Genomic DNA, 144,179 nt, shown 5'->3' on the forward strand with positions numbered 1-144,179 from the left:
TGCAGATGGATCTGACTCACACACAGACTGGAAAAACTGGTGCAGGCAGATCCAGCTGATATACAGACTGGCACGGCAAGTGCTGATGGGTCCAGCTGATATGCAGATTGGCATGGCAGGTGCTGACGGGTCCGGCCGATATACTGATGAGCACTGCAGGTTTGGAAGAAACTGGCAGATATACAGGCAGGCAGGAACGGCTGATACACAAGCAGGCAGGTGCTGGTGGGCATGGCTGATATACAGGTAGGCAGATAAACTTGAAGATATAACTGTAACAAAGGCAGGCACGGCATACGTACAGTGCTGGCCAAAAGTATTGGCACCCCTGCAATTCTGTCAGATAATACTCCGTTTCTTCCTGAAAATGATTGCAATCACAAATTCTTTGGTATTATTTTCTTCATTTAATTTGTCTTCAATGAAAAAAACACAAAAAGAATTGTCCTAAAGCCAAATTGGATGTAATTTCACACCAAACCTAAAAAAGGGGGTGGACAAAAGTATTGGCACCCTTTGAAAAATCATGTGATACTTCTCTAATTCGTGTAATTAACAGCACCTGTAACTTACCTGTGGCACCTAACAGGTGTTGGCAATAACTAAATCACACTTGCAGCCAGTTAACATGGATTAAAGTTAACTCAACCTCTGTCCAGTGTCCTTGTGTGTACCACATTGAGCATGGAGAAAAGAAAGAAGACCAAAGAACTGTCTGAGGACTTGAGAAACCAAATTGTGAGGAAGCATGGGCAATCTCAAGGCTACAAGTCCATCTCCAAAGACCTGAATGTTCCTGTGTCTTCCGTGCACAGTGTCATCAAGAAGTTTAAAGCCCATGGCACTGTGGCTAACCTCCCTAGATGTGGACGGAAAAGAAAAATTGACGAGAGATTTCAACGCAAGATTGTGCGGATAGTGGATAAAGAACCTCGACTAACATCCAAACAAGTTCAAGCTGCCCTGCAGTCCGAGGGTACAACAGTGTCAACCCGTACTATCCCTCGGCGTCTGAATGAAAAGGGACTGTATGGTAGGATACCCAGGAAGACCCCACTTCTTACCCCGAGACATAAAAAAGCCAGGCTGGAGTTTGCCAAAACTTACCTGAGAAAGCCTAAAACGTTTTGGAAGAATGTTCTCTGGTCAGATGAGACAAAAGTAGAGCTTTTTGGGAAAAAAGCATCAACATAGAGTGTACAGGAAAAAAAAAAGAGGCATTCAAAGAAAAGAACACGGTCCCTACAGTCAAACATGGCGGAGGTTCCCTGATGTTTTGGGGTTGCTTTGCTGCCTCTGGCACTGGACTGCTTGACCGTGTGCATGGCATTATGAAGTCTGAAGACTACCAACAAATTTTGCAGCATAATGTAGGGCCCAGTGTGAGAAAGCTGGGTCTCCCTCAGAGGTCATGGGTCTTCCAGCAGAACAATGACCCAAAACACACTATAAAATGGTTTGAGAGAAAGCACTGGAGACTTCTATGGTGGCCAGCAATGAGTCCAGACCTGAATCCCATAGAACACCTGTGGAGCAATCTCAAAATGGCAGATTGGAGAAGGCACCCTTCAAATATCAGGGACCTGGAGCAGTTTGCCGAAGAAGAATGGTCTACAATTCCAGCAGAGCATTGTAAGAAACTCACTGATGGTTACCGGAAGCGGTTGTTCGCAGTTATTTTGGCTAAAGGTTGTGCAACCAAGTATTAGGCTGAGGGTGCCAATACTTTTGTCTGATCCTTTTTTGGAGTTTTGTGTGAAATGATCAATGATTTGATTTTTGCTTCATTCTCTTTTGTGTTTTTTCCTTGCAAGCAAATTAAATGAAGATAATAATACCAAAGAATTTGTGATTGCAATCATTTTCAGGAAGAAACTGAGTATTATCTGACAGAATTGCAGGGGTGCCAATACTTTTGGCTAGCACTGTAGATATAAAGGACAGGTATACTGAGATACGAACAATGGAGACCTCAGAACTAGCCAGCGTGTTTGGGAAAAGACTAACAATGTTGCACAGGCACCTCCAGGCAGGTGGAGGTGCCTTAAATAGTAAGTTTCTCCTAGCCATTGGCCAGGGACAGTTTAGGATGGCGTGCGGCCCTTTTAAGAGTGAGGGAGCGTATGAGCGTGCACGCTAAGCTCGGTACCTGTGAATCTGCGTGCGCCATGCGTGTACCCCGATCAGCAGCAGACGAGAAAGGAGAAGTAGGCAGTTAGTTACTTGGTGTCCCTGCTGATGGAGGGAAGCAGTGTGCAATGGTGCCTCTTTTGTGCCATTAACACAGTAATAGTGTCCCTTTACTGACATCAACACAGTGATTGTGCCCCCTTAGTAACATTGATACAGTAATAGTGTCATCTTATTGACATCAACAAAATAATGATACCCCTTACTGATATGAACGTAGTAATAATCTCGACTTGGTGACATTGACAAAGTATTGCACCCCCTTTCTCTCATTAACACATTAATAGTACTTCCTTAGTGACATCAACAGAGTAATATTCAGGCCAACATATGTCGTAGACATACAGGGAGCTTCATAGGAAAAAAAGGAGGGTGGAGTGGTAATATCATAGTTTATGCAAGCTAAAAACTTTTTTATATATGGTCAAAATATAATAAAATTTGCATACAGACATGACAGAGGAATGGATTACAGCAGAGGTAGTAAAAGAAGTAGAAATAAAAACATGTGAAGTCTATCAATAAAACAAGAGGGGAGAATAAAAACCTTCCCCTTAGGATTCAGCAGACGAGGCAACAAATTAAGATAAAACAGGGAAATTTAATATGCAAATTACTTCTTCAAAGAGGAAGAGGACATGAACCCTATAGCGCCACCTGTTGGAAGCAACGATCCTACAGGTCACTATCGACCCTTTAATGAGCCTTGCCAAATGATTTAGGATAAAAGCCAAATCAGAATCTCAATTTGTAAGCACTGTGTTTCTGGGTGTTGCCCCTCATCAGTGCAAAGTATGACATCTGATTTGGCTAGGTGAGAGGCTCTGGACTGAGGTCTAAGGGGTAATGTTAATCCTTGTGGATAGTGACATACCGGTTCTGAGATTCTGATTTGGCATTTATCCTAAGTCATGTTAAGTCATGTTGCAAGACTCTTTAAAGGGTCGATTGCGACTTGTAGGATTGCTGCTTCCAACAGGTGGTGCTATAGAGTTCTAGTCGTCTTCCTCTCTGAAGAGGCAATTTGCATATTACATTTCCCAGAGGAGCATTGCACAGCGAATAATCTTCCTTGCCTTGACGTGCCAGAGCCGGTATGTCACTCTCCACAAGGAGAACCATTACCCCTGAGATAGAAAAGGGGAAATCCATTTATCCTGCATGACTACAGTATATGCCCTACATACAATATGATACTGTCATTCCCATCATTACACTCTGACCTTAAATTCTCTCATCTTTTTTACTGTCCCATTATTCTTTAGTGACATCCACTGAGTGACAGTGCCATCTTATTGACACGAGTAAAGTAATAGTGCCCCCTTAGTTACACCAATAAAGTAATAGTGCCCCCTTAGTGACACCAATAAAGTAATAGTGCCCCCCCAGTGACATAAACACAGTAATAGTGCCCCCTTAGTGACACCAATAAAGTAATAGTGCCCCTTTAGTGACATAAACAAATAATAGTGCCCCCTTAGTGACACCAATAAAGTAATAGTGCCCCCTTAGTGACACCTATAAAGTTATAGAGCCCCCTCAGTGACATCAACACAGTAATAGTGTCCCCTTAGTGACATCAGTAAAGTAAAAACATCCCCTTAGTGACATGAGTACAGTAGTAGTGCCCGCTTTGTGACACCAATCTAGTAATAGTGTCCCCTTAGTGATATCAGTAAAGTAATACTGACACTTAAGTGACATGGACATAGTAGCAGTGCCCCCTTGGTGAAATCAAAGTAATAATAGTGCTCCCTTGAAAACACCAGTATGGTATTAGTGCCCCCTTAGTGATATCAACACAGTACTAGTGCCCCCTTACTGACATCAATATAATAATAGTGCCCCTTTTATGAAATCAATATAGTAATAGTGCCTCCTTAGTGACATCAATATAGTAATAGTGCCCCCTTAGTGACATCAATACAGTAGTAGTGCCCCCTTAGTGACATCAATATAGTAATAGTGCCCCCTTAGTGATATCAACACAGTAATAGCGCCCCCTTAGTGATATCAACACAGTAATAGTGCCCCCTTAGTGACATTAATTTGTAATTGTGCACATTTAGTGACATCAACACGATGATTGTGCCCCGTTAGAGACATCAATAAAGTAATAATGCCCCCTTAGTGCCATCAACATCATTATAGTGCCCCCTTAGTGACATCAATAAATTAATTCTGCCAATTTAGTGACATCAACACAGTAATAGTGCCCCTCATTGAGATCAATATAGTAATAGTGCCCTCCTAGTGACATCAATATAGTAATAGTGCCCCTTATTGTCATCCTAGATCTGAATGAATGAAATATTCTCATTGAATACTTTGTTCTGTACAAAGTTGAATGTGCTGGCAACAAAATCACACAAAAATCATCAATGGAAATCAAATTTATTAACCAATGGAGGCCTGGATTTGGAGTCACCCCCAAAATTAAAGTGGAAAAATCCACTACAGGCTGATCCAACTTTGATATAATGTCCTTAAAACAAGTCAAAATGAGGCTCAGTATTGTGTGGCCACCACATGCCTGTATGACCTCCCTACAACGCCTGGGCATGTTCCTGATGAGGTTGCGGATGGTCTCCTGTGGGATCTCCTTCCAGACCTGGACTAAAGCATCCGCCAACTCCTGGACAGTCAGTGGTGCAACGTGACGTTGGTGGATGGAGCGAGACATGATGTCCCAGATGTGCTCAATCGGATTCAGGTCTGGGGAATGGGCGGGCCAGTCAATAGCTTCAATGCCTTCATCTTGCAGGAACTGCTGACACACTCTAGCCACATGAGGTCTGGCTTTGTCCTGCATTTGGAGGAACCCAGGGCCAACCGCACCAGTATATGGTCTCACAAAAGGTCTGAGGATCTCATCTCGTTACCTAATGGCAGTCAGGCTACCTCTGGCGAGCACATGGAGGACTGTGCGGCCCGGCAAAGAAATGCCACCCCACACCATTACTGACCCACTGCCAAACCGGTCATGCTGATGGATGTTGCAGGCAGCAGATTGCTCTCCACGGCATCTCCAGACTCTGTCACGTCTGTCACATGTTCTCAGTGTGAACCTGCTTTCATCTGTGAAGAGCGCAGGGCGCCAGTGGCAAATTTGCCAATCCTGGTGTTCTGTGGCAAATGCCAAGCGTCCTGCATGGTGTTGGGCTGTGAGCACAACCCCAATCTGTGGACGTCGGGCCCTTATACCACCCTCATGGAGTCGGTTTCTAACCGTTTGTGCAGACACATGCACATTTGTGGCCTGTTGGAGGTCATTTTACAGGGCTCTGTCAGTGCTCCTCCTGTTCCTCCTTGCACAAAGGCGAAGGTAGAGGTCCTGCTGCTGAGTTGTTGCCCTCCTACGGCCCCCTCCACGTCTCCTGGTGTACTGGCCTGTCTCCTGGTAGCGCCTCCAGTCTCTGGACACTACGCTGACAGACACAGCAAACCTTCTTGCCACAGCTCACATTGATGTGCCATCCTGGATGAGCTGCCCTACCTGAGCAACTTCTGTGGGTTGTAGAGTCCATCTCATGCTACCACGAGTATGAAAGCACAACCAACATTCAAAAGTGACCAAAACATCAGCCAGAAAGCATTGGTACTGAGATATGGTCTGTGGTCCCCACCTGCAGAACCACTCCTATATTGAGGGTGTCTTGATAATTGCCAATAATTTCCATCTATTGTCTATCCCATTTGCACAACAGCACGTGAAATTGATTGTCAATCAGTGTTGCTTCCTAAGTGGAAGTTTGATTTCACAGAAGTTTGATTTACTTGGAGTTATATTCTGTTATTTAAGTGTTCCCTTTATTTTTTTGACCAGTGCAGTAATAGTGCACCTTATTGACATCAATATAGTAATAGTGCACCTTATTGACATTAATATAGTAATAGTGCCACCTTATTGACATCAATATAGTAATATTGCCCCTTTATTGACATCAATATAGTAATAGTGTCCCCTTATTGACATCAATATAGTAATAGTGCCCCCTTATTGACATCAATATAGTAATAGTTCCCCCTTATTGACATCAATATAGTAATAGTGCCCCTTCATTGTCATCAATATAGTAATAGTGCCCCCTTATTGACATCAATAAAGTATTAGGGCCCCCTTATTGACATCAATATAGTAATAGTGACTCTTATTGACATCAATATAGTAATAGTGCCCCCTTATTTTCATCAATATAGTATTAGTGCCCCCTTATTGTCATCAATATAGTATTAGTGCCCCTTATTGACATCAATATAGTAATAGTGCCCCATTATTGACATCAATATAGTATTAGTGCCCCCTTATTGTCATGAATATAGTATTAGTGCCCCTTATTGACATCAATATAGTAATAGTGCCCCATTATTGACATCAATATAGTATTAGTCCCCCCTTATTGACATCAATATAGTAATAGTGCCCCCTTATTGACATCAATATAGTAATAGTGCCCCTTTATTGACATCAATATAGTAATAGTGCCCCTTATTGTCATCAATATAGTATTAGTGCCCCCTTATTGTCATCAATATAGTAATAGTGCCCCCTAATTGAAATCAATATAGTAATTGTGCCCCCTTATTGACATCAATATAGTATTAGAGCCCCCTTATTGACATCAATATAGTAATAGTGCCCCCTTATTGACATCAATATAGTATTAGTGCCCCCTTATTGACATCAATATAGTATTAGTGCCCCCTAATTGAAATCAATATAGTAATTGTGCCCCCTTATTGACATCAATATAGTATTAGTGCCCCCTTATTGACATCAATATAGTAATAGTGCCCTTATTTATTATTATTATTATTTATTATTATAGCGCCATTTATTCCATGGCGCTTTACATGTGATAGGGATATACATAACAAAAGCATTTACATAATCTTAACAAAACGAGTCAGTGACTGGTACAGGAGGAGCGAGGACACTGCCCACGAAGGCTCACATTCTAGAAGGGATGGGTGAGGATACAGTAGGTGAGGGTAGAGCTGGTCGTGCAGCGGTGGTTACTGCAGGTTGTAGGCTTGTCAGAAGAGGTGGGTCTTCAGGTTTCTTTTGAAGGTTTCCACGGTCGGCGAGAGTCTGATGTGTTGGGGTAGAGAGTTCCAGAGTAGGGGGGAAGCACGGGAGAAATCTTGTATACGATTGTGGGAGGAGGAGATAAGAGGGGAGTAGAGAAGGAGATCTTGTGAGGATCGGAGGTTGCGTGCAGGTAAGTATCGGGAGACTAGGTCACAGATGTATGGAGGAGACAGGTTGTGGATGGCTCTGTGTGCCATGGTTAGAGTTTTGAACTGAATTCTCTGGGCAATGGGGAGCCAGTGAAGAGATTGACAGAGAGGAGAGGCCGGGGAATAGCGGGGGGACAGGTGGATTAGTCGAGCAGCATTGTCATCAATATAGTATTAGTGCCCCTTATTGACATCAATATAGTAATAGTGCCCCATTATTGACATCAATATGGTAATAGTGCCCCCTTATTGACCTCAATATAGTAATAGTGCCTCCTTATTAACATCAATATAGTAATAGTGCCCTTATTGACATCAATATAGTAATAATGCCCTTATTGTCATCAGTATAGTAATAGTGCCCCTTATTGACATCAATATAGTAATAGTGACCCTTATTGACATCAATATAGTAATAGTGCCCCCTTATTGTCATCAATATAGTTATAGTGCCCCTTATTGCCATCAATATAGTAATAGTGCCCCTTATTGTCATCAATATAGTTATAGTGCCCCTTATTGTCATCAATATAGTAATAGTGCCCCTTATTGACATCAATATAGTAATAGTGCCCCTTATTGTCATCAATATAGTTATAGTGCCCCTTATTGTCATCAATATAGTAATAGTGCCCCTTATTGACATCAATATAGAAATAGTGCCCCCTTATTGTCATCAATATAGTATTAGTGCCCCCTTTGTGACATCAATATAGTAATAGTGCCCCCTTATTGTCATCAGTATAGTAATAGTGCCCCCTTATTGACATCAATATAGTAATAGTGCCCCATTATTGACATCAATATAGTAAGATTGCCCCATTATTGACATCAATATAGTAATAGTGCCCCTTATTAACATCGATATAGTAATAGTGCCCCTTATTGACATCAATACAGTAATAGTGCCCTTACGTGACATCAATATAGTAATAGTGCCCCCTTATTGACATCAATATAGTAATAGTGCCCCCTTATTGACATCAATATAGTAATAGTGCCCCCTTATTAACATCAATATAGTAATAGTGCCCCTTATTGACATCAATATAGTAATAGTGCCCTTACGTGACATCAGTATAGTAATAGTGCCCCCTTATTGACAACAATATAGTAATAATGCCCCTTATTGACATCACTATAGTAATAGTGCCCCATTATTGACATCAATATAGTAATAGTGTCCCATTATTGACAGCAATATAGTAATAGTGCCCCCTTATTGACATCAATATAGTAATTGTGCCCCCTTATTGACATCAATATAATAATAGTGCCCCCTTATTGACATCAATATTGTAATAGTGCCCCTTATTGTCATCAATATAGTAATAGAGCCCCCTTATTGACATCATACCGTAATAGTGCCCCCTTATTGACATCAATATAGTAATAGTGCCCCCTTATTGACATCAATATAGTAATAGTGCCCCCTTATTGAGATCACTATAGTAATAGTGCCCCCTTATTGACATCAATATAGTAATAGTGCCCCCTTATTGAGATCAGTATAGTAATAGTGCCCCCTTATTGACATCAAGATAGTAATAATGCCCCTTATTGTCATCAATATAGAAATAGTGCCCCCTTATTGAGATCAGTATAGTAATAGCGCCCGCTTTGACAGAGTGATAAAGCCCCTTTATGATACTTTAACCCCGTTGTGTTGTTGATATGACTCCCCTGAATTCATGGATAAAAGTCATTTCAGGGTTATTGCACTTGTAAAAAATAAGAATAAACCTAACATGAGCCGATGTGATTGGACGCCATCGATAGTTACTGCACGTTGTCCTGACTCGAGATAATGATTAACATCAGACGTCTGTATAAAACCTGCACGGTTGTATGCAGCACCCCGACAACATGGACAGCATGCACCCACTGGTTATCACTATCTGTCTCCTGACACCGCCAGGTAAGACGCGCCATCCCTGTATAATGTAAAAGAATGGAAAATGTACACTGATAAGCCTAAAATCAGAAGAGATGAATATGCAGAGATAAGCGGCACATGATGGTGGTGCTGCTTGTCTCTTACTGCAGAGCAATCTATCACAGATCAGGTCTGTTTGAACTATTTTGTCCTTTATCAACAACATGAGCTGTAATGTATGGATGCTGCAGAACCTCATAATGCACACCTAAGCTGCTGCAGAACCTCATAATATACACCTCAGCTGCTGCAGAACATCATAACAAACATCTCAGCTGCTGCAGAACCTCATAATATACACTAACAAGCAAAAGGGTAACAAAGTTTTGAACTTTTGACTTTCAGGCTCCATATCTCACCATCCACTACTGCTTCGAATGTGAGACTACCATCATTTTATAGACAATCATCTTGGCTATCTCACACATAAATTTGACTTGCAACTATTTAGCATATGATTAGTTATGCAGATTCTTGTCATGTGACTGCATTGTTACTGTTTTGCTCCTAAAAATCAAAATTTTGATTTTTATTATTTTGTTAGTATTTTGTAAATCCACCTTTGGCTTTTACCACTGTCTGAATCCTTCTGGGCATGCTCTCGCTCAGATTCAAACATGTCTGGACCGACGTCTGACCCCAGGTCTCTTCTACACATTCCTAAAATTGGTACATACTGATACTCACTTGGGTATACAGCTTTATCTTCAACTCTACCCACCATTGTTTTATTGGGTTGAGGTCTGGGGCCAATTCATTTCCTCTACTTCATTGTCATTGAACCATTTCTTCGCCAATCTCGACGTATGCTTTGGGTCATTGCCCTGCTAGAACACTATGTCATCCTTTTTTATATCCAAAATACTTGAGTGCATGACTCGTCTGGTAGGATGCTCACATATACAGTTATATGAAAAAGTTTGGGCACCCCTATTAATCTTAAGCTTAATGTTTTATAAAAATTGGTGTTTTTGCAACAGCTATTTCAGTTTGATATATGTAATAACTGTTGGAAACAGTAATGTTTCTGCCTTGAAATGAGGTTTATTGTACTAACAGAAAATGTGCAATCTGCATTCAAACAAAATTTGACAGGTGCATAAGTATGGGCACCCTTATCATTTTCTTGTTTTAAATACTCCTACCTACTTTTTACTGACTTACTAAAGCACTTTTTTTGGTTTTGTAACCTCATTGAGCTTTGAACTTAATAGCCAGGTGTATGCAATCATGAGAAAAGCTACTTAAAGCGGCCACTTGCAAGTTGTTCTCCTGTTTGAATCTCCTCTGAAGAGTGTCATCATGGGCTCCTCAAAACAACTGTCAAATGATCTGAAAACAAAGATTATTCAACATAGTTGTTCAGGGGAAGGATACAAAAAGCTGTCTCAGAGATTTAACCTGTCAGTTTCCACTGTGAGGAACATAGTAAGGAAATGGAAGAACACAGGGACAGTTCTTGTTAAGGCCAGAAGTGGCAGGCCAAGAAAAACATCAGAAAGGCAGAGAAGAAGAATGGTGAGATCAGTCAAGGACAATCCTCAGACCACCTCCAGAGAGCTGCAGCATCAACTTGCTGCAGATGGTGTCACTGTGCATCGGTCAACTATACAATGCACTTTGCACAAGGAGAAGCTGTATGGGAGAGTGATGCGAAAGAAGCCGTTTCTGCAAGCACGCCACAAACAGAGTCGGCTGAGGTATGCAAAAGCACATTTGGAGAAGCCAATTTCTTTTTGGAAGAAGGTCCTGTGGACTGATGAAACCAAGATTGAGTTGTTTGGTCATACAAAAAGGCGTTATGCATGGCGGCAAAAAAACACAGCATTCCAAGAAAAACACTGCTACCCACAGTGAAATTTGGTGGAGGTTCCATCATGCTTTGGGGCTGTGTGGCCAATGCCAGCACCGGGAATCTTGTTAAAGTTGAGGGACGCATGGATTCCACTCAGTATCAGCAGATTCTTGACAATAATGTTCAAGAATCAGTGACAAAGTTGAAGTTACGCAGGGGATGGATCTTTCAGCAAGACAATGATCCAAAACACCGCTCCAAATCTACTCAGGCATTCATGCAGAGGAACAATTACAATGTTCTGGAATGGCCATCCCAGTCCCCAGACCTGAATATCATTGAACATCTGTGGGATCATTTGAAGAGAGTTGTCCATGCTCGGCGACCATCAAACTTAACTGAACTGGAATTGTTTTGTAAAGAGGAATGGTCAAAAATACCTTCATCCAGGATCCAGGAAATCATTAAAAGCCACAGGAAGCGACTAGAGGCTATTATTTTTGCAAAAGGAGGATCTACTAAATATTAATGTCACTTTTCTGGTGAGGTGCCCATACTTATGCACCTGTCAAATTTTGTTTGAATGCAGATTGCACATTTTCTGTTAGTACAATAAACCTCATTTCAAGGCAGAAACATTATTGTGTCCAACAGTTATTACATTTATCAAACTGAAATAGCTGTTGCAAAAACACCAATTTTTATAAAACATTAAGCTTAAGATTAATAGGGGTGCCCAAACTTTTTCATATAACTGTAGCTCAGCATTGAGACCACCATCGATCCTGGTCAAGTTTCCAACGCCTTTGCTGTGAAACAACCCCATATCATCAGGCTTCCTCCACCAAACTTGACAGTTCCTTCAATTTCTCAATCCTTTAGACCATTTTTCCCTTGTTTCTTATAGATCCATTTGCACGCATCAGAGCCTAGTCTATTGACTTTTGTCTCATCGCTCCAAATCACCAATTTCCTATCTTCTACTGTCCACTTTTCATACCTTTCGTAAATTCGAGCCGACACTTCTCATGATTGTTTTGAAGTCGAGTCTTCTTCACATTTTTTTTGGGCCACCATTTCAGACTTGTGTAACGTGCGTCGCACGGTGCTTTCATGGATGTCTGTGATCTATTATGAAGCATATGAGCCACCTCCACTGCCTTGTGTGTTGCGTCAGAACTGATAGACCTTGTGATGAGCCGACTTGTTGCCTCCGATACTTTGCCTGGATATCCACCTCTTGGCTTTTGATTGGATGGACTTCAATTCATATTCTTTCAACTGTCATGGCGCTCACATGATGCAGTTTGGCAATTTTCTTGACCGAGAGACCGCTATCGATGAGCTGGATGATGCTGTTTCTCTTTTCGTGGGAAATCTTCTTCTGGCTGCTCCTCGATTCAAACCCGTGACCTTTCACTTGGGAATCAACCTAATAACAATCTGAGCTTCTAGGAAATGTGAGAACAGGTTGTATTTTGTAGCATTCAGGAAGAAAAAGATTTTTCCACCAACAGGAGAAAAACAGTAACAATGCAGTGACATGCTAAAAATCTGCATAACTAATCATATGCTAAATAGTCAAATTTATGTATGAGATAGCCAAGATGATTGTCTGTAAAATGATGGTAGTGTCACGTCCGAAGCAAAAGTGGATAGTGATATATGGACCCTGAAAGTCAAAAGTTCAAAACATTGTTACTCTTTTGCTCGGCAGTGTACCTCAGCTGCTGAAGAACCTCATAATACACGAAATAATAATTATGATTTGACTGGCAAGTGCTGTAACATTATCTTATTTAAGAGTAGGGATTGGATCCGGCGATCACTGTAGATTTTCTGTATTTCCCTTCCAGTGTTTGGCTTCGATCCTTGGAAAGATGGACGGACCAGACAATATGAATCTGCATATAGTGACGAGTCCTGTGTGGGGGATGAAACTTATTGCAGAATGGAATTGAGACATCAGTGTGGTGAGCTCTGATGTCACTCAGGTCCATAGATAGATAAATAATAGATAGATAAATGGATATATAGATATGACAAAAAGATAGATATGATAAACTAGATGGTGGCCCGATTCTTACGCATCGGGTATTCTAGAATATGTATGCGGCCGACCGGGGGCAATCAGGAGAGCGGTGTTTAAATTTGGTGCCAAAATCGCTGATTGGTCGCGGCCGGCAACCGCGACCAATCAGCAAAGCGGTGTTTAAATTTGGCGCCAATAACGGTGATTGGTCGCAGGCGGCGGCCGCGACCAATCAGCAAACCGTGTTAGTGAGGACTGGAGAGTGTGTTTAAATTTGGCGCCAAAATTGCTGATTGGTTGCGGCCAGCAACCGCGACCAATCAACAAGGCGGTGTTTAAATTTGGCGCCTATATCGTTGATTGGTTACGGCCGGCGGTAGCGACTAATCAGCAGAGCGGGGTTTAAATTTGGCGCCAATAATGCTGATTGGTTGCGGCCGGCGGTCGCGACCAATCAGCAGAGCGGTGTTTAAATTTGGCGCCAATAATGGTGATTGGTCACGGCCGCGACCAATCATCAGAGCGGTGTTCAAATTTGGCGCCAATAATGCTGATTAGTCGCGACCGGCAACCGCGACCAATCAGCAGAGCGGTGTTTAAATTTGGCGCCAATATCGCTGCTTGGTCGCGGCCGGCCACCGCGACCAATAAGCAAAGCGGTGTTTAAATTTGGCGCCAATAATGCTGATTGGTCGCGGCCGGCGATCGCGATCAATCAGCAGAGCGGTGTTTAAATTTAGCACCAATACTGCTGATTGGTCGCGAACCGTGTTAGTGAGGACTGGAGAACGTGTTTAAATTTGGCGCCAAAATCGCTGATTAGTCGCGACTGCGACCAATCAGCAAAGCGGTGTTTAAATTTGGTGCCAATATCGCTGATTGGTTGCGGCCGGTGGTCGCGACTAATCAGCAGAGCGATTTTTAAATTTGGCACCAAAATCGCTGATTGGTCGCGGCCAGTCACCGCAACCAATCAGCAAAGCGGCGTTTAAATTTTCCACCCATATCGCTGATTGGTCGTGGCCGGCGGCTGCGGCCAATCAGTGACCGGTGTTACTGAGAACGGGGAGTGGCGTTGATGTGCGGGTACTTCCGGCTGCATCGCCGCTGACTTCCATGCGGCTACCGTCGGGAGATCAGCGGCTAGTGCCACTGATCTCCCGACGGCAAGTGTGAAGGGAGAACCGGGGAGCGAGGCCACCAGTCGGGTTACTTGTGCTGCGAGCAGCCGGGAGATGAGCAGCTGGCACCGCTCATCTCTTGGCTGCGCTGCTGCTGATCTCCCGACGGTGGCCTGCGTGTTTAAAATCCGGCGTCAATTCGCGGACGTGCTGCGTCAGTCGCTGATTGATCGCGGCCGGCTGGACGTGACCAATGACAGAAGCGGGTTTTAAATTTCGCAGCAACACTGAGTACTGGAGAGCGATTTTAAATTTGGCGGCCAAATCGCTGATTGGTCGCGGGTGGCGGCTGCAGCCAATCTGCGACCTGTGTTACTGAGTACTGGAGAGCAAGTTTAAATTTGGCGCCCAAATCGCTGATTGGTCGCGGCCGGCGGCTGCGGCCAATCTGCGAACCGTGTTAGTGAGTACTGGAGAGCGAGATTAAATTTGGCGCCCAAACCACTGATTGGTCGCGGGCGGCGGCCGCCACCAATCAGCAGAGCGGCGTTTAAATTTGCCGCCCATATCGCTGATTGGTCGCGGCTGGCGGCTGCGACCAATCAGCGTCGTATTAGTGAGGACCGGGGAGCGGCACTGCCTGTGCGGGTACTTCCGCCGCTCCCCGCTCCTCCGTTCACACTTGCCGACGGGAGATCAGCGGTCCTAGCCGCTGATCTCCCGACGTTAGCCGCATGGAGGTCAGCGGCGCCGCCGGTCGGGGTAGTTTTGCTGCTAGCGCCGCTCATCTCCCGGCTGCATCGCCGCTGACCTCCGTCCGGCAGATGAGCCGCTAACGGCCGCCATCTTTTTTCTGAAATCCTGCGTCGCTGATTGGCCGCGGCCGGACCAATGAGCGACGCGGGGTTTCCTGGACAGACAGACAGACAGACGGGATAAGACAATTATATATATTAGATAGATAGATAATAGATATATAGATAGATAGATAATAGATCATATATAGATATTATATAGATAGATAATAGAGAGATAGATAGTAGATAGATAATAGATATTAGATTTTTAATAGACAGATATTAAAGAGATAATATATACTGTAGTGGATTGGCTCACTTGGTTGCACACAGAGGTACACAGGAACACTGTGTCTTTAAATCTTCTGTGGTTTACTAAGAGTTCCGCATAAGCCACAAACATGGCCTTACCAGCCTAAAAGGAAAAACAAAACATAACGTATGGCACAGTCCTTGTTGCTACAGGTAACCGCCCACTTCAGGAACAAAACAACTCAAGGTTTAGCTTTCCTTAACATGAACACCAAATTATATCCTCTGAGCTCCTCCCTTTCTACATGTGTTTCATTACCCTAGCACTAAGATGGCTGATTAACCCCTTTCTATACTTTGTGTGCTGAAACACTTTTTCTATGTTTATATCACTGGAGCTAACAATCTTAATGTTACACATCTTCTCTCTACCACTCTTCCAGTGACCTTTTCACAACAGATAATAGATGATAGATAACACATATATATATATATATATATATATATATATATATATATATATATAGTGGTATAGTGATATAGGGGTAAAATCTCACGATCTGCTGCACTTGGAGGTAGATATAGGACACTGTCTCTTTAAATGACATGGTTTATTATAAAAATTAGCATAAATCACGACAAAGTGGAAAACATAAACATAGCCTTTCTGGCATAGCAGAAAACAAAAAGGGAAAAAAAGGTACAAACAGTCCTTACTTCGGCCGAGGTCCAGCCACTTAGGGTTAGCCAACAGTACACAGTCCAGTTTAGCACAAGCAGAAGCTCCTCTCTCTCAGGAGCTGACTTCCACCACTGAACACACCTGAGTGTAAAGGCTGGCTATTTAAAGCCCAGAACACTCCTTGGAGTAGAGATATGGTGGATGAATTCCCGCCCTGCACTTAGCCATCCACGTATAAAACATTCCCTTGTAAACCTGGCTCATTAACCCTCTCTGCACATAAAAAGGAAGAGAAACCTGCATGTTTCACATCACCGAAGCTAATAGCCTCAGTGAAACATATCTCCCCTCGGACACTCTGCCAGTAACTTTGTCACATATCCCCTCCTCTGCCCAAAGCCAGGGGTTTTGGCACCTTCACTGGCTAGACAAGGAAGTCTGGAAAGGGCATCTGCATTAGTATGTAGCTTCCTGGGCCTGTGCTCCATCGAAAAATGAAAATCCTGGAGTGCCATGAACCAATTTTTCCCCATCCTTTCCCTCGTCCAACTTAGGGGAGCATGGTCAGACACTAGCCTGAATTTGTGGCCTAATAAGTAGTGACTAAGGGTGTCAACTGCCCAATTGATGGCCAGGCACTCTTTCGCCACAATAGCATAGTTCTTTTCGCAAGCCGCGAGTTTTCTGCTCAGATAAAGAATGGGATGTTCCTCCCCATTTACTTATTGGGATAAGACGGCTACTATCCCGACTTGTGAGGAGTCCGTCTGGACCACAAACTCTTTATTGAAGTCAGGCTGCCTACACAGGGTGAGCTTCAATTTTTGGAACACCACCTCCGCCTCAGAAGACCATTTGGCCATCGCTGTCTTTGTAACTCTAAGCAGGTTGGTCAGGGGTGCCGCTTTTGTGGCAAAATTTTGGATAAATCGGTGATAGAATCCCACCATTCCCAGAAATGCCCGTACCTGTTTCTTGGAGGCCCGTTGCGGGCAATTCTGGATTGCTTGCACCTTGGTTACTTGCAGTTTTATTTTGCCCGTTCCAACAACATAGCCCAAGACCTTCGCCTCTTCTCTTCCTATGGCACATTTCTTTGGGTTTATGGTAAACCCAGCATTTCTCAGTGCATCCAGTACTAAGTGGACCTTCTGCAGGTGAATTCTCCAATCTGGGCTGAAAATCACGATGTCATCCAGGTAAGCAGCAGTCTATTTCTTGTGTGAGGCTAGGATCCAGTCCATGGCCCTCTGGAAGGTAGCTGGGGCTCCCTGTAGACCGAACTGAATTCTGGTGTATTGAAAACAGCCGTCGGGTGTAGAGAAGGCAAAGAAGTGTGTAGAGAAGTCTTCTCCTTGGCACCTGGGCCAAGGTAGTGATGTACCTGGCAGGCCCTAGCCTTTCAATAAGTTTATCGATCCGTGGCATCAGATAGGACTTGGACACTTTGTTTAGTTTCCTGTAATCGGTACAGAAGAGCCATTCTCTGTCCTGCTTGGGTACAAGAATAATAGGGCTGGACCAGTTGCTCTTAGACTCCTCGATGATGCCCAGGCTCAACATTCTCTGCACCTCCTTGGAGATCACCTCGTGGCGGGCTTCGGAAATTCAATATGGCTTCTGGTTTACCCGTACATACGGTTCCGTCAAGATCTCATGCTCCACAACTTGCGCTCATCTGGGCAACTCTGAGAACAGGTTTTGGTTTCTCTGCTGCAGTTATCAACTCTGCTGCTTTTAGTGCCATTGACAGTGTCTCTGCCACTGTGGCGTTCTCGACCCTTGCTTCACTATTGACCCTAAGACACGTAGCTTCCACCGGTTCCCTGTCCCGCCATGGCTTAAGCAAGTTGATGTGGTAGATTTGGTACAGCTTTCTTCTACCTGGCTGGTGGATTTTGTAATTGACTTCACTCAGCTTCTCGACCACCTCGTATGGCCCTTGACATTTGGCAAGAAACTTACTTTCGACCATGGGTACTAATACTAACACCCGGTCTCCAGGGCTGAATTGTCTCTGCCTTACGGCCTGATTGTAGACCCTCACCTGGGCTTCTTGTGCCTGTAGAAAGCTCTCCTTCACAACTGACATCCCCTCTTGATCTGGTTCTGCATCTGAGCCACATGTTTGATGATGCTCCGATGTGGGGTAAGCTCTGATTCCCAGGTCCCCAAGGGTGCCGTCCGTACAGCAGCTTAAACGGCAAGAATCCCTTAGAACTCTGGGGAACTTCCCTAATGGAGAAAAGCAGGTATGGAAACAGGCAATCCCAGTCTCGCCTATCCTTCTTTACGACCTTCTTCAACATCGACTTCAAGGTTTTGTGGAATCTCTACGAGGCCGTTCGTCTGCAGATGGTATACCGACGTCCAGAGTTGTGTAATCTGCAGAGCCTTACACAACTCCCTCATCACCTTCGACATAAAAGGAGTTCCCTGGTTCATCAGGATCTCCTTTGGTAGGCCTGTCCGGGAGAAAATATGCACCAGCTCTCTGGCGATACTTCTGGCAGAAGAGTTTCTCAATGGTACCGCCTCCGGATACCGAGTTGCATAGTCCAATACTATCAGGATATATTGGTGCCCCATGGCGGACTTGACCAGGGGCCCGACAAGGTCCATGGCAATCCAGTCAAATGGGACCTCTATATTAGGTAAGGGTACTAGGGGGCTGCGGAAATGAAACACGGGAGCCTTTAACTGACAGGTGGGACAGGACCGTCAGTAATTTACAATTTCACGGTGACATCCAGGCCAGTAGAACCTCTGCAGGACCCGCTCCTGAGTTTTGTCTATATCTAGATGCCCACCCAAGATATGAGAATGGGCCAGGTCTAATATCTTACGCCTATAGTGACCTAGCACCTCCAACTGCTCTATCACTTTATTTTTCAGCTTAATGACCCGATAAAGAAGTTTCCCATTGAGTGTAAAATATGGGAACCTGGTGTCAGCCCTCGACTCTTGGGCAACCCCTTTGATTACAGATACATTATCAAAGGCATACTGTGAAGACCCGGGGTCTTCCATGAGCGTAATGCTACTCAGACAACACACAGTGATGGTAAAACAGCGTGGCAATACTTTATTGAACCACAAAGTGGACAATAAACACATAAAACAGACTCAGCAAATACCCAAGATGGTACAGCATTACACAGTCTCACCCTTCCTTCTCCGCCCGCCAGGGATAGAACAGCTGCAACTTTGAAGACTTCCAGGGCTGACTACCTCAACCAGGTGGTACCCAGTCTCTGGCGGGCCCCCACAAAGAGAAGGTACTGGCATGCTTAGGAAGCTAGCAGTTCATCGAGGTACAAGGCCAGGAGACTCAAGGGTCCCACCCTATCCTCTCCGAGAGTTTCCATGGGGCCAGATGACCGGAGGGTCACAATTTGGCTTCTCTAAATGTCTCCATGTGTTCTAGGTGACCGGTGGGTCCCGCCTGGCAACCAAAAACAACATATCCATGGTCTCCCCAAAATGTATCTATGTCTCTCTGATGGTCAATGGAGCAGATCCGTATCTTTCCAGTCAGGGCCATACCCTTATGCTAGAATCATATAGAATCCAAATCTGTGTCTCTTTGGGTAATGCCATGCAATCCATCTACAGTCCTGAAGGATGTCTCTCAATCTCCTTTTAAAGTCTTTCTGACTCTGCTTGATTCTGCTTGCAGCACTACAGACATCCCTGTTTATATTTTCATCTGTGTAAGATTATCAGTCACAGGTAAGAGGTAAAGGTGAATGGCTCACCAGGTCTCATTGTCTGAGCTAATCAATTTACATAGTTGGTATCACAGGGGCTATTGTAAATACACATCTAGTTGACTTTTAGTACAATTTGTCATTACCATACTAAACATGATTGTTTCCAAATGAATAGAATTCAGCATACAGGGTTATACAAATAACATGACCTGTTTGATCAGCAAGAGAAATACAAATGCATTTATAAGTCAACACAACACAATAGTGCATTTTTCTTGACTTAAATCTAATCGTCTGGCTAATAAAGATTTTAGGCTGTATTGTCACACATTCTTCAAGGTAAAATCCGGCATCTGCGCGGTACCAAAGTTTCCCCCAGACACACCCAAATCTGGATCCTCGGCCTCCGGGGTCACCATCTCGTCCTCGTCAGCCACAAGGACACATAGGGGGAACTCATCTGCCTCTTACTGTGACGGTGATGCATCATGGTGTAACTAGCTCCCATTTGAGACACTTGGCAGCCCCGCTTTCCTCTACAAGTCCCAGAACAGACTGAAATCCTGCTCTATTATCACCGGAGAGAGAATTACAGGCAAGACTCCCAGCGAACATGTGTGACTGTTACAAGAGGTGCTGCATGTCCTGGGTGAAGTCTGCCATAAGCCAGCAAGTGACGCCGGACAAAATGGAGGACCTGCTGAAACATCTGGTGCAGGCACAGCAGGTGCAGCACCAGCTACAGCAACAGCAGATGGCGCAACAGGAAACCACTAAGCTGCTTATGCAGCAGCTCCAGCTACAGCAGCAGGTCCAACAGGCCCAGCGCCGGCAACAGCAACAGCAGATCGATTTGCTCACAAGGGCGGTCCGGGGCTCAGCAACAGCTTCAACGCTAAGATCAATGAATGACTTTTCAGTCCAGAATGCAGTAAGGGGAGCTCTGCAGAAAATGACCCCGAGTGACGATGTAGAAGCATTTCTAATGGTATTTCAGAGGGTCACCGAGTGGGAGAAGCTTCTGACAGTTCAATGGGCCGAAGTGCTGGCGCCAGACCTGACGGGGGAACCCCTGAAGGCATATTATGACTTGGCCTTTCAAGATGCCAAAGAGTATGCAAAGCTAAAAACTGACATTTTGGCATACTTGGGGGTAACAATGACTGCCAGGGCACAGCGGGTCCACTGTTGGGTGTATCACCGCAAGAATCTTCCCCAGTCCCAAATGTTTGACCTGTTGCACCAGGTTCAAAAATGGCTGCAACCAGCGTCCTCTACCCTGGCGCAGATGGTAGAGCGAGTGGTGATGGACCGATTTGTGCCAAAGCCAATACAGACTTGGGTTGCCCATGGTGATCCCTGGAGCGCTAATGAACTGGTCAGACTGGTTGAGAGGTATCAGGGGGTTGAGGGTTCCTTAGGAAAACAGCCAACTCCATATTTGGGGTTCCAGTTGGGAGGCCCACAAGGGGGTGTAGCTGTCCGCACTCTCCACCACTTGTGGTAAAGTCTCTCGCTCTGCTGCACATGAATGTAGATATATAGACACTGTCTCTTTTAATGACGTGATTTATTATAAAAATCTACATAAACCACGGCCAAGTGGAAAACATAAACATAGCCACCACCGCCAAGTGAAAAACATAAACATAGCCTTTCTGGAATAACAGGACACAAAAGGGAAAAAAGGAACAAACAGTCCTTATTTTGGCCGAGATCCGGCTACTCAGGGTTAGCACAAACAGAAGCTCCTCACTCTCAAGAGCTGGCTTCTACACACTGAACACACCTTAGTCATCCACATTTGCCATAATACAAATTCCAACAGTCTATTCAGTAGTTCTATCAGCTGTGTATCCACCAGACTTCAGCACAACACAACTGATGGTCCCAACCCCATTTATAAGGCAAGAAATCCCACTTATTAAACCTGTCAGGGCACACCTGTGAAGTGAAAACCATTTTCGGTGACTACCTCTTGAAGCTCATCAAGAGAATGCCAAGAGTGTGCAAAGCAGTCATCAAAGCAAAAGGTGGCTACTTTGAAGAACCTAGAATATAAGACATATTTTCAGTTGTTTCACACTTTTTTGTTAAGTATATAATTCCACATGTGTTAATTCATAGTTTTGATGCCTTCAGTGTGAATGTACAATTTTCAAAGACATGAAAATACAGAAAAATCTTTAAATGAGAAGGTGTGTCCAAAATTTTGGTCTTTACTGTATATATATAGATGGATAGATATTACATAGATAATAGAGAGATAGGTATATAGATGGATAGAGATCAGATAGATATAGATATGATATACATAATAGAGATATAATAGATATATAGATAATTAGATAATTTTATCTATCTAATTGACTTGTGCCCACTATTCCTTTCCCAGGGTCACATGATTCCTCTGATAATTCCATTTTTAAGAAACATCTGAATCTGGAAGAAACGTTAAACTATGAAACTGAGGTTTTCTGTGGGAGCGGAGTCAGCTGGAGAATGAACTTTTCATCCTTGATTGCAATGGGTTTTGCTATTTTATTTCCCCTTGTATTGGGACACCTTCAGTAGACAATACCTTTAATTTGCACTGGGACCCTCCTTAAAAAGACAGTGAAGACAGCCTACTCCTTTGAGGACCACAACCATCAAGAGATGCCAGAAAATCAAGTGTACAAAGACTCTATTGAAATACAGGTAACTAGAATGTGTGTAAACATGAAAAAACCTCTAAAAAAATATTTTATTCAAATTTTTCTTAAAAAACACCAAAAAACCCTTGTGATACACGAGTAAGAAGCTCCATGGTTATATCAAGAACCATACAATATCCTTTAAGGACTATTTAGCATTGAATAAAAAAAAAGTATGGACCTGAGAGGATGGCAAGCTTCCTCTCATGTCCAGTAAATACAGAGACGTGGATGGAGGAGGCCAATCAGGTGTTTTCCATGACTGGAGCCCGATATGAGAGCAGTGAGAGTCCTTCCCTAAAAACCCTCTTTAAAGAGTTGTACTCATCATATAAATCTAATATAAAAGACTGGTGGGAAATAAAAGGTCTAGAAAATGGTATTAAGAATCAAATTGTATCAAAAGGACTAAGAATTACGATTCAACCCTCACCTCGTACTGTCAGCACCCAATTGATGGCAGCCTGGGCAAAAGAATCAATCGAGTCCTCACTTAGATTTATGGAAATTCTCCTCAAGTAGGAAAAAACATTACTAGAGGACTCGACTAAAAAATTGAACAAATTAATTGAGAAGGCACAAAAATACAAGGCAGATCCAGATTTTAATAGAAAAGAAAATTCTTTATAATCCTCTGTTGAGAAGTTTCAATCTATTCTCAAAGAGAGAAAACATAATTAATTTACACATGATCTGGCTGAATTTAAAGAGATTCAGGCCTATAATTTTGATCCAAGACCTACAACTGAGGCTTCATCATCAGACTTTGAAATATCAGATACTGAAAGAGGAGATAAAATTAGGGGGGAACTCTCACGTTTTGGAGGCAGACCTCATAAGACCAGATGGCAAGGAAGACACAGACCAAGACAGGGGGCCACATGGAGAGATGTTCCCCAAAATGCGGATAAAGATACATGTTCACCATCCTCATCTACCTCTACCTCACAACTGTCTTTTTTAGGAAGGAGGGCACCTTTTAATTACGATCTTAGAAAAAGACCTTGATGGATAAAGGCCAAATCATTAATCTGACCTCGTATAAACTCTCAAGGGAAGAATATTCGGTCCTCCAAAAAGGGCTCAACTATGTGCCAACCAACCCATTCAGCTGTTTTGATTGGGTCAAGGATATTAACATCTTTGGACGTAACTTAAAATGGAAATTATTTTTTCAAAATCATGACAGCGAACAATGCCACCAACTGGGGCTGGCAGATGATGACATTGAGGCCTATCGAGCATTAACAGGACTCCTACAGGAAGGGACTAGGGAAGAAGCAAGGGTGAGGGGGAAAGGGCCTTTTACAGACCTAAAAAATAGGAGTACTAGGATGCCTCCGAACCATGAGATTACCAGTATTGATATCTTTATGTATTTGGTCGAACGGGATCTATGTAAAATTCCAAGAGATAGTGGACAATGGTCTAATTTGTCCACTGAGGAATCACAAGCTTTGAAAAACCTTGAAAAAAACAAACATCTGATAATAAAAGCATCAGATAAGGGAGGCAATCTTGTATTGATGGATCATACTAAATATCTTACATTGTGCCAGATGATATTGAAAGATAAAGACACATATGATGTCCTCCCAAAGAATCCGACCAGTACTTATACCTTAAAATTGATTGATATTCTGGATGAGGCAAAAGAAAAAGGCATAATTTCAAATAATGAATTCTTATACCTTAAGCCCGATGTACCAACAATACCCACTTTTTATACTCTACCTAAGATCCATAAAGGAGTTAACCTGCTTAAAGGCCGCCCCATAGTTGCTGGCATTGATTCTCTGTCTCAAAATATTGGCATCTACATTGATAAAGTTTTGCGCCCATTTGTGGTATCTTTGCCATCTTATGTTCGGGATACATCACATCTCTTGACCCAATTAGAGGGTGTTGCTGTGGAGGAGACCAGCTATCTGGCCTCCATTGATGTGGAGGCCCTCTACAGTAGCATCCCTCATGAAGCAGGAATTCAGGCGGTGGGACACTTCTTAAAAACAATGGCAGTAGAATGTAATGACCATAATAGATTGGTAGAGGATTTGCTGCGCTTTACCCTCACTCACAACTACTTTCTCTTTAATGACAAGTACTTCCACCAGCTCAGGGGCACGGCAATGGTGAGTCCATGTGCCCCCACGTATGCCAATCTGTTCCTGGGCTGGTGGGAGGAAACGATAATTTTAGGAGAGGATGACAAATGGTGGCATCCACACATCGGCCTTTGGGCCAGATATATTGATGATATTTTGGTATTCTGGTCAGGAACAGAGGCTGAGTTTAAATGGTTCATTGGTATCATTAATATCAACGGACTGGGACTTAGCTTCACATATGAATGCCAGATTGATAATATAGCCTTTCTTGACTTGAGATTAAGGAAGGAGAAGGATGGATCAATCAGTACATGTACATATCGTAAACCAACCGCAACAAATAGCCTTCTTAAGTGGGATAGCAACCATCCTGAGGCTCTAAAGTGTGGCATTCCAAAAAGCCAATTCTTACGTGTGAGGAGAAATTGCAGTAATATCGGCATTTTTAGAGAACAGGCCACAGATCTGTACAACAGGTTTCATGAAAGGGGATATCCGTCCCAAGTCCTGGATAGATCCTATTCGGTGGCCTTGGGCAGGAGCAGAGGGTCACTTCTTGTAAATTCTAAAAAAGATAAACCCCAGGGGAAGGACATTTTGAGAATAATAGGCAACTTTGATAATCAATCAGAGAGGGTGTCTGGAATTCTTGGAAAACATTGGGGGGCTTTGTTAGCAGACCCAAACGTCAAGGACCTAATCCCCCCTGTCCCAAGTATTGCATTTAAAAAGGGTAATTCTGTGGCACCGCAGGGGGTCTGGTTGCCACAGTGGTAGTAATACCATGTCTGGGAGCAAAACAGGAATTTCCTGGTTAGGGAACACACTACATGCAACACCTCCTGCTCCAGACCAGAGAGGGGAGGATCCTGCCCTTTATAACTGGGTCCGGAGGTGGGGTTAGGTTAGTCTAGTGTCAGGAGTTAAGCAGGACACACAGGAGCAAGGAGCTGAGGACTGGAGCTGTGCAGAGCTCGTCCTAGCTGGAGTACATGCAGAGAACCGGACACCGGAGTCCGAGGCTGTGGGGATTGTATATCCAGCAGCAGAAACCGCATGGCAGGGGATTGCAGGTCCACTGGCCCAACAGAAGCCCGGAGGCTCAGCCACACGAAAGGACCAGTACCGCCACAGAGGAGTGAGGAATACACGGGATCCGAGTCGCCAGCCATACGGGTGAGCAGCACGTTACACTCAGGGACGTGGGCTACAACACGACTATAAGCGGGATAGCCAAAAGAGTACAGTCAGAACAGCAGGCCTACAACTCCACCTGGCCAGGGGAATTCTAGGATTGCTCCCAGACTGACCAGGCCCTCATCCCTAGCAAGTACTCCCATTGGGGCCTATATAATTACCACGAGTAAAGACCCTAGGACTGCACTGCAAAGGCTCTGTGTCATCATTACTGATCCAGGTACTATTACCTTGACAGACACCGGCCCTCATTTGTCCCTTAGCTACATGTGATACTCTGGGGTGAGTTACCTATGCCCTGTAAAAGACACGCATTATGGCAATGGATTTACTGTACAGGACCACGGTATACGTGATCCTCACACACTAAGTGCTATGTATATCACTTTTTCTTGCCCTGCCTTATGTCTCTCCTTTTGATTTTTTTTGTTCTGTGATTATTAGTTAATTTCTTTATTGTTTGTCCTCCTCTTTTGGCGGATATTAGTGTTACTTTCCTAATTTTTGTTTTGTATTATTCATGATATTTTTGATGCGTCCTGCATTTCTCTATATCACTTCAGCGGGGCTTTCTTGGATCTGTTTGTCTGTACTTTATCATATATACCGTTTTACTATCTACTTATGGATTTTTATATGAATTTATAATAAACTTTTGTATGCCAATATACTAGTTTTTTCTCCTGTTTCCTACTATTACCACCATCATCTACTCACGCTGCCCTGAAGCTACTCTCTTCCCGTGCGGAGTTACACTACCTTGCTGCGTATATCACCAGCTTCAGTGGACTGTTCGCAGCGGGGGTTCCCAATAACCGCATTCCACAGGTGGCATAGTCGGACTATTTAAACCAGATAAACATAGACTACCCTGGTTTGACCGCCCTGGGTCACGGACTGGGTCACCGCCACGGTGACTACAACCCCCAGCATCTACAAGGCCCGGCTCCGGGTATCCCCACTGCCCAGGGGGCGCGTCAACTTTGGCGTAGACGGCAGGATTGCGTGCCCGCTACCACCGGGTACTGCGCGCCTTCCCAGACTGTGTCGCATACCGTGGTGAAGATTTCCCGCCATTTGCTGCCGTTTTCCCGCCATCGTCCGCCATTTTCGGGTCGCCGCACGGGAAGAAGAGGGGCAGAACCACTGGAAACGCGCGAAGTTCAAAGCCCCGCCCCACACACTGACGCAGCGCGAGGTCCTGGAGGGAGCCCCAGCGAGCGCTGACGTCAGACACGTGCGACGCCAGGTCCTCGACGGAGACCATCGCCTGCGGAACTGCAGCCTACGGAAGGAAGGAGAAAGAAGGTAGGCCACGGTTCACTAGCGGGGTAGGAAAACGCCGGATATGGAGGGAACTTCCACCGCCAGCGCGGCCGCTGCCGCAGTGATGCCATTCACAATGCCCTATATCCCGGGAGCGGCGTGGCTGCCCCAGTACTCAGGAGAGTCGCACACCCTGAGTGACTTCAAAGAGAGACTAAGCAGCCTGTTTAAGGTATATCCCCGGTCCGAGGAGCAGAAAGTGAGCATCCTTATAGGCCAGTTGATTGGTGCAGCCCAGAGAGAAGTAAAATCCTGGTCAGCCAGAGAAAAAGGGACTGTAAAGGAGATACTGGCCCGCCTAAAGGACACTTTCGACACCTGCACCACCGCAGAGATAAAAATGAAGTTCTATGGGTGCAAACAATGGGCACAGGACAGTGTACGGGACTATGCTTTAAACCTGCAGGAGGCACTGAGGGCCATCAGACAGGTAGACCCTGATAGTGTGCGTGATGAAAACAGACTGTTAACTGAACAATTTATTGAGGGTTTACTGTCCAGCGCCCACCGAACCCAGCTGCGCATCATGGCTCTGCAAAACCCTGACTTAGACTTTGCTCAGTTTAAGGACAGGGCCATCCGGGTGCTACGAGAACCAGCACCAGGTGGTGCTACTGCTCACCGCAATCCAGCTATCACCTACCACCAGGAGGTGGCACCCTTTTCCCCGGAGCCTGTAGGAGCTGAAGCGCAAACTCTGGACAATGCCACGTCAACAGACCTGCACCATCAGGTCCAAGAGCTAACTAAAAGTGTAGCTGAGCTAACCAAAACTGTACAGTCCTTGCAGGTGTATCCCAAAGGAAAGATCAAGCTGGCTTCCAGTCCGGAGGACGTCCCGACAGAAGAGGATTCCACCATCCAGAGGGAGGAACAGCGACTGCTACGACCAGGACGGACAACCCATCTGCCGCCGCTGCAACCAGCCAGGACATTATGCAAGGTACTGTCATTTAAACGGGCAAAACCTGGGGCAGAGGGCCAACCCCCAGGCATAAGACCACCAGGCCCATCAAGCTGGCGAGACAAATATGTGGAAGGAAGACCGGTCCTACCTGTCGTGCTGGACGGCTTTCCAATGAGGGCGTTGCTGGACACTGGATCCCAGGTGACCACCATCCCCTACATTCTTTTCAAATGGTACTGGACTGACTCTGATATCACCCGCCGTCCAGATGAACATTTGAGCATTTATGCCAGCAATGGTCAACCCGTGCCTCAGGTGGGGTTCAAAGAAGTGACCATAAAGGTTGGCAAAGTCGAACTGCCAGCACAAGGACTGATTATTGTCGACATTGATCGCAGAGAAAGTCATCCTATGATAACTTTAGCCACTAATGTCATTGAAAATTGTCTTGCAGAGATAATTGTCTTATTGCAGCAGGTTGCGGAAACTGCCAGTTCCAGCCAGCAGCGGGTTCTACAGAGGGAGATCCAAGCCCTGATGAAAAGACAGCAGGTAGAACTGTCTGGTGGTGAAATTGGTAGTGTTAGGATGAGCGACCCATTCCCAATCGCCATGCCCCCAAAAAGTGAAATGATGATATGGTGCCGGGCAGCTATTGGTCTAAGGGGAAGAGATTACCAGGCCTTGGTAGAGCCCGTCTACTCTGACCGTAGGCCCACCATTTTGACAGCTCGGGGGGTGGTTGATGTCCGCCATGGGAGGGTACCCGTCCACATCCTAAACATTGGGGAGAGAGAAGTCCATTTGTCCCGGTATGCCACCCTAGCCAAACTGTTCACTGTCAACCAGAATTCTATAAAGACAGTGGAACCCTTGCCTCCATCCCAACAGGCGGAGGATAACGGCTCCAAGGGACAAATGGAGGACTGGTGCCAGAAGCTGCATGTGGGCACTGTCTCCACCCCTCCACACCAAAAACAAGGAGTGTACCGGGTGGTACAGGAATACGAAAGGGTCTTCAGTAAACATCCACTTGACTTCGGGCAGGTAAAAGGGGTTCAACACCATATCCCCACAGGAGACCATCCACGCATTAAAGAAAGGAATCGGTCTGTACCCCCTGCACACTACCAAAATGCCAAAGGGATGTTGCGAGAAATGAAGGAGGCTGGGGTAATAAGAGACAGCTGTAGCCCCTGGGCAGCTCCATTAGTTCTTGTAAAGAAAAAGGATGGCACTATGAGAATGTGCGTAGACTACAGGAAAATCAACCGCATAACACACAAAGATGCATACCCGCTACCCAGGATAGAGGAGTCACTAGCTGCATTAAAATCTGCTAACTATTTCTCTACTTTGGATCTTACTAGTGGGTATTGGCAGGTTCCTGTAGCAGACGCGGATAAGGAGAAGACCGCATTCATCACCCCGATGGGCCTCAGCGAGTTCAACTGCATGCCATTCGGGCTCTGCAACGCCCCAGGAACCTTCCAGCGGTTGATGGAGTGCTGTCTGGGACAAAAGAATTTCGAGACAGTCCTGCTGTACCTGGATGACATCATTGCATACTTCCAGACATATGAGGACCATCTGCAGCACCTGGCGGAAGTGTTTGACGCCCTGGCTGGCTTTGGTCTAAAGGTGAAGCCCTCAAAATGTCATCTGCTGAAGCCCAAGGTACAGTACCTGGGGCACGTGGTGAGAGCTGACGGTGTAGCTCCAGACCCATGATAAAATCACAGTAATCAAGGACTGGCCAAGACCCTCCACTGTAAAGGAAGTGCGGCAGTTCCTCGGGTTGGTAGGCTACTACCGAAGATTTATTCCAGGCTTCACCAAGATGGCGGCACCCATGCAGGACCTCCTGATAGGCCAGTCCAGGAAGGCCAAAAACCAGAAGCCGCCGTTCAAATGGGACAAGCTGGAAGATGAGTCCTTCCACCAGCTGAAAATGGCCCTCACGGGGGACGAGATCCTGGCCTACCCCGATTATGGCCAGCCCTTCATCCTCCACACGGACGCGAGCAACGTGGGACTGGGAGCGGTGCTTTCCCAGATCTAGCAGGGCAGAGAGCGGGTAATCGCTTATGCCAGCAGGAAGCTCCGGCCCACAGAAAGGAACCCTGAAAATTACAGCTCCTTCAAGCTAGAGTTCCTCGCAGTGGTATGGGCAGTGACAGAGCGCTTTAAGCATTACCTCGCCTCTTCCATGTTCACCGTATTTACAGACATCAACCCGCTGACACACCTGGACACTGCGAAACTTGGTGCCCTGGAGCAGAGATGGATGGCCCGACATTCCAATTATGAATTCATCATCAAGTACCGGGCTGGGCGCAAGAATGCCAACGCAGATGCACTATCCAGGATGCCTAACTTGCCAGATGGTGGAGAAGACCCAGAAGAACTGGAAGAGATAGAAATCCCCGCTTTCCACCGTCATGGGATAACTCAGTGCTCCCACTGTGTGAAAGACAGGCACTCTGCCACCAAAAAGGTCACGTTCAATCCCTTGCCCCACCTCGGATGGGCAGAAACACAAGACAGTGACCCGGCCTTCCACCTAGTCAAAGAGTTGCTGACACGAGCCGACTCATACCGTGACCCAGATGCTCCAGAGGAGACCAAACAGCTGTGGAAAGAGAAGAGTAAGCTGTTCATCTATGAAGGGAAGCTGTGTCGAAGAACTGTCAACTCCCGGACGCACGAGCTGGTCTGGCAGGTGGTAGTCCCGAGGTGGGACACGTCTATGGTCTTGGAAGCGTACCACGACGGAGCAGGACACTTCAGATGGAAAAAGCTGAAAGTCCTGCTGCGTGAACGGTTCTATTGGGTTGGCATGAGAGGAACAATCAAGAGGTGGTGCCGAGACTATGGGCCGTGCAATCTGAGAAGAAAAGACCGTGACAGTCAGAGGGCTCCCCTGCAGCCCATCATCACCAAGCAGCCACTCGAACTGGTAGCCCTGGACCATGTGAAGCTGTCCCCAAGCAGGTCAGGCTATATCTACGCTCTCACCATCGTAGACCACTAATCCCGGTTCCTGGTAGTAGTGCCAGTCAAGGACCAAATGGCTCAGACAGCGGCCAGAGCTTTCCAGCAGCACTTCTGCCGCCCGCATGGTTAACCAGAACGCGTGCTAACTGACCAAGGTCCGGCCTTCGAAGTGGAGGTATTCCAGGAGTTCTGCAACCTGTACAGCTGCAAGAAGATCAGGAAAACACCTTATCACCCCCAGACCAACGGGATGTGTGAAAAGATGAACCAGGTGGTGATAGACCTACTGAAGACATTGCCCCTGGAGGAACACAGTCTGTGGCCAGAAAAGTTGCCAGACCTGGTGGACCTCTACAATCATATCCCAGTGAATTCCACCAACTGCACACCAGCGTACCTGATGCAATCGAGACATGGTAAACTGCCCATCGACCTGGATATGGGAGTTCTGACGCCAGAGGACGCCTCACCAGATGCGGATTGGGACACTGACCGGCAACAGCAATACCATAAGGTAGAGGAAAGTGTTGAAAGAAGTCTGTCCCAAGCAAGAGAAAGGCAAGAGAAGACTTACAATCAACATGCACCTGCAGCCCCCTTGTCACCTGGAGAGCAAGTCCTAAAGAGGAAGAGGCGACTCCACAAGTTGGATGACCAGTGGGAGAAAAAGCCGTATACCATTTTACCATCAAACCATGATAACACAAAGGTGTGCCTCATAAGTAAGGACCGAAGTGAGACAACAGCTACAGTTTCCAGAGACCACCTGAAGAAATGTCCCGAGCAGCTACAGCATGCTGAAGAAGGCCAAGATATCCCTCAACCCGCAGACGAAGTGGAAGAAATGGTCAGCACGGTACTCGGAGAATTTCCCCGGTCATGGACACAAGTGAATAACGCCATTGTTGTGCTGGTCCTTACATTTCTCCAACCAGCCCCTCAAGCACCTACAGAAGTCTCAGTAGAGTTGGAAGAACCATTGGCCCCGGAGACAGAAGATTCCTCATCAGCAGACCAGGAGAATCCACCCTCTGCTAGTAGCGAGCCTGTCGTACCCACGGTAAGCCAAAGGATCCGTAGGAAGCTGCCCAACCTACCAGTGACACCTCAAAATACCAGTAGTGCAGGTCACACAGTGCCCACCACACCAGGGGAAGGGAAAGGGGACCAGAGTGGAACACAGACAGCGTGTTACGCAGGTCTACCAGAAGCACCAGAGGTCAAATTCCTGCTCGTTGGAGAATTTAAGTGTAATGTATAACTGTAACGTTGAAATGTTTTATGTGTGCATTTAACCTGTTTTTCCAGTTACCCGACAGGTTTCAGAGACTTTTTAGGTTATGGACAATGGATAACCAAAAACTTTGCCTGTAAATAGTTTCACCTGGAAAGTGCCCCCTTTTCACCAGACCACAGAACAAAAACCCGTGGCTGAAGACGTGGTCCAACTCCGAATCATCAATGCCCTGTAGCCATCCCAGGGCCTCCGTGGAGGGTTTGGGATGGGTCCCTCAAACTACATCTTCGGTGGAATGGACACCTGGGTGCGGATTATACCGTGACCTAAAAAGACAGTAATGCCTGTAAATATGTTCATGTAATGAATATTGTTACCTGTTATTTTTGCAAAATATGTTCAGTCCCGGAGTACTGAAATTTACGAGGGGGGAATGTGGCACCCCAGGGGTCTGGTTGCCACAGTGGTAGTAATACAATGTCTGGGTGCAAAACAGGAGTATCCTGGTTAGGGAACACACTACATGCAACACCTCCTGCTCCAGACCAGAAAAGGGGAGGATCCTGCCCTATATAACTGGATCTGGAGGTGGGGTTAGTTAGTCTAGTGTCAGGAGTCAAGCAGGACACACAGGAGCAAGGAGCTGAGGACTGGAGCTGTGCAGAGCTCGTTCTAGCTGGAGTACATGCAGAGAACCAGACACCGGAGTCCGAGGCTGTGGGGATTGTATATCCAGCAGCAGAAACCGCACGGCAGGGGATTGCAGGTCTCCTGGCCCAACAGAAGCCCGGAGGCTCAGCCACACGAAAGGACCAGTACCGCCACAGAGGAGCGAGGAATACACGGGATCCGAGTCGCCAGTCATACGGGTGAGCAGCACGTTACACTCAGGGACGTGGGCTACAACACGACTATAAGCGGGATAGCCAAAAGAGTACAGTCAGAACGGCAGGTCTACAACTCCACCTGGCAAGGGGAATTCTAGGATTGCTCCCAGACTGACCAGGCCCTCATCCCTAGCAAGTACTCCCATTGGGGCCTATATAATTACCACCAGTAAAGACCCTAGGACTGCACTGCAAAGGCTCTGTGTCATCATTACTGATCCAGGTACTATTACCACCATCATCTACTCACGGGAGTTACACTACCTTGCTGCACATATCACCAGCTTCAGTGGACTGTTCCGCAGCGGCGGTTCCCAATAACCACATTCCACAGGTGGCATAGTCGGACTATTTAAACCAGATAAACATAGACTACCCTGGTTTGACCGCCCTGGGTCACGGACCGGGTCACCGCCACGGTGACTACAACTCCCAGCATCTACAAGGCCCGACTCCGGGTATCCCCACTGCCCAGGGGGCGCATCAATTCTATTGGTGACCGCCTGGTACATAGCCTGTATCAGAAACCAAACAAACCAGGCACTTGGCTAGATAGAAAGCCTTGTGGGTATTTCAGATGTGGTAGCTGTAGTAGATGTGAGTGGATGGATGTTTGCAAATCCTTTACTAGCTCAACTACTGGCAAGCATTTCTCCTTGAGGGATTTTGGCAACTGCAGATCATCGGGGGTTGTGTATAAAGTGACATGTACTTGTCCAAAGGACTATGTGGGTAAAACCACTAGAGAGTTACGAGTACGGGTGGGTGAGCATTTAGGAGACATTAGGAATAAGCGTGACACCCTCATCTTAAGTCATATGAATGGGACACATGGTGGACGACTTAAAGAAATATCATTCAGTATGATTGAACGCATAAGACCAAAAATATGGGGGGGGGGGGTGACAAGAATAAGATAATCCTCAGAAAAGAAATCAAATGGATTTTTAGATTAAAAGATGTGGCCCCTAAGGGGCTAAATGAGCAGCTTTCCTATACATGCTTCCTGTAGACCCCCACGGTATGGTTCTCTATATGTCCACATGTCAGTGCCTGACCTGGTTTTTGTTTGGCCTGCCTCCACCCATGTCCTGTTATGAGGATATATTGCTGAAAGGATGTCTTCTCTATACCTCCAAGCTGGAGGTTCCCTATTGGGGGATGACTATCTATATATTAAATTTACATATCGATTAATTTTATCACCTTGTGTGGATCTATAAAATCGGGAGAGTCCTCTCTTATCGCCGCAAGATTGAACGCAGAGGGTGGTGTGTACGCAGCAATTTTCTTCTGCGTCTCACCCTGGAATGCAAGCAGTGAGATATTTCCGGAAGTGACGATGGGATACAGGCGTGAGCTTAGCCGACTCCATTTCCTTGCGGGTCATCGATGGAACGCAAACGTCACTTCCGGTTTAGAAAGGGATACGCTCTGCTCGCTGACGACGCAACCTCTAGTGTCCGGGGAACTGGGCATGTGCAGTCCTAATTTTTAGGCAGGAGACAACATAAGGTGGGGAGGATGGTATTGGAAGTAGGTGTATGAGATTCACGGTGCTATGATTGAGCACGATATTTAAACACAGCCGGGGCATATAGCCTGCCACATCCTCCATCGAGCTGCATCTGTTTACATGACGTTCTGGAGTCCTGTACATTTGGCCTGCTGATGAACCCACAGGAAGGGGAAACGCGTTGTGGTGAATTCCAGAATATGAGAAAAGTCTGCCATCATGTTGCACTCTCTTTATTTATCGATTAGTATAGTATGAAAGTTGTATTAGAGTAGGCAGTCACTCATTACCTGTTTAACTCACATTATCAGGGTATAGCAGGGAAAGTGAGGGACAGCCACCGTTGAATGGGGGCGCCAAACTCGTATATTAGGGTGTCAACCTCCATGACAGGCAGTATCAGTTGAGGCTTTTTGAGATAGAGCAGTTTTAAGTCTGTATTGTATGTGAATATTTATCATGTCTAAGACTTTACTGGCCCATTTGTGGTCATCTACTTCCATTTTTTGCGATTCAATGCTAAATAGTCCTTAAAGGATATTGGATGGTTCTTGATATAACAATGGAGCTTCTTACTCATGTATCACAAGGGTTTTTTGGTGTTTTTTAAGAAAAATTTGAATAAAATATTTTTTTAGAGTTTTTTTCATGTTTACACACAGAAAATCAAGTGCTAATGTAGTGTCCATTTTGTATTCGGCCAAACTAGGAAACAAGGAAATTCAGGTTGTACATTCTCCTTCTCCATCTTCCATACAATACACCGGCTCCATTCTGAGAGTTACAGTCTGCGTTTTGTTTCCAGCCACAAGCACCACCAGTGACACGGGGAGATGGTCTAATTGCCTGCGTTTTCTTAGAGGTAGGGTTATCCGGGTCCATATGGTACATATTGATCCCGATACCCAGAGCCTTTAGCTAAGACAGTCCCAGGGGCCGCTGGTTGAGACTAAGCTCCCTGTTTTTTTAGTACTCACAGCAGGACACTAACTTCTTCCTATGGTCCCCCTTTTCCACTGGACTGTACTTCCATCTTCTCTGCACACAGCCTACTCCACACTCTGCCCACTGAACACTGACTCCCACTTTCTGGATCTAGTCTCCTGTTGGTCACTCCTCATCCCCCCCTGCCTGGTTAGGTGTTAACCCTCTAATCCCTGGACACAGGAGTCTGCAGCCCAAGGGAAATTTGATCAAGTGGAAGACAGTGACCTCTGGTGGCCAGTGCAGACAACATAGCAGGTACATAACTTTATACACAAATAAGTTTTAGGAACTTGCCTCAACATCTTCTTGAGGGGGACAGAGCTCATGTCCACCCTCTCACAAGGGCATAGAGATTGTATAGATTGTATAGGGTCAAATGGATGGCTATCCTTGTTAGGCATGGGCATGGAGGGTCTACCAAAGCAGCTCTGTTCCAGCTCATAGAGAGGGTGATGTGTGGGTCAACCTCCGCTATTATAGCCATATATCCTATTTACACCCCATACACACATATATACACAAAAACAGACACCTAAACCACAACACATACACACAAACACACACAAAAAAGCACATGTACAAAATCTGACACACACACATTCTGACTGTGACACACACACATTCTGACTGTGACACACACAGATTCTGACTGTGACACACACACATTCTGACTGTGACACACACAGATTCTGACTGTGACACACACACATTCTGACTGAAATGCACACATTCTGACTGTGACACACACACATTCTGACTGTGACACGCACACATTCTGACTGTGACACACACACATTCTGACTGTGACACACACACATTGTGACTGTGACACACACACATTCTGACTGTGACACGCACACATTCTGACTGTGACACACACATTCTGACTGTGACACACACACATTGTGACTGTGACATGCACAGATTCTGACTGTGACACACACAGATTCTGACTGTGACACACACAGATTATGACTGTGACACGCACACATTCTGACTGTGACACACACAGATTCTGACTGTAACACACACAGATTATGACTGTGACATGCACACATTCTGATTGTGACACGCACAGATTATGACTGTGGCACACACATTCTGACTATGACACGCACACATTCTGACTGTGACACGCACAGATTATGACTGTGGCACACTCATTCTGACTGTGACATGCACACATTCTGACTGTGACACACACACATTCTGACTGTGACACACACACATTGTGACTGTGACATGCACAGATTCTGACTGTGACACACACAGATTCTGACTGTGACACACACAGATTATGACTGTGACACGCACACATTCTGACTGTGACACACACAGATTCTGACTGTGACACACACAGATTCTGACTGTAACACACACAGATTATGACTGTGACATGCACACATTCTGATTGTGACACGCACACATTCTGACTGTGACACACACAGATTATGACTGTGGCACACACATTCTGACTATGACACGCACACATTCTGACTATGACACGCACACATTCTGACTGTGACACACACACATCCATACAAACTGCAACCTACACATATACAGACTGTGACACAAGGCCACATAAACCTGAAGCCAAAAAATAATAACACCATACATTGCTCAACTAATAAAAAACCCCACAACGGATGAAAAATAGTATCTAGATTTTGTCTTTCAGTGGCATACTTTGAGCTGTACTTGCACTATCGTTAGCTGTGAACTGATTGATGTTCAAAGTATAAAATATAGAGATTCTGCACAATCCATTGTTATAACGTTACTGCAGATGGTTTTGTATTTAATGCAAATTATGTTAATAAATATTTTTTTTTTATGATTTTTTTGTTTCCTCTTCTCTATTTTTGGGGCTGTGTACTAGACGCCACCTCTTATTGGCAGCTTTCTGCCTAGGCAGTGTACACAGAAAGCTGCCAATCAGTGGCTGATAGATAGCTGCTAGATCTGCAGCAGAGAAAATGTTTTTTAATCAATACTGCAACAGCATAGTTGACACATCGTTGGAATCAGGGTCTCTGCCCCTACACCATTCTGCTCTCAGTTGATATCTAAAAAAACTTGCTGACAGATTATTTTGAAATCTATAGACAATTGGAATCTCATAACGCTTGGCTGCCGACAGAGAATAGGAGTAGTAGTTCTATGACTGCTGTAGAAGCACAGTAGTACCCTCCCCCTCCCCATTAAAATCCTATTCGAGCTCCTGAAACAGCTGCAGTTCGCTGCCCGTCTGTCAGTTTGCACACAAACGTCGTCACATGATACAATGCATCAGGATTATTTTAGGAAATGGCCACAGGTCTCAGACCTGTCCCCGCCGCCATCTTCTCTGTAATATAAGTGTTATGTATCTACGCAGTATATAAAAATTATTATATACCCTCCCTCACCAGTGTAACTCCATCTCTCTGCTAACTCCCCAGCCATTATGGGATATTTCTGGGCTCTGGATCAGCTCTGAGCTCTTGTCTCCACCGGTAAGTGTTATATGCAGATTGTAAATTACTAGATACAACTTCTAAATATACTGAAAATTATATGAATAATTTAGCTTTAAAGGGAAATGTTACATTGTTCTATTGAAATACAAGTTGGTTACAATTTTGGAGTTCCCAGATTTGAGTCTGTTCGCGCTCCGCAGTGTCATTATCTTCTATAGATATGTGGAAACCATCCACAAGATGCTCTTCATGTATCTTCTATGAACCCCCTTAAAGAGATTGTCCACTACTTTTACACAGATGACTGTCTGATCGGCTGGGGTCCGACAGCCAGCACCCCCGCCATTCAGAAGTTATTGGTGTCGGCGGCGGCGATCACCGGCCAGAAGTACTCACTCACATGCTGAGCTGCTCCATCTACTTGTACTACTTGACCACTGCCACCGCCACCGATAACAGCTGATCGGCGGGGGTGCTGGATGTCGGACCCAGGCCGATTGGACATTGATGACCTATCCTGAGGATAGGTCATCAATGTTAAATTAGTGGACAACCTCTTTAAAATTACCCATGGTACATTTATGTAGCTAGGAACAACTGTTGTAAAGTGTAGGAACAGTGGTGGCACAAAAGCTGTGTCTACACCATGCACCAAGCTTAAAGGGATTGTTCACTACTATTACATTGATGCCCAATCCGTAGGATGTATGATCGGCCGGGGTCCCACACGCGGCACCCCCGTCGATCAGCTGTAATCGGTGCTGGCGGCGGCCGGAAGTGCTCACCTGCAGGGTTCCGCTGCCGCTGGCACCGATAACAGCTGATTGGCAGGAGTGCCGTGTGCGGGACCCCGGCCGATCATATATTGATGCCCCATCCTACGGATAGGGCATCAATGTAAAAGTAGTGGACAACTTCTTTAAGAGCTGGAACATAGAGCTGACACTCAACCTCCATGGCTGCAATTAGAGAAGACTACTATCCCAGTCATCCAATCACTTATATGTCAGCAAGCAATAGGACCTGCAGCATCTAAGTGATTGGACAGGGGAACAAGGCTCATTCTGTCACACCATCTGCATCTAAAGAAAGCTCCAAGGTCTGTCATGTGGAGATGTCATCTAAGCCCGCTCTCTCACTCTCTTGTTCTCAAGCTCTCTCTCACACTCTTATTTTCTCTCTTTTTCACTCTCTATCATTTTCTCTCATTCTCTTTCTCACTTTCTCATGCTCTCTCTCTCACTCTCTTGTTCTCTCACGCTCTCTCTCACTCTCTCTGTGTCACTCATGCTCTTTTTCTTGCTCTCTCACTCTCTATCACTCTCGCACTCTCTCACTCTCTCTTTCTCTCTCCCATTCTCACTCGCTCTCTTGCTTTCTCTCGCTCTCTCATGCTCTCTTTCTAGCTCGCTCATGCTCTCTCACTCTCTTGCTCTCTCTCACTGTCTTTCTCACTCTTTCTCTTGCTCTCATTCTTTCTCTCTCACTTTCTCTCTTGCTCTCTTTATCTCAATTTCTCACTCTCTTGCTGTCTTTCTCACTCTCTGCATCTCTCACTCTTTCTCTTGCTCTAATTCTTGCTCACTCTCTCACTTTCTTTCTTGCTCTCTCTCTCTCACTTCTGTCCTATGATATCAGTTAAAGCTCTGTCTGTTGAATGTTCCTAGATAGGCAAAAATCACCATAAATCTGCCATTCAGTATCCTTGAAAATCCAGATGATACCCGCTACCGGCAATAGTGGCCATACTGATTGTCACCTAAAAGCAAAAATTACTAAGTATCAGCTAAATATTCTATCTGACAGATGACAATGACTCAAGATTCTGTTTTTGTTTTTTTTGCAGAAGGTCTCTTAAAATGTTGTCCATTCTTTGTAGGGTCACTTTATTTTTTGGGGGGTTGAGTGGCTCTTTAAATTCTCTCCATTTCTTTGAAGAGTCTTTATTGTTTGAGTGGAAGGGCTCTTTAAATTCTGTCCATTTATTTAAAGGGTCCCTTAATTTTTTGGGGTGGAAGGGCTCTTTAAATTCTGTCCATTTTTTGAAGGGTCCCTTTATTTTTTGGGGGTGGAAGGGCTCTTTAAATTCTGTCCATTTTTTTGAAGGGTCCCTTTATTTTTTGGGTGGAAGGGCTATTTAAATTCACTTCATTTTTTTGAGAGACTCTTTAAATTCTGTCCATTTTTTGAAGGGTCCCTTTATTTTTTTGGGTGGAAGGGCTCCTTAAATTCACTCCATTTTCTTAAAGGGTCCCTTTATTTTTGAGGGGCTCTTTAAATTCTGTACATTTTTTTGAAGAGTGCCTTTATTATTTTTTTTTGGGGGGTGTAAGGGCTCTTTAAATTCTTTCCATTTCTCTGAAAGTTCCCTTTAAATAAATTAATTTCGTTCTGGGTAGGGCATGTTTGGGCTTCATAGTCTTTAAACTTCTTACATTTTTATGCCTCGGATTGTTCCAGGATCCTCCCTCCCCTCAGACATCAGTCAGTCCTCCTCCTTCTTCTTCTGTACCACAGGCTGCACAGCGCCGCAGTCTTCGAAGCCCCAAGATGGGATCCTTTATCTTAACGACCTGCATCCTTTCCACCCTGGTGTCTATAGGTAAGGGGGACATCTTTGGGATATTTAGGATTTTTTATTTACATAACCTCTATTTATATATAGGCCCTTTTATTATCGCCACAATCAATCATCATCACCGGAATGTTCAAGTTCTATTTTGTAAATATTTATGTTTGTTGTTTATTCCACAGTTCCGTCATTTCTGCCCATTGGTTACATCTCTCTCTATTGTCTCTTCCACCCCATGTGGATTTTCTTCCTCTCCTTCGTACACATGGCTGCTACCTTCCTGAATATATTGTATCTCCCATAACCTGATATATTTTTAGCTTCTGCTGTGTGATCAGAATTGCTGCTGTTCCTCTGCAGATGATGCTCAGTGCAGTGAAGCTGGTAGGTCGCAGCCAGCCCAGATCTGCAGTATCCTGCACCAAGCAGGGCTGGAAGGGGTATAAGCAGATGATGCCATTTTTATTGGCCACCATGATATCATTTCATTTATTTATCTGGGATTTAATATTCTACAGACAGTTGCAATCTGCAGACCCCCAGTGTATCCGATACAACGTATAAGCAGCAGATGATACAATGTATCAGGGTTGTGTTCTATGGGACTGCAGAGAATAAACTGCATCCTACATCTAATAAAGGAATACATACAATGCATTATTTTTAATATTTTGAACCCTTTATTGAATCGATCTACCCAAAATTCGAAGAATTTTTCTGATATTCAGCTGCCCATGACTTAGTAAGGCCACACCTTATATGATTTATGACCCTCATCCTCCCAGTGGACACTATTATTATTCTTATATAGGCTTCACTACAGAAATATATATATATAATTTTTTTTTACATCAAGTGGGCAAAAGGATATAATAGAAATGAAATTGTAAGTGTCCCTTTTTGCTGTATTTCAACAGCCCATCATGTAATACTTAATTTCTCCTGTGGTGGCGCTGCAGAAGAATTAAGCACTTGTTCCGGTAACTCCTGACAGATGGCAGCAAATCACCCGGGGGAGGAAAGGGGGGGGGATACCAGCACTAAATTAACATATAATCAGCCCGATTTTAGTTTTTTTTTTCTATTTCTTCACAATGGAAAACCCCTTTAATTGTCAATATCGATACATGCAAATAATGTATGTCTCTAAGCAGGTGTGAAAAATCCACCCTATGAATTGTATATGCTAGAGAGGAACAGAATAAAATTCACTTAAAATTTCACAAAAAATATTGAATTTTGCCAGAATCAGAATTTGCTTTTTGATTCTTTCAATCTTTTTTTTTTACTCTATTTAATAATTATTATTGGGTTAAAAAATGATAAAAATGACATATTTTACTCAATTTTCTCCTCACCTGCCTTGGCATTTCAGCTCCCTGACTGATCCTCCGTTGGCTCGCTTCCTCTGATTTGCTTTCCGTCTTCTCAATTTTCAATCTTCGGTGCCTTTAGCATTAAAAAGTCCTTTATTACCTTCATAACATCATGGGACGACGCACATCATCATGTCTCGCAAGACAAAGGTGCAGAAGATTAAAATTGCAGAAGACTACAGCCGGAGGGAGGAAGTGAGTCAACGGAGGATCAGGCAGTGAGCTGCGGCGTGAGGAATTATAACGCATAATATGATTTTTTTTTTTTTTTTTTTTTTTTTTAATCTATCCATTTTTGGGGTCTGAATTAACATTAAAGCAGAAGAAATAATTTTCACCACCAAATAATTTAGAATAAATTTAGAGCAAATTTGGTGAATCTAATATAGTCAGATTTGCTCATCTCTCGTAGATACATACACTGTAGCAGTGAGAATAACGATATGGTATATTTTCCATGGCCCATGTTGCGGTAGATCTTCAGTTACTAGAGGGGCACAATAGATTCTCACCATCTGCATAATAATCCCCCCCATTGTCCTCACAGGACACTGCCCCCTTCTTCTTCCCTCTTTAGTTTTGACATCTGATTTAATTTTGCGAGAATTAATTAATTGCAAACTATTGTTGTATTCTCCACTCCACAGATGCACAGCCAAGCTAATGAATATCCAAACCACACGATGCTAATGTACGCAGATGGAGCAGAGTTTATTGTTTCATTTAACTCATTAGGACCGTGCACTGGGGGGCTTTGTGATGAGAAGATGATGTGATGAGTCTGATCCCCGATGACATATTTGGTGATCACTTACTACATCTGACATTACCACTTTGTCACTTTTGTTACTGTATGAAAACGAGATGTGTAAATAACAAGAAGTCTAAAAGTTCCATTCTGACAATTCTGTGCAGTGACCTCATGACATAAGATATGAACCATGATTAGCTGAACATAGGTGGGAGACTAAGTCCAGATGTTGTATTAGGACCCAGCAATGTCATGGAGACATATAACATGTTATTGTTTTTTTTACTTCAGGTTATTCCATCACATGTTTTGTCTGTAGAGCTGAAGGAGAATTTTCCTGCTCTGGAGAAGAAAGGTCTTGTCCTAAGGATTATGTGTGTGCCGCCACTAGCACGATCACTATTATGGGTATGCTACATCCCGAGATACATCCCGTATTATACTCCAGAGCTGCACTCACTATTTTGCTGGTGCAGTCACTGTGTACATACATTACATTACTGATCCTGAGTTACATCCTGTATTATACTCCAGAGCTGCACTCACTATTCTGCTGGTGCAGTCACTGTGTACATACATTACATTACTGATCCTGAGTTACATCCTGTATTATACTCCAGAGCTGCACTCACTGTTCTGCTGGTGCAGTCACTGTGTACATACATTACATTACTGATCCTGAGTTACATACTATATTATACTTCAGAGCTGCACTCGCTATTCTGCTGGTGCAGTCACTGTGTGCATACATTACATTATTGATCCTGAGTTACATCCTGTATTATACTCCAGAGCTGCGCTCACTATTCTACTGGTGCAGTCACTGTGTACATACATTACATTACTGATCCTGAGTTACATCCTGTATTATACTCCAGAGCTGCACTCACTATTCTGCTGGTGCAGTCATTGTGTACATACATTACTGATCCTGAGTTACATCCTGTATTATACTCCAGAGCTGCACTCACTATTCTGCTGATGCAGTCACTGTGTACATACATTACATTACTGATCCCGAGCTACGTCCTGTGTTATATTCCAGAGCTGCACTCACTATTCTGCTGGTGCAGACACTGTGTACCTACATTACCTTACTGATCCTGAGTTACATCCTGTATTATACTCCAGAGCTGCACTCACTATTCTGCTGGTGCAGTCACTGTGTACATACATTACATTACTGATCCTGAGTTACATCCTGTATTATACTCCAGAGCTGTACTCACTATTCTGCTGGTGCAGTCACTGTGTACATACATTACATTACTGATCCTGAGTTACATCCTGTATTATACTCCAGAGCTGCACTCACTATTCTGCTGGTGCAGTCACTGTGTACATACATTACATTACTGATCCTGAGTTACATCCTGTGTTATACTCCAGAGCTGCACTCACTATTCTGCTGGTGCATTCACTGTGTACATACATTACATTACTGATCCTGTACTGATCCTGAGTGACATCCTGTATTATACTCCAGAGCTGCACTCACTATTCTGCTGGTGCAGTTACTGTGTACATACATTACATTACTGATCCTGAGTTACATCCTGTATTATACTCCAGAGCTGCACTCACTGTTCCGCTGGTGCAGTCACTGTGTACATTCATTACATTACTGATCCTGAGTTACATCCTGTATTATACTCCAGAGCTGCACTCACTATTCTGCTGGTGCAGTCACTGTGTACATACATTACATTACTAATCCTGTACTGATCCTGAGTGACATCCTGTATTATACTCCAGAGCTGCACTCACTATTGTGCTGGTCCAGTCACTGTGTACATACATTACATTACTGATCCTGAGTTACATCCTGTATTATACTCCAGAGCTGCACACACTATTCTGCTGGTGCAGACACTGTGTACATATGACGCGCCCCTGGGCCTTCTGTGTCGTGCGGCATCGCGTGCACGGGGGCTTACCCGGAGCCGGATCAGATGGGGGTAGTAGTCTCGTGGCGGTGACCCGGTCCGTGCCCAGGGAGTCAAACTAAGTGGCGAGTCTATTAGCAGTAGATGTTGGATGACTACGCCACCCGTTGAATGCAGCTTTGGAGCTGCCGCTGCAGGGCAGACCGCTGAGGCCGGTGGAAGGATGGTGCAGCGGGGATGGTATAACCCCCAACGGGAGGGGTATGGCCTCAGGGCAGCCGACGTGGATGATGGGGGTAGCAGGAACCACTCAGAGACGGTACGGTGTAGTTCAGGGTCTTTACTGGTGACAACGATAGACCCTCCCGGAGTACTGGCTAGCGATTGGGGCCTGTTCAGTCCTTGAGCAGATGGGATCTCCCCTGGCCAGGCGGAGTTGTAGGCCTCCCAAACTAACGATACTCTTCTGGCTACCTTGCTAGAAGCGGGTATAAGTAGCCCACGTCCCTGAGTGTACCGTGCGGTGCTCACCCGTATGGCCGGTGACTCGGGGCCTTCTAGTAGCTTCCGCTCCACGACGGCGGTGCTGGTCCCACGCGTGTGACCGTGCCTTCGGGTTTCTTGGCCAGAGGACCTGAAATCCCCTGCCTGACGGATTCTGCTGCTGGGTAGGAGTTAGTCCCCACAGCCTCGGACTCCGGTTCCGGTAAGAAATCTTCTCAGTCAGGGCGAGCTCTGCAGCTGCCAGCCCCTGCCTCCTTGTAATACTGCTCCCACAGAGCTCCTGTTGTTTCTTCCCATAGCTGCTTCTCTTCTCTGTCTCTACTTCTGGCATGGCCCAGGAGCTGGGCCCAGCCAGAGCCACAGCTCCCTGTCAGCCCTCCTGGCTGAACTCTCCCTCTGAACTCTCTAACCCTGCCTCAGCCCCAGGTTTATATAGGGGAAGTTCTTCCCCTCCCAGGACTGGGCAGGAGGTGTGGCATGCATAGGATCCCTGATCAAGAGACCTCCCACCTGCTCTCAGACATAACATTGCTGTTACTGTGGAAACCAGACCCCTGGGGTGCCACATTCCCCCCTAGTGAAATTTAGTACTCCGGGACTAAACATATTTTTAAACATAACAAGGTATAAACAATAATAATACAATAAGAAAAACACATAAAGATGGTTACGGCGTGTCCGCAACCGAGTGCAGTTTTGAAGAAAAGCAAGGTGTCCATTTCACCAAAACAGGGAGACGTAACCAGGTAGGGGTCTGTCCTGCCCCGAGTCCTTAACAGTCTTTAGTCCGTCCTGGGTTACGCTCCAACTATGTACAAAGGATTCCCGGTAAATCCACCAAGGACTCCTATAAATAACTAGAAACACATAATTATACACAAGATATGGCCGCTCTCAGTCCTCGGCCAGTGGGGATAAGGAATGGCTGCTCACAGTCCTCAGCCTGGTTTAAGATAGGGGCACATGGGGAACAATTCACTAATCCCAACGGGGACCATATTTTAATTAGCAGCAGTCCTTGTACCCTTACGGGTAACTATTTACAGCTCTTTATTCACGCTACTTCCCTTCAGTAGCTATGTCCTCTTTGTGCTCCCTCCTGAGGGTAGTCCTCAGACCCGTCCGGGTCCTCTTGGCTTTCCTCGTATTGGTAGTACTGCAGCTCCTCCTCGGTTAGCTGGGTTAGTATCTCTGCGACAGTCCTCCTCCCAGGTGGCCAGGACTTTACCTCCCTTTGGGCTGCCCCGGTTAATTGGGCCACCAGGATGCTCACTTTTTGCTCCTCTGTGAGGGGGTACACCTGGAAGAGGCTATCCAGCTTTTCTCTAAAGTCATGCAGGGTATGTGACTCCCCTGAGTACTGGGGTAGCCAGGCTGCCCCCGGGATATAGGGCATGGTGAAAGGCATGACCGCAACAGCGGTGGCGCTGGCGGGGGTTGAGGCAGTGAAGCTCTCCTCCGTATCCGACATCTTTCTCCCCCCCTAGTGGACCGTGGCCTACCTTGCGATGATCCTCTTCCATAGGCCGCGGCTCCGCAGTGGATCGTCAGGGTTGAGGACCTTCCGTCGTGCTCCTGTGACGTCGGCGTCTGCTGGGCTCCTTCCAGGACCTTACGCAACGTCCGGACGTGAGGCGGGGCTTCAGTTCTCGCGCGCTTTCGGAGTCCACGCCCCTCTTCTTCTTCCCGCGCGGCGTCTTCAAGATGGCGTCCAACGGCGGGAAAACTCCACGGATGGCGGGAAGAAGGCAGAAGATGGCGCCGGATGGCGGGAAAACTTCGCAGATGGCGGGAAGAAGGTAGAAGATGGCGCCGGATGGCGGGAATCTTCATCACTGGTAAGTTTGAACAGTCTTTTTCAGGCATGCAGTACCCGGTGGTTGCGGGCACGAAATCCTGCCGACTACGCCAAAAGTTGACGCGCCCCTGGGCCTTCTGTGTCGTGCGGCATCGCGTGCACGGGGGCTTACCCGGAGCCGGATCAGATGGGGGTAGTAGTCTCGTGGCGGTGACCCGGTCCGTGCCCAGGGAGTCAAACTAAGTGGCGAGTCTATTAGCAGTAGATGTTGGATGACTACGCCACCCGTTGAATGCAGCTTTGGAGCTGCCGCTGCAGGGCAGACCGCTGAGGCCGGTGGAAGGATGGTGCAGCGGGGATGGTATAACCCCCAACGGGAGGGGTATGGCCTCAGGGCAGCCGACGTGGATGATGGGGGTAGCAGGAACCACTCAGAGACTGTACGGTGTAGTTCAGGGTCTTTACTGGTGACAACGATAGACCCTCCCGGAGTACTGGCTAGCGATTGGGGCCTGGTCAGTCCTTGAGCAGATGGGATCTCCCCTGGCCAGGCGGAGTTGTAGGCCTCCCAAACTAACGATACTCTTCTGGCTACCTTGCTAGAAGCGGGTATAAGTAGCCCACGTCCCTGAGTGTACCGTGCGGTGCTCACCCGTATGGCCGGTGACTCGGGGCCTTCTAGTAGCTTCCGCTCCACGACGGCGGTGCTGGTCCCACGCGTGTGACCGTGCCTTCGGGTTTCTTGGCCAGAGGACCTGAAATCCCCTGCCTGACGGATTCTGCTGCTGGGTAGGAGTTAGTCCCCACAGCCTCGGACTCCGGTTCCGGTAAGAAATCTTCTCAGTCAGGGCGAGCTCTGCAGCTGCCAGCCCCTGCCTCCTTGTAATACTGCTCCCACAGAGCTCCTGTTGTTTCTTCCCATAGCTGCTTCTCTTCTCTGTCTCTACTTCTGGCATGGCCCAGGAGCTGGGCCCAGCCGGAGCCACAGCTCCCTGTCAGCCCTCCTGGCTGAACTCCCCCTCTGAACTCTCTAACCCTGCCTCAGCCCCAGGTTTATATAGGGGAAGTTCTTCCCCTCCCAGGACTGGGCAGGAGGTGTGGCATGCATAGGATCCCTGACCAAGAGACCTCCCACCTGCTCTCAGACATAACATTGCTGTTACTGTGGAAACCAGACCCCTGGGGTGCCACACATACATTACATTACTAATCCTGTACTGATCCTGAGTGACATCCTGTATTATACTCCAGAGCTGCACTCACTATTCTGCTGGTCCAGTCACTGTGTACATACATTACATTACTGATCCTGAGTAACATCCTGCATTATCCTCCAGATCTGCACTCTCTATTCTGCTGGTGCAGTCACTGTGTACATACATTACATTACTGATCCTGAGTTACATCCTGTATTATACTCCAGAGCTGCACTCACTATTCTGCTGGTGCAGTCACTGTGTGCATACATTACATTACTGATCCTGAGTTACATCCTGTATTATACTCCAGAGCTGCGCTCACTATTCTACTGGTGCAGTCACTGTGTACATACATTACATTACTGATCCTGAGTTACATCCTGTATTATACTCCAGAGCTGCACTCACTATTCTGCTGGTGCAGTCATTGTGTACATACATTACTGATCCTGAGTTACATCCTGTATTATACTCCAGAGCTGCACTCACTATTCTGCTGATGCAGTCACTGTGTACATACATTACATTACTGATCCCGAGCTACGTCCTGTGTTATATTCCAGAGCTGCACTCACTATTCTGCTGGTGCAGACACTGTGTACCTACATTACATTACTGATCCTGAGTTACATTCTGTATTATACTCCAGAGCTGCACTCACTATTCTGCTGGTGCAGTCACTGAGTACATACATTACATTACTGATCCTGAGTTACATCCTGTATTATACTCCAGAGCTGTACTCACTATTCTGCTGGTGTACATACATTACATTACTGATCCTGAGTTACATCCTGTATTATACTCCAGAGCTGCACTCACTATTCTGCTGGTGCAGTCACTGTGTACATACATTACATTACTGATCCTGAGTTACATCCTGTGTTATACTCCAGAGCTGCACTCACTATTCTGCTGGTGCATTCACTGTGTACATACATTACATTACTGATCCTGTACTGATCCTGAGTGACATCCTGTATTATACTCCAGAGCTGCACTCACTATTCTGCTGGTGCAGTTACTGTGTACATACATTACATTACTGATCCTGAGTTACATCCTGTATTATACTCCAGAGCTGCACTCACTGTTCCGCTGGTGCAGTCACTGTGTACATTCATTACATTACTGATCCTGAGTTACATCCTGTATTATACTCCAGAGCTGCACTCACTATTCTGCTGGTGCAGTCACTGTGTACATACATTACATTACTGATCCTGAGATACATCCTGTATTATCCTCCAGAGCTGCACTCACTATTCTGCTGGTGCAGTCACTGTGTACATACATTACATTACTGATCCCGAGCTACATCCTGTGTTATACTCCAGAGCTGCACTCACTATTCTGCTGGTGCAGTCACTGTGTACATGCATTACATTACTGATCCTGAGTTACATCCTGTATTATACTCCAGAGCTGCACTCACTATTCTGCTGGTGCAGTCACTGTGTACATACATTACATTACTGATCCTGAGTAACATCCTGTATTATACTCCAGAGCCGCACTCACTATTCTGCTGGTGCAGTCACTGTGTACATACATTACATTACTAATCCCGAGCTACATCCTGTGTTATACTCCAGAGCTGCACTCACTATTCTGCTGGTGCAGTCACTGTGTACATGCATTACATTACTGATCCTGAGTTACATCCTGTATTATACTCCAGAGCTGCACTCACTATTCTGCTGGTGCAGTCACTGTGTACATACATTACATTACTGATCCTGAGTAACATCCTGTATTATACTCCAGAGCTGCACTCACTATTCTGCTGGTGCAGTCACTGTGTACATACATTACATTACTGATCCTGAGTAACATCCTGTATTATACTCCAGAGCTGCACTCACTATTCTGCTGGTGCAGTCAGTGTGTACATACATTACATTACTGATCCTGAGTTACATCCTGTATTATACTCCAGAGCTGCACTCACTATTCTGCTGGTGCAGTCACTGTGTACATACATTACATTACTGATCCTGAGTTACATCCTGTATTATACTCCAGAGCTGCACTCACTATTCTGCTGGTGCAGTCACTGTGTACATACATTACATTACTGATCCTGAGTTACATCCTGTATTATAATCCAGAGCTGCACTCACTATTCTGCTGGTGCAGTCACTGTGTACATACATTACCTTACTGATCCCGAGCTGCATCCTGTGTTATACTCCAGAGCTGCACTCACTATTCTGCTGGTGCAGTCACTGTGTACATACATTACATTACTGATCCTGAGTTACATCCTGTGTTATACTCCAGAGCTGCACTCACTATTCTGCTGGTGCAGTCACTGTGTACATACATTACATTACTGATCCTGAGTTACATCCTGCATTATACTCCAGAGCTGCACTCACTATTCTGCTGGTGCAGTCAGTGTGTACATACATTACATTACTGATCCTGAGTTACATCCTGTATTATACTCCAGAGCTGCACTCACTATTCTGCTGGTGCAGTCACTGTGTACATACATTACATTACTGATCCTGAGTTACATCCTGTATTATACTCCAGAGCTGCACTCACTATTCTGCTGGTGCAGTCACTGTGTACATACATTACATTACTGATCCTGAGTTACATCCTGTATTATAATCCAGAGCTGCACTCACTATTCTGCTGGTGCAGTCACTGTGTACATACATTACCTTACTGATCCCGAGCTGCATCCTGTGTTATACTCCAGAGCTGCACTCACTATTCTGCTGGTGCAGTCACTGTGTACATACATTACATTACTGATCCTGAGTTACATCCTGTGTTATACTCCAGAGCTGCACTCACTATTCTGCTGGTGCAGTCACTGTGTACATACATTACATTACTGATCCTGAGTTACATCCTGTATTATACTCCAGAGCTGCACTCACTATTCTGCTGGTGCAGTCACTGTGTACAAACATTACATTACTGATCCGGAGTTACCCCCTGTATTATACTCCAGAGGTGCACTCACTATTCTGCTGGTGCAGTCACTGTGTACATACATTACATTACTGATCCTGAGTTACATCCTGTGTTATACTCCAGAGCTGCACTCACTACTCTGCTGGTGCAGTCACTGTGTACATACATTACATTACTGATCCTGAGTTACCCCCTGTATTATACTCCAGAGCTGCACTCACTATTCTGCTGGTGCAGTCACTGTGTACATACATTACATTACTGATCCTGAGTTACATCCTGTGTTATACTCCAGAGCTGCACTCACTATTCTGCTGGTGCAGTCACTGTGTACATACATTACATTACTGATCCTGAGTTACATCCTGTATTATACTCCAGAGCTGCACTCACTATTATGCTGGTGCAGTCACTGTGTACATACATTACATTACTGATCCTGAGTTACATCCTGTATTATACTCCAGAGCTGCACTCACTATTCTGCTGGTGCAGTCACTGTGTACATACATTACATTACTGATCCTGAGTTACATCCTGTATTATACTCCAGAGCTGCACTCACTATTCTGCTGGTGCAGTCACTGTGTACATACATTACATTACTGATCCTGAGTTACATCCTGTATTATACTCCAGAGCTGCACTCACTATTCTGCTGGTGCAGTCACTGTGTACAAACATTACATTACTGATCCGGAGTTACCCCCTGTATTACACTCCGGAGCTGCACTCACTATTCTGCTGGTGCAGTCACTGTGTACATACATTACATTACTGATCCTGAGTTACATCCTGTGTTATACTCCAGAGCTGCACTCACTATTCTGCTGGTGCATTCACTGTGTACATACATTACATTACTGATCCTGAGTTACCCCCTGTATTATACTCCAGAGCTGCACTCACTATTCTGCTGGTGCAGTCACTGTGTACATACATTACATTACTGATCCTGAGTTACATCCTGTGTTATACTCCAGAGCTGCACTCACTATTCTGCTGGTGCAGTCACTGTGTACATACATTACATTACTGATCCTGAGTTACATCTTTTATTATACTCCAGAGCTGCACTCACTATTCTGCTAGTGCAGTCATTGTGTACATACATTACATTACTGATCCTGAGTTACCTCCTGTATTATACTCCAGAGCTGCACTCACTATTCTGCTGGAGCAGTCACTGTGTACATACATTACATTACTGATCCTGAGCTACATCCTGTGTTATACTCCAGGACGCCATTATTCTGCTCTTATTTCTCACCTTGTTCTTGTCTTCTTGGTTTCTTAGACGGGATGCAAGCAAAAATATTTACCAGATCTTGTGAAAGAAGAAACGCTTGTGGAGTATCCGGGACGATCGGCTACCAAAGAGGACAAGTGAAGACAGCGACATCCTGCTGTTATACCGACTCCTGCTATCCGTCTACCCCTGCATGTAAGATGAGTGCTATCATTGAAGACATTATAGGAGACGTGTTGCGCTTTTTGAGATCTTTAGGTCACGTTCCCACAATGAGTTTTTGGTTAGTTTTTTACGTTGCGTACTTTTAAAAAAATGAAAGTAACTTATTTTATTTAATGGATGTAGAAAATCTGCAACATCAAAAACTCATGAAAAGCTCATCGTGTGAACGTAGCCTTAGACTAGATTATTGAGGAAATTCTCCTACATGGTTAATTCATAGCGAATGTGTATCTAACACAGGGTTCAAAAAGGCTAAAACTGCTAGAAAGAGAAACCCCAGTGATAGACCTGAAAACAAGAAACTTTGTAACTTATGCTTTCTTCTGCCGGACTAGTCATTCATTCTAAAAATCCACAATTCATAACAGTTGGTGCTTACAAAGTTCTATGAAGAACTGTAACTGTAGTTTGAGGAGAACTTGCAGCAGAATGTCTTGCCTCTTGCTCCTCCTCCTCTCTCCATAGAGTTTTAAAAGCACCAACTGTCACCCCCTTTCCTTTTTAGTTGGAAAATCTCTCTTCACTGAGAACTTATTTTACCACTGAATTGAGAGTGACAGATGAGTCCAGGTGGTGAAAGAAGCAGAGTTCTCTGATAGCTCCAGGGCCATGGATACACGCCTCATTGACATGGCTATATGACTTTTCCAGTGCCTCCTGATGAAGGACGTAGGAACGGACTGACTTGTTCTAGCTGCACGGCTCACGATTCGGCATGGTGTATGAGCAAAGAAAAAATTGATTGCACCGGACAAGAAAACAAGTGCATCTTCATGAATCACGTATATTCAGGTACTTTATGAGCAACAGTCATAGAGTTTTATCTGTTCCGCTTTCCAGAGTCCAAAAAGTTAAACTTTTTTTTGTCCATTTCTTGTCTTAAGACTCAATGAAATGACTCCTCCCAACAAAAAAAATAAAATGTTTCATTGGATAATTTCCATGAAACTCACATTACATCGTGTGGCCCTAGATCATACACCTATATGGCAGTATAAGTGTCCATCAAGCTCAGACTCATTTATCATACTGCGTTAATCCAGAATAGGGAAATATAATTCTATTGTATTTATTTATTTTACTCACTTATATAGCGCGATTCATTCCACAGCACCTTACAGACATTATCAAGGAATTTGTCAAAGAAAAAGACTCCACTTACAATATGCAATTGACCAACGATTGATAGACGAGATGACGGCTGATTTCCCTACCACGCCGATTATCAGGAAACTCATAGTGAATGTACAATAAATACACCACAGATTCCAAAGCACGGAACGGAATATATATATATATATATATATATATATATATATATATATATATATGTATACCCCAGTGTGGTCACTTCCAAGCTCCACAATAACCCAAGAAGAATTACTATCTGCCACCACCAATCGCTTTACAGGCCGATTGGACACCCATTACAAATAGCGTATGGTTTCTGGGATGCAATTTATAGAGCAAGAGGAATAAAGCTATTCAATTTTTATATATTTAATCTGAAAAGTAGGCAGTGTTTATAAAAATATAGAAATGATTTTACAAAGGGGTCAAAACAATACAACATATACAATTACATAAACTTAAAAGTAATAGGAAAATAAAATTACTAAACCTGGGTCACGGAGAGGGCTCAGATTTATGAAGGGAAGAACTCCAGTGAAACGTGGATGAATCCTAAACAGCAATGTATCTTCCTGGCATTGTATTGCTTTTTTATATTACTGCTGTAGATCCACCCCTGCTTATTGACCCTGCAAACTATATATGGTGTTTATCAACAAGGAAATAGGCCAGATATCACATTTCTGGATGGAATAGACCCCCACATACCCTAAATATCGAGTGTCCATATTTTTAGGGATGTATTTAAAAAGTAATGGTATTGGAGGTTGAAAGCTAACCCCCATCCATCAGCATGAGCCAATAGGAAAAACGCTAAAGTAATGTAACTTTTCTTAAATGGGTTGAAGATATCTCATCATAACATATCCATTGGATAGATAATAACATATAGATCTATGGGGGTCAGAAAGCTGGGACTGATATTGATGTGCAGAACAGGGCACTTTTTTTGTCTCGACAGGGCATTTTTCATCCCCTTTATAACAGAGAGACAGTGTGAATGGTTGACCCCCACTCCATTCATCGAGCGCTGCTTTTTCCGGCAGAATTATAAAGAATAAATGGCTCAGTGGTCGAGCAAGCTAACTAGCAGAAATAAAAGAGCCCAGTTCTGCCAAACAGTGGGGGTCCCAGCAGTCAGACCCCCCACCTATCTAGAAGATATTCCATGGATAGGTGGAAAGTTGTGTTTTTTGGAGAAACCCTTCAAAGTTACTCTTTTTCTTGTTTATACATGTAATACAGTACGTATATACTTGCTATTATGCTGTGAGAATATTGGTACATTTTCGTAAATAAAACATACATCTAAAATAGAAATTCAATTAATTGCAAAACGATTATGTTTTTCAGGAGCAAAATACAGCAAAAATGCTTTCCGTGGGTGCGGAACTAAAGCAATATGTGACCTTGGAAGCCAAAGCCATAACTATGGGGGGGTCAGCCTCCGAACAGAAATCACTTGTTCAAACCTTGGCTCTACCATTCGTTCCGGTGCTTTCATTTTGCTGGTAGCTGTTGCAATCTCTTCCAAATTTCTATTTTAGTTTGCTCCTCATGGGCGGGGCTCTACAATTCTACAATGTGCCGCTGTGTGAACTGAGCGCAGTCAAATTTTACCAGGTTTGAACAGCGGGAGCACAACATTTCCTGGCATTGTTATTTACGTTTTTATTAGTTTTATTTTATTTTTTAACCTTAAGCTCTTTATTGTGTGCATTGATATGAATATGCTGTGCATGAGACAAGACTTCACTGCAGGTTATCATATACATGTCTGCTATGGCCCCAGCCTCAAGTTAGTGTTAATATCATGAGTGAAAAAAAAAATATCGGCCTATGAGCATGCGATTTAAAGATACCGCACACTAATTAACACTGCAATACAATTATAATATTCCCAAACACTATAAATATTTTCTATTACCCATAATCCTATCCTGGTATGCAATTTCCTTACCCTAATTTTTGTATTGCAAAGTTTACTGTAGCTACTCTAAGGGTTGAAGCTAATCCTAAAAAGCATATAAATAGGTTTACTCACAATCCCAATCCTAAAAAATAATTAGAGATGAGCGAATCAATTTGAAATAAATCTAATTTGTTACGAACTTTCCCCCCAAAATCAGATTTTTTCTATTTAATTTGTGCAAATTTCAGCAAAAATGTTGACCAACCAACAAAAAGTCTTCTACAAACCTCTCTTCAGCCCTCCTCACAGCTGTCCTGCTTCCACTGGCTTTCCACTCTGCTTCTCCAATTTCCGTGCCTTTGGCACTGCAGTTCTTCACTGGCCCCTCACTATTTCGTGGGTTTCAACTTATGTTAAGGATGAGCATTGAGTTGCTCATGGTCATGTAGAATGATGTACATCATTGACGCCAGAGAAGTGCTTCATGCCCCACGCCTAGTGAAAAAACAACAGAGGCCTGAAACAACAGAAGGTAGAACATAAAAGAGGGAAGACAAAAGAGCTGATTGTCCAACCGGTGGTGATGGGAGAGGCATGAGGAGTGCCAAGAAAAGGTTAATAAAAGTATTTCTTTTTCCCAACCTTTTCCCAGCAGATTTGCACCAAATTTATTTGATGCAATTCAAGTTTTTTGGATCAATTCGAACAAATCTGTTGAATTTGAACTATGGCAGATTCGCTCATCTCTAAACCTCATACCTAACTATTCATCCTGTATTATCAAGCTACAGTTACCCCGATGACCTTAAAGGGATTGTCCGGAACTTTAACATTAATGGGATATCCTTATAAGGTCATCAATGTCTGGTTGGAGGGGGTGAAATATCTGGCACCCCTCTGGTGATCAGTTGCTCCTGATGTCGTCCAAAACTACTCAGTTACGAAGCTGCACAGCTCCGTCCATGGAATAGTGGCTGTGGCCGAGTACTGCACATCCACCCCGTATTGATTTGAATAGGGGGTGGATGTGCAGCATCTGGCTGCAGCCACTATTCTATGGACGGAGCTGTGCTGTTCAGCTCCGGAACTGAGCAGTTCCATCTACCGCCGTCATCGGGAACAGCCTATCGGCAGGGGTGCCCTGTGTCGCATCCCCACCAATCAGACATTGATGACCTATCCAAAGGACGGCCGTCAATGTTCAAGTCCAAGACAGCCCCTATAAATTTCTACCATTAATCTTACTCCCTAAATGTTTGCCCAATATAACAAAGGAAGTCAGTTGATAAAATTAACCAATGAGTAAGGTTCACCTTTAAATCCTAGCTCCAATGAAAGTTTACAGGGATAACACCATTTCAGAAAAACATGGGTGTTTTCCACTAGAAACAGCGCCATTCCATTGACAATGTTCGGTATTGCATCTCAACTGAAACACTGTACGCAACCTACCAATAGTTTGGAAGAAAAGCAGCCATGTTTTTCTAAAAACGGACAACCAATTTTTTCACTACACTCTACCATAGGTTGCATTTGCTTTTTGCAAACCATTTCACGTGGATCGTATTCCCGTTTTGAGATGCCTTGTGCCTTTTTGTGAATTCAGCATTTACTTATGATTGACTGAGATGACGTGAGCCAACATGAACTTTTATTATGTGTTAAGGGGAGGTTTTCATATTTCGAGTCAAGTTTTCATCTTAGTAATGAGTGGGTGCCGGGGATCAATGGGACAAGAAAAGTGACAAAAACAAAGTTTACTTACTGTAAAAAAATTAGATCAATACAACTAGGGTAACAATTTTTTATGGGATGGCTTCTCCACCCTCTCGAATTTGGGCCATCAGAGGGACGACAGAAGCAGATGACTTCATTGGGTCAACTGGGGGGATAACATGCTTTTATTGTACCGAGTGTCTGCTGTCCTACTGTATTACGCTCTACAGACTCACAACAAACATCCATCTTTGCTTCTACTAATCCGCCAAAGGATTTCATTCTCTGACTCGTTGATATTTTAAGGTTTGACTTTTAGCACATACATTCTTTAATTAAAAGTCACAAAAATCTAAAATCTTTTTGAAAAGTGTAATTTTTCTACAAGGTCTAAGAATCAAAGCCAAAAATTCTGATTCGATTTTTGGTTATCCAGCCATGGACAACAGGAATAGAGGGTCTACTGAAAGGTCTAGCCGAAAACAACTTTATTTGGAGATGACGTTGGAGTCAATCACTTATCATTAGGGTCTTTTTCCATATTAAACACAGAAATGTACAAAAAAATAAAAAAATTCCAACACTTTCTTGCTCCCCAATTTTCTCTTAAAATATTTTGTCTTAAATTGCAATTAAAAGTAAGAGATGAAGAAAGGAATCTCCGATGTGAATTGCAGATACATTATTCAGCCATAACTTCCTTATCCTCCTTACATTACTGTGTTCTGCAGCAGGAGCCTCCCCCCACTGCCCTGCCTCCTGTTGGACAAAAGCCCCACCCCATGGCTAAAGGACCTTTAGCCATGGGATGGGGCTTTTGTCTAGTAGGAAGAGATTAAACCCTTTGTCTTCTGCAGAATCTCTACATGACTGATCTTTAGGATCTTGTGGAAAATTATTCCCAAGTTCTTGCCTTCAGAACCATCCCAGCTGGCGGACCCATATTTCCAAGTAACTTTTGATACTTTGGCCTTGATGAAAACCATGGTACCTGAAGTAAAGGCCCATTCAGTTGTCCATTAACCAAGAACTCAAAGCTTGAAAGCAGAGAGGAGGCGGTGACTTGGTTTCCATGTTTCTAGAGTTGATCACTTTCTGGAGGAAAGTCCATCACTATTACTCCAGAATTGTACATGGTCAAGGATAGGACCACAGTTCTGACTTAATGTAAGCAAAAAACCTCAGCACTGAAAAAAATTATTTTGATCTGGCAAGAAAAGGTCCAGCATTTCGACCGACAACAGTCTTTATCAAGGACAATTTGATTATAGAGGACCAGGATATGACGCAGCCACAGCAGCATGTACCTCATACCCGGCTCCTCCACAGTACAAATGTCCTTGATAAAGACCATTGTTGGTCGAAACATTGGACCTTTACTTTCCAGATCAAAATAAAATATTCACTTATTCCATCAAGATCTTTGTTCTCCATCATTATTTCGGTTTTGACTCATTTTTTTCCTTACACCTTGAGTTGACCAAACTTTCCGAAATTCGATTCACCAAATTTGCTCAAATTTGTCCAAAAAATTCAATTTGCACCGAATTTACTCAACGTGAATCAAATTGCTGATAAAAGCCATTTATTATGTTACTGTGTCTCTCCAAACCACAAAATAAAATAAATGAAGGGGTTAAAAATAAAAAATGTTATAACCGCACCTCAACTGTCCTGGCGCCATACCGTCCAGCCCAATCCTACGTTGGTTTACTTCTCCCCTCTTTTGCCTTCAGTCTTCTTTTCTCTTCCATGCCTCTAGTGCTCATTAGGCTTCCTGGGAGTGAAGATGGAAGATAAAATTGCAGCCAGAGGGAGGATGTGAGTAAACTGAGGACTGGGCAGGGAGCTCTGGCGCCTGGGAAGCTGAGGAGCAAGGTTAAAGATATCTTACAGTAAACTCCTCACAATCCCCGGATTCTTGATAAGTTACACCATCGCTCCCAGTGTCTGTTATTGTCAGCAGCATTACCGACAGGTCAAACCCCTGCAGCCAATCAGTGATCTCAGCAGCACAGAGCAGTTCATAACATCAAGTTTGGTAGAGCCTCTTATCTCAGTTTTTGGATGCAGTGATGTTGACATGATGTCGGCGCTGCAGACTATAACAAACATTGGGATCAGCAAAGGAGACTCCGTGCTGGACCCAAAGAGGGTGAGAAGACCGTAAAGAAAAGAAAAAAAGCTTGCAGTTTTTTGGGTGTCTTTTTGGCCTCTTCAAAGCCCTAAAAACTATAAAGCAATTAGAGCAAACCAAATGGTGAAAAATTCAAGTTCTGTTGAATATAATTTTTTTAATTTTTCCAAAGAGAATTCAATTCTCCTAAAGTCCATTCTCTCTTCTCGACAGACTACGATTTGTCAATATACTGTATAACTTGCACCCAATAATTATGATGGTTGCAAAGAATCGTACTGTGTAAAAAATGGTTACAATTTTTCAATATGACGCAAATGACGCCTGTATTTCTTGTATTGGAGTTTGACAATGAGAGTCTATTCCTTCCTATGAACAGTTCATTCATTCCTCGTCTGATGACTTAAATGATTGCTGCACAAAAGGGCTTTTCTGAAGACAGAAAATGTTCATATTACTTTCCACAATTTTTTTTCTTGTAATTGTTCTATATTGGGAATCCAACAAAAAAAGAATAAGTTTGTCAGGCTTCAACCTAACTTCACCAATACTTCCTATCTTTTATATTCACTCATTTTGAGTTTTTCATTTTTCTTCTACTTACAAACCCAACGCAAAGTGTAAAAAATGGTCTAAAAGGATATTTTATTTATTGATAATTCCAATTGGTGTAAAAGTAACAAAAAAATAATAGTAATAATAATAAGAAGAAGGATAAGTAGACGAAGGGGAATGAAGAAGAAGAAGAAGAAATGGGAGAAGAAGGAGGAGAGAAAGGAGAAGGAGGAGAAGGTGAAGAAGGAGAAGGAGATGAAGGAGAAAGAGAAAGAGAAGTGGAAGAAAAAGGAGAAGTGGAAGGAGTAGGAGGAGAAAAAGAAAGAGAATGAGAAGTGGAAAAAGGAGAAGGAGAAGAAGGACAAGTAGAAGAAAAAGGAGATGAAGGAGAAGGAAAAGAAGAAAGAGAAGAAGGAAGAAGAAGAAGAAGGAGAAGAAGGAGATGTAGGAGAAGAAGTAGAAAAAGAAGGAGAAGAAGAAGAATATTCCCATAGTGTGAACTTTAGGGATAGCAAATACAGGATTTAGTTGAGAGTTTGTGAATTTGGCCATTGCATGCATCCATACTGTACAAATCTGTCACAAGGGCTCGTGCAGACGACCGTATAAATCGGATGAGTGATACCCGTGGTTTTGATGGATCGCACTCGTACCCATGTTATTCTTTGGGGCTGTGCATATATCTGATTTGAGGAAAAAAAATCACAGCATGAATGATTTTTTTTCCGAGAATTGGATGGCACTCGCTCCTTCATGTCTATAAGTCTGTGAAAAAATTAGGACCGCACTCTGATGACGTCCTATTTTCATGGGCTGTCATAATGGAGACAGTGGAGAAACTTTTTTCTTTCTCTTTCCCTCCGAGAAAATTGGATCCCACTCTGGTCAAACGCAGATCAAACTCTGATCAAACTCTGATCAAGCTCTGATCAAGCTCTGCAGGTCATCTGCATCTAACCTTATGGTGATGTATAAAACTACACATTTCGGCATTGATCCAGTGCCTTCCTCAGAAATTATCTATCTATTGCCATTAGCATATGGTGATCATAGGATTATATAGGACTATAATAAATAATAAAGTTAACTTAGGTTTGATCTTTGTAACTTAACACTACATGACCAATAAGGCTCAGGTCAGGGTCAACCCTAATTCTTCATATGGCCAATACATCTATGGTTATAGTTAATTCTCAACTTTATCTTTCGTAAGTAATTTTTGTTTGGGGGGTTGTACTTAAAGGAGAGAATCATACGGTGCTAATATCACTTGACTAGTGAAAAGTAAATTAGATTTGGCAAATCAGATTGAATTTAAGCAAGAAATTAAATTTGTACCACTTTTACGTAAATCTAATTTTCCTTAAATCTTAAATAATAAATTTAGGTAAAAAAACAATATATATATATATATATATATATATATATATATATATATATATATATATACAGGGTGGTCCAAAAGTAGGTGGACAGAAAGTGTAATAAGGTTATGAAGGGGGAGATTTATCAAACATGGTGTAAAGTGAAACTGGCTCAGTTGCCCTTAGCAGCCAATCAGATTCCACTTTTCATTCCTCACAGACTCTTTGGAAAATGAAAGGTGGAATCTTATTGGTTGCTAAGGGCAACTGAGCCAGTTTCACAGATCTAGTTTTCACAGAAAGATCTCCCCCAAATCTGTTTTCTTTTCTGATAATTCAGATAACACATTTGGCAAATAATTTACAGATCAAAGAAAATGGATTTTAACAGAGTATTGGAAATCTCAAAACGCTGAAACCATTAGAGCAAATTGGGTTGAAACATTTGGTACTCAAGCCCCAAAGAGACAAACCATTTACCGCATTCGTGACAGATTCAATGCCACTGGCTCAATCCTTAATGCTCCAAAAACTGGTCGACCCAAAACAGTCTGTAGAGAAGATAATAAACAACTTGTTGCTGAAAGATTTGTTCAAAGTCTAAAAAAGTCCATCAGAAGAGCCTCTTTGGAATTGGGAATTTCACGAGCTTCTATCATGTGAATCCTGAAATCTATTGGGTGGAAAGCTTATCGTCCACGTCTGATTCATGGTTTATTGGAGGATGATCCAGACAGGCGGCTGCAATTTAGTGTTTGATAAATCTCCCCCTTCATAACCTTATTACACTTTCTGTCCACCTACTTTTGGACCATCTCATCTCATATACTCATCTCACTCAGGCGCTCAAAACAACATGGTGTCAACTTTATCTGACCCTTTAGAATCCATTTTTTGTGATGATAATTCATAAGTTTGTGGGAAATTCCGGAAATTCAAAAAAAATGTATAATTGGTGGAGAAAGATTGATGGCGTCTTTTTTCAATCAATGTAACTATATATAATTTGATTGACATAGAATCGATTTGATCATGTCATTTTGCGAGGCTTATATATTTTTTCCCATGGGAAATTGGTTTCCTTAATGGATATTGACATCTACATGACAATTTAATACTTTTTGGGTTAAGCATATTTTTTTGCAAATGAGTTTAATTAAAAAAAGCCATTTAGCTTTAACAAACTTTTTGCTTCACTCCACATTGCTGGCTGCAGAATGAGTATACTGAAATTCCATCAGTGAGCTCATTTTGGTGGCAGTCTGTATCTTTTTTTTTATCTGACCATATCAATATTCAGCTCAACTTTCCTATGATCTGTAGGCAAAATTTAGCCCAGCAGAGTTCGGAAAAAGACCTAAAAGAGTTGCAAACTCTTCCGACAGAATGAGCTCACTGTCAGATTTTCAGTAAACTCATTCTGCAGTCTACAATGTAGAAGAAAATAAAGAGCATGTAAAAGTGATACAGTGCAAAATTTGTAATAAAACGCAATGCAAAATATATTTTTTACCCCAAAAAACATGCATTTAAAAGAGAGTCATCATTAGGGGTGTGATTGTCACAAATCAATGAAGATTGCACAGTAGCTTGTACTTGCACATATGATTAATTCTCTATGTTCAGAAAAGTGAACACACAATATGATTTTGGGAATAACCCTTTAACTCTTATCTGAGCTTCCACAGTGAACGGGAAATAAGTAGCAATTTTTTTTTATAAATTTTGACAAAAATAATGAATAAAACAGTAAATATTTACAAAATTACAAAACATCTAATGTAAATATATATATATATATATATATATATATATATATGTTTATTGATGTAACTTGAGTGCGGAGTTTAATTTTCAGAATTAGTGATGAGCGAGTATGTTCGGTTAACCCTTTCGGCGAGTATACTCGGGCGAGTACCGAGTATCTTCAACGTGCTCGGTGTTATGTTTGAATCTCTCCCGTGTGCATGATTTGCGACTGTTTGACAGCTTTAATACATGTGAGGAATTCTTGTTTTTTAAGCATTCCTCACATGTACTAAAGCTGGTAAACAGTCGCAAATCATGCACACAGGAGAGATTCAAACATAACACCGAGCACGCTGAAGATACTCGGTACTCGCCCGAGCATACTCGCCGAAAGGGTTAACAGAACATACTCGCTCATCACTATTCTGAATGTAACATTTTCCATAAAGTTGTCTTTAGTTTTTTTCTCAGTAGAAGTATGACAAAGGTCAGTGTATCAAATCTGCTTTTATTGCCACATTTAGGTCATTGCGCAAATAAAATGACTTGTGCAAAAATGTGAGAGGGAGTGACGGCAAAGAAATATCTATACTAAAGGTAAAAATCCAAACAAGCATCTATTTGTGTTGCCCATCGATGTGTTGGGAAGCTCCAGGGCTTCAGCTTGGTTCCCACATTGTGACTGTCATCTGCTGGACACATTTTTCTTATTTTGATTGTCGTCTTGAGTTCAGGGGGTCAGTTAAATTTTTCACTTTGGGGTTTGGAAGGTGTGGAAAATAGCAGATGAAAGTGATGATTTAAAGGGATGGTCCGGCCTTAGGCTATAAGTCTGGTTTCTCTGGAGTGACCGTAAATATATGATCTGCATAAATGCGATCACATGCCGACTAGACATGTGCAGCCTTTCTCAACGCAAATACAGTCTAGTCTGAATGTGGCCAGAAGGATGAAAATCTCATACTTGCGACCACATGACCGCTCACTCCTGGAACCTGAACTGGAGAATTCTGACAGCACAGAGTGCATGCGATGCGAGGATATCACATAGAGCGACTGCAGACTTGTAGCCTAAGGCTGGACAGAAACAGGAAAAAAAAAGAAAGGGCCAATTTGCTTGGACAAGACCACTTTATTAGATGGCTACCCTAATTCTTACTCAGAGATCGACCAAAAGATTTGGTGAAATTTGGATGCAAATGTTCGGTTTGCTTGCAGTGCCACCACAGGAAAAAAATGAAGAATTACTTTCCCTTTTTCCTTCTCAATATTCTATAGCTGCAGCAGGAGCCTCCCCCCTGTTGCCTTGTAACATATATAGGTGTACATTATTATATATTATTTTTTTAAATACTCTATTTTTATCATTTGTGGCAATATTTGCTCTGGTCCAGTGTTTTGTTTTTTTTTAAGAAAGATAGATATATTTTACAACTACAAGTGCAGCAGTGATAGGAGCGACAAGGCCGATTTGTAGACTTGTAGTGCCGCTGAAGACACATGAATACTTGAACTTCATTTTCAGGGCCCCAAATTTTATCCACTGGGTGCCGAGAGAGCAGATACTTTTTGTCGCGCAACCCCGGATCGCTATTGATCTTCTTATGGGGGCTGCAAAAAAAAAAAATAATAATAAATAAAAATGCAGTATTATATTAGCACCAATAGTAAAATAATATATATTGTACAAAAGATGCATAATTTATAGATTTGGAAAGCTGATCAAAATGCACTAGTAAGGGGTATGTTTGTGCATTACATTGGCAGCCTAATTAGGAAGGTGTAATGCCTCCTTTTACCTGCGGGGGCACTACAGGGAAAGTGAACAGTTGGTTACAGGTCTACCCACAGATTACAGCTGATTTCCAGGGGTCTTTTAAATGTGTTAGGCAAGTTAGAGAGGATTAATTTCATGTAAAAGTGTAAGAACTACAGTTGGGGGATCATTGTCAGAGGAAGTGGGGGGTTCTGATGGGGGTCTTCCATTTACCATAGTATTCGCTGGTCTGGAGCAGGCAGGCGTCTTCCTCTCCAGTGCAGTCTATGGTTTGCTTAGAGTAGCACCACTTTGAATAGACAGATAAGCAGGTCTGGCAGCTCAACCCATTTGGCTGAAAATTATCATCAGGTACTAAAATAAAATAATAAAATAAAAAGAGTAAAAATATATATAAAAAAAAACAATCAATAAAAAGATACAAAATAGATGAATTAAATAAATAAATAAATAATATAATTACCTGATTGATCAGAAACGCTGATTGCTTTGCATGAAATCTCACATTTTATCAGAGGTAATAAACCCACAGTAATATACTAGGGTTCTATATTAAGCAGAAGACACTATAGATCTATATATAGAAAGCAGGTGGTACTTTCAGTACTTTGAAAAAGTATTCATAACCCATGTACTTTTCCACATTTTTGCACATTACACTCATAAACTTAAATGTATTTTATTGGCGTTTTATGTGACAACTACAGCAGTTCTGTGAAGGCTTCAGAGGTTTGTGTGAGAACATTAAGGATCAAACAGAATCATGGAAACCAAGGAGCCCACCAGACATGTCAGGGATAATGCTGGAAACTAAAGAGCCCACCAGACATGTCAGGGATAAACTTGCGGAGAAGAGTAAAGCAGGGTTAGGTTATAAAAAATAGGCTGAGCTCTGAACATCTCAAGGAGTACTATTCAATGCATCATCCAAAAATGGAAGGCGTATTGCATAAATGTAAACCTATCAAAACATGGCCGTCCGCCCAAACTGACATCCCAAGCAAGGAGAGCACTAATTAGAGAAGCAAACGAGAGGCCCATGGTCACTCTGGAAGTGCTGCAGAGATCCACAGCTCAGGTGGGAGAATCTGTATGTTGGACAACTATTAGTAGTATACTCTACAAATCTGGCCTTTATGGAAGAGTGGTAAGAAGAAAGACATTTATGAAAGCCAGAAGAAGTCCCATGGCAGTTTGTAAAAAGTCATATAGGTGACAATGCAAAGATGTGGAAGAAGGTTCTCTGGTCGGATGAGACCAAAGGAGATTTTTGGGAGTTAAATGCACAACACAATGTGTTGCAGAAAACCAACACTTCACATCACCCTGAAAACACCATCCCTGCCATCACACATGGTGGTGGCAGCATCCTGCAGTGGGAAGGCTTTTCTTTATCAGGGGCAGGGAAGCTGGTCAGAGATGATTGGAAGATGGATGGAGCAATTCTGTAGGAAAACCTGTTGGAGGCTGCAAAAGACTTGAGACTAGGGCATAGGTTCAGCTTCCAGCAGGACAACGACCCTATACATCTGTCCAGAGCTACAATGGAGGGTGTAGATCAGAGCATATTCACGTGTGTGAAAGGCCCAGTCACCATCCACACCTAAATCCAGAGAATCTGTGACAAGACGTGAAAATTGACGATCACAGACATCTCCATCCAATCACTGAGCGAGAGTGAGTGTGCAAAAAAAGACACATGTAGAAAGCACATAGTACATATAGGAGACAGGTGGTGCATATGGGAGGCAGATGGTACTTACATATAGGAGGCAGGTTGTACTTACATATAGGAGGCAGGTGTTACTTACATATAGGAGGCAGGTGGTAATTACATATAGGAGGCAGGTGGTACTTACATATAGGAGGCAGGTGGTAATTACATATAGGAGGCAGGTGGTACTTACATATATGAGGCAATTGGTACATATAGAAGGAAGGTGGTACATATAGGAGACAGGTGGTACTTACATATAGGAGGCAGGTGGTACATATAGGATGAAGGTGGTACATAAAAGAGACAGGTGGTACTTACATATAGGAGGCAGGTGCTACATATAGGAGGCAGGTGCTACATATAAGAGGTAGGTGGTACATACATATCGGAGACAGGTGGTAAATATAGGAGGCACATGGCACATATAAGAGGTAGGTGGTACATATATATAGGAGACAGGTGGTAAATATAGGAGGCAGGTGGTACATATAGGAAGCAGGTGGTACATATAGGAGGTAGATGGTGCATACATATAGTAGACAGGTGGTATATATAGGAGACAGTGGTACATATAGGAGGCAGGTGGTACTTACATATAGGAGGCAGGTGCTACATATAGGAGACAGGTGCTACATATAGGAGGCAGGTGGTACATATACTAGATAGGTGGTAGTTACATATAGGAGACAGCTGGTAAATATAGGAGGCACGTGGTACATATAGGAGGTAGATGGTGCATACATATAGGAGACAGGTGGTACATATAGGAAACAGTGGTACATATAGGAGGCAGGTGGTACATATAGGAGGCAGGTGGTACATATAGGAGGCAGGTGGTACATACATATAGGAGACAGGTGGTACATATAGGAAACAGTGGTACATATAGGAGACAGGTGGTACATATAGGAGGCAGGTGGTACATATAGGAAACAGTGGTACATATAGGAGAAAGGTGGTACATATAGGAGACAGGTGGTACATATAGGAGGCAGGTGGTACATTTAGTAGGTAGGTGGTGCATACATATAGGAGACAGGTGGTACATATAGTAAACAGTGGTACATATAGGAGACAGGTGGTACATATAGGAGACAGGTGGTACATATAGGAGGCAGGTGGTACATTTAGTAGGTAGGTGGTGCATACATATAGGAGACAGGTTGTACATATAGGAAACAGTGGTACATATAGGAGACAGGTGGTACATATAGGAGGTAGATGGTGCATACATATAGGAGACAGGTGGTACATATAGGAAACAGTGGTACATATAGGAGGCAGGTGGTACATATAGGAGACAGGTGGTACATATAGGAGGCAGGTGGTACATTTAGTAGGTAGGTGGTGCATACATATAGGAGACAGGTGGTACATATAGGAGACAGTGGTACATATAGGAGGCATGTGGTACATATAGGAGGTAGGTGGTACATATAGGAGGTAGATGGTGCATACATATAGGAGATAGGTGGTACATATAGGAGACAGTGGTACATATAGGAGGCAGGTGGTACATTTAGTAGGTAGGTGGTGCATACATATAGGAGACAGGTGGTACATATAGGAGACAGTGGTACATATAGGAGGCATGTGGTACATATAGGAGATAGGTGGTACATATAGGAGACAGTGGTACATATAGGAGTTAGGTGGTACATATTGGAGGTAGGTGGTGCATACATATAGGAGACAGGTGGTACATATAGGAGACAGTGGTACATATAGGAGGCAGGTGGTACATATAGGAGGCAGGTGGTACATATAGGAGGTAGATGGTGCATACATATAGGAGATAGGTGGCACATATAGGAGACAGTGGTACATATAGGAGTTAGGTGGTACATATTGGAGGTAGGTGGTGCATACATATAGGAGACAGGTGGTACATATAGGAAACAGTGGTACATATAGGAGACAGGTGGTACATATAGGAGGCAGGTGGTACATATAGGAAACAGTGGTACATATAGGAGACAGGTGGTACATATAGGAGACAGGTGGTACATATAGGAGGCAGGTAGTACATTTAGTAGGTAGGTGGTGCATACATATAGGAGACAGGTGGTACATATAGGAAACAGTGGTACATATAGGAGACAGGTGGTACATATAGGAGACAGGTGGTACATATAGGAAACAGTGGTACATATAGGAGACAGGTGGTACATATAGGAGGCAGGTGGTACATTTAGTAGGTAGGTGGTGAATACATATAGGAGACAGGTGGTACATATAGGAAACAGTGGTACATATAGGAGACAGGTGGTACATATATGAGGCAGGTGGTACATATAGGAGGTAGATGGTGCATACATATAGGAGACAGGTGGTACATATAGGAGACAGGTGGTACATATAGGAGGCAGGTGGTACATTTAGTAGGTAGGTGGTGAATACATATAGGAGACAGGTGGTACATATAGGAAACAGTGGTACATATAGGAGACAGGTGGTACATATATGAGGCAGGTGGTACATATAGGAGGTAGATGGTGCATACATATAGGAGACAGGTGGTACATATGGGAAAAAGTGGTACATATAGGAGGCAGGTGGTACATATAGGAGACTGGTGGTACATATAGGAGGCAGGTGGTACATTTAGTAGGTAGGTGGTGCATACATATAGGAGACAGGTGGTACATATAGGAGGTAGATGGTGCATACATATAGGAGATAGGTGGTACATATAGGAGACAGTGGTACATATAGGAGGCAGGTGGTACATATAGGAGGTAGGTGGTACATATAGGAGGTAGATGGTGCATACATATAGGAGATAGGTGGTACATATAGGAGACAGTGGTACATATAGGAGGCAGGTGGTACATTTAGTAGGTAGGTGGTGCATACATATAGGAGACAGGTGGTACAAATAGGAGACAGTGGTACATATAGGAGGCATGTGGTACATATAGGAGGTAGGTGGTACATATAGGAGGTAGATGGTGCATACATATAGGAGACAGGTAGTACATATAGGAGACAGTGGTACATATAGGAGGCAGGTGGTACTTACTTATGGGGTGCGGTGGAGTACAGTTATCAGAGTAACAGCAGGTCGTTCTTCTCCGGATCCGACCATTGGATGCACTCATACTGCCGGGGGCGTCACAGTGATGTTTGGGAGCGCAGGACATGTCAAACACGGCCCCATCTATATTAAAAATATGGGATAAGCAAACCCTACATCCATCTGTGGTTCTGAATATTCTGCAGCCACAAATATAGAATTGCTGATTGACTTTAATCCCAGCACTCCTCTCAATTTAAGGAGCTCATCCTGATCCTCCCGATTCATGTATATGATTTCAGAAAGATAGAAAGACAGAGAAGCAAATGTAGCGATAAGAGTGAAACATATTAAATTACTGAGGATATAGGGGTTAGTCCAGGTCAGTATAAAGCAAGGTCAGTGTAATGGATACCATATGTGGATGCTGAAGGAAATGAGCAGAATGATTCTATCTTATTACAAAATGCTTATGATGGAGGATCATACGTGTGTTGGTCAGGGTGTACGAGGAGGCACAGACATAACCATCGGGACAGACCAGGCTGGATGCATTGCAGAGCGCAGCACTTGTACTCGTACACACTTTGCAAGACAGAAAGTCACCTGGAAAGACAGAGAAAAAGAATTATTACAGAATATCCCCCAGATCCATCGCTGAATAGTTTTCCCAGCATATAATAATGAAGAAAAGAATGATAAATTCCTTGTTTCCGCGGCACAAGCAGCATTTTCTGGTTACTAAATAAGTAAAATCGGCACAAAACCCTCTTTGTGTTCCCTGATCCGTGTCAGATTCTCGTCATGTTTCTCATGTTTATAACATACGGCATTTTCTCCGCACTGGAGGCATTTTGAAACAAGAATAGAAAAAATGATATAAATATTTATCAATGATATGAAGATGACGCGAGTAACCTGATGTATCAGGCAGTGAAGCCCAACATACACTTGCAGAGGCGTATCATACCTAGAGTCCGATGGACCCCGGTGCAAAAGAGGACCTGATCCCCCACTCCCCGAATGTTGGTTAGATATGTGGGACTTAAATCCTATAAGAAAAAGAGGAAAACAATCATGTACCTCTGGTGGTGACCTACAACCCAAAACTTGAGAAAAACTGCTAAAAAACTTCACCACATGCTATACAAGGATGACCCTCCCTTGCTGCGCTACAGGCAACCTCCAAGTTTAAGAAACATCATGATCCGAAGTTCAGTGCCCTCAGATACACCAAGTGGAACTTTTCCTTGCAATGTGAAGAGCTGCAAAACCTGCACCCATGTAGAAACCAAAGACAGGATACAGATTCCCAACACACAGCAGGAATATAAGATTCCCGGGACGTTCACATGTTCCTCTTCCAATGTGGTGTACTTAATTCTGTATACTATATGTCCTATTGGGGGTCTCTATGTGGGAGGAACAGGAAAGAAACTGAGAGTAAGAATGAGGTCTCATCGCCAAACGATTACAGATAAAAAAAACTCAGGTACCGGTGGCCAAACATTTGTGGTCCAGGACACAACATTAACAATATGGAAGCTGTCATATTAAAAGGCAACTTTAAATCACAAAAACATTGAAGGGTCTGGGAATACAAACTTATTAGGGTCTTTGGCACCCTCCACACAGGAATAAATCTGCCATGAGGATTTATGACTCATTACAAAATCTGAGGAATCTGCTCCAGAAACAGGAGGTCACCAGGCCCATGATCTTACATGGATATTGGGACCATAAAACTTTCACACCACTAATCCAATCCAATTAAGGACTCACTCTCTGAGCTCAGTTTGTTTGTTTGTTTAAATGTCAATGTATTATGCCATGCATCTGCTTTCTCTCTTTTATTTATTTATTTTTTCTTTCTTTGTGTTCATATATTTGTGTTTCTTCATATACCTTGCCATATCATGCCTGAGGAAGAGACCTAAGTTGTGTCGAAAGCTTGCCTTGTAACATCATTTATTTTATTTTTGATAGCCATTAAAAGGCATCATAACTACAAGATTATCTTGTTTTTCCCACTGAGAGCAATCTTTTTTTCAACTGGCTAACATGGTACCAAACCCCTTTTCTTTCTTTCAAATCCAATAAGGACATACGTGTTACACAGCCCTCACCCATAATGTAGTAATGTCCTCAAACCTGGACTAATGTCCCCCATCCAAAGCCCCTTCCATATATATATGTCCCCCATCCTGGTATATATGTTTCTCATCCTGGGTCCATCCTGGTATATATGTCCTCCATCCTGTTCCCATCCTGGTATATATGTCCCCATCCTGGTATATATGTCTCCCATCCTGGTATATATGTCTCTCATCCTGTGCCCATCCTGGTATATATGTCCCCATCCTGGTATATATGTCTCCCATCCTGGTATATATGTCTCTCATCCTGGGCCCATCCTGGCATATATGTCCCCATCCTTGGCCCATCCTGGTATATATGTCTCCCATCCTGGTATATATGTCTCTCATCCTGGGCCCATACTGGCATATATGTCCCCATCCTTGGCCCATCCTGGTATATATGTCCTCCATCCTGTGCCTATCCTGGTATATATGTCCCCAACCTGGTATATATGTCTCTCATCCTGTGTCCATCCTGGTATATATGTTCCCATCCTGGTATATACAGTACAGACCAAAAGTTTGGACACACCTTCTCATTTAAAGATTTTTCTGTATTTTCATGACTTTTAAAATTGTACATTCACACTGAAGGCATCAAAACTATGAATTAACATGTGTGAAATTATATACTTAACAACAAAAGTGTGAAACAACTGAAAATATGTCTTATATTCTAGGTTCTTCAAAGTAGCCACCTTTTGCTTTGATGACTGCTTTGCACACTCTAGTCATTCTCTTGTTGAGCTTCAAGAGGTAGTCACCGGAAATGGTTTTCACTTCACAGGTGTGCCCTGTCAGGTTTAATAAGTGGGATTTCTTGCCTTATAAATGGGGCTGGGACCATCAGTTGTGTTGTGCAGTAGTCAGGTGGATACACAGCTGATAGTCCTACTGAATAGACTGTTAGAATTTGTATTATGGCAAGAAAAAAGCAGCTAAGTAAAGAAAAATGAGTGGCCATCATTACTTTAAGAAATGAAGGTCAGTCAGTCTGAAAAATTGGGCAAACTTTGAATGTGTCCCCAAGTGCAGTTGCAAAAACCATCAAGCGCTACAAAGAAACTGGCTCACATGAGGACCGCCCCAGGAAAGGAAGACCAAGAGTCACCTCTGCTTCTGAGGATAAGTTTATCCGAGTCACCAGCCTCAGAAATCGCAGGTTAACAGCAGCTCAGATTAGAGACCAGGTCAATGCCACACAGAGTTCTAGCAGCAGACACATCTCTACAACAACTGTTAAGAGGAGACTTTGTGCAGCAGGCCTTCATGGTAAAATAGCTGCTAGGAAACCACTGCAAAGGACACGCAACAAGCACAAGAGACTTGTTTGGGCTAAAGAACACAAGGAATGGACATTAGACCAGTGGAAATCTGTGCTTTGGTCTGATGAGTCCAAATTTGAGATCTTTGGTTCCAACCACCGTGTCTTTGTGCGACGCAGAAAAGGTGAACGGATGGACTCTACATGCCTGGTTCCCACCGTGAAGCATGGAGAAGGAGGTGTGATGGTGTGGGGGTGCTTTTCTGGTGACACTGTTGGGGATTTATTCAAAATTGAAGGCATACTGAACCAGCATGGCTACCACAGCATCTTGCAGCGGCATGCTATTCCATCCGGTTTGCATTTAGTTGGACCATCATTTATTTTTCAACAGGACAATGACCCCAAACACACCTCCAGGCTGTGTAAGGGCTATTTGACCAAGAAGGAGGGTGATGGGGTGCTACGCCTGGTGACCTGGCCTCCACAGTCACCAGACCTGAACCCAATCGAGTTGGTTTGGGGTGAGCTGAACCGCAGAGTGAAGGCAAAAGGGCCAACAAGTGCTAAGCATCTCTGGGAACTCCTTCAAGATTGTTGAAAGACTATTTCCGGTGACTACCTCTTGAATAGTGTTGAGCCACCCCCGTAGTGTTCGAGTTCGGTTCGTCGAACACCCGTGTGTTCGCCGAACTGTTCGTCGAACTGTTCGTCGAACACCTTCGAACACCGTTAAAACCAATGGCAGGCAAACAAAAACACATAGAAACACATAGAAAACACCTTCAAAGGTGTCCAAAAGCTGACAAACTGCTCTGAAGACACAACTAACACATGGAGAAGTGACAAGTACATATAGTCATGCGAAAAGAAAAGAGGTGGAGGAGTAAAAGGAGGGGGAGACACAGATATAGGCATGTCATGCCCTTCTAAAATCCAAAAAGTGAGAAGCCGACACGTTCAGTCCGCTCCTGCCCGTGCCACCTCCGTGTCGCCGGGTTTGTGCCAGAGCCGCGGTGAACCCTGACGGCCAGCCCCCCTCTCCCAATACTGGTGCCTGTCCGCTGGTGGGTCGAGCGAGCCCCCCTGTGGTGGAGGCAGCTCTAAGCTTTTTAATTTAAATTGTCTCTCTAATTTGAATGAATACACTTTAAATCCATTTACAAGGATCTATTGGAGGGCAAGTCTCATGCCAGCAGCCGCGTAATTCCAGCTCCAGTAGCGTCCACTAAAGCTGCTGCAGTTAAAAAGCTTTTATAAGGATCGAGCTCGGCTGTCCACCGCAAGGCATCCTACTGCCAGTCCCAGCCCCTATGCCTTGGGGTGCCTCCTGATGCTCTTCACTGAGTATCCCGTGGTCCCGAAGCATTTCCTTTGAAAAAATTAAGTGTCAAAACTACAGGTGGTGTAGCTTGCTTAACAGCCGGGATAATCCGCTGACTAGCAGACACTGCTACTAGGCACAAAGTATTTCCTGGGCTAGATGCAGTTAAAAATTTGTAATTAGATTCTCTCGTTGGATGCTGAGAAAGCATTCCATAGAGTCTCCTGGCACGCCATATATGATTCTCTTAAAAAGCTTGGGGTAGGGGTCTAGGGGACCCTTTTATAGCCAAAATCACGGCCCTGTATCGCAATACGTCACCTAGGCTGAAGATAAATGGAACTGTATTACACTGAGGGCTCGGTTGCTACAAGGTATTGCACCTCACCCAGAGGTGTGATATCTCACTCTCAGGTAAGGATGGAGTGTGGATCAAGACCCGACACCTGCATGCATTACACCACATTGCCGTGGGGCAGGGCGACCAATATGCCCCTGAGATGGGCACGACAGTCCCTGTCCCTGGCTGGAGTGGGGGGAGGGAACACTGAGGAAGGGGAACCCTTTAGTGCAGGAGCAGGGAGGAAGCAGTTCCTGGGTGCATTGAGAAGGGAGTATAAAAGGTGGGCACCATCTTAGTTCAGTGCAGAGAAGTCTGAGCAGAAGTGGCAGGGAGCAGGGGCTCTGCATGAGCTCTGCTCCGGAGGCGGGCCTAGTAACAGAGGCCCAGGCCTGGAAGAGGGAGAAGGAAGGAAGAGGAGCGGAGAAGGCTCCAGGAACGAGGAATGAAGGGATCCCAGGGGTGCGGACGGGCGAGTCGCCACCGCACGCCCGAATCCACCTGCGTGGAGGGGTCAGGCCAAAGGGGGAGACCGGTCCCCGAAACTAGTGGAGGCAGGAAACGACCCTCAGCTAGAAACCGGAGGCTGTGACATTTTATGTGGCGCAGCCCCTCGCTACACCCGCTAGGAAGGCACCACATAGGGTCAGGGAAACTGGCGCCAAGTTTACCAAGAGGAGGCCCGAGGCAGCCGGACAGAAGGGTTGGTAAGAAAGGACAGACAAAGGACACACAAAGGGGGTCCTGTGAAGCGCTCCAAAGTTATCTGGGAGTTGTCTGAGCCCCTCACCTGGTGAGCACAGTACGATGTGGGCAGCCACTGGTTTGACCGCCCTGAGCCACGGAACCGGGTCGCCGCCACGGAGACTACAACCACCAGCATCCACCAAAAAGGGTCCGGCTCCGGGTGTCCCAAGGCCCAGGGGGTGCGTCAGAACATTTTCATCACCTTTCACAATCACCAATGGGACAAGGCAGGGATGTTCTCTGTCCCCTCTCTTATACATCATAGTGACGGAGCACCTGCTCTCATCAATTCGCCATAACCCCAATATTAGGTGGATTTAGGTGGGAGGCACCGAGTACAAGTGCTCTCTATTTGCTGATGATGTCCTAGTATATATCACTCAATCACATATATCCATCCATGCTGTTATGGCTGAAATAGATCACTTTGTTACATGGTCAAATTTTAAAATCAATGCAGCGAAGTCTGAGGCCCTCGATGTCTCCCTCCCCAAATCCATATAGGATTCCATCCAGTCCAACTTTCCCTTTGCCTGGCCCTCACAGGTATCAAATACTTAGGAATTCCTATTCATAGAGACCTCTCCCATCTATGTTATCTTAATTTTGGGCCCTTTATTGAACAACTCCATACAGACCACGGTTGGCAAGTTAGAACTGTAAGATTCACTACGTGAACCACTGGTGTTTTGTGGAAAAGCACATGTACACTGTGTTCCAAATTATTATGCAAAAAGTGTTTAGGAGTGATAAGGGAAGAATTTGTTTGTTTGTCAGTTAAACTCATTGATGGTGATGTGTGTCAGGGCTATTTATATCACTGTAAGCAATTGCAGACACCTGTGCTAATTAGTTTGGCAGGTGTGTCCAATGAAAGGCAAGACTACTTAAGAAGGCTGTCTCACATTATTAAGCAGCCTACATTTTCTGCCAAAATGGGAAAGAAAAAAGATGTGTCGGCTGCTGAGAAGCAACAAATTGTGGAGTGTTTAGGTCAAGGCATGACTACAATCAACATTGTGCGATGATCAGGATGAAGTGTCTTGGCAATCAAGAAGTATGTAGCTGATTCACAGTACACACGTGTGCGTGCTGATAAGGGCAAATTGAGGACTCTTTCCTACAAGCAATTACGTCAGGTTAAAAGAGCAGCGGCAAAAAAGCCTTGTCATAGCAGCAGACAAGTTTTTGAAGCTGCTGGTGCCTCCAACGTCCCCCGAACAACAAGATGCAGGGTCCTTCAGAGGTTTGCAGCTGTGCATACGCCATCCTGTCGACCTCCTCTATGCACTTAACACAAGCAGAAACGGCTCCAGTGGGCCAAACATTACATGAAGACTGATTTCAAAACTGTTTTGTTCACGGATGAGTGCCGTGCAGCGCTCGATGGTCCAGATGGATGGAGTGGAGGATGGCTGGTTGATGGACACCCCACGCAAACACGGCTACAGCGCCAACAAGTAGGAGGTGGAGTAATGTTTTGGGCTGGAATCATGGGGAGAGAGATTGTCGGCCCCTTTAGGATCCCTGAAGGCGCTAAAGATGAACTCCATAATGTATGTGGATTTTCTCAAACAGCACTTCCTGCCATGGTTCAAGAAGAAGAACCGTGTATTTCACAGCAAGATCATTTTTTTGCATGATAATGCACCATCTCATGCTGCACATAAAACATCTGCATCTCTGGCTGATATGGGCATAAAAGGGGACAAACTTATGGTGTGACCCATATGCTCCCCTGACCTCTACCCCATTCAGAACCTCTGGAGCATCATTAAAAGGAGTGTCTATGATGGCGGGAGGCAGTTCACATCTAAGCAACAGCTCTGGGAGGGTATTCTGTCCTCATGCAAAACAATTGAAGCAGAAACCATCCAAAACCTGACAAATTCAATGGACGAGAGAGTTCAGAAGCTCCTTTCGAACAAGGGGTCCTATGTGAAAATGTAACATCACCTAGAATAAAGCTTTGAGTTGAAAACTGTTTGATTTCAGTTTCTAATAACCTGCTAATGCTTATAATTTCAAAAATGACCATTTTTTTGGTCTTTATTAAAATGAAAAGGTTGATCGAAAAGTTTGGCGGATCTAAGAGTGTGGCAACCCAGTAGTCATGATTACTTCGAATTCTGACAATATGAGGGTCATGTTGCAGGTAGTGCAGCAAGAAGGCACTTATGTGTCTTGCGCATCTCGGAGCCCCAAAATTATTTTCCGGGCTAGATGCAGCTAAAAATTATTATTAATTTTAAATCTGGTGGAGCTTAGTATAGATGGCCTAATAGGATCAGTGCTGCACACTGCTACAAAGCCCAAATTATTTTCCAGCCAAGATACAGATAAACATGATTAGTAATTTTAAATCTGGTGGAGCTTATTATAGATGGCCTAATAGAATCAGTGCTGCACACTGCTACAAAGCCCAAATTATTTTCCAGCCAAGATACAGATAAACATGATTAGTAATTTGAAAGCTTAAAACGGTTGGTAGGGTGATTTTAACCAATCATCCATCTTTTACTCTCCCCAGGATGACACAGGGGTAGAAAAGTCGTTTCGGATCCATGATTTGTTCATCTTTATGAACGTGAGTCTGTCTACATTATCAGTGGAGAGCCGCGTGCGCTTATCTGTCAGCACACCACCAGCAGCGCTGAACACACGTTCAGACAGAACGCTGGCTGCGGGGCATGACAAGATCTCCAAGGCGTAAGTGGCTAGCTCCGGCCATTTATCCAGATTGGAAGCCCAAAAAGAGCAAGGGTCCAGTGACACAGTCATGGCTTCAATGTTTACTTGGAGATACTCCTGTACCATCGTCTCTAGGCGTTGACTATGTGTCAGACTTCTTGTCTCCTGTGGCCTTGCAAAGGATGGGCTTAAAAAGTGGTGAAATGATTGCGCAAAATTGATGTTACCAGCAGATACTGTGGTTCTGTTAGGGTATGTGCACACGATGCAGAAATGCTCAGGATTTTTTCCTGAGCGTTTCTGCATCTCTCTGGCAGGAAAAAACGCATGCGGATTGTACATGCGGTTTCCTGCCAGGGACATGCGGAAATGAAGCGGTCTTCACTTTCATTTCCGCATGCGGGTTGACAAGCGCTTCCCAAGCGATTTTAGCATCACTTGGAAAGTGCTTGTCAACTTTACACTATATAAATCCATGCAACCGGCATGGATTTATATAGTGTGTAAATGTCAAAAAATAAAAAATAAATCTATACTTTACCCTCTGATGGCCCCCGGTGTCCTGCTTCATCGGTCCCGGCCGCCGGCAGTGAAGACTGTAGGACCTTCCGACGTCAGCGTCACGTGACTCGTCAAATGACTCTGACGTCAGCGAAGGTCCTTCATTCAACCGCGAAGTGCGCGGGAAGCCGGCAGGACGCAGCGCGGGCCGTCAGAAGGTGAGAATATATATATTTTTTTATTTTATTCTTTTTTTTTTAATGGTACCTGGGTCTGGATGAGAGTCCTCTCATCCACACCCGGGTACCATCCGCACATTAGACCGCATGAAAAGCGCATCAACATATACAGTGATGCGGATTCCATGTGGTCTAATGCAAGTCAATGGCGGCAAAAGAGCAGCGCTTCCGCAAAATTAATTGACATGCTGCGGATTTTTGACCGCAGCGTTTACGCTGCGGAAAAATCCGCATCATGGGCACAGCACATGCGGATTTCCATTGGGGAACATTGCTGCCCTTCTACCATGCGTTTTTCATGCGTTTCCGCGGCGTTTACGCAACTGCAAAAACGCCGCGGAAACGCATGAAAAACGCATCGTGTGAACTCAGCCTTATGGTTTGAGTGCTGAACACTTGACGGTCCCACGGTTGGCAAGTTGGAACTGTGAGATTCACTACGTGCACCACTGGTGTTTTGTGGAAAAGCACATGTAAGATTCTGCAACAGTCTCTGCTGATACTCCTGCATGCGTGCATCCCTTTCTATGGCAGGAATAATTTCTGCAAATTTACTTTTGTACCGGGGATCTAACAGTGTGGCAACCCAGTAGTCAGGATTATTTCTAATTCTCCCAATTCGAGGGTCATGTTGCAGGTAGTGCAGCAAGAAGGCACTCATGTGTGTTGCGCATCCAGGAGCACCAAGTCCCTGTTGTGTTGGTGGCAAGGTAACAATCATGCTTCCTTCCTCTGTCCTCTCCCCACAACCTCGCACAACAGAAATGTGATCAAGGTCTCCCTCACCTGATGAGTCTTCCATCAGTTCGTCCTCCACTTCTTCCTGGGCTCCTGCACCTTCCTCACTAGTTTGGCTGCTACCATGCGCCCTGGTAAAACCATCTCCCCCACCCTCACATGCCTGCCGCCTTGGTGCTGCCGACCGTCTGGACCTTGCAGATGTTAGCCCTTCCGCATACAACTCCTCCTCCTCTACTTCCTCCACCTCCTCTTGTGCCACCACCTGACTCCGAATTCTCTTTAACATGTGCTCCAGCATGTAAATCACCGGAATAGTCATGCTGATAATGGCATCGTCAGCACTAAATATCTTCGTCGCCATTTCAAAACTGTGCAGAAGGGTGCATAGGTCCCTGATCTGAGACCACTCCTCCAGCGTGATTTGCCCCACGTCTGGATCTCGTTGGCCCAGGCTATACGTCAGAACGTATTGCACCAGGGCTTGTCGGTGCTGCCACAGTCGTTGCAACATGTGCAGAGTTGAATTCCACCGGGTAGGCACATCGCATTTTAGCCGGTGAAGTGGCAGGCCCAACGACTTCTGTAGAGATGTAAGTCGCTGAGCTGCGGGATGCGAACGGCGGAAGTGAGCACACAGCGACCGTGCCCTCTGCAGAAGGCCATCTAGTCTGGGATAGTGGGCTAAAAATTGCTGGACAACCAGGTTCAACACGTGAGCCATACAAGGCACGTGTGTGACATTGGCCCGGCGAAGGGCCGCACCCAGGTTTGCAGCATTGTCGCACACGGCCTTCCCTGGTTTCAGGTCCAGTGGAGACAACCATTCATGAAATTGGTTCTCCAGAGCTGACCACAACTCCTCAGCTGTGTGACTCACATTTCCCAGACATTTCAAAGTAAAAACCGCCTGATGACGTTGAGCCCTACTGCCAGCATAGTAAGGAGGTGTGCAGGATCCCTTCTGCGCAGTTAGAAAGCTTGTGGCATGACCAGACAGGCTTTGGGTGCAGGTGGAAGACCGAGAGGAGGTTGAGGAGGCAGAAGCAGTGGAGGAACTTTGACATAAAGAGGATTGACGCACAACTCATGGGGACGGCAAGACTTGGACAGCAGCCCCTTGTCCTGCTGTCACCATAGTTACCCAGTGCCCAGTTAGCGACATGTAACGCCCCTGTCCATGCCTACTCGTCCAAGTGTCTGTGGTGAAATGCACCCTGTCACACACAGAGTTTCTCAAAGAAGCGGTGATGTTGTGTGCGACATGCTGGTGGAGCGCAGGCACACCTTTCTTTGAGAAGTAGTGCCGACTGGGCATCTGGTACTGGGGCACTGCGATGGACATAAGGTCTCGAAAATCCTCTGTGTCCACCAGGCGGAAAGGCAGCATTTCTGTAGCCAAGAGCTTGCAGATGGTGAAATTCAACCTCTTAGCTTTCTCATGGCTAGGAGGAAATGGTCTTTTACTTGTCCACATCTGAGGGACCGAGGGCTGGCTATTGTGCTTAGACGGGGTTGATAAGGGTGTCCCCGGCAAACTGCCGGTCTGTGAGGAAGATGCAGGCGGACATGTTAGGTTGCCTTGATCCAAAGGTGGTGCTATCGATGTCGGACAGCGCTCAACACCAGCTGGTGTTACCACCTCCAAAGAAAATGATGACCTGCCAATCACGCTGGCTGTTGCGGGTAAAGAGGTGGCAGGTCTGCGCCCCAAAACAGGTGTGACTGCTGTCCCCCCAGTCACAGAGGATGAAGAGGCCGCGGATGCACAAGATATGGCAGACGGCGGTTGGCCCGGCCGGCTAGGCCGCATTGTAGCACACTGAGCTTCCCACTGCAACTTATGCTTCATGTCCATGTGCCGGTTCATGCATGAAGTACTCAAACTATGTATTTTTTGGCCTCTACTTAGCTTTTGCTGACAAATGTTACAGATAACATGAGTTGGGTCATCTTTATCGATCTGAAAAAATGCCCAGGCTATGCAAGGCTTAGCACCCATGCGACCTGAAGAGCCACCACGACTTGTGGTGAGAGGCAGAGTTGTGTTTGAGGATGCAGTTGTTGACGTGCTTCCAGTACTACGTCTCTGTCCAGGAAGGCGCAACCTGACCTCGTCGTCACTAGCATCTTCCTCCACCTCCTCTGCTGACCTCATCTCTTGGCTGACTGTGGGTTGACAGTAAGTGGGATCTCCAACCTCATCATCATCACCCTGTGCGTTATCACACCCGTCGTCCTCAGAGCCAACCTGTTCCTACCCTGACAAAAAACTAAAGTTGTCGCTCCAATCAGGTATTTGAGTCTCATCATCGTCTTCCTCATTGTCTCCACCAACAGGAGTTACAGTTTGGGAATGAGGGTCTACATTATGGTCAGAACCTTCTGTGTCTGGTCCTGGATCCGACTCATAAAGATTCTGGGCATCAGTGCAGATCATTTCCTCGTCTGGATTCACAGAAGCGCTGGAGTCGACCTCTGATTCCCAGTCTATAGTATGAGTAAACAGCTCTGCAGACTCAACCATCTGTTCTACCTCATACTCAGACGGGCAGCTGGAGATTTGGGAGCTGTGAGGAAGCAAGTGCGATTGGGGTGACACCTTTGAGGACTGGAGTATTTGTGATGTTGAAGTTGATGTGGAGGAGAGCCCACTTAAAGGAGCACTTGATATCCGTTGAAGCACCTGCTGTTTTTGTGCCTCATCTGGAATTTGTAGCGATTGGCGTGGCCGTAAGAAAGGGATCTTATCACATTGTCCGCTAAAAGAAGTAGACATTTTAGTTTGGCTGGAAGATGGTCTTTCTTCTGCAGATGTTACTGTTGCTTTAACACCTACCCCACGGACACAACCTTTTTTCCCCTTCCCAACACGCCTATTCCCCATTCCACCAGCAGCAGGCCTTTTTCCACTCATTTTGGTGGTTAACTAATTCACAACTCTGGAGTTGTTTGCACAAAAAAACAATTGATGGGAACCGAGCAGAGCTGAGTGGCCAAACTGTGGTATTAGGCCAAAACTATTGGCTGGGTTAGATGCAGAAAAAAATGATATTCAATTTGCAACCTGATGGAGGTCAGTATAGATGGACTAATAGAACAAGTCCCACACACAGCTAGAAGCCCAAATATTTTTTCAGAGGTAGATGCAGAAAAAAAAATATTCAGTTTGCAACCTGATGGAGGTCAGTATAGATGGACTAATAGAGAAAGTCCCACACACTGCTAGAAGGCCAAATATTTTTTCAGAGCTAGATGCAGACAAAAAATTATTTTGAATTTGCAACCTGATGGAGGTCAGTATAGGTGGACTAATAGAACAAGTCCCACACACTGCTAGAAGGCCAAATATTTTTTCAGAGCTAGATGCAGAAAAAAATTATATTCAGTTTGCAACCTGATGGAGGTCAGTATAGATGGACTAATAGAGAAAGTCCCACACACTGCTAGAAGGCCAAATATTTTTTCAGAGCTAGATGCAGAAAAAAATTATATTCAGTTTGCAACCTGATGGAGGTCAGTATAGATGGACTAATAGAGAAAGTCCCACACACTGCTAGAAGGCCAAATATTTTTTCAGAGCTAGAGGCAGAAAAAAATTATATTCAGTTTGCAACCTGATGGAGGTCTGTATAGATGGATTAATAGAACAAGTCCCACACACAGCTAGAAGCCCAATATTTTTTCAGAGGTAGATGCAGAAAAAAATATATTCAGTTTGCAACCTGATGGAGGTCAGTATAGATGGACTAATACAACAAGTCCCACACACAGCTAGAAGCCCAACATTTTTTCAGAGCTAGATGCAGAAAAAAATTATATTCAATTTGCAACCTGATGGAGGTCAGTATAGATGGAGTAATAGAACAAGTCCCACACACAGCTAGAAGCCCAAATATTTTTTCAGAGCTAGATGCAGATAAAAATTATTTTTAATTTGCAACCTGATGGAGGTCAGTATAGATGGACTAATAGAAAAAGTCCCACACACTGCTAGAAGGCCAAATATTTTTTCAGAGCTAGATGCAGAAAAAAATTATATTCAGTTTGCAACCTCATGGAGGTCTGTATAGATGGATTAATAGAACAAGTCCCACACACAGCTAGAAGCCCAATATTTTTTCAGAGCTAGATGCAGAAAAAAATTATATTCAGTTTGCAACCTGATGGAGGCCAGTATAGATGGACTAATAGAACAAGTCCCACACACAGCTAGAAGCCCAATATTTTTTCAGAGCTAGATGCAGAAAAAAATTATATTCAATTTGCAACCTGATGGAGGTCAGTATAGATGGAGTAATAGAACAAGTCCCACACACAGCTAGAAGCCCAAATATTTTTTCAGAGGTAGATGCAGAAAAAAATTATATTCAGTTTGCAACCTGATGGAGGTCTGTATAGATGGATTAATAGAACAAGTCCCACACACAGCTACAAGCCCAATATTTTTTCAGAGGTAGAAGCAGAAAAAAATATATTCAGTTTGCAACCTGATGGAGGTCAGTATAGATGGACTAATAGAGAAAGTCCCACACACTGCTAGAAGGCCAAATATTTTTTCAGAGCTAGATGCAGAAAAAAATTATATTCAATTTGCAACCTGATGGAGGTCAGTATAGATGGACTAATAGAATGATGCTATGCCCAAAAGATTTTACTTCACTAGGTGCAGTAAAATTATTGGTATTCTATACACAGGTGGTATATCTTGCAACACAGATAGGCTACTCCACTGACTAACACACTCTGCAATAGGCCAAAAAGGATTAGCTTTGCTAGATTCAGCCAAATGCTGTGAAAAAAACTTGCACAGCACTGGCACAGACCTGCCTGGCAAAAACTGATAGGAACTGATGTAACCTAGTCCTGAAAAGGACTCCAATTACAATTAGTCTTTACTCCCACAATCTATCTATTTAAGAGCACAGACCTGCCTGATAAAAGTCGTAGGAAATGCTGTAACCTAGTCCTTACAAGGACTGCAATCACAACTATTCCCTACTCCCAAGCTATCTGTAGATTTGTGCGAAAATTGGCTTGAAATTAACAAGGTATAGCGCACACAGCAACAGCGGTGCCGTCTAACACGCAGCTGCAGCAGTGAGAAAATGGTGGCGACGGGGAAAATGGCTGGGTCTTATAGGGCAAGGACATGTGACATACACTGCCAATGACACATGCCCTTGCTTGTGTGAAAAAAAGCACTTTGCTCCGTGTGTGCGCTGCTGATAGGCTGACAGATTGCACCTCCCCACTGTAAATGCGGGAAAGAGAAAAAAAAATGGAGATCTTCATTATTCCTGCAGAGATCCATCCCCTGCCCCTCCCCCCGCCCCGCTGTACACTCAAACTGCGTATTAACATTAATTTTCATCATTACTGAGAAAAAATCCAGTTATGATTTTGGTGCACGAACAGTTATCGAACATAACCTCGAACAGCCGAATTTTTCTCAAATCGTTCGTGTTCGCCGAACGGCTCGAACACCGCCCAAAACAGCTCGAATTTGAGATTGGCGAACAGTTCGAGTAGAACAATGCTCATCTCTACTCTTGAAGCTCATCAAGAGAATGCCAAGAGTCTGCAAAGCAGTCATCAAAGCAAAAGGTGGCTACTTTGAAGAACCTAGAATATAAGACATATTTTCAGTTGTTTCCCACTTTTTTGTTAAGTATATAATTCCACATGTGCTAATTCATAGTTTTGATGCCTTCAGTGTGAATGTACAATTTTCAAAGTCATGAAAATACAGAAAAATCTTTAAATGAGAAGGTGTGTCCAAACTTTTGGTCTGTACTGTATGTCCCCATCCTGGTATATGTGTCTCTCATCCTGCACCCATCCTGGTATTTATGTTCCCATTCTGGTATCTATGTCCCCCTTCCTGGGCCCATCCCGGTATATGTGTCCCCCATCCTGGTATATGTGTCCCCCATCCTGGGCCCATCCGGGTATATATGTTCCTGTCCTCGGCACCATCCTGGTATATATGTCCTTAATCCTGTTCCCATTCTGGTATATGTATCTCCCATCCTTGTATATACATTTCCCCAACCTGGAACATTTTTTCCCCACCCTGGTTTATACTGGTATACATGCCTCCCATCCTGGTGTATATGCCCTTTATAATGGTATATAGGTCCCTTATCCTGGGTCCATCCTGGTATATGATCACAATCCTTGTATACATGTCATGTGACTCGCCTTGGTATATATCTCTCCCACCCTGGTCAATGTGTTGCGCATCCTGTAACATGTCCCCCATTCTTTAAAACATACAGAAGAAACAATTCTATACATCTTTCCCCGCTTATGCGATGGCGGTGTCCTCTTTTATAGCCGGCAGCTGACTTCAGCGTGCAAGTGTGAGAGGGAGATGTGTGGACATTGTTACGGTATCAGCATCCGGCCACAAGAGGTCTCTGTTGCCTCTAAAAAAATGGACTCCATGGTAAACTTGCTGGTGTGTGAGTCAGCAAAAAACAAGCAGTTGTGAGGAGAGGAAAGATATTGTGGTGAGCTGCATCCTAAGAGCCGGTGTGTGCAGCATGCTGGAAGTGTAACAGGACTTTGAGTGAAGGTGAAGCCTTGCCTGTGACTCTGGCCAGAGAGATAGAATCACATTGGGGGGACAACTACGGTTGGATGCAGAGTTGGATTCCCCCCAACTCATCTGAGTGACATGAAGGTCTCTTTGCTACTCTGAAAGGCTTAAAACTGCGCTCCTGGGATGAGGTCAGGACCCTCTCCTCAGTCTCCCAGCTAAGTGTTCAATCAGACGATAAGACAGCTTCGTCAGAAAACAGTTAAAGGCCGGTAAGTCCTGAGCTCAGGCACCACCACAGGGACGCATGCATTCAAATAGCAGGAAGAGTTTGGTGCCAAACGCAGGTTCTCAATTAAAGACATTGGTTGTAGGCAGGGTTGGGTGAACCTTAGCTAGAGACTCCCCTCAGTGGTGAGATTGTGTATAGTTAGGATAACAGTATTGTAAACGTAGAAAGTTAAGTTTGTTAACTGTTGCGCTGCACCACTGCACGGACTGCCTTGTGCACCCATCTGATTACATCATTGCTCTGGGTAACATGCGGTTACCGCACTAGGCGGAACCACTGGGTAGGCAAATTATAGTTCTTCTGTTAGTACATCCTGGTCCTGTCGATTATGCAGCGCAGGGGTCCTTGCTGTCTTGATCTTTGTGTGTGTGAAGCTTTTTTGTGTTCCTTTCTTGCATTGCCAGGGCAGCCCAGTTCCTGTTCTTAGTAAAAAAAGGTGTTTCCCCAACAACTTGTCTGCTAGTATCCTTTGTCCTCGGCCCGCTGTATTCTGAGAGAGACCTAATTGGGACACAGTCTACACAAGTGACGGGTAACGCATGGTGTCACTGCCATGCACCCCCAGTCAAGGGCATGTCAACTTCAGCTGCTGGCCTCTGATTGGCCGACAAGGTGTATTGTGGAACAGGGACCCGACAGGTCTCTGCACGGCAATACATAATTATTATTAATTACTATAGCGCCATTTATTCCATGGCGCTTCACATGTGAAAATAGGTCACCGACTGGGACAAGAGGAGAAAGGACCCTGCCCTCAAGGGCGCACAAACAGCCTATAAGGGATGGATGAGGATACAGTAGGTCTGAGTACAGCTGATCATGCAGCGGTATGTTGGAGCGAGGGTTACCGCAGATTGTACACTTGTCACAAGAGGGGGGTCTTCAGCTTCCTTTTCAAGGTTTCTGCGGTAGGCGAGAGTCTAATATGTTGGGGTAGAGAGTTCCAGAGTAGGGGGGATGCACATCCAGCTGAAATAGTCGCTGGTGTCGGCGGGCACTCCCTGCGACCTCGAACGTCACACCCCTGAACACTCGATCACACTTTTATCTTCCATCTCTGAGTCTCTATAATCTCTGCCAGAACCAATCACTGGAAAAACATATTCACTGATATCTTTGTAAAGCCAGGATGCAGATATACTAGGACAAGACACGTTGTAATGTAGTAATCTTCAGGAACATTAGAGGGGTTGTCCACTTTCAGGAAAGGGGACCTCAAACATAAATAACAAACAGTGCAGGTGGTCGGCTTCCTCGGGTCCAGTGCAGGTTCCCCACTCCTGTCCCAGTTATGACATCATGTCTACAGCGCACAATCACTGAGCTCGGCATCATATTGCTGATATGTGCTGTCAACGTGACCTGTTTTATACTCACCAATAGAGAACCATTACTACTTCAAAGATCCGGGTGGAGTAGTTTTCCTGACTTCCGGGATCCCATATTACCCTAAACCTGTTCTTTTGCCTATCCTAGATAAAGATGACGTGCTACCAGGTCAGTGGCCAGTTTCTGCTCATATTTTATTTCCACTGCTCCCCTGAGTAATAAATTTCTTCTTTTTTTTTTAACCCGCCATACAGTTCCAGAGATATAAGCCTTTTTGTATAGGGCTACATTTTATTACCTCTTCTAAGGGGGCGTGGCTCACCGGATCCTCTGGGGCGTGTCTTTAAGTTGCTCTGCATAATTATCCAGTGAGCCCCGCCCCCTTAAAAGGACCATAGTATTTAGCAATTAAAAAGTTATTATCTCTGGAAATATACAGTGGATTTGTGAAAAGAAAAAGGAGGAATACTCAGGGGAGAGGCGGGAATAAAATAAGAGCAGAAGTTTGGCACTTTTGACCTGGTGACTGGATCATTTTATATAGGACAGCAGTTATTCTAAAAAATGACACCACCGGGGTCATTGAGGTGATGGGATCATTAACCTCTTTATGCCCCATAACTTATTTATACGTCATAGGTCACCTCCCTCTCTTTGATGCAGGCTCAGGCACTGAGACCACATCTTTTCAGGTACATGACAGCTGAATCTTGATCCTCCCACCACTGTTAACATGTTAAATGCTGATGTCAATCTCTGACAGCGGCATTTAACATGCACATGCTGGAAGAGCGTCATAAGACACGCCCATCAAGGCCCTGTCACATGATGACAAGGAGCCAATGGATTGGCATGACAGCCGGGGGGTCTGCAGGAGACATATGTGGCTCTCACTGAAGATCTGTGGCCGGCTTTCATATTATCTGATCATTTCAGCTGTAGCCTTACTATGATGATGGCAGCTACAAGTCTGCTAAGGAGAACTATGGAGTCATGTAAAAAGTAAAAAAACAGTTTTTAAAAATATAAAAAAATTTGAAAGTTCAAATCACATCCCATTTGCCTCATTCAAAATAAAACAATAAATAAAAAAAAATATATAGTATATACACTTATTTGGTATCGCCGCGTTCATAATCGCCCGATCTATCAATATATAAAAAGAATTAATCCGATCGGTAAACGGCGTAACGAGCATAAAAATCAAAAAAACAAAATTATGTTTTTTAATCGCCGCAACATTGCAATAAAATGTAATAACAAGTGACCAAAACATTGATATCAATAAAAACGTCAGCTCAGGGAGCAGACAATAAGCCCTCACCGGGCCCCAGATCCCGAAAAATGGAGAAGCTACGGATCTCAGAAATATGGCAACATTTTTTTCTGAAAAACTCTGGATTTTTTTTTCACTACTTAAATAAAAAAGAACCTATCCATGTTTGGTATCTGCGCACTCGTACTGACCTGGAGAATCATAATGGCAGCTCAGTTTTAGCATTTAGTGAACATGTTAAATCAAAAATAAAAAAAAAAACAATTGTGGAATTGCACTTTTTTTGCAATTTCACCTTGCTTGGATTTTTTTCCTGTTTTCCAGTACACTATAGGGTAAAATCAATGATGTCGTTCAAAAGTACAACTCGTCCTGCAAAAAACAACCCCTCACATGGCCATATTGACTGAAAAATATGGCTCTGGGAAGAAGGGGGAGCAAAAAAATAGAATAGCAGAATCAGAAAAAACCCAAGATGGTAAAGGGGCTAATAATAATAATTATTATTATCATCAGTGGTTAGCACTGCATGGTAGCTCAGTGGTTAGCACTGTATGGTGGCTCAGTGGTTAGCACTGTATGGTGGCTCAGTGGTTAGCACTGTATGGTGGCTCAGTGGTTAGCACTGTACGGTGGCTCAGTGGTTAGCACTGTACGGTGGCTCAGTGGTTAGCACTGTGCGGTGGCTCAGTGGTTAGCACTGTACGGTGGCTCAGTGGTTAGCACTGTACGGTGGCTCAGTGGTTAGCACTGTATGGTGGCTCAGTGGTTAGCACTGTACGGTGGCTCAGTGGTTAGCACTACAGCCTTGCAGCGCTGGGGTCCTGGGTTCAAATCCCACCAAGGACAACATCTGCAAGGAGTTTGTATGTTCTCCCCGTGTTTGTGTGGGTTTCCTTCGGGTTCTCTGGTTTCCTCCCACACTCCAAAGACATACTGATAGGGAATGTATATTGTGAGCCCCGATGGGGACAGTGATGATAATGTACGTAAAAGCGCTGTGGAATTAATGGCGCTATATAAGTGAGTAAAATAAATGAAATAATAATGGTGACAACTTCATCAAAACTACCCTGCATGATCCTTCATCTACAACCTCCCTCCTTCCTGCTGATCTCCACATTGTAGTACACAGTTCTGACACCAGAGGGCGCTCAGAAACACCATAACAAGGGAGACAATGTATCAGATTTGCTTCCTCTGGAAATCTGCAGCAGCTCCTCCTATATATGCACTGTATATGTCCTCATCATATGGGGAATCTGCAGCACGGACACATCCTTCTGTGAGGCATATATATATATATATATATATATATATATATTTATATTCTTCATATAGGGTCACGGTGCCCTCTCTGCGCAGATCTTCTGCCTCCTCCTCTCTTGGGATGGAAACATCTGCTACAAACATCTTTCATCATTGGCTTCACTGCAGAGTCAGGACGAGGTCAGGAGGAACGTTCTGTCCCACCATGACAGCTACTCCCATCATTGTTCTCTAGGGAAACCTCATACGCTGCAGATCCATGCAGCACTACAACCCCCAGCATGCAGATTTTAATTTATTTAGCATTTTCCTAATGTATGATAAAAAAAAACAAAAAACAGGAGACTGCTATAATGCAACAATGTAGCAGAGCTGAGTTTGTTATTTAATTCCGGACTTGATTTTCCATCGGTGCAGGTCGGTGCATAGTTTGATGATTCCCCCCCCCGAAATTCCCCTTTAATCTTCTATATTCATCCCAATGCGCACGCTTAGCTCTGCTACATCTGTATCCAAACACATGACAAAATATTACATTATATTATCTGTCGTTTGACATTTTTACATTCCCTTTTTTTAAGGAGTTTGTCGCGCGTTCACGGCCGATCCCAGCATCGTAATATGGTACCTTTATTTTTTGCATAGGACTGCAGGTAAATATGCTGCCATTCTGCCGCTGCTTAGGAGTCACAGGATGTGTATCTACATTCTATTATCTGTGCTGTCCCTATGTCAACACTTCCGGTCGCAGGAATCCAGAGCTTTCAGGGGATCTATAAGAATCCAGGATTCCTCCCTGATCTATAAGAGGGGCAGCGTGGATGCAACTGCCCCCATTACAGGGTGACATCCTACTATAGGGGGCACATAACCCTATAAACAAGTCACTACAGGTTCTCTTAAAGAAACAGAACACATGTAGGATCTACAGTGACAAGAAAACTTACCGGGGGTCACTAGAGCAGAAAGAACCCAGAGAAGTCCAGGGAGGGGTCCCGTCCCCATCCTGGGAATCTGCAGAAAGTGCAAACTGGACCTCGAATCCTCATGTACAGCCTGGAAGTGTTCACATGTCAGTAGAGCGGGGCTGGGGTGGGGTGAGATGACGGGAACGTCACATTTGGCAGTGGATTCACAATAAACACTAAAGTTTTAGCCTCCAGGGGGTTTCAGCTGCGGACAATCCCTTTTTTCCCCCTGACATAGGATGTTTGGGACATCAATCCTAATGATCGGCTGTGGGAAATCCTAATGTTATTTCTCTGCAGCGCCACCAAAAGTGAAATTGGAAATGACACTTATCTAATTAAAAGGGTGAAGAGAAATCATCATCACCCATCAACAAAACAGGGAACTTTTACCCCTGTGCTCAACCCTGAACGCCTCTCCATTCATTCTCTATGGGGCTGCTAGAAAAAGGAGACGTGTTCAAGTATGGTGAATGGAATAAAAGTTCCCCATTCCAAGGGGTCAGATCCTCACTGATTTATAAGTTATGACCTATCCACTTATCTTCACCGGATGACCCCTTTAATATAAGTGGGGTCTTCAAGTAATACTGGGGATTCTATACATGTCTTCCCTTTGGTTGAAGGGTGATGTCACGGGTGTGTCAGGTGTAATAGCCAGTCACTCTGGATCTGGCTGTAGAAGGTCACTGCGCTTGGCATTGCAGACTACTTCTTAATCCTTCTTCCTTTAAGACTCAGCGGCGACCTCCCTCCTGTTGCTGATTGACATACCCTTGCATGGGAGTTAAAAACTCTCAGTTTGCTCCAGGCAATTGCCGGTGATACTTCTATGTTCTTTTGTGGGGCTTGGAGCACTAGCTGTTATCTGGCTTCTTCTCTGGTGCCCTTGGAGGACAGTTGGCATTACTCCTCTGATGCCTGCTCAATCTAAGTTAATCCCCTTTGATGCCTTTAGCTTGTAGTGGGGCCTAACCAGTGGTCACCACTCCCCCTCCCTATCTAGGACCAAGCTCTAGGGACATTCAGGGTTTAGGGTTCTGCTCAATTGGTGTGGAACCAATATATGGACGGTAGGGTAGGCAGGGTATTATTAGATCTGACTTGGGGTCTCCACTCCCCCTTTCTCTAGTGTCCGGGCTTCCTCCCTCTCTTCCCTTCGTGTTGCACTTAGTCTTTCCCACAACTTGCATGCATGGTGACACCTCTTTTGTGAAAAGTATCAAAACCAGGCATTCCCTTAATCATTTTATAACTAAAACTTCTGCAACTTTTGATTAAACTTTGAGTTTCAATTTTTCTTACTGTCAGGGAACAGTTCACACTCAGGAGCTGAAAACTTGTGTAAGGCAGCGCTAGTCATCATGCTGAGGGTCACACGCTTCACCGGGTCAATTAAAGCACACATGCAACATCTTTCCGGTATTTCACAATCCAGCAGTTTATTATTTATCATAAACCTCTCATAACCGAGTCCATCTCAGTGGCTCGCCGACATATTACACATATAATGTTCAAGAGCCTTTCCAGTGACCGATATGTCCACTCGGCTCCAGTTACAGCCTTCAGCAAGGTAACAATATAAATGTCCACATCAAGCAGCGTTTTTACCTTTGCCGGGTTTTAGCTGCTTCTCTCAGCTCGGTTCTGCCACCGCTGTGGCTTCACGGCTTCCCAGACGTAGTCTCCAGGCCTCGTACCTTCCAAGGCTACTGGTATGTTTACACACATAACATCGAACCTCTGCCTTCCAGGACTCTTGCCTTCCAAGGCTACTGAGATCCCCCACACACCCAGGGATCCAGCCTCTGCCTTTCAGGCTTCACCAGGCTTCACCAGGCCTCTCTAGGCCTCACTCTCTCTCTAGCCTCTCCAGGCTAACGGTGTCCCACAAACAGGGAACAGGCCTCACACCTTTTTCACACTGTTTCAAAAGCACCAAGATTTATATATCCTTCAGTGCACACAGGACCTGTGCTGATGTCACAGTCATGTGATCAGTCCTTCTGTGTGCACAGGACCTGTGCTGATGTCACAGTCATGTGATCAGTCACCTGAGGGAGAGGTACATGGTCAGCCAGAACACACCCTGGAACATTACAGTAATGCCGCAAACCGCTGCATTACATATCCCCCCCTCTGTTCAAACTTGTGGAGTTGAACACATAATATACACAATCACATTATAATCCACAGTTCACCCAGAGACCATGTACTTGACAATTGCGCTGCTCAGCCCCTGGAACATTAGTCATCGACATTAGCCCATTCCTTAGGAACCTACCATCTGTCATTGTCACTGACTTCGTCAAGACACATTTCCGGGTCGTAACCTTGTCAGACCTCCCCGGCTCCCAGCGGTCAGTCGTTACCTTGTCAGACCTCCCCCGCTCCCAGCGGTCAATGCAGCAGTGTGACTCACATGCCCTTGTATCTAAGGTCCGGTTCGACTCCGTACTGTCCCGTACGATATTGGGTCATTTGTATGGGCCTCTCAGACCTGAGTTACTGGAGGTCTCACTACCTCTTAACCCACTACTCTCAGGATATCTTGAAAGGTCTCTAACTTCAGCTGTAGCTATTCTGTTATTTAGGGGGCCCTTTCTCTGTCTGGTCTCACAATTTCTAGACGGCCGCCACCTTCTGCTGCTCAGGCGATGCTGCATTTCCATTCGCAGTCTGGCGAGATTCAACTGTTCTACCTCTCGCAGGTAGGTCACTCGGTACTCCATCAGCATGTGTATATATGCAAGACTTTCTTCCGTTCCTACAGCGGAGAATGACACCATGCCGTCTTCATCTGGTATTGAGGCCTGACGATCACGTGGACTACTTACTTTCACCACACCAGACTTCTTTACCATCATTTGCATGGTTCGGCCATTTCTCCCAATGAGCTTTCTTACCAGAGCCTGAGGCACCCGGATGACCTCTTCACGCAAACTTTGAGCTTTTCTCATAAGCTCCAGTTGTCTAATGGCTAGTTCCGTCTTCAACTGGACAAACCGCTTTGTGCGAATACATCGCCAGTGCATGTCACTTAGGATAGCCAGCCACCCTCTTCACTGTGACTTCGGTTGTGGACAGGACCACCAGTTGTTTAGCTTCTGAGGTCGAGTACACCTTACAGGCTCCCACGGCCTTCTTAAACTCTTCATGCACGGACTCACTGGTGCATTCTTCTCTCAAATCCTCGGGTACATCTATGAGGCACTGGTACAGAGAGGTTTCTGTCTCACCAGTGGTCTCCAAATGATCATCTGGCTCAGGTTTCAGGGGCAACTGACTTTCAGCTTCTTCACCCTGTATGCTTCCCCTGAGCTGACTCACAGCTTCAAATTCTAGAATGTTCGTCTTGACCACTTCCATCTCATACTTATCTTCTGTTAACACTCACTTAACTCTCCTCAGGTCCACTTTCTCATGGTATAAAGGAGTAAGTGCAACTTTTTTCCCTTTTCCTTCTCCAAGGAGGCCTCGTTCACTGAGTGATACTTTGCGAGGCGACCTTTGAGCTCGAAAACTTCTTCCTCTAGCTCAGCTACTCGCCTCTCAGCAGCCCCTCTCTGAAGCTATTCCTGCTTCAACTGCTCCTTTAACAGTAGAGTTCTCTCAGACCTCTCTGTCTCCAATGCGCCCACTCGGCTCTCAATAGCCAGTCTCTCACGCTTCTCTTGCTTCAAATGGGCTTGTAGCGTCTCCTTGAGCTCCTTGATCTCAGCTCTTACATCCACCGAATCATCTCAGCTCACATTATTCGAGGAGGTATTTGTGTGTCACCCTGGCCTGGATGCCACAAGTGTAATTAAAGCTGTGTCTGAGAGCAAGGGGGAGGTTCTCTAGTCAGGGGAACATTAGCATGCAATGCCTCCTGTCTCAGGCCAGTAGGGGGAGCTGGCTGCCCCTATAAAAGCTGGTACTGGGGGCAGGGTTAGAGGGAACTTGATGGCCTGTCTCAGGACTGAGACTTGTCCCAGAGCAGAGCAGGGACAGACAGTTTTGTATTGCACTTAAGAGGAAGTGTGGCAGGAGGAGAGCCACAAGCCAGAGACAAGAGGCGAAGTGAGCCTGTCTTGGCAGATAAAAGACTTACTTTTCCAGACTTTGGTGTCTGAGGCTGGGAGGATTCTACATCCTCCAGCAGATATCCAGTCCGCAAGGGACTGTATATTCCTTGGCCTAAGAAGCCTGGAGGCCCTGCCACAACCGAAGGGACCAGTAAAGCCGTACAAGGCTGGGAGCAGAAAGGAACCCACGTCGCAGGCCATACAGGCGAGAATACACGGAAAGCTTGGAAACGTGGGGCTCTTACCCTGTAATGAGGAGATAGCCAGAAGTAGCGCAGAAAGCACGGTAGGCCTACACCCTCACCCTGACCAGGGCCAATTTCCCCGTTGCTCTCAGACATCCAGGTCCCCTCCTAGCCGGGACTGTTTGTGGGTCAATTTACCTGTTCTAGTAAAGACCCTGGACTGCAACCTGTTGTCTGTGTGCTCCTTGCTCCTCCAGCACTATCAGCACTGGGACTCTCACTACCATCACTCCCACCATCCACTACACTGCCCTGGGGCCACACTCTTCCCGTCGGGAGTCACACCATCCCAGCTGCAAACATCATCAGCCCCAGCGGTCTGCCTTGCAGCAGCGGTTCCTAATGACCGCAAATCCACGGGTGGCGTAGTCGGACATAATCATCACCACATAACGGACTACCACTGGCCTGACAACCCTGAGCCACGGAACCGGGTTGCAACTACTACTCCCACCGTTTCCCTATTGCCCGGATCCAAGTGCCCCACGGCCCAGGGGGCGAGTCAGCTTTGGCGTAGTCGGCAGGATTTCGTGCCCGCAACCACCGGGTACTCTGTGCCTGAAAAAGACTTTTGTAACTTACCTGTGGCGAAGTTTACTGCCGTCCGGAGTCGTTTCCCGCCATCCGGAGCCGATTCCCGCCATCAGACGCCATCTTGGACTGTTTCCCGCCGTCTTCTGACGTCTTCCCGCCATCCGCAGCTGCTTCCCGCCATCGGACGCCATCTTCAGGACGCCGCGCGGGAAGAAGAGGGGCGTGGATGTCCAAACCGCGTGAGATCCGAAGCTCCGCCCCACGCACCGACGCTGCGCAAAGTCCTGGAAGGGAGAGAGAGCGACGCTGACGTCATCAGGACGCGACGCAAGGTCCTCGTCCAGAGCAGCAGCAGCAGAGCCGCGGCCTACAGAAGAGGATCGTCGGAAGGTAGGCCACGCTTAACTAGTGGGGAGGAAGATGTCGGATACAGAGGCGCCCACTACCACCAACGCAGCTGCAGCAGCGGTGATGCCCTTTTCCCTGCCCTACATCCCTGGAGCGGCCTGGCTGCCCAAGTACTCAGGGGAGCCCCATGCCCTAACTGACTTTAAGGAAAGGCTGTACAGTTTGTTCCAAGTATACCCCCTGACAGAGGAACAGAAGGTCAGCATACTAACAGGGCAGTTAACTGGCGCAGCCCAAAGGGAGGTAAAATCATGGCCCACTGAGGAGAAAAGGACCGTGAAGGGTATTCTGGCCCAGCTGCGGGGTACCTTTGACACACTTACCTCCGCTGAGATTAAAATGAGGTTCTATGGATGTAAGCAGCGGGCACAGGACAGCATCAGAGACTATGCCCTAAATCTGCAGGAAGCCTTGAGGGCTATTCAACAAACTGACCCTGGCAGTGTGCAGGAAACGGATAAGCTGCTAACAGAACAATTCATAGAAGGTCTGCTGTCTAGCGCCCACAGGGCCCAACTGCGCCTCATGTTCTTTCAGAACCCTGATCTGACCTTTGCCCAATTTAAGGACAGGGCCATAAGGGTGCTCCGTGAACCTGCAACCAGTGGCGCTATAAACCCCCGGCGCCCTGCTCTCACCTACCACCAGGAGGCGGCGCCCTCCTCTATGGACCCTGTGGGGGCTGATGCACAGGCCCTGAACCAAGCCCCGTCAAAAGACCTGCACCACCAAGTCCAGGAGCTGACCAGGAGCGTTGCGGCGTTGACCAGGACCGTCCAGGCGTTGCAAGTGGACCCGTCAAGACCCATCGAGCTGGCTTCAAGTCTGGAGGATGTCCCGTGGCGTCGACAGAGGAGGATCCCGTCGTTCCAAGGGAGGCCCACAGACCGCTACGCAGAGGATGGACAGCCCATTTGCCGTCGATGCAACCAGCCCGGACACATTTCCAGGTACTGTAATTTAAACGGGTCCAACCTGGGGCAGAGGGCCAACCCCCAGGCATAAGATCACTAGGCCCTTACAATTGGCGTAATAAGTACGTTGGGGGGCACCCAGTTTTATCCATGGTGCTGGACGGTATCCCCATGAGCGCCTTGCTGGATACTGGGTCACAAGTAACCACTATCCCTTATGTACTTTTTAAGCAGTATTGGACTGATGCTGATATCACACGGTATCCAGACAGTAACTTGAGCATCATCGCCAGTAATGGCTTACCCGTGCCGCAGATGGGGTTCAAGGAGATGACCATTAAAATTGGTAAAATTGAACTGCCGGCACAGGGAGTAATTATTGTGGACATTGACCGTCGTGAAAGTCACCCTAAAATAACTGTGGGTACTAACGTGATCGAAAATTGTCTTTCAGAGGTAATTGTAATTCTACAACAGGTGGCGGTGAATGCTAGTTCCAGCCAACAGAGAGTCCTCAACAAGGAGATAAAAGCCCTGATGAGACGGCAGCAGGTAGAACTGTCTGGTGGTGAGATCGGTAGCGTAAGACTGAGTGACCCATTCCCCATTTCCATGCCTCCCAAAAGTGAAATGATGATCTGGTGTCGGACTGCAATCGGGTTGAGAGGTAGAGACTACCAAGCCATGGTAGAACCCGTGTACTCAGACAGCAGGCCCACCATTTTGACAGCCCCCGGGGTGGTTGATGTCTGTCATGAGAGGGTGCCCGTCCACATCCTCAACATTGGAGAGAGGGAAGTACACTTACCCAGGTACGCTACACTCGCCAAACTGTTTGTTGTCGAACACAAAGCTATCAGGGCCGTGGAACCCTTGCCTCCATCTCCTCAGGTGGAGGGTAATGGCTCCCAGAAACAAAAGGAGGACTGGTGCCAGAAACTCCACGTGGGTGCTGACTCCACTCCCCTGCACCAAAATCAAGGAGTCTACCGGGTGGTACAGGAGTACGAGAGAGTCTTTAGTAAGCACCCGCTAGACTTCGGCAGAGTAAAGGGGATAGAACACCACATCCCCACAGGGAGCCACCCACCAATAAAAGAGTGACACAGGCCTGTACCCCCTGCACATAATCAGAACGCAAAGGGCATGCTAAGATAGATGAAAGAAGCTGGGGTCATTAGAGACAGCTGTAGCCCCTGGGCAGCCCCCCTGGTTCTGGTCAAAAAGAAAGACGGCACCATGAGAATGTGCGTAGACTATAGACAAATCAACCGTATCACCCACAAAGACGCATACCCGCTGCCTAGAATAGAGGAGTCTTTAGCCGCACTAAAATCAGCTAACTTCTTTTCTACTTTGGACCTTACTAGCGGGTACTGGCAGGTTCCTGTGGCAGAGGCTGACAAGGAGAAGACCGCCTTCACCACCCCGATGGGACTGAGTGAGTTCAACTGTATGCCCTTCGGGCTCTGCAACGCACCAGGGACCTTCCAGAGGCTGATGGAATGCTGTCTAGCGCACCGAAACTTCGAGATGGTCCTCCTTTACCTGGACGACGTGATCGTCTATTCGAAGACCTACGAGGACCATCTAAAGCACCTGGCCGAGGTGTTCGAAGCCCTGGCAGGCTACGGCCTGAAGGTGAAACCATCGAAGTGTCACCTGCTGAAACCAAGGGTCCAGTACCTAGGGCACGTGGTAAGCATGGAAGGAGTGGCCCCCGACCCTGACAAGGTCACGGCAATCAAGAGCTGGCCAAGCCCCTCGAACATCAAAGAGGTGAAACAGTTTCTCGGGTTGGTAGGCTACTACCGAAGGTTCATCCCCGGGTTCACTAAGATGGCAGCTCCTATGCAGGACCTCCTGATCGGACAGTCTAAGTCCAGAAGTCAAAAGCCACCCTTCAAGTGGGATAAACCAGAAGAGGAGTCCTTCCGCCAGTTGAAGATGGCCCTCACGGGGGATGAGATCCTGGCCTACCCTGATTATGGTCAGCCTTTTATTCTCCACACGGACGCCAGTAATGTGGGACTGGGAGCCGTACTGTCCCAAAACCAACAGGGCAGAGAAAGGGTGATCGCGTACGCCAGCCGGAAGCTGAGACCCACCGAGAGGAACCCGGAGAATTACAGCTCCTTCAAGTTAGAATTCTTGGCGGTGGTGTGGGCCGTGACGGAACGCTTCAAGCATTACCTGGCCTCCGCAAAGTTCACCGTGTACACGGACAACAACCCGTTGACACACCTGGACAATGCAAGACTGGGTGCCCTAGAACAGCGGTGGATGGCCCGTCTCTCCAACTATGACTTCGTGATCAAGTACCGGGCCGGCAAAACCAATGCCAATGCAGATGCCCTGTCGAGGATGCCTCACTTACCTGAAGGTGACGAAGACCCAGAAGAGCTGGAGGAGGTAGAACTCCCCGCATTTCACCGGTATGGAGCCGCTCAATACTCCCACCGCGTGAAGGAGGAGGATCTAACAACCGTGATGATCAATCCCCTACCTCACCACAGCTGGGCCGAGACCCAAGATAGTGACCCTGCCATCCGTCTGGTGAAAGAACTGCTGACCCAGGAAGACGCCCGCATGGATCCGGATGCTCCAGAGGAAGCCAAGCAGCTGTGGAAGGAGAAGAGCAAGCTGTTCCTCTACGAAGGCAAGTTGTGCAGAAGGATTGTCAACCACCTGACGCACGAGCTGACCTAGCAAGTCGTGGTTCCAAGGCGGGATGCAGCTATGGTCCTGGGAGCTTACCATGACAGAGCGGGACACTTCGGTTGGAAGAAACTGGAGTTCCTGCTAAGAGGAAGGTTCTTTTGGGTCGGCATGAGAGGAGCTGTAGAAAAATGGTGCAGAGACTGTGGCCCTTGTCACCTAAGGAGGAAGGACCGCACCAGCCAGAAGACACCCTTGAGGCCCATCGTCACCACGCAGCCTCTTGAGCTCGTAGCTCTGGACCACGTCAAATTGGCTCCAAGCCGGTCTGGATACATCTATGCCCTGACAATCGTGGACCACTATTCCCGTTTTCTCGTGGTGGTACCGGTAAAAGACTTGACAGCCCAAACAGCGGCCAGAGCCTTCCAGCAATACTTCTGTCGTCCACACGGGTATCCGGAACAGGTCCTGACAGACCAGGGTCCAGCGTTCGAGGCTGAAATCTTCCAAGAGTTCTGCAACCTCTATGGCTGTAAGAAGATTCGCACAACGCCTTACCACCCCCAAACCAACGGGATGTGTGAGAAGATGAACAATATAGTCATTGATCTCCTGAAGACGTTGCCCCTGGAGGAACGCAGCCTGTGGCCAGAAAAACTGCCAGACCTGATAGACCTATACAACAATATCCTGGTGAATGCTACAAACTGCACCCCGGCTTACCTGATGCGAGCCAGACCAGGTAAGCTGCCCGTAGACCTGGAGATGGGAGTCCTAATACCTGAGGACACCTCCCCGGATGCGGACTGGGATACGGAAAGGCAACTGCAGTACAAGAAGGTACAGGAGAGTGTGGAGAAGAGCCTGGCCCAGGTGAGAGAGAGGCAAGAAAAACTCTTCAACCAACACGCCCCTGTTGGTCCCCTGGAACCTGGTGAGCAGGTCCTGAAGCGGAAGAGAAGGCTACATAAGTTGGACGAGCAGTGGGAAAGGGAACCCTACACCATACTGCAGTCTGACCACGACAACCCAAAGGTGTGCATAATCACCAAGGACGGAGGAGAAACCACTAGTGTCGTCTCCAGGGATCACCTCAAAAGATGCCCCGAGCAACTCCGTAGTGCAGAAGAGGATCAGAGTGACCTTGAACCCACAGAGGACAAGGAAGAAATGATCAACACCGTTCTCGGAGAGTTCCCTCAGTCCTGGACTCGCATAAAAGATGCCATAGTGGTACCCGTCCTGCATTTCCTGCAACCGGCACAGCAACAACCAACACCAGAGCCGGAAGGTGAAGAGGAGCAAGCGGTTCCAGAGGCAGAAGAGCCTGTACCAGCAGCCCAGGAGAGTCAACCCTCTGCTGACAGTGAGCCTGCCATGCCTGGGGTAAGCCAAAGGACCCGCAGACAGCTGCCTGCCCTACCTGTACACCCAGCTGGTAGCTGTACCCCTAACGCTAGTGGGGAAAGCCAGGTTGGTCCACCACCAGACAGTGGGCTACGTAGATCAACCAGGAGCACAAAGGGGCAGATACCCGCTCGCTGGAAAATATAGAGCGCGCTAAAATTGTAAATAACCCTGTTGCCAAATGTTGAATTGTTTGCCAAGTTACATGCTTGTTTGGTAATTCTGTGTTTCAGTTTCTTGCAGCTACCGTAAGGATTCAAAGGTTATGGACTTTTTATAACCGGGACCTTGTATGGACTGCATTCGGGGCCTAACCCAGGAACGAACTAAGACTGTAAAGGACTTGGGGTAGGACAGACCCCCATCTGGTTAAGGCTACCCGTTGTATTGGTGATATGGACACCTGGTCACAGACCACACTGTGACCTTAAGAACTCAACCTGTGCGTCGTTTGTCTACTCGTGTTTTATGGTTATGCATGTTATTCTTTATTTACTGTTTAGTACCGGAGTACTAAATTTCACTAGGGGGGAATGTGTCACCCTGGCCTGGATGCCACAAGTGTAATTAAAGCTGTGTCTGAGAGCAAGGGGGAGGTTCTCTAGTCAGGGGAACATTAGCATGCAATGCCTCCTGTCTCAGGCCAGTAGGGGGAGCTGGCTGCCCCTATAAAAGCTGGTACTGGGGGCAGGGTTAGAGGGAACTTGATGGCCTGTCTCAGGACTGAGACTTGTCCCAGAGCAGAGCAGGGACAGACAGTTTTGTATTGCACCTAAGAGGAAGTGTGGCAGGAGGAGAGCCACAAGCCAGAGACAAGAGGCGAAGTGAGCCTGTCTTGGCAGATAAAAGACTTACTTTTCCAGACTTTGGTGTCTGAGGCTGGGAGGATTCTACATCCTCCAGCAGATAACCAGTCCGCAAGGGACTGTATATTCCTTGGCCTAAGAAGCCTGGAGGCCCTGCCACAACCGAAGGGACCAGTAAAGCCGTACAAGGCTGGGAGCAGAAAGGAACCCACGTCGCATGCCATACAGGCGAGAATACACGGAAAGCTCGGAAACGTGGGGCTGTTACCCTATAACGAGGAGATAGCCAGAAGGAGCACAGAAAGCACGGAAGGCCTACACCCTCACCCTGACCAGGGCCAATTTCCCCGTTGCTCTCAGACATCCAGGTCCCTCCTAGCCAGGACTGTTTGTGGGTCAATTTACCTGTTCTGGTAAAGACCCTGGACTGCAACCTGTTGTCTGTGTGCTCCTTGTTCCTCCAGCACTATCAGCACTGGGACTCTCACTACCATCACTCCCACCATCCACTACACTGCCCTGGGGCCGCACTCTTCCCGTGGGGAATCACACCATCCCAGCTGCATACATCATCAGCCCCAGTGGTCTGCCTTGCAGCGGCGGTTCCTAATTACCGCAAATCCACGGGCGGCATAGTCGGACATAATCATCAGCACATAACGGACTACCACTGGCCTGACCACCCTGAGCCACGGAACCGGGTTGCCACTACTACTCCCACCGTTTCCCTATTGCCCGGATCCGAGTGCCCCACGGCCCAGGGGGCGAGTCATTTGCTTCATACCTCCCATCTCCAGTGGCCAACTCCTGGCCCTGGTCTGTGGCTTCTCCGATAGACTCCTCCATCTTTTTCCGCTCAGCTTCCATCTTGCTGATTCTTTCCTTAAGGCACATCTCTGCTCTCTGGAGATTATCACAGAACGTCTGCAGCTCCTTCACCTGAGCTCCAAGACCTAGGGTCTTTCTGCGGAGATCATCTCTTTCATCACGGGTGTCCTGCAGAGTGGTCTCAACCACTTGGCGCATGTGCTCTGCATCAGCCTTATCCTCCTCTAGTTTTTCCTTAACCTTGAGGAGATCCTCATAGTCTCTCTTAATTTGTTGCAGTTCCTTACTGAGTTCACCACACTCCTTCTTGGATTCACACAGGTCCTGGTTGAATTGTTCGCGCAGTCGTTCTAGGTTTTGATCACGTCCAGAAACTTCATGCTGCAGCGCCTCTTTTAGGGCAGACAGCTCCCTATCCCTCTGGTGTAGACCCTCATCAAGCTTTTGCTTCACCTGCCTCAGCTCTAACCGTACTAGGGAGAAGCGATCTTTCACCTCGCACAACTCATCTTCACACTCCGCTTTGTCAAGCTTCAATTGAGAAACCTCCTCTTTATTTCTCTGGAACATTTCTTTCCATTTGTTGATTTCCTCGCTGCTTTCTTCCAGTTCTCGCTGCAAGTTCCTTACAACCTGGTTTATTTTATGCCATTCAGACTCCATGCTCATCTGGTCGGAGGTCCCGTTCTCCAGGTTTTTCCTTAGTTGCTGCACATCACTCTGATACTGCTGCCTGACAGGCTCCAGCTCTTGGTCATGACTAGCCACCTCCTCTTTCAGGGCTGTCGGATCCTGATCCCTCTGTCTCAGCACTGCACCGGAGATTGCCACTGGCAACATCACCTCCTCTTCTGCCTCTAAAGGAGGATCCACACTTGGAACAAAGGCACACAGTATTACATTTTCTTCATTTTCACCTTCACAAAGACTACAGGAGCAACCTCTTTGTGGCCCTTGCACCGTCGACGATGAGAGGGGGACTTTCCTCGTCTAGCCCCTCCTGACTGAACTCTCTTTCTACCTTCATAGCGTCACCGTCAGTTGTGGGGTCCGTGTCACTCCCCATGGTGTCGTGGGCCATCAAGTCACCTCCCACTTTGACGTCAACCCCTTCTACTGGAGCTACCCCATTATCAACGGTCAAATTGTCATTTCTAGGCGGTACCAACCCACAACCAGCAACAAACCTTGGTTTTCTATACTCCATGCTCTTTTGAAAATCCGCCCCCTTTTTAGACTCCGCCCCCTTTTGGACAACCACACCTAAAGGGGGTGCTTTAACAAAAAAACCTACAACAGTATTAGGACTCAGTTCACAACATCTCTTACCACCTCCCCAGGCACTCTGGGACAATACTGGCACCCCCGGAGAGTTCACAGAATGGTCAACTGCCGCCATTCTATACAGTGCCAACAGCTCCTGCCGTTCCTGCACCATGTCCTGTAGACGTTTCTCAAATACCTGCTGCTATTTTAACCGGCACTTTAATCGCTCAATAGCTTCAGTCTCATTTGCTGCTCCGTTCACAGCCATCGCTGTACGCTGTTCACACTAGACACTTCACACCGCTCTCCCCGGAAAATTTTCGTGGCCCCGCCGAGCCACAGCAAACCAGGTTTGAGTGCGAGGACAATTTTCGTAACCCCGCCGAGTTACAGCCAGATGCTTTAATCTTCGTGACCCCGCCGAGCCACAGCAAACCAGGTTTGGGTGCGACGACAATTTTCGTAACCCCGCCGATTTACAGCCAGATGCTTTAATATTCGTGACCCCGCCGAGCCACAGCAAGATGCTTGCTTCCACACTCGTCATGCTATGTTGTTACCCCTAGCAATCAGGCTGCAGTTGCCCCTAGCAATCAGGCTGCTGTTGCCCCTAGCAACCAGGCTGCAGTTGCCCGCATTCTCCAACCACATGTAAGGTAGCGCTATTCATCATGCTGAGGGTCACTCGCTTCACTGGGTCAATTAAAGCACACATGCAACGTCTTTCCGGTATTTCACAATCCAGCAGTTTATTACTTATCATAAACCTCTCATAACCGAGTCCATCTCAGTGGCTCGCCGACGTATTACACATATAATGTCCAAGAGCCTTTCCAGTGACCAATATGTCCACTTGGCTCCAGACACAGCATTCAGCAAGGTAACAATATAAATGTCCATATCAAGCAGCGTTTTTACCTTTGCCGGGTTTTAGCTGCTTCTCTCAGCTCGGTTCTGCCACTGCTGTGGCTTTACGGCTTCCCAGACGTAGTCTCCAGGCCTCGTACCTTCCAAGGCTACTGGTATGTTTACACACATAACATTCAGCCTCTGCCTTCCAGGAATCTTGCCTTCCAAGGCTACTGAGATCCCCCACACACCCAGGGACCCAGCCTCTGCCTTTCAGGCTTCACTAGGCTTCACCAGGCCTCTCTAGGCCTCACTCTCTCTCTAGCCTCTCCAGGCTAACGGTGTCCCACACACAGGGAACAGGCCTCACGCATTTTTCACACTGTTTCAAAATCCTTCAGTGCACACAGGACCTGTGCTGATGTCACAGTCATGTGATCAGTCCTTCTGTGTGCACTAGACCTGTGCTGATGTCACAGTCATGTGATCAGTTACCTGAGGGAGAGGTACATGGTCAGCCAGAACACACCCTGGACCATTAAAGTAATGCCGCAAGCCGCTGCATTACACTTGTCACAACTTTATCACTTTTCACAGCTTGTTACAAATGTTAGGACTATCCTCAATGAATTTAATTTCAAGACCTCTGCTTACTGTCAGTGAATAGGAATATTGTTAGTTCATATCCAATCCAGAGGGTTAAATAAAAGCAGTCATGAATTAATACTTTGCAGGAAAATGCTCTGTGAGCTCAACACATCAGCTGCCCAGTTCTCTCCCTGGTTGTCTCTTTTTACTTGCAATGTTATATTGTATCAGTCTGAACACTGCTGGAGTTTTTGTAGACTGGATACATTCACAGCGAGCTCTCAGCTTTTGAAGATTTCGGCTTCTGTACAGTGAGATCTTCAAAACCCCATTGTTGTTCTCACTCCATAAATCGTACGAGTTCAGATATGCTTCCAGCATAAATGGCTCAACAAGAAACTTAAAAAAATGGTCATTATGGTCAAAAAAATTCCCCGATTAAAGGGAAATCATAGACAGACAACCGTCATTCCCAAACCTTTCACACAGGTGTAACATGTTGTTCCAATGTGTCATTGCTAAGCGTATTCGCTTTTACTTGTTCTGTTTTGTTTTGATTTATATTACCTTGGATAAACAATGCTAATATAACTGACTACCCCCCTTCCCCATTCACAAATCCCCCCCCCCCTTTTCCCTCCTCCCATACGAACCATGTTAGAGTTTGTGTTTAAATGTTGATAAAATTCAATAAAAACATTGTGAAACAAAACCCCATTGTTATTTAATAGTGTTGAGCGAGTATGTTCTGTCCGAGTATGCTGGGGCCGAGCTCCGATTATTTACAGCTGCTCGGTGATATGGTTGAATCGCTCCCGTGTGCATGATTTGCAACTGTTTGACAGTTTTATTACATGTGAGGAATGTGTAAGAAATAGACAATCCTCACATGTAATAAAACTGTCAAACAGTTGCAAATCATGCACACGGGAGCGATTCAACCATATCACCGAGCAGCTGTAAATACTCGGGGAGCTCGGCCCCAGCATACTCGGCAAAAGGGTTAATAGAACATACTCGCTCAACACTATTATTTAATCATTTTCCAGAAAATGCTCTGTGAGCTCAACAGTCAGCTGCACAGTTCTCTCCCTGCTTATCTCATTTTACTTGCAATGTTACATTGTATCAGTCTGGACCCAGCTGGAGTTTTTAGACTGGATACATTTGTAGTAAACTCTTAATTTTGGAAGATATCGGTTTCTATACAGTGAGATATTCAAAACAATTAAGTATTTTAAAAAGTTGCATAACTTTTTACTATAAATGGAGCTTTATTTACATAAAACTGTATCCTTTTCATTCCGATACAACAGTAAATAAAGTCCATTAGTCGCCCACATTTCACTCCAGTCTCCAGATCGTAGCTGTGTCCTATTCTGGGAGAGCTGGGTGGCAAGTTCTATAATAAAGCAGAATACATGGGATTTTTTGTCTTTTTTTTTAAGTTAGATTATCTTACTTCCACCATCGCTCGATATAAATGTCAGTGACGTTATGTGACACCATATAAGGGCAGAGAAAAGAAAACGTATTCTCGGAAAATCCCTTTAAAGGATGGAGAATGAGAATGGGAGAACAATACTGGGAAAAGAGTGAAGGGACGAGGGTGACGTCATTTCTGGCATCTTAACGAAGTGAAGATCTGAAAAACTGCAGAAAGAGGAGACTGTGCGGCTACAAACGCTTCAGTGCCCCATGGTCTATCTCATGGGTTAATGTCTGAGGATACCACATGGGTATCTATTTATGAAACAGGCACAAGAGCTGGGCCTGCTCCATGCATGGCTGGTGCTAGCTACTATCTGTAAATTCTTCTGCAATATGGCTCTCAAGTTCAGGGGCTTGGTCTGCACTTACAGATCTCTGGCCTCTTTCCCCCTTTCTCCTCCTGTTGCTGGCCTCCTGACAGTTATTGACAGGTCTCTCTTCTCTGTGACCTGACAGGAGACGGCGCAAGTGTAGTGATGTCCTGATGATTTTGCAAGAGCTGGACTATCCATCTGCACATGCGCCAACCCTGGGAATGATGGCACATGTGCTATATCTCAGACGGGGAGCAGGTCACAGAGACCAACATCTCTCACAGGCTCCATAATTCCCAGGGGCGCTGCATGTAGAGTGACATACTGGTGACATTGCGAGAGCCGGGCTACCCATCTGGCATGCGCCCACCTTAGCAATGATGAAACTTGTGTGACATCTCAGGAAAGGGAGCAAGAAATAGAGAGCTCACAGGTGCCATCATTCCCAGCATTCCATGGTTCCATGAAGGTCTCAGAAGCCATGACGGTTTTTCAAAGTCCAAACTGAATGCAAATACAGACAGAGCAGCAGACATAAAGAACAAAAAACAGATATTTTCTATACAATGTTCAAGACATTGTTGAGAGAGTTAATAAGATTAATAGAATAAAGGTCTGTAAGATGGAATCTCTGTGAAGAACACCACCTCCTCCAGTGCAAGAGATCCGAACCTCAACACTTATCCCATCAGTGATCACCGATTGGTTGCCAATGTTGCATATGGTGGGGGTGGCACAACCACGAAGAATGGAGTCTCTTGACAAAGTTCCTGTTGAAGACAAGAATGGCCAAGAGTAAGTCAGCGGAATGCATCTGTTGATGAGACATTTTCGAGTTATCAGTGAAGTCCTAGACCTCTAACTGATGGGATTGTCATCTTTAGCATATTCTTCATGAAACTCTCAGCCAATAAGACAAGTTTATAGTATGGCTTGGAATTTGTATGCACCAAGGCTTCCGAATTTAAGCCTTCGAGAATCGCGTTAGGTCATGTTTTAAGAGTTTTCTACAGACCTTGTCAATTCCTCTTAGTTTCTGAAGTAATGAAGTAAACTTATAATGAACCTTAAACATCTTATGGCCACAAATCTAAACTTTTGAACGGCTGGGTTCTGTTTGGTTTCAGTTTTGTATGACGTGGTAACCATGAAATTTTGATCGATTGGATTACTAGGTCCAGAGACCTTCACCGATCTGGTAGAGGTTTCTGGACCCAGGAGCCCAACTGATCAAAATTTCATGGTAACCACATGTCCAAAGTATAAAGTGCCCTATCATATGGTAGTAGACCTTACATGGAAGTGCTCCCCCTTCTGTTTCATTAGTTAGTTGCAACCTTCCTGCTAGTTTCTAGAGACGTACCCGACATTTTTGAATGTTGCACAATGCACATTGTCTCGTCCCCAGTACACTTCATAGTCATACCAGTGTCACACCAGTCCACGTCATTTCCAGTACAGGATGGACAAGTCAGGCCGTTCTGTACAATGTTGTCTGGTGACACTAATGGAGAAAGAAGCCTAGATGTTACCATGAAGACATTTTACATCAAATTATTACTGAAAACTAAATACATCAATGCCATCTTCTGGTTCTGCTGTAATTTGCTGGAGGTAATGGTGCTGCACTGGTACTTACAGACTGGTGGGGACGGCGTGCAGTTATCGGTGTAGCAGCATGAAAAACCCTTCTTTGAGTGACTGTTGTGAGTACTGAAGCTGCCAGGACCCTGACACTGGTCCTCAGGGACACAGGATCTGCCAAAGAATTCACTTTTCTGTATTCCATCTATTTTGAAAGTAAATAAGTTATGGTCATGGCTGAAAGTGATGGCACCCTTGAAATTGTTCTAGAAAATGAAGTATTTCTCCCAGAAAATTATTGCAAGCACACATGTTTTGTTATACACATATCTATTTCCTTTGTGTGTATTGGAACAACACAAAACAACAGAGAAAAAAAGGCAAATTGGATGTAATTTCACACATAACCCCAAAAATGGGCCAGACAAAATTGTTAGCACCTTTCCAAAATTGTGGGTATACAACTTTGTTTCAAGCATTTGATGCTCGTTCACACTCACCTGTGGCAAGAAACAGGTGTGGTCAATGTGAAAATCACACCTGAAACCAGATAAAAAGGGGAGAAGAGTGTCTGTGTGTGCCACACTAAGCATGGAGAACAAAAAGAGGAGAAAAGAACTGTCTGAGGATCCAAAAATTCTTGAAAATATCACCAATATAAAGGATACAAGTCTATTTTCAGAGATCTTCATGTTCCTGTCTCTACTACAGTATTATTGCTATTACTACTACTACTACTTTTTATACTTCTACTACAATATTATTACTACCACTGTTCTATTACTACTACTTCTACAACAGTATTTTTACCAGTATTACTTCTACTATTTCTACGGCTACAGTATTCCTACTACTTCAACTATTACCACTACTACTACAGAATTCCTACTACTTCTACTATTGCCACTACTACTACTGTATTCCTACTACTTCTAATATTACGTCTACTACTACTTGATTCCTACTACTTTTACTACTTACTATAACAGTATTACCAGTACTTATACTACCTACTATTACAGTGTACTACTGCCACTATTACTACTACATTGTTACTACTATTATGATGACTACTGCGGCTACAAACACTGAAGTGTTATTTTTACTGATGTGACAGTATTAATGCTACTACAGTATTTCTACCACTGCTCTATCTATTACCATTATTACTACAATAATCCACCTACTACTACTATTAGTACTATATTGTTACTAGAGTATTATTATTACAACTACCACTGCCACTGCTACAGTATTACTACTATTATGACGCCTACTGCAGCTACTACAAATAAAGTATTATTACTATTACTAGTTATGCTACTACTACCAATACAGTATTGATACTACTACTGTTACTTCTACCAATACAATATTACTACTACTATTACAGTTGCAGCTACCACAGTACTACTAATACTTGTACCACTACTACTACTGCCATTACAATATAATTACTAATAATTCTACAACTACTACTACTATGGTAATACTAATACTACATCACACTATTAATACTATAGTAGTACTAGTTCTATTATATTACCACTACAGCATTAATATTACTACTGCTGCTACGGTATTGATAATTAAACTACTAACAGAGTATTCTTACAACTACTGCTGCTATTACAGTATTGTTGTATTAAAACTATTATTGCTATTATTATTATCATTGCTACTTCAGTATTATTATTAGTACTACTATTATTACTACCATTACCACTACATTGTCATCATCATCAACACTATTACTATTTATTCTACATCTACCATTACATTATTACCTGAACTAATAAAATAAATATCCCCCGTGCTCCCAGGCAACATGTTTCAGACCTCCATGGTCCTTTGTCAAGCCTTTGGTAAAGAACCATGCAGGTCTGAAACATGTTGCCTGGGAGCGCAACTGATATTTCTTTTCTGCCTTTTTAGTTTTTGTGCTGTTCTGTTCAACCATTTTTTGTGCCCTTTATACCACTAATAAAGCAATTCTTTGAAGAATATGTGAGAGCCGACTATTTTTTTGACTATTACTGGAGTATTTTTCAATGCACCTTGACAGTTGGGCTGATTACTCCTTTTTCACTTCTTATATCGAGTGCACTACCGGCGATTACATTATTTTTACTTCTCCTACCATCACTGCTACTAATTACTTTGAACTTCACTTCTACAACTTTTACTACATCTCCATTCACTATTACATCTACTACTGTCTACATTACACCATCAGTAACGCTGTTACTATCACCACAATCACTGCTTCATCTCCAGAGTTGTAGATGGGATTGTTTTACCCTTTTTTTAACCCTTTGTTAGCTGTTACTAGTGACTTTCACTGATAAGATTTCCATTAGGAGCAATACAACTAATAAACCACTTAAAAGAAAGACCCACCTACTATATGCATAAATTTTTATTGCTCAATATTAAAAAGGAGGGGATTTTATGCAGAAGTATTGGTCAAGAACAGTGGGTGGATAGGCGTGATGACCCTAATAAAGGTCTAGCATTATTTTGATTGTATGCATTGCCTTTTGACCCCTCCTTTTTTAAGGCATTCCTTTTCTTCCTTTATACTGTTCCCTGATAGGGTAATTTAGGGTCACTGAGGTTTAGCCAATGTTGAGCAGGGGCGTGATTTTGACTCTTAGGGTGCCTATCTTCATTTATCAAGGTAGGGCTAATATTAGGTCTCAGAGTAGGGACTAGTCCTCTAGTCAAGAAACCACTAGACCTTTATTAGGGTCATCACTCTTATCCACCCACTGTTCTTGACCAATACTTCTGCATAAAAGCCCCTCCTTTTTAATATTGAGCAATTAAAGTGTATGTATATAGTAGGAAGGTCTATCTTTTAAGTGGTTTATATGTTTAGGGAATCAAGATTTTTGTGTTTTTTTGTTGAGAAGTACTACTACTATTATATATACACCATCCATACTATTATTGCTACTTATGTTTTGCAGAAAACAGTTCTCCCTCCCATAAGTCAATGACCTGCGTAGCACGAACCTTCCACATTTATTGTGCGAGTCGAGGCGCACACCCTTCCAGGAGGGCAAGTGATGTTATTCCCAGTACAGAATGTCGCACCCTGGACGAGGCACACGGTGCACGAGAGCGAAGAACCTGAACAAGAAAAAACGAATTGTAGATTCCAATCAACAATTAAAGGGGCTTTATGGGGTCAATATATTTCATGACTTTTTATCAAGATCTTCACTCAACATTTTCATTCCCCAACTAAATGCATTGTACACAAAGGTCATATTTATTCCCTTTTTTAATGTGCCAGGTAAGATTTACAATAACCCATATTGTGTGTGCACCATTTCTATCCATTATTTGACTTGCATTTTTCACCAGTTTCCTATTTGCAGTGTCTATCTCTAAGTTTCAGTTCTCTCTGAGCTAGTAGGTGGAGATTAACTGTTATGATGTCTCCCATACACAGGACACATAGACATAAGGGATTCCTGCTCTTCTGTCTCTAAATATAGCAATATTGAGCTGTGTAGCTGTGAATCCAGCACTAGGATGAAATAAACATTTACTAGAAATCCAAACTTCCATCCTTGTGTCTCTTTTGCTCTCGCTCTGCTCCCTGTCCATAAACAGCTGTAATCTGATCCCTCAGTGAGCTGGCGGCCTGACTGTTTTTGAACAGGATGGATTTTAATGGTGAGTTTATGAGACAGTGAGGGAAGAGGTGTCTGACAAGTCAAAAAAGCAGATTTCTCTGATAAGGTATATTACAAAGTTTCTTATATTCCCTTATACTATTGATTTATGCAAAGTTTCAGATTTAATTTTTCGATATATTAAAAAACTAAACTATATGCACTTTCAAAAGTGAGAAAGTAGAGGGTGAAGAAAGTAATACAGCCCAACATCGGATGGATCTATGTTTAACGTCCCCCCACCCCCTAATTCTACACCTTCAAGTCATTTCTACATGAGTCCGATATGCAAATTGCTTTTTCAGACAAGAAAAGAACTAGAACTCTATAGCGCCACCTGTTGAAAGCAGCAATCCTACAAGTCACTATCAACCCTTTAATGAGCCTTGCAATATGATTTAGGATAAAAGCCAAATCAGAATCTCAGTTTGCAGACACGGTGTTTTGGGCTGTTGCCCCTAATCACTGCAAATTATGAGATCTGGTTTGGCTAGGTGAGAGGCTCTGGACTGAGGTCTATGGGGTAACGTTTCCTCTTGTGGATAGTGATATATCGGCCCTGTCATGCCAATGTAATGAGGCTTATTCGCTGTGCAATGGGTCGATAGTGACTTGTAGGATTGCTGCTTCCCACAGGTGGTGCTAAAGAATTCTAATCCTCTTCATCAGAAGCAATTTGCATATTTAATTTCCCAGAAGAGCATTGCATGGCGAATAAGCCTTCTTACTTTGGCATGCCAGGGCTGGTATGTCATTCTCCACAAGGAGAAACATTACCCCTTAGACCTTAGTCCAGAGCCTCTCACCTAGCCTAATCAGATCTCATATTTTGCACTGATGAGGGGCAATGCCCAGAAACACTAGGACAGCAAATTAAGATTTTGATTTGGCGTTTATCCTTAATCATTTTGCAAAGCTTGTTAAAGGGTTGACAGTGACTTGTAGGATCGCTGCTTCCAACAGGTGGCGCTATAGAGTTCTAATCCTCTTCATCTCTGAAGAAGCAATTTGCATATTTAATTTCCCAGAGGAACATTGCATACATAATCCTCCTTACATTGGCATGCCAGGGCTGGTATGTCACTCTCTACAAGGAGAAACTTTATCCCTTAGACTACAAGAGTCCAGGAAGCTGAGATCTAGGCTGCTATTTGCAGGCTTTTTGCACTGTATGACAGATCAAGGTGCTTTTAGGCACAATCATGTCCTGGACATCCCCCTATAGAAGGAACCTGAGCCCAGTTTTTTTTTAATCTCTACTAGTCTGGAATAAATGAATAGTTTATTGATTCCTTGGTGGACTAAGGCAATGAAGAGGTTAATATTTATCTTCTCAGTGTTAGGCAAGAAAAGGGTAAATGGTTAATATGCAATTGTTTAAAGTTTTTTTTTTACCCCCCTAAATCCATTCCTGACTTCTCCTTTGCACTCACCTTGACCCCAAAAAAGTGAGAAAACCCAAAGGAGCCCGATCAGCTTCATGGCGTCCGATCCTCCGTCAGGCGCAGTCTCACGTGTTGACCGCAGTCTTATAGTTTCCTTCGGTAAACATTAGCCAGACCTGTTCTCAGTTATATTATTTCTCTGCAATGAGGATGGGATGATGGGAGTATAAAATATGAACTTCGGACAATGTACTCCTACTGACCTTGGTTTAATGTTAATTAACCCTTAACAGGGCTGATCGAAAGAGGCATCGTTACTGCATGGGGAATGAAAGGGAAATTCTGACGGTGTTTCTGCAAAGGCATTTGTTCACAGAGTAATAAAGGGTACATACAATGTCACAGCAGCTAGGAAAGCAGCTGCATGCAGCCGTACATCACCAAGCACAATGCCGGATGGAGTGGTGTAAAGCCGCCACCACTGGACTCTGGATTCTCCCAAACACCACAAATGCTGTTTTGGATGAAGGAGCAAAAATTACTGCAGACGCTTCCAAAATCTTGTAAAATGCTTTCCCAGAGGAGCAAGAGACATTATATCTGCAGAAGACAACGCCATATTAATGTCTATGGGTGTAGAATAGGAAGAAATGAAAGCTACTGGAGGTGCATACATTTCTCTATATAATCTATCTATTATCTATCTATTCATCTATTATCTATCTATCTATCTATCTATCTATCATCTATCTATTAATCTGTTTATTATCTATTATCTATCTATTTTTATTATTATTATCATTATTATTATTTATTTATATTGCGCCATTGATTCCATGGTGCTGTACATAAGAAGGAGTTACATACAAAATACAGATATCACTTACAGTAAATGCAATATAAATTACACTGCTCAAAAAAATAAAGGGAACGCTTAAACAACAGAATATAACTCCAGATCAAACTTCTGTGAAATCAAACTGTCCACTTAGGAAGCAACACTGATTGACAATCAATTTCACATGCTGTTGTGCAAATAGAATAGACAATAGATGGCAATTATCAAGACACACTCAATAAAGGAGTGGTTCTGCAGGTGGGGACCACAGACCACATCTTAGTACCAATGCTTTCTGGCTGATGTTTTGGTCAATTTTGAATGTTCATTGTGCTTTCACATTCGTGGTAGCATGAGACGGACTCTACAACCCACAGAAGTTGCTCAGGTAGTGGAGCTCATCCAGGATGGCACATCAATGCGAGCTGTGGCAAGAAGGTTTGCTGTGTCTGTCATCATAGTGTCCAGAGGCTGGAGGCGCTACCAGGAGACAGGCCAGTACACCAGGAGACGTGGAGGGGGCCGTAGCAGGGCAACAACCCAACAGCAGGACCGCTACCTCCGCCTTTGTGCAAGGAAGAACAGGAGGAGCACTGCCAGAGCCCTGCAAAATGACCTCCAGCAGGCCACAAATGTACATGTGTCTACACAAACGGTTAGAAACCGACTCCATGAGGGTGGTATGAGGGTCCAACATCCACAGATGGGAATTGTGCTCACAGCCCAACACCGTACCGGACGCTTGGGATTTGCCACAGAACACCAGGATTGGCAAAGAACGCCACTGGCGCCCTGTGCTTTTCACAGATGAAAGCAGGTTCACACTGGACACATGTGACAGACGTGACAGAGTCTGGAGGTGCCGTGGAGAGTGATCTGCTGCCTGCAACATCCATCAGCATGACCGGTTTGGCAGTGGGTCAGTAATGGTGTGGGGTGGCATTTCTTTGGAGGGCCGCACAGCCCTCCATCTGCTCGCCAGAGGTAGTCTGACTGCCATTAGGTACCGAGATGAGATCCTCAGACCCCTTGTGAGACCATATGCTGGTGCGGTTGGCCCTGGGTTCCTCTTAATGCAGGACAATGCCAGACCTCCTGTGGCTGGAGTGTGTCAGCAGTTCCTGCAAGATGAAGGCATTGAAGCTATGGACTGGCTCGCCCGTTCCCCAGACCTGAATCCGATTGAGCACATCTGGGACATCATGTCTCGCTCCATCCACCAACGTCACGTTGCCCCACAGACTGTCCAGGAGTTGGCGGATGCTTTAGTCCAGGTCTGGGAGGAGATCCCACAGGAGACCATCCGCAACCTTATCAGGAGCATGCCCAGGCATTGTAGGGAGGTCATACAGGCACGTAGAGGCCACACACAATACTGAGCCTCATTTTGACTTGTTTTAAGGACATTACATCAAAGTTGGATCAGCCTGTAGTGTGTTTTTCCACTTTAATTTTGGGGGTGACTCCAAATCCAGGCCTCCATTGGTTAATAAATTTGATTTCCATTGATGATTTTTGTGTGATTTTGTTGTCAGCACATTCAACTTTGTACAGAACAAAGTATTCAATGAGAATATTTCATTCATTCAGATCTAGGATGTGTTATTTCAGTGTTCCCTTTATAATTTTGAGCAGTGTACATCATCCATCACAAGTTGCACTTTCTTGAGTCTTCATTCAATATTCTCAGGTGGGCAACTAACAAAACATCTGCTCTGTTCAGAAGATGGAACTGTATTTTACATTTCTAAAAAGATCCAAGATTGTCAGATAAAAATGGCTTTGGAATTCCGGAATGTTCTGTTGGCCAATCAGTCTCCTTATATGAATCCAGTAGAATAGGCTTGGGCATCATATAGTGGGATGTTTTACTTTTGATGAAGAGGTTTGAGATTGTTTTCTTGCTGAGTGGGCGAATTTTCCCCGGGTCAAAATAACAGAAATCAATGATTCCGTGTCCAAATTTATCTTAAAAATAAATAACAATAAAAGATGAAGATTTCCTTTAAGTTGGACTTTTTTGGTCACTTATAGAGGACCTGTCACTTGCCATAAATATGTATTTTTCTCTTGTGTAAATGCCACTTTTCTCCTGAATCCAGTGATGTTTTTCCTTTGTTTCTGCTTTACTCCTTCCTTGAGATATGGCCTTTTCCCTATATATAAAGCTGAACTTTTATCCAAGTGGAAGGAGAATAACAACCGGGGTTGCACAGGTTGCGAGTGTGACCGGGCCCAGCAGTTGGGGGCCCGCAGACGCTAACACATATTTCAACTGGATGTGCATCCTCAGACGCACATTCAGCTTAAGTATATTGTGTCGCAGAGACTCGCCGGGTCTGTGCACGGTAATACACGCTGCCAGACAATCAGAGTCCAGCAGGTGACGTCAGTGTGCACTTGACTGGGGGTACATGGCAGTGAAATCATTGACCAGGATGGGGTATATATATATATATATATATATATCTACTAGTATGGGGCCCAGGATAAGGGACGCACAGTGGGTACAGAAAGTATTCAGACCCCTTTAAATTTTTCACTCTTTGTTTCATTGCAGCCATTTGGTAAATTCTAAAATGTTCAACGTTCACCATCCAACCTGACGGAACTGGAGAGGATCTGCAAGGAAGAATGGCAGAGGATCCCCAAATCCAGGTGTGAAAAACTTGTTGCATCATTCCCAAGAAGACTCATGGCTGTACTAGCTCAAAAGGGTGCTTCAACTCAATACTGAGCAAAGGGTCTGAATTCTTATGACCATGTGATATTTCAGTTTTTATTTTTGAATAAATTTGCAAAAATTTCTACATTTCTGTTTTTTTCAGTCAAGATGGGTGCAGAGTGTACTTTAATGAGAGAAAAATGAACTTTTTAGAATTTACCAAATGGCTGCAATGAAACAAAGAGTGAAACATTTAAAGGGGTCTGAATACTTTCCGTACCCACTGTATATACCAGGATGGGGCCCAGGATGGGGTATATATATCTACTGGGATGGGGTCCAGGATGGGGTATATATATCTACTAGGATGGGGTCCAGGATGGGGTATATATATCTACTAGGATGGGGTTCAGGATAAGGGACTTATATACCAGGATGGGGGATATATATTCCAGGATGGGGCCCAGGATGGAGTATATATAGATCTACTAGGATGGGGCCTAGGATAAGGGACATAGAGTGGTCTGAAAAAGTATTTGCCCCCTTCCTGATTTCTTATTCTTTTGCATGTTTGTCACACTTAAATGTTTCAGATCACAAAACAAATGTAAATATTAGACAAAAATAACACAAATAACCACAAAATGCAGTTTTTAAATGAAGGTCTTTATTTTTAAGGGAAAAATAAATCCAAACCTACAGAGCCCTGTGTGAAAAAGTGATTGCCCCCTAAACCTAATAAATGGTTGGGCCCTTAACAGCAACAACTGCAATCAAGTATTTGCGATAAGTTGAAATGAGCTTTTACAATGCTTTGGAGGAATTTTGGCCACTTATCTTTGCAAAATTGCTGTAATTCAACTTCATTGGAGGATTTCTGAGCATGAACCGCCTTTTTAAGGTCATGCCACAGCATCTCAATCAGATTAAGGTCAGGGGACTTTGACTAGGCCACTCCAAATTCTTAATTTTGTTTTTATTAAGCCATTCAAAGGTGGACTTGTTGGTGTGTTTTGAATCATTGTTCTGCTACATAACTCAAGTGTTCTTCAGTTTGAGGTCACAAACAGATGGCCATCAGGATTTTTTGGTAGACAGCAGAATTCATGGTTCCATTTACCACAGCAAGTCTTCCAGGTCCTGAAGCAGCAAAACAGCCCCAGACCATCACACTACCACCACCATATTTTACTGTTGGTATGATGTTCCTTTTCTAAAATGCTGTGTCACTTCCACGCCACATGTAATGGGACATACACCTTCCAAAAAGTTCAACTTTTGTCTCGTCAGTCCACAGAGTATTCTCCCAAAAGTCTTGGGGATCATCAAGATGCTTTCTGGCAAAACTGAAACAAGCCTTTATGTTCTTTTTGCTCAGCAGTGGTTTTTGTCTTGGAACTCTGCCATGCATGTCATTTTTGCCCAGTCTCTTTTTTATGGTTGAGTCATGAACACTGACCTTAACTGAGGCAAGTGAGGCCTGCAGTTGTTTGGATGTTGTTGTCTGGTCTTTTATGACCTTTTGGATGAGTTGTCACTGCTCTTGGAGTAATTTTGGTTGGCTGGCCACTCCTGGGAAAGTTCACCACTATTCCATGTTTTTGCAATTTCTGGATAATGGCTCTTACTGTGGTTTGCTGGAGTCCCAAAGCTTTAGAAATTGCTTTATAACCAAATCCAGTCTGATAGATCTCAATTACTCTGTTTTTCATTTGCTACTGAATTTCTTTGGATCACAGAATGATATCTAACTTTTGAGGATCTTTTGGTCTACTTCACTTTGTCAGGCAGGTCCTATTTAAGTGATTTCTTGATTGAGAACAGGTGTGGCAGTAATCAGGTCTGTGTGTGGCTAGTGAAATTGTAATCAGCTTTCCAAAGGTGTTATAAACCACAGTTATTTTATGCTTTATTGAGGGGCAATCACTTTTTCACACAGGGCCTTGTAGGTTTGGATTTCTTTTTCCCTTAATAATTAAGACCTTCACTTAAGAACTGCATTTTGTGTTTACTTGTGTTATCTTAGTCTAACATTTACATTTGTTTTGTGATCTGAAACATTTAAGTGTAACAAACATGCAAAAGTATAAGAAATCAGGGAGGGGGCAAATACTTTTTCACACCACTATATACAAGGATGGGGGACATATATAAAAGGATGGAGGGCATATCTATATACCAGAATGGGGCCCAGGATAAGTGACATATTCCAGAATGGGGGATATATACACCAGAATGGGGCCTGGATGGAGGACATATACCTCTACAAGGATGGAGGAGGAGCCCTGTCAAATCTTGCAACAGGACCCATTGGACTCTAGTTACTCCACTGCCAAGTGGGCGTAGTCTTCAACTCCTCTCTGGGGGTAGCTTTATTAGGACCATGTCCAGTTGTCTAATAGAAGGCTAGATTTATATGCAAGGAATGGAGAAGAACAGGAAGAAAAGAAAAATGACACCGGATTCAAAAGAACAGCGGCATTTACAACAGGTAAAAGAAATACATATTTATTCCTAGTGACAGTTGCCTTTTAAGGTGCGCTCTTGTGCTTATTATGGTGCTCATGTTTCTGCCATTTTTATTTAAAAGAAATATAAAGATAACACTGTTGAACTGACTCTTATAATTTCAGTCAATGTGGAAGAGTTGGACATTTATCAAATTGTTAAATATGTAACATGGAACATGTAGTGAAATAAAGGACATGTAACATTGTTTCCTTGTGTGGTTCCACCATTACTCCCCAGCAGCATGCTCGCTGTATTATGGTTATATTTGACTCAGATCTTTCCTTCACTCCCCACATCCGATGGCTTGCCCGCTCATGTCACCTACATCTCAAAAACATCTCTAGAATTCGACCTCAGGATCATATACCTTTCTAGTTGCTATACCGATGCATCTGTCCTGTGCCACCAATTGCACTGGTTACCCATCCCCTACAGAATACAATACAAACTCATCATTCTCACCCACAAAGCTCTTCACAGTTCTGCTACACCCTACATCAGCTCCCTCAACTCTGTCCACCACCCTTCCCGTGCCCTCTGTTCTGCTAATGACCTAAGACTAACATCCTCAATAATCCGAATCTCCCATTCCCATCTCCAAAACTTCTCACGAGCTGCACCAATTCACTGGAATGCACTACCCAGGGCAATTTAATTAATTCCCAATACCACAGTTTTAATGAGGCCTAAAAACGCACTTCTTTAGACTGATCTTTAACCCCACCTCACTTATGTAGCTATTCCAGTTTTACTCTTCCAAAATTTTCTTTCAAATCTAGTCCCTCATAGCATCTGTTCACACAGCATCCATGCACTTAATAGCACTTTGTATCTGAACTGTACATTCACTGGTTAATGCAGCGTTATGTGAATACCCTATTTACAATATTACATTGATATAATATAAGCACGTTTTACCAATTACCTTTTGTGTCTCCCCATTTCCTCATAGATTGCAGCTTGCGAGCACTGCTCTCTGTTCTCATGGTATCTGTTGAGTTATGTGTTCCTCTGTTATGTCTTTGTTGTCTACACAAGTCCCCTCTGAAATGTAAAGTGCTGTGGAATAGGTTGGCGCTATAGAAATAAAAAATATTATTATTATTATCATTTACGCTTTGAAGAGCTACAAACTTGCCACTGCAGTACATCTTTCTACCACTAGGTGTCGCCTTGGACTGTTGCATTATACAGTTATGTGTCACCACTCACTTCTGGACTTGTTGCGTTGCAGCGGTCACACCATGAAATTGAGATCCTGACTTTTCTTACTTGAAATGACAGACTCCCTGTAATATTGCACTTATTTGCAGGGGAACTTCCTCTGTCAGAGATGAAGATTGGGTCATAAATCCTGTGAATAATATTTATGCAAGTTATTGAATTAGATAAATATTTTATTATTTATAAGGTATTCAGAATATACATATTATGTATGCTGCTACATACAGTCTTTTATGTGTGGTCTATGATTGTGCAATATTCTATCAGGAAATGTTTATACTCTATGTGGCCACCATGTGGTTGTGATGTGCATTGCAGCCTATTGAGAATTTTGCTTTCATACTGCGATAATAAACTAAATTTACAGTCATGGTCGATAGTATTGGCATCCTTGAAATTATTCCAGAAAATGAAGTATTTCTCCCAGAAAATGAATGCAATTACACATGTTTTGCTATACATTTTATTTCCTTTGTGTGTGTTGAAACAACAAAAAAAAAACAGATGACAAAAGGCAAATTCGAAATAATTTCACACAAAACCCCCAAAATGGCCAGGACAAAATTGTTGGCACATTTCTAAAATTGTGGGTAATCAACTTTGCTTTAGGCATGTGATGCTCGATCAAACTCACCTATGGCAAGTAACAGGTGTGGGCAATATGAAAATCACACCTGAAACCAGATAAAAAGGTGAGAAGTAGACTCAATCTTTGCATTGTGTGTCTGTGTGTGCCACACTAAGAACAGAAAGAGAAGAGAACTGTCTGAGGACTTTACAACTAAAATTATTGAACAATATCAACAATCTCAAGGTTGCAAGTCCATCTCCAGAGATCTTGTCTATTTTCTTTTGTCCTCCTCCTTCTCCTTCTCCTCATCCTCTGCCACTATATCACCATGGTGACCGTGACGCAACACCCACATAATTTTTTTAAGGGTGTTCATGATGCCCATAGGAATTTTTTTTAGAGACCTACCTCTAACATTCTGTATGTTATACAGTATATTCTGTTCATGTATACCCCCAGGGGTAAATGTTTTTCAGCCCATGCACTTAGTGCATGGGCATTAACAGAATAGGAGACCCACTCCTTAACAATGGTAACAATTTTTTTTAATGAGGACCTACTCTATGTCTCTTCAAAGGAGTACTGGAGTGTGTCCAATTTTGTGGCAGCCCATGCAGTCACTGCAAACGCAATAACAGTATTGGAGACCCATTCATTTATAATGGGAACATTTTTTTAACTGAGTCCCTCCTCTATGTCTCTTCAAAGATGTATTGGGGTTTTTCCAATTTTTGCGCATTCTTTGCAGTCACCGCATGTGCAATAACAGTATAGGAGACCCGCTCCTTAATAATGGGAACTTTTTTAACTGAGGCCTTTCTCTATGTCTCTTCAAAGGAGTTTTGGGGTGCGTCCAAATTTTTGGCAGCCCTTGCAGTCACTGCATATGCAATAACAGTAGAGGAGACCCACTCCTTAATAATGGGAACAACAAAGCATAGCCGGCTGATGGCTCTCTAACAATAGTGAAGGCCGACTGCTGGCCCTTTAGCAATAGTAAGGGCCGCCTGATGGCTCTATAAAAATAGACTTTGTGACTTTCAGAGTCCCTCCTTCTTAAATGAAACAGGATGTGTCTGATGATGTTTCACACACCACATGGCCAGAAAAGTAGTAAAATATTAAAATGATATTTACTGGTGATTGTAGGTTTCACTGTTGAAAGCAGTGCAAAAGTGCAAAAACGCATCAAAAATGCCACATGTGAACATAGCCCAAGGTGTAGAGGAGCATTTTTTGGGGAGGTTATTTATTTTGTCTTATAAACAAGTCATTACCCTGGAAACAATGTCCCTTAAAGTATTTTCGTTTTTGCATGTTTTGTTGTGAATCTGTACAAGTGGCGTAATACTCTGACAACATTGGTCACAGCAGTGACCTGGGAGTCAGAGATGATTCCAAGGGTCTTCCCCATGCTGTTCCCATATCATTTCAGTACTGTTTCCATCGATTTGTGCAATTATTTAGGCCCCCTGCAGACCTCCAGGGGAGCCGCCTGAAAAATGCTTGAGTTTCCCATAGACTTACATTTGGCTCGTTACTCACACCGAGCACTCTAGCATTCCAATTTGCTTGACTCGAATAACGAGTATCTGAGCATTTTAGTGCTCGCTCATCACTATTCATACTAATTATGTTTCAGGTTATGTCAGTTTAGAATAAAAAGTTTGTTAACTCACGCAAACACATTTTATTAATATGCAATGACTTTTATTAAAGATATTTCCAAAAAGTGCAATATACACTACAACATAATAAATAGATGAGACCAAGCCATAAAAAAGTAGAGTGGTTAAAAATTGCATTAGCATAACCATACAATGTAACTGATAGTTTAATATTAAAGTCTTTCAGCAGCAATAGCATCATCAGAAATTGTTTTAGTGGAAAGGAGCATTATAAATGCAACTAATATATATATATGGCTATGCAGGAATGACATTTTATCCAAATCCTCTGCCGGGATGATGTCTCCATTGTAGTTCTATTGATGTTCTCACAGTAAATTGTGGTACAAAATGGCGGTGATTGGTTATACCACTTTTGCCAAGAGCAGAGGGAAGAGAATTGAGCTCAGTGTCCAGGTCACTGAGACATCTACAAGAAAAAAAAAACAATTTTAGGATGCAGAATTACCATGTTTTTATTGGTGGCAATGATAATTTACTTCTAAGTTATTCAATTGAATAAGAGGCAAACTGAAATAGTACACTAATAACGATAATACACACACAATACGCATGTACTAAGCATGTGTACACATGCATATATTGAAAAAAAAAATTCCTGAACTATCGTACACATAGTAGGTGAAGAAGACTCAACGATACTGAATTAACCTATAGAGAACCAAAAGATGAGTCAATATCACAAGGAAATATCAAATTTCAAAATATTTGTATTATTAATTGATCTGAAAAGATATACAATACTAAAAAGAGCCGTGCTAATTAGCACCAGCATCAAGGGAATATTTTTTCCACCATGTAAATCAAATTAGGTAACGGAAAGGCTCAAAAAAGAGGGTGAAAACACATGGGAAGAGAATGGATCAGGTACAAAAGTAAAACACATGAAAAAACATTTATCGCATCATCCAAGTATATTAACCCCTTTACAACCCAAGGTGGTTTGCACGTTAATGACCAGGCCAATTTTTACAATTCTGACCACTGTCACTTTTATGAGGTAATTACTCTGGAACGCTTCAACGGATCCCCCCCTGATTCTGAGATTGTTTTTTCGTGACATATTGTCCTTCATGATTGTGGTAAAATTTCTTCGATATCACTTGTGTTTATTTGTGAAAAAAATGGAAATTTGGCAAAAATTTCGAAAATTTTGCAATTTTCAAAATTTGAATTTTTATGCCCTTACATCAGAGAGATATGTGTAATATATAGACTTTCTTTCATATAAGTGCTCACAATAATAGTATACTTACAGTTAGCTGAGTTAAAATCAACACGTTCATCTGTAAAATAAGAACAAATATACCTAAGTACAACTAGCATGTTAATCAGCTTTACCTATATTGTTGAATGTATCACAGAGGCAAAAAGATATGACGGCATGAAAAAGACACTTTCTGTTAGAACCCTCCTGTTTGTTTTTTTTTCCTTCTTGTGTTTTGCGCTCATGTGACCATCTGCCTTTATATTCCAGCTCCGCCCTTTCGGCTGTGCTGGACTTCAGTGTTTGACTGTTTCTCTAGCCAGGTGCTTCTGTGCCTTTCTCTGTCAGTTCGCTTGGTCCTTCTGGGACATCTAGTACCTTTTTGTCAGTTTGTATTTTTTGTTCTGCAACTACTTCTCTATTTAGGAGGTGTCCCATTTATTGTCCCAGTCCTTAGTTCTTTTAGGGACCCCTTCCCTTATGCTATATGTCTCCGTTCAGACTAGCCGAGGACTAAGGCGGGTCTGTTCGCTAGGAACAGGCAGCCCGCTACATCGTAGGGATTCAGCTTAGTCTTACTGTAGGGACAGCCTTCCTCTTTCTTTCCTTAGTTCATGTTGCAGATCATAACACTTTCCATGCAGATCAATACATGTTACATTGTCAAAAGCAATATGGTACATAATGTTGTAAAATAAATTGCTGATCTTACCTGCTGTTATGTATAGACTAACTATTGCAGTGTTGTCCTGACTGGATGAAGATGAGGAGATTTTTGCGTTGCAATCCTATGATGAAAAAATAACAGTCAAGCTATGATCACACATCATGTTTTTTTCAGCGTTTTTTTTTTCTGCTGCAAAACCCGATCTCTTGCCAGGAGGTTGTTCAGGATTTTCCTTGCTTTTTTGCTTATTTTTTGGTGGTTTTTTGGTGTGTTTTTTTCAGCATTTTTTTTACTGTCCTTTTGTCTCTTTTATGCATGTACATAAATTTCAGTGAAAAAAAATAACTTATTCTGGTTTTGGCTTAACAGTGGAGGAGGTGAATTGTTCAGGAATAGTTTACTTAAGACACTGGCAATGCATTGAGTTTGTATGACACTATTTACTTTTACACTATGGTCTGCCATTTGGTTGCTCTGGGAATTGTTCAATTTTACACCTCCCTGGGCCACAGGTATTGTTCAATCTCACATGTAGTTCAGCCAATGTTTACATATCACTAATTTAATTAAACTCTCCTAATACAAAATCTTATCTCAGTGACCAAGACAAGATGGTAAAATCACAAAAATAAATGTGTTTCACTTACTGCTTGTACTTGCTTATTTTCACTAAAAACACATAAAAACCTGATAGCTATGTTCACACTAGGTGCTTTTTCACTACGCATTACTTCAAATGGTTGAAAAACGCTGAAAAAACGCTGAAAGAAGTGACATGCTCTCTTTTGCAAAAAAAAACATGCAAAGCACAAAATCCTGATAAAAAAACAAGTTGTGTGCTTGAGATTTCTGAAATCTCATAGACTTTGCTGGTACTGTAAAGCGCAGCTGCAAATTTGCATAAAAAACTGCATCAAAAAATGCATCAAAAAACAAGATGTGTGAACATAGCCTTAAGCTGCTGTAATGTAATAATAAAAGGTACTATGTAAATAAATGCGGTCATGGAAACTGTAAGAAAATAGACCAACATTTCCAACCTAATATAAATAATGGATAAGAAAAATTACGAGTTTCATAAATCTGACAAAGTTTCAAGCTATAGAAGTTGAAACCTTAACAATCAATAGATTTTCTTTTGGAAGTGCTGATAACTATTACATAGTGATGAAAATGTAGTTAAAAAAAAGAGGAAAAAGAGGAAAAAAATAAAGTAAAAAATTTTTTTTGAATGATATACCATTAGCCGGTAAAACTATAAAACTTAAAATTTGTATTGATATATCAACTTATAATGTTATAGCAAAAGGTAAAATTGTCTCGTACATTTAGAAGAACTGTATTAGCACTTACCACTGCACAATTTTGTGTGCAAAGTTGAACTTCAGCAGAAATGTTCAAAGTGCTAAAACCTGAAATCTGGAAAACTTTCATTGTGAAACGTGCTTCTGTGCTGTTCCCATTGTAGACCACACTCAAGAGGTTTGCAGCTACTCCAGTGCTTGGGCAACTGGGCAAAACAAATCAGATTTGATATAAGAACTTCATATTTGCTAGTACATCATGTGACAGACACATGGATCATTACTTGAGATGGATTATCACATAAAATAGGATTTTATAAAATATCAGAGACCAAATTCAGGCCTGGAATTATATTTCGACTTATACACTGTAGATGTGAGTCTCCCATTTCCAATACTTTAACACCAGCACTTATATTGGTAAAATTAATGGCACCCACATTGAACTGGGCATTTATTTGAATTAAAAATGTATTTTTATTTTTCACTGCCAAAGCTTTAAGGGATTTTTTTTTTATGATGTAGTCTGCAGTGCATCACCTAAAGTGCATCACTTAAGTGTACTGCAATGAATTAGACCAGAATTGAACCAGAAGAGAACTGAAGGTAACAGCATACATAGTCACAGTAAACAATGTCTCTGTTTCTTTTCACTATCACCTCTATAGTCCTCCACTTCCTACTACCCCTCCTAATCCCTACACCTAGTAACAATCTGGTCATCTCTCCCTCCATCCTCCCCATCCATCTCACCTCCTCCTCAGATCTGTTCCTCAACATAAAGTCCTGTGTCTCTGAACACAGACAGCCACCTCATGCCCTCTCCCGCTCCCACCTACTAACACTTTCTCTGCTCCTCCTCACTGCTGGTGATATCTCTGCAAATTCTCCCCCCAACCACATCCCCACAGTCACTTCTACACCCTATCCACAATCTATCACAAATTTGTGCAACCTTTCAAAACTTATACACATTTGTCCAGCCTCCGCATCCCCAGTCCCTCGAACAGGAGCTCTATGTAACGCTCGCTCTGTCTGCAACAAACTTTTATACATCCATGATCTTTTCATTACTATTAAACTTTCCTTCCTCGACATCACAGAAACCTGGCACACCCCCTCTGACACAGCCTCCCCAGCTGCACTTTATAATGGTGGATTCTACCTTTCTCATTCTCCCTGCCCCAGCAGCAAGCATGGCGGAGGAGTTGGTTTTCTTCTGTCAGATAACTGCTCCTTCGCCCAAATCCCAGTGCCACCCTCCATTACTCTCCCTTCTTTTGAGTAATGTTGAGCGAATTTGTTCGGCATTTCAAATTCTGGTTCGTGTTCGGAATTCCGGCTTGTTAGCGCAAAAAAACGGCGTGAACAATTTGAAATGCCAAACAAATTCGCTAAACACTACTTTTGAGGTGCATTTTGTGCGCATCTACTCCGCCTCCAACCTCCAGTTGGCTGTCATTTACCGCCCCCCCCCAGGACCAGTCACCTCCTTTTTTGACCACTTCACCACCTAGCTACTTAATTTTCTTTCCACTGACATCCCCACTATCATCATGGATGACTTCAACATCCTCATTGACACCTCCCACTCATCTGTCTCTAAGCTTCTATCCCTCACTTCCTCCTTTGGCCTCACTCAATGGTCTTCCGCAGCCACTCACAAAGATGGCCACACACGGGACCTAATCTTCACCGGTAGGGTCCTCTCTCATCCTTTACCAGTCAGTGACTTATATTGTCGAAGATTATTGTACTTGTTTTTATTATGTATACTCTTTTTCACATGTAAAGTGCCATGGAATAAAAGGTGCTTTAATAATAATAAATAATAGTAATCATTCCATGCTGTTCCGCATCATGAAGCTGATCACAAGGGAGGCTTTTGTACTTGGTATAATAACTGCTGCTCTTGCGTGGCTGTAGGTTTCTGTAATATGTTGCACCAATTAGCTGCCCATGATCCTTATAAAAAAGAGCTTTATAAACATCAGTAAATAAGATTACCCACTCACACAGTGGCACTCACCCATTAGAAAGCAGGTCATATACTGGGCCAGAATCAGCAGGTGAAGCAAAGATTCTAAGCACTTTGAGTTTAAAAGTGTCAACATTTAAGTTCGGGATGATCACTGAAAGATAGACGGTGTCATCCACATACAAGCTGTCCTCTACAGAGAGCAGGGTGGTAAATGTATCATCTTTATAAACAACCATGTTGACAGGGATGACAGCCTGTGTGTCAGGGACAGTTATCTCTGTAGTCCTGAAAAATACAGATACAACATATCCAGATTATTCCAATTTGTATTGTGACATTACTATTATAGTATTTTCTCATGAATAAGAACTTCAGAACAGTTTTTTTGTCTTGATAATCCATAATCATATATATAGTGACAAATGTGACATGCAGATGTAGTGCTGTTGCTTCAAAGCATTCAGCAACTAAAAGGAATAACACAAGCACATGAGACAGGAACTGTTTTTGCTTCAGAAGCATCCAGCAACTTGAGGAGTTAACACAGTCACAGGAGACATGGAGTGTTTTAGCAGGACCCCGGCGGAATTGTAGGGAACTTGTAATTGTAGTCTGGCTGAAGCCGAAGAGAAAGGTGGTGTGTTATTTGTATCTGACAGAAGGCAACTGGACAGGATTCAGATCAGGAGAGAAACTAAACACAAGTCAGATAAACTTCTGAACTAACATTGCAGAGTATTATCGGGCAAGAAGATAAGGCTGGAACTAATAGTGTCATAGGGATCTTCTCCCTCATCAAACCCTCCCTCCTTCATCTACATGCAGGATAAAGAATGTTGTGTACTATTGTGTCCTTGTGAAGAAAAAGCCTCTGGTTGTATATTCATAGAACTGTGCTGCTAAGAGATCTAATCTGTTCTGAATTATGTTACTGAAGAGACTGACGCTACTGTGCCTGCTTTATTAGACTGTATGGTAATGAAGATTATTGCTGTAATATCCCTGAATTGCAGTGGCCGTGCTTCAGATTAAATTTCACTGTTAAACTGTTGAAAAAGACTCTTGTCAGATGTGTTTGGTCAGCAACTGAATCTATTGTGTGCCTGAGAGAAGCTGCAACCTATGGTTGCCCTGAGTAATGGTTCCCCCAGGATTCCACCGAATTCATGAAACCCTTCTCGCCCTATCTGAACCTAGCGGCATGCATGTAGCACAAAGTAACTGGCATAGCCCTGAAGGGGAAATATATTTCCAAAAGGCTATTAGCTTCAGTGAATTAAAACTGTTAAGTTTCCTCCAGCATGTTAGTTGCTGAGAGGGGTTAATTCACCATTTGTAAAAGGGCATGTTTTTAAGGGAACAACCATAGAGCAGGAGGGAGGTTGTTCTCCAGATCTCCACCTCAGTGTGTGGTCTAGAGTTTAAATACAAGGCCTGCTGAGGTATTAGGAGTTCAGTGTATCTGGAGAGGCATACTCCAGACAGGAGATGTGTGTTCTATGTTGGCCTGAACCATGTGGAGTTGCTAAACTCTCAGCAGGCGGACCCCAGCTAACACAAGGACCGTGATGTGCGTGACCACTTTGTTTTGTTTGTTTTCCCGTTTTGCCTAAAGGGCTGTGTTTATTTTCATGGACTCAATGTTGGTTTATGCCACATTCTAATAAACCAACAAGAGATTTAAAGAGACAGTGTACCTGTGTCTACCTCTGTGTGCAGCTGAGTGAGCCATCTACTACAATATAGATATTGAAATATTTAGTAAAAATTACCCAACCACAGGCTTCAGTGTTATATTGAGATTAACAGTTACATTGAGAGGAAACACACAGGAAATGTTCATAACAACATCTTTTTTAGTTTGGATTGGATTTTTGTTTGCATATATATGTAACCTATTGGCATATTTGATATGGCTTCCATTTGCCTAGAAAAAGAGAGAAAAATCACAAATTGAGTCAGTTCGACAATGTACTTTTTGTTGCCATATTATGTGATCATTGTAATTTTGCAAATATGTCTGGCAAGATTTTTATCTCATTTTATCTAGGAACTGTCTATCATTAGTGTATTATTAGACTGTATCCTGATGAAATTTCTTTCCATTGAAATATATTTCTTTGGCTACTCAACTATTGCTTTAAAGTTTGTGATATAATGACCAGAATCCCAAAAACATGTTGCTAGTCGGCATATCAGCACGTACAAGCGGAAGTGTACCGCCGCAGAAAAACCACTCCCCTGAGAAAGCCTGAATGCTCCACACAAAACGCGCGTCGGGTGCCAGGTGTATTTACTTTGACACTACTTAGGCACCTGTCCATCCCTGGGTAAGTGGTGCAGGATTTAGTTGAACTCATATTACATGTACATTTATGATACAAGCCCTTTAGGATTCTTTACTGGTGATGTTCTTTTATGGTGAGACGATGCACCTACTGCAATCGACCATTTGGTCTGCAATGTCATTTACCACCAGTGTTTCCTATTTGTGGCCATTTCTATGCTGCACCAGTTGTTCGATCCTAGCTGTTAGTACCTACTTGGCTACGTTTCCCAGCTCTACGCGCCTTATATGTTTCTGCATTTCACATTTTGCTCACATTCTATTTTATCTTTTTATGTACTGTTTGTATAAGTGATACCTCATATATTTTATTAAGTATTGTGTTATACTCTCCACATGACAACTCCTTTTTCTTTTGCTCATTTCAAAGTTTGTGATATGTATTAATGTGCTTAATCTCAAATAGTCCGATTGATGTGTTTTAACTTACAATAACGGTGGTTCCACAGTCATTTGCAGCCAGTGGTCTGTGAATAGTCATTGAAGCAGTGTTATTCACAATCTCCCTGGCAGACGTACAGGTCGCAGTTGCAACATTCAGCGTTATATTTGTTGATTGGTATCCATTTTTCTCCAGCCAACATTTGGAGACGTACACATTAAATTTTCCACCATTGCAGTCAATTATTGGTACTGGGGTGCTGCCTAATAAGAAAAGCAATGTTCATCAGTTAGTAATCTGTAAAGTAACATACATAGTTTTAAGGTTGAATGAAGACTAAGTCCATCTAGTTCAACCCATAGCGTAACATGTTGATCCAGAGGAAGGCAAAAAACCCCATGTGGCAAACACTAAGCTCAACATTGGGGAAAAAAATTCCTTCCCGACTCCATACGACAATCAGACCAGTTCCCTGGATCAACGCCCTATCAAGGAATCTAGTATATATAACCTATAATATTATACTTTTCAAGAAAGGCATCTATGCCCTTCTTAAATTTTAATAGTGAATCACTCATTACAACATCATGCGGCAGAGATTTCTATAGTCTCACTGCTCTTACAGTAAAGAATCCCCGTCTGTGATTATGATTAAACCTTCTTTCCTTCAGACGTAGAAGATGCCCCCTTGTCCCCGTCTCAGGCCTCAGAGTAAAAAGATCAGTAGAAAGGTCTTTATACTGTCCCCTCATATACTTGTACATAGTAATAAGATCACCCCTAAGCCTTCTTTTTTCCACAGTAAATAACCCCAAGGGTAATAACCTGTCTTGGTATTGCAGACCCCCCAGTCCTCTAATAACCTTGGTCGCTCTTCTCTGCACCCGCTCTAGTTCAGCTATGTCTTTCTTATACTCCGGAGACCAGAACTGTACACAGTATTCTAAGTGTGGTCGCACTAGTGACTTGTATAGAGGTAAAATTATGTTCTCCTCATGAGCATCTATGCCTCTTTTAATGCATCCCATTATTTTATTTGCCTTTGCAGCAGCTGCCTGACACTGGCCACTAAACGTGAGCTTGTCGTCCACCAATACACCCAGGTCTTTTTCAGTTACAGTTTTGCCCAGTGTTTTACAATTAAGCATATAATTATACATTTTATTTCCTCTGCCGAAGTGCATTACCTTACATTTATCCCCATTAAAGCTCATTTGCCATTTATCAGCCCAAGCTTCTAGTTTACATAGATCCTCCTGTAATATAAAATTGTCCTCCTCTGTATTGATTACCCTGCAGAGTTTAGTGTCATCTGCAAATATTGAAATATTACTCTGTATGCCCCCTACAAGGTCATTAATAAATATGTTAAAAAGAAGGGGGTCCAATGCTGACCCCTGTGGTACCCCACTGTTAACTGAGAGCCAGTCTGAGTGTGTTCCATTAATAACCACCCTTTGTTTCCTATCACTGAGCCAATTCTTAACCCACATACATATATTTTCCCCTATCCCCATTGTTCTCATTTTATGTATCAACCTTTTGTGTGGAACCGTATCAAAAGCTTTTGAAAAGTCCATATACAGAACATCCACTGCATTTCCTTGGTCCAGTCCAGAACTTGCCTCCTCATAAAAACTGATCAGATTAATCTGACAGGAACGGTCCCTCGTAAACCCATGTTGATATTGGGTCATGAGGTTATTCTTCTTCAGATACTCTAGTATAGCATCTCTTAGGAAACCCTCCAGGATTTTACCCACAGTAGAGGTTAAGCTTACGGGCCTATAATTTCCAAGTTCAGTTTTTGCCCCCTTTTTGAATAATGGCACCACATTTGCTATACGCCAGTCCTGTGGTACAGACCCTGTTATTATGGAATCTTTAAAGATTAAAAATAATGGTCTATCTATGACGTTACTTAATTCCTGCAGTACTCGCGGGTGTATCCCATCCAGGCCCGGGGATTTGTCAACTTTAGTGATTTTTAGACGCCGCCGTACTTCCTGCTGGGTTAAGCAAGTGACATTTACTGGAGAATTTTTGTTATCACTAATCATGTTTTCTGTCATGCGATTTTCTTGTGTAAATACGGTTGAAAAAAAATCATTTAGCATATTGGCTTTTTCCTCATCCTTATCCACCATTTCACCCAGACTATTTTTAAGGGGGCCAACACTATCATTTTTTAGTTTTTTACTATTTATGTAGTTAAAGAATATTTTGGGGTTATTTTTATTTTCTCTGGCAATAATTCTCTCTGCCTCAATCTTTGCTGCCTTGATTTGTTTTTTACATAATTTATTTAATTTTCTATATTTATTTAATGCCTCATCACTACCTACTTGCTTTAGTTCTCTAAATGCTTTCTTTTTGTCACTTATTGCGCCCCGTACAGCTCTATTTAGCCATAGTGGTTTCCTCCTATTTCTAGCATGTTTATTCCCAAGGGGTATATATTGTGCACAGGTCCTATTCAGGATGTTAATAAATATCTCCCATTTGCTTTGTGTAGCTTTATGTCTCAGGATATCGTCCCAGTTTATTGTACTAAGATCATCTCTTAACCGTTGGAAATTTCCTTTCCTGAATTTAGTGTCCTTGTAACCCCTCTACTACACATCTTATTAAAGGTTACATGAAAACTTATTATTTTGTGATCACTATTACCCAAGTGACCCCCAACTCGTATATTTGATATGCGGTCTGGACTATTGGTTAATATTAGGTCTAGCAGTGCCCCCCTTCTTGTTGGGTCCTGAACCAGTTGTGAAAGGTAATTGTCTCTCATAGTTGTCAAAAATCTATTTCCTTTGCTTGAACTACAGGTTTCTGTTCCCCAATGTATTTCAGGGTAGTTGAAGTCTCCCATAATAATGACTTCTCCTTGAGTCGCTGCTTCATCTATTTGCTTTACGAGGATATTCTCCGCTACTTCCATTATTTTTGGAGACTTATAACAAACCCCTATCAGACTCTACATTTTCATTAGATTCACATATATCCTCCCGCAAGACAGTTTTAAGGATGATTTTACATATAAACACCCCCCCCTCGCTTGTTTGTACTGTCATTTCTGAACAGACTAAAGCCCTGTAAATTAACTGCCCAGTCATGGCTCTCGTCCAGCCATGTCTCAGATATCCCTACCATGTCATAATTATTTTCCAACAAAATTAATTCTAATTCCTCCATTTTGTTAGTGAGGCTTCTGGCATTAGTGTACATGCATTTTATGTATCTCTCTGTACCTCTATTCCTTCTTACTTTATTGACTGTTCTAACCCCACCCCCAATTTTTTTATTTGTGCCCAGGTCACTATCTGAACTATCTTCCCCACCTATAAAATGAATACCCTCCCCCCCAATCCCTAGTTTAAACACTCCTCCAACCTTCTAGCCATTTTCTCCCCCAGCACAGCTGCACCCTCCCCATTAAGGTGCAGCCGGTCCCTAGCGTAGAGTCTGTAGCCAACTGAGAAGTCGGCCCAGTTCTCAAGGAACCCAAATCACTCCTTCCTACACCAGTTCTTGAGCCACTTATTTATCTCCCTAATCTCCCGTTGCCTCTCTGGCGTGGCACTTGGTACCGGAAGTATTTCAGAGAATACCACCTTTGAGGTCCTTGCTTTCAGCTTGCAGCCTAATTCCCTGAAATCATCTTTAAGGACCTTCCACCTACCTCTAACTTTGTCATTTGTGCCAATGTGCACCATGACCGCTGGGTCCTCACCAACCCCTCCCAGTAATCTGTCAACCCAATCAGCGATGTGCCGGACGCGAGCGCCAGGTAGGCCGCACACTGTTCGACGATCCCTGTCTTTGTGACAGATTGCCCTATCTGTTCCCCTAATAATTGAGTCCCCCACTACCAGCACCTGCATGGCCTGTCCTACTCTCCTATTTCCCTCTTTACTGGAGCTGACACTCCTCCGGCTTTCAGAGGACATGCCTTGCTGCAGTAGTGCTACCCCTGTACCGTCACTCCCCTCATCTGCCATCTTTGCAAACTTATTGGGGTGTGCAAGATCAGGACTAGCCTCCCTGGCACTCTTCCTTCTACCCCCCCTTCTGTCACCCAACTAGCGACCTCACTGTCCTGCAGCTCCCGACTACCACCCTCCCCCACATCTACCCCAGTGAGCTGCTGCTCAGTGAGCAGCAGACTCCTTTCCATGTTGTCAATGGATCTCAGTGTTGCCAGCTGCTCATTTAGATCCAGTATCTGGGCTTCCAAACGCACAACGTGCACACATCTCGCACAGCAGTATGCACCCACGACCGGCTGTTCAAGGAATACATACATGTGGCATGATGTACACTGGATAGCATTGTCAATAATGGAGCTCATTTCCTAATGGGGATTGCACTAGACAGAAATGTTAAGTAAAAAGTAAAGTAAAGAATTAATGAAATACAGTCAGCAATTCAGTCCTAAGTCCTCCCTTCCAAACTCCCTGAATACAAAGTCACTGAAAAACAAGTCACACACTTACTTTCGTTCGCACTTACGCTCCGGACACATGCAGCTCGTTCACACTCGCAAACTAAGAGATTTAAAGAGTTTTTTTTTTTTTTCCCCTTTTCCAGTAATGCACCCTTCACCTCAATGCACTTCCAAACTTCCAATCACCTCAATTATTTCCATCTTTTATTGAATAATGAATGAGTCATATTATTATATGTGGTGTTTCAATTCATTCCAGTGAGATACAAACAGTATTTAGCAGTACTCATGCCACACTTTAAATTATGCAAACAGTATCTTCAGTGGAATGAGGTCTCTAGTGCCACCCAATGGAAATATCTCATAGGAAGAGAATGAGGTCACTAGTGCCACCTAATGGAAATATCTCAGAGGAAGAGAATGAGGTATCTAGTGCCACTCACTGGAAGTAGCCCAGAGGAAGAGAATAAGGTCTCTAGTTCCACCTACTGGAATCAGCTCAAAGGAAGAGAATGAGGTCTATAGTGCCACCTATACTGGAAGTACCTCAGAGGAGCAGAATAAGGTCTCTAGTGCCACCAACTGGAAATAGCTCAGAGGAAGAGAATGAGGTCTTCAGTTCCACCTACTGGAAGTAGCTCAGAGGAAGAGAATGAGGTCTCTAGTGCCACCTACTGAAAATATCTCAGAGGAAGAGAATTAGGTATCTAGTGCCGCTTACCGGAAGTAGCTCAGGGGAAGGGAATGAGATCTCTAGTGCCACCTGCTGAAAATATCTCAGAGGAAGAGAATTAGGTATCTAGTTCCATCTACTGGAAGTAGCTCAGAGGAAGTGAATTAGGTATCTAGTGCCACCTACTGGAAGTATCTCAGGGGAAGAGAATGAGGTCTCTAGTGCCACCTACTGAAAATATCTCAGAGGAAGAGAATTAGGTATCTATTGCCGCTTATTGGAAGTAGTTCAGAGAAGAGAATTATGTATCTAGTTCCACCTGCTGAAAATATCTCAGAGGAAGAGAATTAGATATCTAGTGTCGCCTACTGGAAGTAGCTCAGAAGAAGAGAATGAGGTATCTGGTGCCACCTACTGGAAGTAGCTCAGAGGAAGAGAATGAGGTCTCTAGTGCCACCTAATGGAAATATCTCGGAGGAAGAGAATAAGGTATCTAGTGCCACTTACTAGAAGTAGCCCAGAGGAAGAGAATAAGGTCTCTAGTTCCACCTACTGGAATCAGCTCAAAGGAAGAGAATGAGGTCTCTAGTGCCACCTACTGGAAATAGCTCAGAGGAAGAGAATGAGGTCTTCTGTTCCACCTACTGGAAGTAGCTCAGAGGAAGAGAATGAGGTCTTTAGTTCCACCTACTGGAAGTAGCTCAGAGGAAGAGAATGAGGTCTTCCGTTCCACCTACTGGAAGTAGCTCAAAGGAAGAGAATGAGGTCTTCAGTTCCACCTACTGGAAGTAGCTCAGAGGAAGAGAATGAGATATCTGGTGTCACCTACTGGAAGTAACAATTCTCTAAATCAATATTGAACTTTTAAAAAGCTTTGCTCTAGGTAGAATGAAAATCTGGAAAAGAACTCCATTTGCAAACAACTATTTCAGAGTTCTTGTCCCACATCAGTTCTATGGAATAGAGGCATTTAATGTACAATCTAAAGTCCCTCTTTAAGGAGACCGTCAAGCTGACATAGGGAGGCTTATATTAGTTTCTTCTTTTATTTTTGTTAGGTATAGAGAAGAAACATTCCCTGACATTTCCTAATATGCTGTCTCTCTGTCTAGTGCCAAAATCTGATTTTCCTTTTCATCAAACAATACACTCTCTCTGGAAGGCTACATCTAATTAACATTAATGACTAAGTCGATTCTGAGCTGTCAGATGTCAAATCAGCTGGTAATATTTAAAAAGGGACCAAAAATTTAAGCAGGAAACTAACAGAATGTAAGTTTGAAGGGATTATCCAGGAATTGCCATAAGGAAAAGAGAGAAGGATAAAATGCCAAAAGAACTAAATGTCTTGCCACTAATAATTGTATATGAAATAGTAAAACACTGGCACTGAAAGGGTCTTGGTGATAATCGTTAGCGACTAGAGATGAGCGAACATGTTCAAAAAATGATCGGCAATTTCAAATTCGGCACGAACATTGAACATTCGGATTCGTGATCGGACACACGGGCGTTTTTTACTTAAAATCGGCAAAATTCGGTAGAAGTGTGAGAAATTATTGCATTTCCTGTACAGTATTTTTATCATTTTGGCTAGGATAGTGGTGCTGTATGATGAGCAGGGGGGAACGTGTTTGCCAATGCCAGGAGCGGTCCCACACTGATCCCAGCACATTAGCCCCCAAAATGCTGCGAATGAAGTCGATCGCAGTATTTCTGAAGCAGGCAGAGGTAAAAGAGCCCCTCTTACCTTGATTCAGTGACCCCGCGCTGTCAGCACAAGGTCCCTATCACTACTATAGTGACCCAATGTTGTCTTGACAACATCCGGGTCACCAGGCATCAGGAAGTTGGTTAGATCATGATCTATCTAACTTGTGCAAGTGCAGAGCTGACAGACTGCATAGCACAGGGATGCTGCTGCATCTCTATGCTATGCAAGCGATTAGACTGCAAAAAATGAAAGTCCCATAGAGGAAAAAAGTGTAAAAGTGTCAGAAAGTGAAAAAAAGGGAAAAAAAATTGTTAAAATATTAAAAAAAAAGAAAAAGGAATCCAAAAAACATATATATATATATATATATATATATATATATATATATACCGTACCCATAAATAAATATTATTATGAAAAAAAAACAATAAAAATACACATATTTGGCATCAACACGTCCATAACGACCTGACCTATAAAATTGTTCCATCAGTTAACCCATTTAGTAAACACGGTAAAAAAAACAAAACAAAAAAAAGAAGCAAAAAATTATGCTTTATCATCATACCGCCTAACAAAAATGGAATAACATGAGATTAAAAAGACAAATGTAAATGAAAATGATACTGCTGAAAACGTCATCTTGTCCCGCAAAAAACAAGCTGCCAATACAGCTCTGTAAGCAGAAAAATAAAAAAGTTATAGCTCTCAGAATAAATCGATGCAAAAAAAAACGTTTTTTCTATAAAATAGTTTTTCTTGTGTAAAAGTGCCAAAACATAAAATACAATATATGTGTGGTATCGCTGTAAACTTACTGACTCGAAAAATAACGCTGCCTTATCAATTTTACCACACGCAGAGCAGAATAAAAAAAACATATATTCCTGAATTGTTGTTTTTTGTTTGTTCTGCATTCAGAAAATCAGAATAGAAAGCGATCAAATTATGTCACGTGCCCGAAAATGGTACCAATAAAAACATCAACTTGTCCCGCAAAAAACAAACCATCACATGACTCTGTCAGCCGAAATATGGAAAAATAATTGCAAAAACTAGTCTTTGCAAAAAAAGTGTCTTTTAATGTGTGACAGCTGACAAACATAAAAAAAATATATGATTCTAGTATCGCTGTAATCGCAGCGGCCCGAAGAATAAGGTCGTCTAATCACTTATACCGCACGAGGAACGGCATAGAAAATAAGGGTTGTGTTGGGATTTTTCAAAAATAAAGATAAAAAATAATGACGATATTGTGACTAGTGTTGAGCGCATATGCTTGCTACTTGAGTTTGCATCGGGTGCTGGGGTATGCACCAAGTATCACAGGTGCTCGAGTGACATGCTCGAGTCTCCACCCCATATGTTTTACAGCTGTTATACAGCCAAAAACCCACACGGAGATTGCCTGCAATGCACGGGCAATCCCCGCATGTTTTTTTCTTGGGTGTCTAACAACCGTGAAATATGCGGGTCGGGGACTTGAGCATGTCACTCAAGCACCTGCAATACTTGGTGCATACCAGAAAATGTGTAACACTGCTGGTTGAGTTTTCATCTACTGGGTTGGCTGAAGTGGAAGAGGTATGGATCCCTATTATACTATTTCTACTTTAGTGAAATTGATGCCACTTTGTTGGTGTCTACCACTAATTTTTGGAAATTTGAAGACTCTCGATTGGGTCTCCATCTGCTGAGTTGACTGTAGTAGTAGAGGTGTTGGCCCCCATTATACTAGTTCTACTCTACTGAAATTGATGCCACTTTGGTGAGGTTAGGCTCTAAGTTAGAGAAATGTGAACACGCCTGGTTGGGTCTCCATCTGCTGGGTTGGTTGTAGTGGAAGAGGTGTCGGTCCCTATTATACTATTTCTTTTCTGGTGAAATTGATGCCACTTTGGTCGTGTCAACCCCTAATTTTTGGAGACTCCTGGTTGGGTCTCCTTCATGTGTGTTGCCTGTAGCAGTAGGGCTTTCAGACCGGCAGGCCTCCACTTACTTTCAGTCACCTACCCGTGTTACTTTCCTTAAATTTTTGTACCAATACTACTCTTTGAGACAGATTTTTCTGCCATCTGAGTGCGGCTGAGCATAAAAACAGGTTGAGCTGTTTCATGTGGTATCAGGGCTCCCAGCACAGCAGGCCTACACCGATTCCTCACCCAATTTAAAGCTGTAAATGTTGGCCGAGATCCTGATACTTCATGCTGGACCATGGCTGATTGCTGCTGTGCCGTTATACTTGTACTTTGGGTCAATTGAGTCCTTTTTCCTGGTGTCTGCACTTAATTTGATCTGTTTTGGCTGCTTTTTGGCTTGTTTGAAGGTGTTGTGTATGTGTTTGGTATTGCCTCCCATTGAATCCAATGGGGTTCGGATACGTTCGACGAATGTTCAACAAATTATTCAGTGAACATTGCAAATTCAGCAATGGGAAATCGAATCAAACATTGAAATGTTCATTCATCTCTATTAGAGACCAGTGACTGCAGCTGCTGCTATGCGAAATAAAAGCAAGAGAAGGATAAACAGAGCCATAGATATCTGATCTACATACAAATCATTGAAAAATATTTCGATTTGAGAGTCCTCAGTGGTTGATACCTTTTAATGGCTAACTGAAAGATGGTAACAGGTTGCAAGCTTTCGAGAGTACTCAGGCCTTTTCACCAGGCTAGTATAACCCAAAATCTGAAGAGTCACATATTTATATACAATATGGCACAGAAATAATGCAATAGATGAGACAGGTGATGAAAAGCAGAACTATTACTATGGGAGAGATAAACATTTCTGGCTTTAAATATTTTCAAAGTTCAGAGATATATATATATATATTTTTCCCTGTACAAATCGCTAGTCACTCTGCTTGAGGAATAGTTTGTTTAGTTTTGAGCACCAGTCTGCAAGAAAGACATGTAGCCAAAATAATAATGAAACAATTAAACCACAGTAAAAATAAGAAAACAGAAGCATACATGTTTGTATCGGAATATATTAACAACATATTTATTATCTGTATTACATGAATGCTACATAAAGTCACTTTCTGGAAAAATAAAAATAAGTATGTAACACATTACCTGTATTTTGATATACAGTTGAATTACAGACACAATTGGTAGTGCCGCAAGTCTCATCAGATGCACAGGGTTCACAAGCATGGACTACAATGGAATAGAAACATGGAAAATGTGTTCAATTATACGATGAGCCACATGTATGAAAATTTAAATTTTAGATCAATTAGCTCACTATTTTTTACAACCTTCATCAGAGCTTATAACAGTTGATCAGTGGGGGTGCTGGGTTTCGGACTCCCACTGCTTTGTTATTGATGATCAATCTTTAGGGTAGATCATCAGTATTATGAGCCTGGGCAACCCCTTTAAGTTTGATCATTTTTCAATATGCAGATGTGACAAAGTCCCTACGTACCTGAGATAATTAGATGCAACAGAATAGTTAGTGTCAAAAATAACTTCATGATTAGATCCCAACCTAAAAATAAAATATTAAAAAAATGAGTTATTTTTTTGTGGCAATTTATTGAAAAGTAAATTAGGAAATGTATCACAGTTTACATTGGCCATACAATGTTTGCAATGAAGAAATCCTGAATCGTGCGTCTTCCATTGCTGTATATGTCTGTTTGGTATCAGATAGTTATCATCTTTCATGCTAATGTGCTAATAATTAATTATGCCTTAAAACCCTACTTATTTATGGAGACAAGATTGGCAGGGTTGCAATTAGAGATGAACGAACATGTTCGAAAAAGATTCATCAATTTCAAGTTCGGCACGAACATTGAACTCGTTTTCAGTTAAAAAAAGAAAATTTTCCCTTACTAACGTGATACATCATGCTATATCACAGCTTGTAATTTTCTGGTGGTGAAATTCAGCTGTATGCAGAGCTCGTTCATAGTAAAAAAAAATCACATTTCTTTTGTTACTAAGGTGATACAGCAGGCCACATCTCAGTTTGAATTTTTTTGGCATATATATTCTATTTAATACAGGCGTCAACCACAGTAGAAAAAAATAATTTCTTCTGTTACTAACGTGATACAGCAAGCCACATCTCAGTTTTATTTTTTTCGAGCATATATTCTATTGTATACAGGCGTCATCCACAGTAGAAAAAAATTATTTCTTCTGTTACTAACGTGATACAGCAGACCACATCTCAGTTTGACACAGTATGCCATGTCTTATAGCCTGGGCAGTACGGACGTGGAGCATATCATGATTACGGAGTGGGCACAGATTAAGGATCTCTGCACCCTTCTGCCTAGCTTTGAAATGGCTAGTAAAATGGTTAGCGCTGACAATGCCATCATAAGCATCACTATTAAGGTCACCTACATGCTGGAGCACATTTTGAATAGTCAATGCGAGGAGGTGATGGTCACAGAGAAAGAGGAGGAAACAGGTGGATGAGGAAATTATAACAATGTCTCTAAGTTCCAGACTGTCATCACACAGAAGAATGCCAATGGAGAGTAGAATACAGCTATTGAGGAAGGCTGGTGATTACAGACAAACTGCTAGTGAAATTGCAGGAGCTGAGAAAAAAATGGAAGAGGTGATGGGTGAGAAACAGTCATGAGATGAAGTGTATGATCATTCCCCCTCTACTGTTCTTGGTTGGCGGGAGGGGATGGAGGAAACAAGCAACAGTGTTACCCAGCAACCAACACACCATGGGCTTGGACCGTATGGAAGAGCCCGACACAGAGAAAGAGTGCAGCATGATAGTGCCTTCATGCTGCACTATCTGCAACATGATCCCCGTATAGTTAGTATTCGAAATAGTGCTGACTACTGGGTTGCCACTCTGTTAGATCCACATTATAAGAGTAAATTTTGCCAGATGCTTCCCACCCTGGAAAGGGACCTGCGAATGCTGGAGTATCAAAACAAGCTTTTACACAACCTTAAGAGAAGTTTTTTCAAAAACCAAGAGAGCAGTGAGGCACACAGTGTGCATCGCAGCTCTAGACTTCCAACCTCCGGAAAGTAAATTTGTCAATGCTAAAACATTAGCAGCAGCAGCAGTTTAAGTGTCAGAAGCAATTTCTGTGAGTCCTTTAACACATTTTTTAGACCAGCTCGTGACCCAGCACAACAGAGTACAAGTCTGACACGTGGTGAATGACTGGAGAGGATGATGCAGGAATATCTAGAGCTCAATATCAATACCATCAGGGAGGATTTGGACCCTTTTACATTTTGGTCTTCATAAATGGAAGAGTGGAATGAGATCGCCTGTCACGACTTGGAGGTTTTATCAAGTCCGGCAGCCAGCGTTCTCTCAGAACGTGTCTTCAGCGCTGCTGGTGGTGTCCTGATGGTTAAGCACAGCCGGCTGTCCTCTGCAAGTGTATTCCACCTAACTTTCATCAAGATGAACAAGTCATGGATCTCCAAGGACTTTTGCACCCCAATGGCAGATTGTGTAGACTAGGCGATGGTGTAGTTTTTAGTGTGCTGAATTGATCTTGCATAATTATCTTTGTCCTGGCTTCTGTGCCTTCTGCTGCTGCAGATGTCAACAATTATTTTTCTAAATGTGAAGACTCCTGATCTTTTGTGTTGGCTGTAGTAGAAGAGGT

The 144,179-nt window shown here is 43.8% G+C and overlaps 4 protein-coding genes across 6 annotated transcripts; 2 read left to right on the forward strand and 2 right to left on the reverse strand.

Annotated features, from left to right (window-relative positions):
- Positions 1-9,240: 9,240 nt before the first annotated feature.
- LOC141171975 (uncharacterized) lies at positions 9,241-37,503 on the forward strand. Of its 3 annotated transcripts, XR_012252402.1 has the most exons (4): positions 9,241-9,349; positions 13,019-13,135; positions 22,155-22,459; positions 35,340-37,503. XR_012252402.1 is itself a non-coding variant. In XM_073655724.1 (3 exons), the coding sequence occupies exon 3, from the start codon at positions 23,463-23,465 to the stop codon at positions 25,338-25,340; it is 1,878 nt and encodes a 625-aa protein (XP_073511825.1). In that variant the 5' UTR covers positions 9,241-9,349; positions 13,019-13,135; positions 22,155-23,462; the 3' UTR covers positions 25,341-26,093. The 3 variants fall into 3 exon arrangements, 2 of the variants coding, with proteins under 2 accessions (XP_073511825.1, XP_073511826.1); XM_073655724.1 differs by lacking the exon at positions 35,340-37,503 and having other exon boundaries at positions 22,155-26,093; XM_073655725.1 differs by lacking the exons at positions 13,019-13,135; positions 35,340-37,503 and having other exon boundaries at positions 9,289-9,349; positions 22,155-26,093.
- A 387-nt stretch (positions 37,504-37,890) lies between these two features.
- On the forward strand, positions 37,891-57,690 carry LOC141171976 (phospholipase A2 inhibitor and Ly6/PLAUR domain-containing protein-like). Its single transcript, XM_073655726.1, has 6 exons — positions 37,891-38,115; positions 40,540-40,681; positions 43,070-43,186; positions 52,397-52,543; positions 53,225-53,365; positions 55,058-57,690. The coding sequence occupies exons 2-6, from the start codon at positions 40,630-40,632 to the stop codon at positions 55,249-55,251; spliced, it is 651 nt and encodes a 216-aa protein (XP_073511827.1). The 5' UTR covers positions 37,891-38,115; positions 40,540-40,629; the 3' UTR covers positions 55,252-57,690.
- Positions 57,691-63,625: 5,935 nt separating this feature from the next.
- Positions 63,626-91,570, reverse strand: LOC141171978 (phospholipase A2 inhibitor gamma subunit B-like). The gene is made up of 5 exons (XM_073655727.1): positions 91,287-91,570; positions 70,137-70,253; positions 69,654-69,791; positions 65,128-65,268; positions 63,626-64,748 (listed from the first exon to the last, which is right to left on the reverse strand). The coding sequence occupies exons 1-5, from the start codon at positions 91,342-91,344 to the stop codon at positions 64,546-64,548; spliced, it is 657 nt and encodes a 218-aa protein (XP_073511828.1). The 5' UTR covers positions 91,345-91,570; the 3' UTR covers positions 63,626-64,545.
- A 15,543-nt stretch (positions 91,571-107,113) lies between these two features.
- Positions 107,114-114,524, reverse strand: LOC141172976 (phospholipase A2 inhibitor gamma subunit B-like). Its single transcript, XM_073657586.1, has 5 exons — positions 114,389-114,524; positions 112,288-112,404; positions 109,325-109,474; positions 109,049-109,189; positions 107,114-108,455 (listed from the first exon to the last, which is right to left on the reverse strand). Exons 1-5 carry the CDS (start codon positions 114,435-114,437, stop codon positions 108,256-108,258), a joined length of 657 nt encoding a protein of 218 aa, XP_073513687.1. The 5' UTR covers positions 114,438-114,524; the 3' UTR covers positions 107,114-108,255.
- Positions 114,525-144,179: the final 29,655 nt, after the last annotated feature.

The sequence above is a fragment of the Phyllobates terribilis genome, unplaced genomic scaffold, assembly GCF_046119375.1.
Source record: "Phyllobates terribilis strain yellow unplaced genomic scaffold, ASM4611937v1 Scaffold_12__6_contigs__length_324123572, whole genome shotgun sequence".
Lineage (NCBI taxonomy): Eukaryota > Metazoa > Chordata > Amphibia > Anura > Dendrobatidae > Phyllobates > Phyllobates terribilis.

What these genes read in the sequence shown, in the direction of transcription:
- LOC141171975 (XM_073655724.1), top strand. Translation starts at nt 23,463, where the DNA reads ATGGATAAAGGCCAAATCATTAATCTGACCTCGTATAAACTCTCAAGG.
- LOC141171976 (XM_073655726.1), top strand. Translation starts at nt 40,630, where the DNA reads ATGGGATCCTTTATCTTAACGACCTGCATCCTTTCCACCCTGGTGTCT. An exon ending in CTATCCGTCTACCCCTGCAT is followed by an intron (nt 52,544 to 53,224) that starts GTAAGATGAGTG and finishes TGACTTTTCCAG; the next exon opens with TGCCTCCTGATGAAGGACGT. An exon ending in CATGAATCACGTATATTCAG is followed by an intron (nt 53,366 to 55,057) that starts GTACTTTATGAG and finishes TATGTTTTTCAG; the next exon opens with GAGCAAAATACAGCAAAAAT.
- LOC141171978 (XM_073655727.1), bottom strand. Translation starts at nt 91,344, where the DNA reads ATGGGGACGGGACCCCTCCCTGGACTTCTCTGGGTTCTTTCTGCTCTA. An exon ending in GTACACCCTGACCAACACAC is followed by an intron (nt 69,792 to 70,136) that starts GTATGATCCTCC and finishes TTTTTAATATAG; the next exon opens with ATGGGGCCGTGTTTGACATG. An exon ending in TACTCCACCGCACCCCATAA is followed by an intron (nt 65,269 to 69,653) that starts GTAAGTACCACC and finishes ATTTTATTTTAG; the next exon opens with TACCTGATGATAATTTTCAG.
- LOC141172976 (XM_073657586.1), bottom strand. Translation starts at nt 114,437, where the DNA reads ATGAAGCTGATCGGGCTCCTTTGGGTTTTCTCACTTTTTTGGGGTCAA. An exon ending in CTCACTTTTTTGGGGTCAAG is followed by an intron (nt 112,405 to 114,388) that starts GTGAGTGCAAAG and finishes TTTCTTGTTCAG; the next exon opens with GTTCTTCGCTCTCGTGCACC. An exon ending in GCAACATTCAAAAATGTCGG is followed by an intron (nt 108,456 to 109,048) that starts GTACGTCTCTAG and finishes TGTCTTCAACAG; the next exon opens with GAACTTTGTCAAGAGACTCC.